Source organism: Barbus barbus, assembly GCF_936440315.1.
Source record: "Barbus barbus genome assembly, chromosome: 3".
In the NCBI taxonomy this organism is placed as follows: domain Eukaryota; kingdom Metazoa; phylum Chordata; class Actinopteri; order Cypriniformes; family Cyprinidae; genus Barbus; species Barbus barbus.
In genome coordinates, this window is record NC_136731.1 from 36321468 (window position 1) to 36465646 (window position 144179).

Consider the following 144179-nt stretch of genomic DNA (forward strand, 5'->3'; position numbering starts at 1 on the left):
ATGAAATTAACACTATTGGTAGTTAAACACCAACAACTTTTATTCCTTTTCACTAGAGTTGGGGTACTTGTACCCAGACTTGACTTTTTTTTTCATGAATTCACTTCACAAGTAACAAAAAAACTAGCAACATAAAATTAAAGTGACAAGACATTAACAGATGTCTTCCACTTAAACTCAGTTGGTTAAGAACTCATAGTGCATGATTTGTAAACCAATACATTTTAATGTTTGCATCACATAACCAACTCTATATGTATGTCTTTTCTAGCATGGTAAACTTGCCCAGTCGCTCACCTGGTACAGCGTTATACTTAAAAAGCAGAGCACTCAGTACATGATTAAGGAAACACAAGTCACAATCTATCTATATATCATATAATGCATTGTAATGCATAAAATACAAATGCCAAGTTCAGTCATGAAACTCTAGATGGCGCAGGCTGATGGGTCATTAAAGCAAACTGATGATATTCACAGCGTTAAACTAGTTGGCACAAGTTGATTGGGGTCATGTTGCATACGCAGCCAATGAGTGTGCTGCTTTACATTTAAATAGCTGGTTAGCATTCACTAGAGCAGTTCGCAATGTGCTTTCAGTTACTCTGAAACCCTCCACCTCCACCTGATAGATTTGCTATAGGTTATTATATATGCTATTTGTGCAGCAGCAGTATGTTTTAAATACTCTCAGCACTGTATTGGCATATGTATTGGCAGTAGCAAGCGTCTGTACTTGCTCTGCAGCAGCAGCAATTCAGCAGTGTAGCAGATCTATTCTGCCAGGACGGAATAAATTAACATTGTCATATCTATTACCCTGGTAACCGACTATTCACTTTGCTTCCATCTGGTAAGCGCTTTCGTAGCCTGATGGCAAAAACTGAGAGACTTAGGAGGAGCTTCTTCCCCCAGGCCATCAGGCTCCTAAACTCTAACTCTGTGTCATAACATCACATGACTCCATGTAAATATCACCATATCAATAAGCTATTCATAATTTTTCTCTACCTCATATTGCTGCTATTTAAATACCCTGTACAACTTTTTTGCACCTTACTCTTTATTACTATTTAAGTCAACAACATACTGACCTGCATATTTATATTTATAGTTTTTATCTTATCTTTTATTTTATTTTATTCTTTTATTTTTTTCTACTTTTCTTTTTCTCATATTTGTATTCGATATAATTGCACTGTCCTTGGAGCGGACCTGACCTACATTTCACTGCTGGTTATACTCTGTATAATTGTGTATGCGACAAATAAAAATCTTGAATCTTGAATCTATTACCATGCTAAAATGTTCCAAGAGTTATCATGATAGAAATAAATTTTTTATCTCCTATGTGCTTTTGCTCACACTCGGTTATGTTTATTGTATGGTTTAGTATAGGTGTTACATTGTTTTCAAACACAACTAACCTATTAGCTGCACTCACCAGATGTTTAATTTCTGAACGCAATTTTTAGAGTCACTTACCAGACATTTCACCTTCAAAGTGTCGCTAAACCTGCAAAAAGCTACACTATGAGTCTGTGGTTGTCTATAGAATATGGTCAATAAAAATACTGAATGAAATCCAAGAATATTTCTTTTGTTCACCTTTTTGGAATATTTTTTACTGAGCTGAAAGCTCATCGCAGTGCATTGATATGTTTTGTTGTCTAAGGGGCCTGAAGGTGTCATAATTAAGTTGCCTTTGATATAAAATATATAAAATAGTAATGAGAATGCCTTTCTATTCTGACTCTGTAGGCATCTCACTAGCTTTTGGAACAGAACTCATATATACAGGCTTAGAAGAGGAGTCCAAGAGAGCCTCACAGGGGGTCAAACACAGAGAGAAGGTGAAGATCATGCACATACCTGCCACACTATGGTTACACAAAGGTGAAGGAGGAATCTTATAGGCTGCAACACTTGCTTCCTCCGATCCAGCTCTCAAACTGCCTGGGGCTTCCTTCGCTGTTTCTCTTTTCAGCTGAAAGAGAGAGAGAGAGACATCCACTTTTACATTATTCAGACTTACCACATAATGGAACAGGCCATTCCGCAAACTCTCCTCTGATGTGTCAGATTTAAAGTAGAATAAAAGATTTAGCATTCTTTGTCTTCTCGTACTTTGAACTGCACGAGATCTGTGATTCAGCTCTGAGTCGTCTGCTTGGCACTGAATTATCTCAGTTGAATAATTCTTGGTTGTTAACCTACTTGGTAACTAATAAGAGTTTTCAGTACAAAAGGCAAATGTTACTGTATTTAATATTGGATTTCATAGCTTACATGAGACACACATTTTACCCATTTGATTCATTTATTGATGACTTCCCATAATTCTCACTGGTGATTCTTATCATGATAACAGTTATTTTTATTTTTAACACATTGTTCATGTTTTTTTTATTTAATCTGCATACAGTACATAATTGAATTTTTTTTTCACATTATACTTATAAGATGTTTTTGTAATACTTTAGTATAAGGACCAGTTCTCACTATTGACTAGCTGTTTATTAGAATGCCTATTATTAACATATTGGCTTTTAATTGGTACTTATTCCACATCCCTAATCCTACCCAGTGCCTAAATTTACCTACTATCTATTAATAAGCAGCAAATTAGGAGGTTATTGGGGCAAAAATTGTAGTTAATGGTTTGTTAATGGTGAGTATTGGACCGTAAAATAAAGTGTGACCAATGTATTTTTTTTTATGAAAATTGAGTGCAAATGTACTTAAATTTTATGAAAATAAAGTAATTACAAAACATCTTACCATTGTCTTATTATTTTTGTATAATCATTTCTCTCTTTTTATTTTAGAGCTGATCTACGAGCATGATGCCATCTTTCTGCCAGGTTGTGTGAGATTCACTCTTTCACAGAAGACACTGAGGGCGACCCACAACAACAACTATCCTTTTTTCCCTCCTGTGAACTGCAAATGCTCCCAGAGCGACAAAAGCAAGCCATTGGAGACATTGATCTCCTTCCACAATCACCTCTGTCGAGCATGTCCTGTAAATCTGGCCGCCTAAATCCTGCGCATGCCGCAATTGACTAGTCTCGAAATGGACCCAACACACAGTCTCAACTGGCATTTACCAAGACCATCGATCTGTGTAGCCCAAATACTCTCGCTTAGATAGGAAATGTAATGACCTCTGCCTGAGGAGAATTAGAAGGCAGAGTGCAGTGAAAAGTAACAGAGCTGTGATGACGACAGGGGGAAAAACAAAAGCAAACTCTTATCAGTATGTGAAGCATCGTCTTCCTGTCAGAGGTGTAATCCCTCAGATGAATGTGTGCGGGGACATCCAACCGTGATTAAACTTTGTGCAACAAACCATAACATCGCCACATAATACTCACTCTCCGACCCCGCTATCTATCCCTGGCTGCTTTGCTTAACTGGCTCAATAAATTATCTTATGTTTGAGCCTAAGAAGCCACTCCATATGAAACATGTTCCATATGAAATCATCTCTTTCTCTCTCTCTCTCTCGCACAGTGTGAGGTGTGAATGCTAATCAGCGAAAGCAGCTGACGCTTGTTTAATTGGTCTAACCTGCTTTGCTGAACTGTGGCAGTCCTAAGAGAGTATCTTGGCTGGCGCGCTAGGTTTTTATCCCTAATCTATTCGCCATCCATTCTGTTCCATGCTACTATTTTTATTGCTCTAACAAGGTTCCGGGCAAGGCGTGCAGGAGGGCTGCAGGTGCATCGTAAGAAATGGATGGCCTCATCACGACTGGAGCCCCCTGTGAAGCGTGAGAGGTGTTGCCCCAAGGAGCAGTGCCAGCTGTGGAAGGTCAAGGAAGCGTGAGGAGATACAGGTGGCTCACAATGGAAAGAGACTCAGTGACACATCTGACAGACCTGACCTTCACTGCCGCAAACTCAGTATGCAGCTTCCAGTTTTTATCAATCGCTTTGGATCAATTCTCGATTGAGAAGTTTATTTTTTCTCAAAACATTTAGTTTTTTTTTTTTTTACAGTCTTCAGGACCCATTTCTAGATACTTTGGTCACCTTTTTAAAACTCTTCACACAACACAACAGCCGTTTATATGGGCTAAACTGGCAAAAAAAAAATATATATATATATTCAGTAACTAATGTCAAATTACATTAATTGTTTTCTCACTCAGAAACAACCACAACCAAAATTCTATGGACCTACTGGCCAATTTGCATGTTTACATTTTCAAAACTGTTAAACTAAAGGTTTTTAAGGATAAACAACCATTTTTTAATACTCTTCACAGTGCAACAAAAACAGTCTATGTGGGCTAAACTGTGGAACATTTTCCATTGCTCTGGCACAAAATACATTAACTTACTAAGATTAACCAAAACTTTATGTGTCTACAAGTCAATTTGCACATTTGCATATGTTTTTTTTCTCTTTTTTTCAAAACTGTTAACCCTCAAAGTTCAAAACCTAGCAGAATGCAACAATGCAATAATATCAAAACAGTTAGATGCAGCTGAACACCTACACAGGTGTTAGCATTTTAATTAACGTTTACATTTGTTTATTCATTTAGTAGACTCTTTTATTCAAAGCGACATTCGAAGGAGGAATACAACAAGCAATTTATCATAAGGTGGTCAAACATTGTTCAGAATAGTAGGAGAAGGTATTTAAGAATAATGAAAGTGTAGAAAACAAGAAGTGTTTTTATAACACCACACCCAAGTAAGATTTTTAACTTGTAATTTTGTTCTGCAATGCAAACATGGAACATATACAGTACAGTAAATTCTAACAGTACAGAGGATGATTGATTATTTCTTCACAAAACATTCATAATGCTATGTGTTGTTAGTGTTTAGGAGGTCATTGTTTTAATAAGTGACAAAGTGTGTTTGTTGGGTGATAGTCTTTGCTAGTATTATGAAAGAATGATTTGATTTGAGACATGTACAGTATAAAGAGTTTTGGTAGTTTTATTGCATTTTGGATCTGAGAGTTACTACTGTGCCAAGCTGAAAAATGAGAACTGTGAAGAGTTTTGAAAAACTGACCCAAGTATTGAGAAATATGTCCTAACGATTGTTTTTACACATCTACATTCTAAAAAAATGCTGGGTTAAATACATATATGGACAAACCCAGCGATTGGGTTACTGCCCAGAAGTTTGGGTTAAACATTTAACCCAATTATTGGTTGAAAACAACCCAGCATGAGTTCTATCCAATATTTACCCAGCACTGGGATGTATTTAACCCATCATTTTTAAGAGTGTACAAAAGAGTAAGTACAATTGTCCACAATTTGCATAAAACTAAATGCACATGGCTTATTGATCAAAACTTATGAGTTGATACTTTCTTTCATCATGTGAGCCCTCACATGCAAAATGATCCATTCATTTATAAAAATCTGTCAGGCGTACATATATGACCCTGGACCACAAAACCTTAAGCCGCTGGGGTATATTTGTAGCAATAGCCAAAAATACATTGTATGGGTCAAAATCATTGATTTTTCTTTTATGCCAAAAATCATTAGGATAAGCAAAGATCATGTTCCATGAAGATATTTTGTATCAAAACTTAATTTTTGATTAGTAATATGTCAGAGCGAATGCAAACAAATCAGAATGAACTCAAGCCTCGCCGTCACACGAAACATGAGCAAGAGAGGAAACAATTTGTCAGGGAAAATTAACAATGATAAATTATTCAGCAAATCGATGAATCGGGATAAAAAAAGATCCCTGTCTATAAGCACAGGATCCATATCAGCAGCCTGGATACTGACAGATGCGAGCGCTGTGACAGACGAGAGCCTGGCGGTGTCTGAGGTCAAGGTCAGTGGTGGGGCCGTGATGGGAAGTGCACTGTGACTTCAATCTCCCACTGTCAATGAGCTATACCATAAATCAAAGCCTGCATGAGAGGAAGGTGCAAAAACAACAGGCAGACCGAGCTGCGATGGGCCTTTTCCATGAGAAATTCATTTACTCTTAATTTCTGCATAATATGGCAATTTAACTAGTAAATGTCATGCTTGGGAATGCTTGTGTTTCATGGTTGACTGTGATGAGTGTGTCACTGTTTCTTTCCCCTGGGACTGTGCTAGGGGTCAGAGGTTCAACCTGATGATGTGTCACTCGCCTCGGCTCGTCCTGATGTGTTCAGCGGTGGATCTGATGTATAGAATTAAAATCGTGAATGAGTCAGCCGAGGCTAAACCATAGTGGGAGGATTCTAAGATGTTATACATGAAATGGCACAGAGATAGAACAAGAAACAAACCCCAGTCGCGCTCGCTTGGAGATATCTGTTATCTAGCCGTACTTGAATCTTAGATCTTTTGCTCTTTATGTTTTTTATTCTGATGATAGTGGTGAAAATTAAATGTGATTGATTTAGTATGCAAAACTATTGATGTCCTTTTCAGGGAGGGATTCACTGATCCATGGATTTATTCACAGCGGCGCTCTTATCGGCGTGACCAATTCGAATGCTCTCCACGGTCTTAAGAGAGTGAATGAAGTGGAGGTCTGAGGATGTGTGCTAACTGTGTATACTGCAGACCCTCAGAGCTCAGAGAATTTAGGAGATGCTTCGCTAACCGCTGGTGAAACTGAAACAGATGTGCTTAACAAACCCAGCAGGCCCAGATGATCAGCCTGTCAATACAAGGAGGACGTGTTTGTTACGATCTACCGACAGAAAGACAAAAAAGAGACAGCATTTCTTTAAAAATTATTTTTAGATCAAAGCAAATAATGCACAAATAGTCCTAATTTTTATATTTATTTTGTGAGTTTACTTTCAAGAACAGAAAAACAGCATCTACTCAGAAGTCAAACAAAAATGCATAGCAGATGAGTTGAATAAATGCATTTTTTTAGTTAAAATATGCCTACACTGAATAATATCCGGTCCCTACTGAATGCAGTAGGATATGAATAATTAAAATGGTGTATTGTTTGGCTGTTTGCTAGTTTTGTTTACTATGTTTTTGATCTTGTTGTCACTATAGTAACTTGTTGTTCTGTACTCCAGTGGTTCTCAAACCTCTCCATGAAGTACCCCCAGCACTGCACATTTTGTATGTGTCCCTATATCTGACACACTCACTTCAGGTCTTGCGGTCTCCACTAATGAGCTGATGAGTTGAATCAGGTGTGATAGATGAGGGAGACATACAAAATGTGCAGGGCTCGGGGTACTCCCGGACAGGTTTGAGAACCACTGCTCTGCTCAAAATGATCAGAATGTCATGCTTCTTGTGTTTTATGTAACAAGTCTTGAAGTCTGTGTGGGTGTCATCATTTCAAAGTATTTCAGTTTTTTGTCTTGATGTGATGAATATTCTTGTGATGCTGTCAGCCGTTTAAGTCTGCAAACACTTTGCTCTGCATGATGTGTAATGAAACACTTTTTATAGCAGTTTGAAATCATGTAAATAAAGGGAATTTGAATAAATTTCCTTTTAAATTGATTCTTAAGAAATCTTCTCACAGGTATGTAATTTTAAATAGATTACTGTTACATTGATGGTAGATTTTAACATAAGTATCTTTTTATTTACTTAAAACAGTTGACATTGGCAAACTGTTGACATTGTCTTCTTGCAGATGTGAACCCTGGAGCAGAGGAAAATGGCATTTCATGTATACAAGTTGAAGCTATTTCAAGCATGTTTTTGTGACAATACATTGTTCCAAAATATTTCTACTTCAAATAAGTGATGATCATCTGAGCTTTCAGCTTTTAAGATTGTTCATAGTTTCCAGAAATGTATTAAAGAGCACAACTGTTTTTAACAGTGATAGTAATACGAAATGTTTCTTAAGCATCAAATCAGCATATCCGAATGATTTCTGAAAGATCACGTGATGCTGAAGACTAGAGTAATGATGCTGAAAATTCAGCTTTGCATCACATGGATAAACTACATTTTAAAATATATTTAAATAGAAAGCAGATATTTTGAATTGTAACTATATTTAAAAATATTACTGTTCAAATAAATGCAACCTAATAGTGAGCTTAAGAGACTTTTGCACTGTATTTAACCTAAATAGGTTAAGTGATGACAGACTTTAGTGATGTCAACTTGACAGATATTTAATTAGAAAGCCATGCAAACTGATTCCATCAATTCTAAGAGCATCTCATTTTGTACAGCTCGGTGTAGAGACCGTGAGAAGTTCTTGCAGAGGAGGCATATGGAGAGAATGTCTGCCCAAGGGCACGTGTTCCCTGACTTCTTACTCCAGCTCCCCTTCTGCTAGATCTAACGACCCATACATGCTTATATACTGACAGCGAATGTCGACAAGCGTAACCCCTTCGTAACTGCACACCTCAGCGTCTGCTGCCCGAGGAAGTTGAGGGGAATGAAGTGTGACTGTGCCCCGTGCTTTCTTTCAAATTCATCAAAGCCTTGTGATCTCCATCTCAATGAGAGAGTTGTGAATTATAGAGCAGCAGCATCGGAGTAGCTGATTCAACTTTAATGATGTCAAGAATGCTGTGAACAAACAGCAGTGCTCGCTTAGCTCTAAGCAGAATTGCATTCTCATGTATCTCTCTCTTTATTTCTCTGTCTCCTGAACTTCTAGAGGAACGGAAGAGGGACACAGAGGGTATCCCAATGGAAACCATGTCACCCCGTTGTGCGAGTCGCTATGCGGGATGAAAGATGGTCTCGGTCTTGATTAAAAACTGTAGGCAATGCTTCACCTGGGTCTATTGTATTGGGAAGTCATCTTGATGGCTCCCAAGGGTTATCGCTCTTTTTCTAAATCTGACAGGTTAACACTATCAATTAGCAGCCATTGATTGGTGAACAATAACAAAGGCTGGTTGAAAGATGATGTAGCTGTTCACCTTCACCCCCGAGGCTGTACTCCGCTCATACAGCTGCACACACTACAATTTGAAGCAACTCACCAAAAAGGGGAACCTCAGAGTTTTGAAACTTGCTGATGTTTCACACGGACATTTACAGTATTTTGTGGTTTCGGTATTTTTTTCGTTTTGTTGATTTGCAGGTCCTACAAAGATTTATTCTTGAGCAAGCAAGGTTTTTCTGGTCTCTTCTGAAAACTTTACATGGGTCATTTCACTAAATGGGTGCTTTTTGTGTCCCTTCCTAACATATGTAGCTATATGTAAAAATAGACTTTTATAATATCTGATGCCAGTAAAATATCTGATATAATGAATATCTGATGGTAGATTTATAAGCATTTTTTTAATAACACATCTACAAAAATCCAGAAAAAAACTTTATGTGATTTAATATGGCTTTTTCCCACTCATATGTCTTTCTTTCTCTTTATTAGCAATGGCACTTTTCATTACTTACTTTTCATTTATTCTCTATATTGCTATAAATAAGTTTTAGTGGATATGTTTTAATAAAAACACCAAATTTGCATGTATTTAATACGTCAGCGCTGTTATCATCATAACTTCTCTTTAAAATATTAAACATAAAAATGACCATTAAAAACACCATCTTGTTTTATCACTTTATTATATATTTTCTTAGGTTTGTCGATAGAGGAAGGTAAGTTATCATTGTTAAAAACAGAAAAGAAAAAACGAACAAAAAAAGTACTGCGCATAGGGGCTTATTATAGCCTGTTTTTATAATGTTTCCTGTGGTTGATTGATCTGGTTGAGAAGATTTAAAAAATGCAATAGTAATAAATAAATAAGTAAAAATAAATGTATACTGTCAAACCAAAAGTTATTCAGACACCAGATATAATTTTTTATATTTGTTACTAGTGGGTGCAGGACACTATAGTTCATTTACTGTGACATATTATACCCCAAAATTCTTCAAACAGTGGACTACCAGTAAGATTGATAAAACATTGTGACCAAAAATTATTCAGACACTTTGACCTGACCATGTTTTGCTTAAGTGTTTTTTTTTTCTTTAATTGCTAATACCACCTTTTTACACCACAGACTGAACAAAATTAAGCATTGCTTGGTATTTGGTTGACCTAAATTCTGATTGTGTACTTAAATTAACAGTTGACAACTATTCAGCTAAATTCATTACATACCTTTCTATCAAAGTTATCTGACATTATCAAGATGAAACTGTTCTGACACAGTTTAACTCTGAGTTCTTGTCATATTTTATTACCATTTTCTAAACTATAGCGAATAATAAAAAAAGTGATAATGTGAGAAATGTTGGTGGTTTGAATATTTTTTTTTTTTTTTGGTTTGACTGTATATAGCCTACAAAAATATGCAATTAAAATAAATAAATATATAAATTCTATTTCTAATAAATATCCTGTAGTATCATGCACGACTGGCAATGAACTGTAAATTTGCCAACCTTGTTCTCCTCAACCAGTTGCTTTTTTAAAGCCACGGCCATCCCTCAACATATATCAAAATGTTCAAGTGAACTAACACAGAAATTAAGTCATTGTTTGCCAGATCAAATGTTTACTAAAGATGCTTTTTAAAAAATCACCTTTCCAAATTGGATAGGCGCCCATTTCGTGGATGACCCCCGTTTAGTTTACCTGTGTCACCACGAGGGGGCGCAGACGATACCTCACCCCCCCTCTCTCTCTCTCTCCTCCAGCAGAGCTCTTGCCAACCGCCCCCTCTCTCTCTCCCTCTCTCTCTCTCTCTCTCTCTCTCTCTTCTCTCGCGACGCTGAGCCACAAAGCGGACCGTCGACGCACGGCAGAGGCACCTCGCCGCTTCAGGGTGAAGATGTACGGCGGTCTGTGCGCCCGTAAGCTGGCTCGCCGGTCGCGGTCAGCGTTGATCGCCGCGCTGACGGTGCTGCTGGTCCAAACGCTCATCGTGTGGAACTTCAGCAGTCTGGACACCGGAGAAGAGCGAAAAGGCAACGGCAGAGAGAAGAGGGAGAGCATCGGCATCAACAAAGCCTACAGCGAGTACCAGAAGAGCGGCTTCCAGAAGAGGCATCAGCAGCCGCCGCTGGAGAAAGCGTCCAGTCGACACAAACATCAACCGGTAAGGCGGAGTTTCCCCGTTCACCGCGCTCCATTCATTCCTCGCGGTCCGCCGTCATAACGGGCCCGCTCGTGATGCCTGATCCCCAGACCCAGCGTTTAGGGGTGTTTCTGCGTTCCCAGACGCGGGCTGGGTGTTTTGTTTGTGATGTGGTGAGATGTAGCTCTTGTTGTCATGACTGTCCTCCGCGGATGAGAATGTGACAATCGCGCGCGGCGCGTGAGACGCAGTTTTGTTGGATACTTATGTATCTCGTGTGACGGATCACTGTCTGTTTAAACTCCCATTAAGTTGCAATTGAGTAGCATTTCTTTCAGATCATGTTGTTGGTGAGAATGATCTCTTCATGACCTTTATGAAGAGTGAATGGATGTATGATCTATAATCCGGTTTCGTCGCTGTGGGTATCGTGTAAAAGCGTCTGTTTTCTTATTAAATACGCTGTGTTTGTTCTTATTGAGCAATTTCATTATTAAAAACTATACAAATCTTTCGTCAGGTAAATTAAAATGCGTTTTATTTGATAACATAAATTAACAAATTGAAGTCAAAATATAGCTAAATATCCTGACTGAAACGTCCACTTGCTATTCAACATGTCTTAAAATGTATTTAATTGTTTCAAACTTAGCTTGCAATATTGATTAACCCCTTAGGTTTGTGCATTTCCATCAATGACAGCTCAAATTAAATTTATGGAAAAATAAAATCAACTAAGTACAATTTCATTAATATGTTTTATAAAAAAATGACATGATGCTCCTGCTCTGAGTGTTTGCTGTCAGACCCTCCATGCCATGCCCGACTACATTAGGTAACATGAGTGAGAGTAGGGTCAGATCAGTTAAAAATAGCTCCTTATAGTTACGTGTTCTCTTTTTAGGGAGTGTCAGCTTTTAATCAACTATTTGGTCAAAAAGCAGACAGTTGTTCACACCATTTGAGAGCAAACCTGGATGGATGGATCACTATGGTTGTGTCTTTAAATCTAGTTGGCTCCATACCTAGACCGCATTTTTTGGGTATTGATGTTTGTTATTTAAAATGTATGAAGTGCATATCTAGGAATGCCTTCTAGATAGACATCTCTCTCACAGTCAGAGTGTATAAAACATTAAAGTGTTTCTAATGAATGCACACAGAATACCTTAAACGCCCCACCTCGCTGAAAGCGCTGCACTCTGCCTCATTTTTTACGATTAATTGATACTAATTATCATGTATAATCTCATTACCATAATTCTCTCAAACATAGGTTTGCCTAATCTAATTAGAAATCTCTCTGTCATCAATAGCTGTGTTTGAACAGCTTTCTCCTCACTGAAGACAAAATCATCCTAATTGTGTTCATGTATATCTGGATAATGTAAAAACATGCAGGCTGGAACAGATTTTCACTGCAGGCTAATACTAACATCGCCATTTGGCTTCCATGTGGTACGGTTCTTTTTAATTGCAGAGGTGTTAATTTAGCTTTCTAATCCAGGTGTAATGTAAACTACAGCGAGCCTGGAGCGACGTTCCATCTCATTTAGTCTCTCGCTAATATCCCCACAGACTTGTTGCTCTATCTGTGTCTAATGTGATAATTATATTCTTCTGTGGTCGTATTTAAGCCCAAAGTCTAAAGTGCACGTTATAATCCCTCCAGCACTAATCGACGGCCGATATTTGCAGCAGAACTTGCTTCTCAGACAGTTTTGCCTTCGAGTTGTCGCAGTTTGGCAGGAGTGTTAATGTCCAGTAAATGTGTGCATGTCAGCAGAGTGGCTCGATGCCATCCTGCCTCGGCAGTGTGAAGTGTGTCTGTCTTTCGCTTTCGTCTGAAATGCTCCCTGTAGAGCCATCAGCTTTCTTGAAGCCGTCTCTGCTGCATGAAGCGCCCTGTGCCGCTCGATTCGTTTGAATGTAGCTATAATAATAGAGTGTGGGTGACCCCAGCTCCGGTCACATTTTTTCTTTTTTTTTCTTGTACACCCTCTGCTCTTCCATGTCTGTTCTGCTCTCGGATTTGTTTGTGGCCTCGATGGGCTGTTTATTCTGGCAAACAGGATTGGTAGAGGATTGGGTACCCGATTGTTTCAGCAGTTTATCTCGAGCCTCGTTCTGAGACGGCGAGGTGGGAAGTCTGGAGCGAGAGTTAGAAACATGAGTGTTTCAGAAGATGCATCTGAACCCCCTGAAGGCTCTCAAATCTGCTGAATCCCACAGATAGGAAATAGATCGGTTTGATTTTGTCAAAAATGAATGTTCATCCTAAAGTCATATTGCTATTGGAATTGCTCATGGCTAATTTGTTGTTTCAAGTTATTGGAGCACGAAACTAGTCATAAGTAGCTCAGGTATATTTGTAGCAATAGCTAACAATACATTGTATGGGTCAAAATTATTGATTTCTTTTATGAAAAAAGGAATTAGGATATTAAGTAAAGATCATGTTTAAATGAAGATATTTTGTAAATTTCCTACTGTAAATATATCAAAACTTAAATTTTGGTTTGTAACACGAATTGCTAAATACTTAATTTGGACAACTTTAAAGCCATTTTTCTCAATATTTAGATTTTTTGCACCCTTAGATTCCAGGTTTTCAAATAGTTGACCCATACTCGGAATTCGTGCTCTGCATTTAACCCATCCAACGTGCACACACACAGCAGTGAACACACACAGCAGTGAACACACACCTGCAGCAGTGAACACACACCCGGAGCAGTGGGCAGCCATATATGCTGCGGCGCCCGGGGAGCAGTTGGGGGTCCAGTGCCTTGCTCAAGGGCACCTCAGTCGTGGTATTGAGGGTGGAGAGAGCGCTGGACATTCACTCCCCCCACCTACAATCCCTGCCGGCCTGAGACTCGAACCCGCAACCTTTGGATTACGAGTCCCACTCTCTAACCATTAGGCCACGACTTCCCCAATGGAAAGCTTATTTATTCAGCTTTCAGATAATTTATAAATCTCAATTTAAAAACATTTACCCTTATGACTGATTTTGTGGTCCGGGGTCACATTTTTCTGTTCTGGCTTTCACCGATGCAGATATTCAGAGTCTAGTGTGTTTGTGTCTGTCTAAAAAGCATTGTGAGCCTTTGTTTTCTGGGTGTTTGGCTGTACTGCTGCACTCTACCTGGCCTGTGTTGACTCGAAGAGAGCAAAATAGATGGAGGTGTGACTATTCCCTTTTTGTATTGCACTTTGAGTAACTGCCGACTGCTCTTTAATACCACAGTCACAACTCTGCCGGCTCAGATTGTCTGCTCTTCAGCCTTTTTGATTAAAGAGATGTGAGACACAGATGACCTCTCACCTCTCGTGGGCCATTGCGCTGCCTTCTTGAACATGGCATTAACCCAAGCCCACACGAAATCTGTGCCCAGCGGAAACACTGCAGGAAAATATAATCTTCTGTATTTTGCATGTTCGTGTTTTGACTCATTTGTCTTGATTAACATATTTGATGAAATCGGTGCAGAAGTTTTCTGTTGGTCCACACCATTTGCGTATTATTTGGTTATTCAGTTCTGGAGTTCTTGTTTGGTTTCTTGTGCTTGTTCTTTCCTGAATCTGAATCTGAAACTGGAAGTTCCATTGCTTGTGGAAATGGGGATGTTAGCTGTACAAAATGGGAAGTGGATTAAACCTCAGAAAAAATGTGAGATTTTCTGTAAATGGCAAAATTGTCTCATTTTCATCATCATTCTATTTTGGTTGCAACTTTTTGGGGATACTTTACTTTTGTGAATAAGTACTTTTGTACCACCTAAGCAAAGATTTTCCAAGCCCAAATGTCAAATCAGCCATTAAAGTCTGGACTGAATTTAAACTATAAATGGATGTGCAAAATTTTATATTTTCAAAATCAACTAGTTAGGCTTTGTTCAATGTCCATTTGACTAATTGGTCTTGAGGAGAACCTGTATAATTAGGTTGCATTAACATTTACTTGACCCTGAAAAAATAATTGTTTTATGAACAATCTTGTTTATAAAGTAACAAATGTGCATATAATATATACAGGGCTCCCAAAATTTCAAAATCCCTGGTAGGCCTTCGGGCAGGTACTCTTCAGATTTTGGTAGCCCGAAAATTAATTTAACTAGCCCAAATAAAATAAAGACCATAAATGTCAATCAAAAACATTTTCAATACACAAATATGAATGAATATTAAGGAAAGAGTTTTATTTGACTATTTACAAGGTATCTGCGAAATTATAAAAAATCTATTTAAGGCAATTTGAAAAATGATTTCTTATACCATTTAACATTTAAAGCTGTCTAAGGCCTTAAAAACTCTTCAGTTTAGTCGTATCAAATTTAAGGACCCGTGGGAGCAATGTTTTTTCTTGCTGAGCAAAACTTTTCTCTATTGGGCGGACATTTCGGGCACCTGAGCAAAAGCATTCTTTTATACCAGACCTGTACAACACGCACACAAAAAACTTTAATGTGCTATTTATATTTGATTTAACCCTTGATGTAACTAAATGATGTAAATTTTAGGTTACCTGAGAAAACATTTTTACTGTACAATACACTGCAGTTCAAAAGTTTGGATCAATAAAGTTTTTTAAAGAGGTTTCTTATACTCATCAAGGCTGTATCTATTTGATAAAAAATACTGAATATTATCTCACAAAATAATATTGTGAAATATTATTACAATTTAAAATAAATGTTTTCTATTTTAATATACTTAAAAATTGAATTAATTCCTGTGAAGCAAAGCAGTATTTTCAGAGTCACATGATCCTTTAGAAATCATTTTAATATGCTGATTTTTAATCAATGTTGGAAACAGTTGTACTGCTTTTTTATTATATATATATATATATATATATATATATATATATATATATATATATATATATATATATATATATATATATTGTATTGTATTTTTGGGACCTGTGATATTTAAAAAAAATAAAAAGTTAAAAAGAACAGTGTTTAGTCAAGAAAGAGATTTTGTGTTACAATATAAACTATTCAAAAGTTTGGGGTCAGAATTTTTTTTCTTTCTTTTAAATAAACTTTATTCAGCAAGGATGTGTTAAATGGATCAAATTGATGGTAAAGACTTCTATTGTTAGAAAATATTTCTATTTTGAATAAATGCTGTTCTTTTAAACTTTTTATTAATCAAAGAAAAAAGTAACAGGTTCCAAAAAAAATATGAAGCAGCACAACAGTTTCAACGCTGATAATAAATCATCATATTAGAAAGATTTCTGAAGGATCATGTGACTCTGAAGACTGGAGTAATGATGCTGAAAATCCAGCTTTGATCACAGGAATAAATGCTATTTTAAAGTATAGGTATTCAAATAGGAAACCAATATTAGAAATTGCAATAATATTTCATATTTTCTATATCAATGTTTTTTCTGTATTTTTGAAATGAATACAGCCTTGATGAGCAAGAGACTCAAAGTCAAAAACCTGATAAATAACAGACCTTGTTTTTGAGTCTATAATATAGGCCTAACATATATTATCAAAACAAACTATTTAAACTGATAGAATAGAATAGAATAGAATAGAATAGAATAGAATAGAATAGAATAGAATAGAAACTGAAGCAAAACTTAAGCTGAGATCTGTAAGTTAAATATAAAAAAACGTGAACATATGAATTCTATAGCTGTCTTAACATTATGAAGTACAGTTTGTACAATACTCTTGTGTGTGACTGTATGTCTCAGAGTTTTGTTACCCATCCTCCGTTATTTCCAGCACTTAATCAAGCCACTCTTCTTTAATACATGAGGATGTTTTATTTCACGTCATTGCGTTTGCGTCGTCTCTCGTGTTGAGCGCACCGCAACCATTGAAGTATTCAGTTTCTACGACAAATTTGGTGCACATCGTTCTCTTTCTATGAAACCTGTAAACCGCATTCACCGGCTCTAACTCTGTCGTGACATCAGCTCTATAGCGGTTTACCCGAGCATTGCTATTCTTTCCCTTTTACTGCGGCATTCAATCAAATGGTTTCCCAACTCATTTTGAGGCACATTATCAAGGCACATTATTTCTTCTGCGCGGCCGCGGTGGAAGAAGAGCGCGGTCGTGCACGCGCTCAGCTTAGAGGGAACACTGTGTGGGAGCCCTGTATTTAAGGTAGCCCGTCGGGCAGGACAGTGATACATTTTGGTAGCCCGACTGGAAAACACAACAGCCCTGGGACGTCGAGCTAGCGATTTTGTGAGCCCTGATATGCATTTGTATAAATTATATATAAATGTATTATATAATGCAGTTTTATACATAATAAGAAAATTATTATTATTATTATTACTACACACATACACATACATATCTCACTTTGTTGATGGGTTGGCTCAATGACTAGTTGACAAATTGGTCTTGAGGAAATCCAGTCCTGAGAGTTCTTGGAAAAAAAGAAATACATACACACACATTTACAAAATATAATAATATAGTATAAATGTATCATATAATGCAGAAAGAAAAGTATTATACAATTTTTTTTTTTTTTTTTTTTTTTTTTTTTTTACTATATGTATGTTATATATTTTATATATTCATTTTACATTTTAATTTGTATTCCAAGTTTTATATAACTTCTTTTTTTCTCTCTCTTCCTCTTTCTGAGCTAAAAGATTTCATGTAAAAGATGAATTTGGCACCCTCAGTAATTGAAAGATTTCTGTGGGCAGATGTAGGGTTGGGTAAAACATGCCAGTGAAGGGCTGTGATGTTGGCGATTAAGTTAATTCCACATGTGCTTGGCGTGTTTTGGGGCCTGTGTTAATGCAGCAGTAAATGGCACTTCCTTCATTTGCTTTAACATGCTCTCATTAGTCAGATGCCGCTGCGCACCAGGTGAGCGGAACGCCACATTTGTCTTGTTACTGCATGTTCTGATTCTCCTCAGGTCAGCCGGTCCCACATGCTCAAACACCGCTCGGGTCCTGTCGCTGCAGGACGTTCCTGATGCGAGGGGAGTCGGGTTTGATGGTGATCAATCTCATATGTCGTGCTCAGCGTGTGTGCTGAATGTGAATGTGCTCGTTATCTGCCGACCAGTCGCCACCTGAATTAGTGGGAGGGGCTCTGGGGACCAACAGTGACATAAGTGTCCACATAAACACACACACACACATGTGGGGCTCTTTCTCACTCACTGTAGCATGTGGAGTGATCTTTCCCAGAAGAGCTTCAGAGAGCGCACCCATTGGTGACTAGGCATACAAAGCTTAGGAATAATGAAGCATAGTTCATGTACATGATGTACAAAGTAATGATGTAGCGTAATTACTTTTAATTTTTTACTAATATACATTATTAATTTTGTGCATTAATAAATAGAACTGTCCCATTGCACCAGACTGATGCTTATCAATCATATTTTGATAACCTGTTTTTTTGGCATTACATTGCAATTTTTAATTATTGAAAAGATACATTCAATACTGGCCATAACAAGATGATATCAAATGTAAATGCACAAATCAGTATAACATGACAGATAAAAAATAGTCCATGACTGAAATTTTACAACTCAATCAGAATAGTAGATAATGATTGTTTGTTATACAACCTCTACACAGTCCATCATGTTACCACACAAAATAAACACCAACATTTTTCCTCTTTTGCCCGGCCAGCTGTGTCATTCCCAGTCACGCAACTAATTGTCTTAGCAGAAACTCTGTAGTGGATACATTGTCTTTCTCTCAGTCTTTTCCTGTTATTGAGTTGTTCCATCCTCTCCTCTCCTCTCCTCACCGTGCAGTGCTGACTCACACTCCGTCAGTATGCCTGAGTGCTTACAGGCCGTCTCTCTGTCTCTGTTGCCTCTCTCTCCTCATGTCCTTCTTTGTCTGTGTCTCTCTCTCTCTCTCGCTCAACATTTGATCAAGGTTGGTCTTTGTTTTGCTTGATCATCAGAAGTTGCCCCAGGGCGCTCGTTTGCCCCAGCTTCAGTTGGACAGCTGCCCTGTTAGCATTTCCTCCTCTCCATTAGCTCTTAAACAGGGAGGGAAGTATATCTCAGACCTTGTAAAGATTGATGACGGCAAATCGGCAAAGTTGAGCCAGGTTGTTTTTGCATGGCTTTCTAAGGCTAGAGGCGAAGGTTTTTTCATAAGGCTACCTTCGTTCCAGAAGAGCAGAAAAGACCAAACAGAGCACTTTCATCTCTCTCTGACTGTTACATAATGAACCGAGCCAACACCTATTGATTTGTTTCTCTGTGTTAAGCTGATGGTTATCAGAAACAATTCCATGATGTGCTCTCTTAATGAGCGGGCTCGGTCCCGTTGCCTCGCCAATGACTTCATCTACTAAAAAGAAAACAAGTGCTCGGGCCGATTTTATAGTTTACACCGAGCGTCGTGATAAAGACTTTCTTTTCCTGGCTCAGCCACCGTCGTGAAATTGCTTTCAAGAGGCTGAATGTCTATTGTGTTAGGGTAGAGTATTTTGCTAGCAGTGCTTTATGCCCTTTGTAAACATGTCCATAAAAAACGAACTAATTGTTATGTAAGCTTGACAGCACAATAGTGGCCTGTCACAGATATTGGAAAAACGGCAAATTGGTGCACAGTAATGCTACCATTAACATAACTGTGGTCGGTCGCTATTCATACTTAGCTAAGTATGCTGCTACAGGCCCTTAATTCCATCTCACCCCTGTCATTGTTGGCGTCTATTTGTTATCACTCTTTGTGTGGAAATTGAAGGGGGCGGGGCTTAAGAATGCTTGGTGAGTAGTGGGCGGGGTGATGGAGTGGCATTTGTGTATTGACTTTCTTTTTAAAAACGTGTGCGGTCATGTTTTGATGAATTCTGTGCATAATATTAGGGATGAAGTGATAATAAGAAATTATTTCAGAAGCCAATAATTAGTTTCATGCAATGGCCAAAATATAAATTCTATAATATTTTGTCTAAATTAATTAAAACATAAACTAGGGCCTATAATTACTCATTCTACAAATGAATTTAGGCATCACATTATAATGTAGAGTATAAAATATGGATATTAATTTGGAGATGTGCTAAATTATTACATAATTAGGTTGTGACAAAGGTAATCTGAATGTGAATATAAAGAACACGGCCAGGCACACTATGCAAATACAAAATCGACTGATACAAATAGATTTTTTTTAAAAAGCAATATGTAATATAGGCTGAGAACCAATATGGTACTGATATATTATGTATCCCTATAATAATAAATATACTGCTATACACACACATCAGTAAAAATGCTGTATGTGTTAAATTGATGATTTGAAGAAGACGGCGGTTGAGCAGGAGTCATGGAGGCGAGTGCTTGATGCTGCAGATGAAGAGAGGGGTTGTGTATTCCTGTGCAGTGGAAAGCGTTGGTCAGGGTGTGTGTGTGACTGTGAGTGTTGAGGTGTGTCAGTGTGACTGTGTAACCGTGTGTTAGTCACATGAATGAGGCTTGTGTTACAGCTACGGCCGAAGGAAAATAAACTCTGGCGTTCATCGACCGCTTTACAACATCCATCCAGACAGGTAGTGCTCACCCCACCACCCCATCTGTCTGTATTCCTGGCTGTCTCTTTGTCTATGTGCTTTATTAGCCTGACGAATAATTGCACATGCATTTGCAGCTGAGTAGCATTTAGGGAAAATATTGCAAAAACAAATATACCAATATTTTTAATTATGATTAATCAACATTTCATTATGGATATTCTTAATTCATCTTATTTTACTCATTTATTATAATCTAGTTTTGGTTATTTTCATTGCTCACATTTAGCTCTTTGAATTGCATTGAATTGTTTGAAAGGTTCTGTATGAATACAAATTAATTTAATTTAATGACACTCTGAACTGTAATATTAAAATCTCAAAATGAATCTCCATTTTTCATTATGTCCATTATAGTGCCGTGATGCCTAAATTAACTGTTTGATTGATTTTAGTCCTTAGTTTTTTATGGTTTAGGCTATTTATTTATGCAGAATGTTATTTAATTATAATATTGGCCATTTATCAGTCATGATTTTTAGTCATTTTATTTTTTACAGTTCAGCTTTATTTTCAGTAATATATAGGTTTGTTGTGGAGATCGAATTCAAGTTTATCATGTTTTAGATTTTGGTCTATTTCTTTAAAAATGATTTTAGATTTTTAAAGAGCAAATATCAATCTGAGTTTCATCAATCTGTTTTAAAAGGCAATATTCGGTGGAATTACTCACTCTCTCTCTCTGTCTCTTTTTCTGTTTTCCATCTCTATAAGTCTGTCTCTATTTCCCCCACTCCCCCTCAATAACACTCCCACATGTCCAATATATATTCACATACATGGCATTCAAAGCTATGCCATGCGCACACACACACACACACACACACACACACACACACACACTCAACTAGAGAAGATCAGCTTTAGTCAAACAGGTTGAAAGGTCTCTGTGCACAAGGTCTGCGAATTTGTTATGTCTGTCCGTCTCTGTCTCTCTTCCTGTCTCCTCTCTGAATAGGTCTCTCAGTCTGTTTCTGTCCACCGTGTATATTGTGTCCTCTGCATTCCTGTGCTGAGCGTGGGCCAAACTGGCTCGTTCGTGTTTCCATCGCCAGCGAGCAGCCACCATAATCCACCCAGCATCAGATAATCACGCTACTCTACAACAGCCTCATTACACACGGCCTAATATCAGCCACGGATTTTAGCAGATGCAATAACAAATACTTCAAATCCATAATCCCAAGAGTAGACAAAAATCCCATTGGTAAGCATCTTAAACTAGTTTTTGTGTTTGTTTGTTTTTGTCTTATGCAGATAGCGAGAGGCATCCTGGGAATAAGACCTGGTGTTGTTTTATGCTCAAGTGTGAAATTCAGAGAATTTAAATCACTCTGTGAATTTTCAAGGCCTCGTTTGCGGTCGTCTTCTGCTTTGAGACCTCTCATATCTCTGTTTTGTTTTGTAAACTCCTTCGATGCCAATGCTAATGATCCTCTTGTCGTGTCTGTATCCGATGGAGAATCATTTGTGGATATCTGTGAATGTCGGCGATGAATTTGGCAACGTGGAAAACGAGGAGAATATTATCTTGTTATATTATAATCACAAATAGCTTTGTCTGCAAGCCAATGGGCGCTCCCAAATCGCCACCTTTTTCGAACCACAAATGCTATTTCACCCATTCCATTATACAATATGCATCCCGCAACGAAGACCTAATTAAAGTGCGCTGGAAGGGCATAATTCTAGGCAACGCCTGCTGGGGCTTGTGAATCATGTCGGCTGCATGTGACCAAGATGCAGACTCTTTCACAGCCCCGATCACGTGACTCTTCCGCTCTCTTTTTTAGCGGCAAGCGAGCAAATGCGAGTATATCACATGTTGGTGTGAAATCCCACCGAGCCTCTGAATGTCCTTTAGTCTGCAGGCTAGGTTATGCTAATAAACTCCCTCTGCCACCCACGGTTAGATTCCCCAAACAGAACAGAGGGTCCCGTTCGCACTCTTTTAGAAGAACCCCCTGTGAATCCCTCTAAACAGCTGGTCTGTGTGTTTCTGATCGCTGTTTGCACTAGCAGTGGGTGCAAATGCAAAGGTTGCGATTGATTTCTAACAGGGATCTGGAGACCCCCCGAGCCCACTGTTGAAGATACAGTCACAGGAAAGCCAGAGAAGCGTCTCAAGCTTCCAGGCTCAGTCTCTAGCTGTGATTAAGTGCAGGCTCCATGTTCAAGGAGGAAACTGCAATTTATGTGTATTTTCTCCTTTTTTTTAAAAAAAATCTCTTAATCCAGCGTCTACTCAAATCCCTGGCGTAATCCTCAGCAATCCCAGAGGGTTTGAGAATACTTTGTGTGTTGCTAGTGTGTCTTTATTAACTCTTTGTCTGCCCAGACCACTGATACTAGAGCTTCTTATGCGAGTGGTATGATCTCTGCCTCAGAGAGCACGTCCACAGTCCACTCGCCGTTTGTTTGCAGATCGACTGATGCATATTTCATACAAACCTAGAAAGCAACTTGGCTAGCTATAATCTGACTGAAGCTAGTGATGCACAGTATATGTGTAATATAGCATGTTGGCTGTCATCTGAAGTGAATGGTTTTGGTCCATATTGGATATTTGATTGAGCTGATTTGCTCTGTTTTTGCATTTAGATTTCTTTTGCTGTCACCAAGTTAATCTCAACACTGTAAATGACACCGATAAACCCTAGTGAAAACTAAATATACATAAATATAGGCTGTATGAAATACATTTATTGCATGCTAAGTATACATTGACATTTATGTACTTAATAAAAAAAAAAACCCTGCAATTTTACTTTTATTATACTAAACTGGTATACTTAAAGTCTGCTAAATTGAAACAAGTAGTTTTGTGCTTAATGCACTTCAATTGTGTGGAAGTAGTGCAGAAGCCCAAATAAAGATACGCAGAAGTATATTTGATTGTGCTAGAGTGGAACTATTGCAATCTTTAAATATCTTGCATTTAAAGACCGATATTATTCAAAGATCATACATTCCTCATCAATAGTGACATTAAAACACATGTTAGGCTTAATATTAAGAAATAGTACAAGTAGTACTCTGAATAAGGTTTAATTATAATGTTTATATCAGTAAGTCTCAAGTGATATGCCAGTAAATATGTTATTAGGTTTGAACTACACTTAGTATGAAATAAATGCATTTTAAATGCATTACTTTTTTTACTAGGGAATATTTGGGGTCAAATCAGTGACAAAGCAGTGTATATTTATTGATATCGGTTACTTTGCGCAACTGATCCTTTCTAAGTGGGAGGTTCTTAGCAAGAACTTGGACCAGACCTTTTGTCATTTAGTCAAAGGTCCGGCTGTGAGCAGTATAACATGTGGTTGGTAGCTTGCTAAAGCGTCCATCTCTCGGGAGACAGTCTTTTGATTTGAGTGTGATTCGGTGGACAGGTGAATCATCTGAATATGAATCAGCCTCCCACACGGTCTGCGCTTCTTCACTTTAAGCTGTGGAGAAAGAATCGCTTAATGTCAAGTGTCTGGTGTACGGGGACAGACCAGCCACTGAAGCACGGCTCTCAGTTCGACTTTTTCACTTTGGGGTGCCCTTTTAGAAACTCCAGAGAAGAGAAATGGGGTATCCATTTAAGGCCAAATTCACAACCTGAAAAGGTTGAATAGCTGAATGAAAAGAATACTAATGAAGAGAGGGAATTGGCTTATCCTGACTTTGCTTGTGCCCTCTTCTTCTCCATAGTTGAGAGCGGATGGATGGTGTCACTGAACTGAGAGGTGTCATTTTATGGTCAATTGCAATTTTAAGCTAGATTTTTAGTTTTGTTCGCCCGGTAGTCTAGTAGACTGCTGTGCAAAGAGTCTATATTGAGATCTGGCTCCAGGCCCTCCATCAGTTTTATCATGCATTAAATAAAAATCTTTTGTTGAATTAGCGTTTATTTCTTCATATATTTTCTCATATTTTAATTTTAGCTTTAGTTTTTTTGTTATTAAATTTTTTTTAACAATATATCTACAATATATCTATCTACTTGTGTTTTTAAAATGTAAGTTGTTCATTTAATAAAGTTTGTTAGTTTATCTTTATTTCAATTGATAAATTATTTTAAATAGTTAACAAAGATTGCTTACATTACATTATCCTTGGGAATCGAACCCAAGACTTTGATGTTGTCAGCATTATGCTGTACTGTTTAAGCTACAGAATCATCGAGGTAATAAAATGTGGTAGTTTGGAGAAAACGGTCCATTGTGTAGTGGCGTTTTCATGCAGTATAAGCGTTTCATGCTGCCCAGACCTAGTAATAGCACAAGCACCACCAAGAACATCATGCACATGCTGATCCACATGTACAGTGATGCCTTTGAGTGAGTGCAAGAGCCTCCCAGATGATCTTGAGCTCGCCGAAAAGATCCAATTGAGACACACCACTGAGTAATGGTGACTGAAAGGCTGCCAAAGCACAGGCTCTAAGAGTCGAGCTTTGCTTCTGTAATCCACCCTTGAGCCAATAGGAGGGGGCAAATAAATTACCTTAATTATCCTGAGAGCTGTTATTTGCATATCTTTGTGTCCTTTTTCTCTGACATTAGTTTTCAGTCACTTTGCCATTTAAGTTTCTATTTAGGTTGATTTAGTGTAAGTGTTGGTTCCAGCCTCCGTGACATTAAGGCAGCGCTGCTCATAAAAGACATCACCGAGTGTGTAAGTCTTGCTGCTAATCTATCTCAACCCGCTGTTTTTGCTCTTCAACACCAAGGCAACCCGGAAGGATTGTGCCAACCTGCCTCTGTGCCCGCAGTCGGCTGCCTGACTGTGTCTGAATGGCCTGCGAAACATTTTAGGGCAGTTTATGGAGGTATTAAAACACTTCCCCTCCAAACCAGCATAGTTAGTGTAATTAAAGTCTATGGCTGCCTCAAAGTTCCCTAATCATTCTTTTCCCCCTGGTGTGCTTTCTCTCTCTCTCTCTTACATTCTAATTCTGTCTCTGCCTAAATCACTCATCCTTTTTCTCTCTCTTACTCTGTAATGGGAAGGATTTAGTCATCTGATGAATAGCACTGCACTGGCTAACTGATCCCATAGGGTCTGAAGGGATGCTGATTCTGGCCAAGAGAAAAGGCCACAGCCCTAGAGATCATCTGATGATAGGGGTCACGCACTCCTCCAGCTGCACCCCTTCAAGGCTCTACTGCTGAGAGAGGGAGGCTACTTCTCTTTTACAGGTCCTCTGTTCTGCCCTTTGGGCTTCAGTGTCGTCAAGTAGCTTGAAAACCCTCATTGCACAATTGATGCCACTTTGCTAAAACCAATTACTTCTGTGGAATTTAAAGTATTTTATCTCACAATGCTGGGGTTTTTAGGCATTTTAATGCATGTTCATATGATGATCCCATTCAAGTGAGGTTCTAACGTTATATTTTTCAAAATAGGAGGGTTTTTTTTCAGCTCAGTTTCAGTTTTCAGATTTTTTTATGGCATGTAAAATAGTGTTATACAGATAATGAACAAAATGCATTTTGCAATTGCATTTGTCTTTTCATTTTATCTCAGATTTGCAGAATTTGGTTTATAGTTTTTGTTTTTTTAAATAGCACATTTTCTACAATATTACAGAAATTTTATAGCATATAAAATAGTTCTATACAGCAAATTAATAGTCCTTTAATGTTCTCCTAAAGTGTGAGCAGATGTTTGAATAGTTGGTTCTCTCTTCTATCATAATTAAACAGGACTTTCATGTTGCGTGTGCTCCTCTGCGTGAGCGCGATCTGGCTTCTGAATTGCGCATAGCAAAAATGCATCATAGACAAATGTTTGAATATTATTGCACATAAAAACAGCTGGCGACATTATATATATATATATATATATATATAGAGAGAGAGAGAGAGAGAGAGCAACAATAAATGTATGTGTGTTTTCTTAATTTCTCCAATACCGACAGAAGTACCGATAACGTCAGAGCTTATCGATACTCCGGTCTTTCATAATTTAGCCCCGAGACCGATTTAATACCGAGTTTCGGTACCCATCCCTACTCTTAAATTAAAAATGCATTTCAGTAAGAAATAAACGTGCAGATCTACATGTAATTGTATGAATAATTTTATATATTTTAAGAAGTATGTTTATAGCATTTTTTGTACAAAACAGCATTATTTTCTAGAGTTTTATAGACATTTTCAATTCAGGTCAAATGTATTTAATGTATTCAAATATTCTAAGCATATAAAGTAGTCCCATAGAACTAGTGAGCAAAATAAATTTGCATTTACTTTTTATTTTCTCTCAAATTGGCAAAATGCATTTCAGCAGTGGGGGAAAAAATATATATATAAGAACATATATTTTTGTGACTACATTTTTATTTTTAATTGTTTGTCTCCTTGCATGGTAAATGCATGTTTTATTCTTTCAGGAACTTTTTCATCTTTACATTCGCCTTGCTTGCTGCCGACTTCAGTTTGAAAATTCCTGACGCAATAGATGAGGATGTGATTACAAAGTCCTATTTCAGCCATTGCTCTGTAATCTAATTTCCCCAGTAGAAATGACCTGATGGTACTAAACCGTTAACATATTGTTTTTATATGCTATCCAATCATACCATGGTAATGCCATGGCGCCTGTACATCTTTCGACTTTTTAGTACTTTGTTCGCGGTGACAAATCACTCACGCCAGCAGGAAAGTGCATTGTGGGATTGCATCTGTAGTCACACTGTCAGACTCATCCATAAACCCCAGTGTTCTTTTTTTTTTCCTTTCTCCCACAAGCACAGTGATGTACAATGCAACCACATTCAGCACATAGCCCTGACCACAGCCACATACTGTAAAGGAAATCAATACTTCATAACAGCTCCCAGGCAAGCAGGGAATCCTGCATCTGTGTCTACAACTTGTAGGGAGAGACAGAGAAGTTCAGGTGTAACAGGATCAATGGTAGGCGCCATCACACACACACACTCTCACATAGCGATAACTCTTCTGATATGATGATGACGTGACGCTGGCCTGTGTTAGGGTGGAAGTAGATTGGCAGCATGTGGAAGAGCTCAGGAAAAGCCTGATATGAGGGCCAAAGGGTTAGGTTCAGCCCCAATCTGAGAATCCATTTTCTGCTCGAATTCTTCAGTCATTCGTCACCTCTGCATTCAGAGCGCTCTCGCTCTCTCTCTCTCTCTCGCTCTCGCTCTCGCTCTTTTTCTTACTGTAAGAAGTCACTGTGTCTTTTTTTCCCTCCTCATACCCTGGCAGTCCCTCTGACTGTCATGTGAAGAGTTGTTCTAATCTCTTCTTCCAAATTTTGTGAGGCATTTCCCTCCTTTTATGTGATTCTTTTCAAGTTTTAATAGGCACATGGGCGCATTGAGTCTTTGAAGTGGGGTTCTCCACTCCATGTCCCATCATTGTTTCAAATTAAGGGCTTAAAGATAGCGCAGTTCCCTACATCTCAGCATTTTTGCACAGCCTCTCCTCTCGTTTTTTTTTTTACTGCACAGTTAAATTGAAAACCTCTGTGTAAACAGTTCTTAAGATAGGAGTGTCTGAAGAGGCCAATGACGGGACTACAGATGTGCGCATATTAATATTCTGGCGATAATTATTTTCATGTTGTAGCCAATAACTGATGAATGGAGATATTGAGATGCTACAATAATAAAATTCATGCATTAAAATAAAATCACTTTTTTTTTCTTTCTTTTTTTATCACTAAGTCTTATTAGTTAAGATGCCATGTGGAGATACTAGAATTTAAAACATCATTTGCATATGCATGTAACTCTTCATGGTCTCAGGCCAAAGGTGTTAGAGATCAGGATTAGTTGTGTTTGGCTGAATGTTGGAAAGATGGATGCGCGTGGGCAGGTGGTGGGCAGGTTCATATAGGAGCCTCCAGCTACCTTCTACATTTATACAGCTCTAGCTGGCCAGAACAAACATGTAAAGAGTGGGGAAGTCAGAACAAACAGTACTTGGGTACCAAATTGGGCTATTTTGTTAAAACGGAGTATGTAAATTACAGGGTATTGGTCTGATACTGGTCAATTACATTATAAAGTTTGTATTTGTAAAAGTTGCATTGTGTCCACTTCAAATGTGGCCTATGACACCAATTTGATATGACCTAAAAATACACTACCATTCGAAGGTGTTGTTTTTAAGGATGCGTTCAATTGATCAAGCATAGCAGTGACAACATATATAATGTTACAAAAGATTCCTTTAAAAAAAAAAAAGAATGCTATTCTTTCGAACTTTACATTTATCGAAGAATCCTGGGGAAAAAAAGCATCAAGGTTTCTGCAAAAATATTAAAGGCATGGCCTGCCAAGAGGTAGCTGGCTTCTTGAGGGGTTGATGAGAATTAAACCGCTGAGACCTGAAAGAGATAAATTAAGCAAATGCCAGACTGAGTTGGATTAAATGCAGAGCTGGGACGTCAGATGTGGATAATATTGCTATTTGGTTTCCAAACTGAGGGTACATTAATGCATGGACAACAGCCATGGGTTAATATCAGAATTGGATATCAGCTGATGGAATTGCGCCATGGTGGATGGATATAGATGAGATCTGTTAAGGGAGATGAAGCAGAGAGGTGATTGGTATTTATTCAGAGCAGGTTTTCAGATTTATTCAACTCCGAAGTAAGGAAGACTAATGAAAAATTAAAAAGAAAAAATGGCTTTGTTTCAGACAAACAACAGACCTCGGGAATCTCAATTGGATTGGACGGTGTGTGAATATTCTAACGGCTTCTTTTGTTTTGCGGTTGCTGCACAGCAGAGTGAACCGCAAAAGTACTGAGTCATGAACAGAAGGGGAGTGTTTTGAGCGTCTGCTGTCATTGAATGCAGTTGCAGTAGTCTGCTGCTCGTGAAAGGGCATCCCGATGCTGAACAGGACTGTTGCATCACTATTCTAGACATTGATTTTCTTGTATTGATATCCACTCTGCGTCACACTCAGATAAATGATGTAGCGTGCATGCTGCCAGTGTTTGCCTAAATTAGTTCCCTCCTCACACATCTAGTCTATAATTGTCATTAAATATTTTTAGATATGGGCCTACAGTGACTTGTTGCGGAGGAGCAGAGAAATTTGGATGTACCTTCTGTTCTCTTTTTCATGACTGCAGCAGCTTCTGATTATAATATGGCTTTCAGTTTGCTGCTTTTTTTTACTGTCTGTTTGCTTGTTTTGTATCAGCGCACCGTTTTATAAAGTAGCTCTTAATGGGGGATAATTAGGAAATGGTTTGTTTGTATGATTTGTATAGAAACATACTTTATGTAATCAACACCATGACTGCCATTGTTGTGTGATTACAAGGTATTGCCCACATGCTGGTTTCCTCCAGATTAGTAACTATTAAAGTAAAGGACCGGACTGGTGTTAGCAGCTGCCATGTATTTTATTCCTTTGCTAACTATGTAAATTAATGCAGTTTGATCATTGTATTCAGACAAAAGTGCTCTTGCATTGTGGGTCAGCGTGCTAATACGTTACCAAAAAATCTAATTGAGACCTGCTGAGTTGTGCCGTTGGCCAGAGCCTTTGAAATTGGGATGGCAAGGATGGAATGGCAATTAATGCTCCGGCTTCTCGGGTTTTCTGTTACAGATGGTGTATTGATACTCTGTATGCGACTGGACTGTACGGGCAAAGTCCCATGTGTATATAACCTGATCAAGCCAAACTGCACATCTGAAAAGTTTAGGGATGTTAGCATGGTACCGGGATGAGTTGTAAAAGCAAAGCAGGAGTACACTGACCCGAGATGGGCTCTGCCAGTCAGTTTCTAGGAGTCTGTTTGATGTTCTTATTCCTCCACATGGGCCACAGACTACTGCCTGGACGTTTGAGTTCCCTTTTACTTGATGCCTCCCAAATAACAGGCCTGGAAAACCGCCTTTTGCGCTGACCTTGCTGCTGTCATTGTCCAAATCTGGGTTGTTCCATGCATATACCTTATTATTAGCAATCAGCGAAGAGATTAGCCCAAAATACACCCCGTTCCAGTGTGCCGCTGGTGGTGCGTGTGGCTGAGAGAACCGAAGGAACCGAGCCAGGGTGGGGCTGTTTTCGGTCCTGGTTTGTGGAAGGGTATTTCTAAGCATGGTGGGTTTTAGCATATTTACACAAGAGGAATGAACGAGCAATCGTTCTTCCTACACAGACCTGCTTTTTACACGTACGCCCCGTGTTCCCGTCGCCCACACAAAGCTGTAGTTCTCCCACGCTGCCTGACTGAAAGGGGCGGTTATGTAAAGGCATTGGGGCCCAAGTCCCAGACCACTTCGTATGCGAGGAGGCCACATGTCGAGCAATCTGTCTCACAAGCAGCACCTTGAGCATTCATTAAGAAATCCTTAGCCGAGAGTGGCCGCATCCATTGTGGATTCTCTCTAATTGCTGCGCTGCCTCATTTGTATGCCTCTTTAAACACTCTGCCTACAAGGCTTTGCCCCCCTCATTAACAACGGTTTCCTGTCGACGGAAAGGTGGTTGTTTGTTTGTTTTGATGTAAAGGGTTTAACTAAAGAAGATGCATGGAACATGATGTCTCTGATGCAAATAAGGGGCCGGATTTATGAAAATATTCTTAAGAAAGAAGTAAAGACATTTCTTTAAAGAAACATTCAAAGAAATGTGTAATGCTGTCCCTAAATGCAATTCTTGAAATGTTTCATGTTCAATTTGAATTCGAAATTAAGTAACAACTCCACAAAAAGTCAAACATGGACCTCATTTTTTATTTTATAATCAAATTTGAATAGCATTCAATACTTAAAAATAAAACACAACGTTTAGTCCTAAACTCAAGTCGTATTCTTCATGTAACACCAAAGCCTGTTTTCTTCTTATTATCCTAACCTTTTTTAAAACATTCATTTCAGGAATTCAAATTCTTCTTAAAGGGTTAGTTCACCCAAAAATGAAAATTGGCCTGTGATTTACTCACCCACGAGGCATTCTTTTGTCCAATTCTATTCAAATCCAGCTCATGAACTGAAAGGGAGCCATTTCTTCAGTTGTGAATTTTGCCCAGCCCTGCTACAGAAGAACAGAATGTGCAAGGCTGAGGAGATGTGGGGCTGGCAACTGGAAACCTTCTTAAACGAGCCAGCTTTCACTAGTTGAGCTGCGCGACTCTGTATCCCTCAGACTTAGGAAAGCATTTACTGAGACAGTGCCAGAAATCCCTACCACAATGGATTACTGTTGACCACTTGATACAAAAGTCGAGGCCTTAAACCTTAAAGCAGTGGGCTAAGCCTTGCTTAATGTTTGCTCATTTGCACTGGTGAGAGCTGTGGGCCTTGTGCTTCAGAGGGAAGAGGATGTTGCCAATCAGGCCTCGTGCCAACAGGTGCTCAGAGAGCTTGGGGCTGTGTTCAATAGGAAAAACGCCACAAAGCGCCTCAAGCGGAGGCTTATGGGGAATCTCAGCGCTCTTCACAGAGAATCCAAAACTGATGATTCTGAGCTTAGTCTACCAGCTGTGAAAGGCAGCTTAATGCACAAATCACAGACCAGATAGAGGTTCAAATGTAAATCTTTTGTTAATGCCCAAACAATTAGAGCTCGTGCCCTCATATTAGTTATGTTAATCTGTTAATGGTGAAGTTTGTAAAATGTATCACAGCTAAAAGCATATACAAAGCTTTTAAATTTAATTAATGTTGTTTTTTTATAAACTAAACACATTTTTTGTCAGTAAAACAGACTTTTCCGTAGCTTTGTATCATAATAAATCCTAAAATAAGGTTAATATTTGTCAGTTAGTGGAGTTAATAAAGCAAGCGTAGCAAGGAAGTAGGTCAGGGTGCTTTTTAGTGACTATTCGGTATAGTGAAGTAGATTTGTGCTACAAATGATCAGTCATGATGTGGCAGGCCATGATCAAGGACTGATGATCGCCTCTATATCTTTACGTGCTGGAAAAGAAAGCTGTATGTGCTTTCAAGTTCAGAGGCTTCATAAACATTGAAGTTGTCATGCAGAGGAGTCTTCGTTTGAAGTCCCGTGATCATGTTTCATAGCTAGTTATTAAAGACTGTTTGAACTAGTTACGTTCCCCATCCATCACAAGTGTTTGCCAGGGGTCTAAATGGGTTTATCTGAGTGTTTTTGGGTGTGCATAGTGGAAAGTAACGAAGTGACTTTAAATTACAGAGCATATAGAGAGTGGAAATACGATGGAAGCTGAGCTACTTGGTTATTGTGAATGTTTGATTATGCACAATTTTCCAAATAGCAACGTCTCAATCTTTAATCCATCTGTAAAAACTTGCTCTCCCTTTGAAATTCAGGTAATTGGATAATGTTAACCGATGGGAAAATATAGAGATGGACACTATTTTAGCAAACTCTCATTTGGTCTGGCTTCATTCTGTTATGTAATGGACACTTATCATAATTCAGACAATTGCGATGAATTGTTCTACTTAAAATGTTTCCACACTGACTGAACATCCTGTTTCACTCTGAAATGTTAGATTATGGAAGCAAATGTGTTTCAGAAACACGTGCAAGTCTTAATTGACCATGTACCACAGAAGAAGAAACTCTCTTCCTCTTGTGCTCATTTTTGTTTCTGTTTCTCTTAATTTTTCTTCTCCTCTTGCCTTATTGTTATCTTTTCTCCTCTTATAAACCTTTTCTTTCGGTCTCGTCTGCTTTCTCTCAGAGATAAGCTATCTTCTCTAATGTAATATCCTTGTTCTGGCTTTGCTGTGGTCTCTCTGACTCATGTTGGCCGTGTAGAAGAAGGTGTTGTAGCTCTGACAGTCCGCTGAGTGTCTCATGCAGACCTGCTCTTCTCCGCTTGGGGGGCTGAGCTGGGCTTATTTGTCATCTCTAGTGGAAGTGCTTTTCCTATTTTTCCCAGTAGCCCACTCAGAGCTGTGAGCAAGGATGGCTATGGGACCCCAGCCCCTTCATTAGACTGAATATCACAGAACAAGAGCATTGCTCAGAGCAAAACCATGTAAGAGAGCGAGAAAAAGCACTGTGATGTCTCTAGGTATGCGAATACTGTATAGCTAGGTTATGTTTTCTTAGGTGTGGTTGAATGCATGCATGCTTGTTGGACTGCATGTCTGACTTGACAAACAATGAACGACTTCCTCTGTGGTTTCTGATGTTTGAAACAAAGGTCAGGTTATGCGTTAAGTTCTTTCTGTCTGTCCTTGGCATCTGCCTCATTGTTAGGAACAACTGTTCTGTTTGGAGAGGTGATGAAAGCCCAGAGGCAATTTTCACTCAATCTACCAAATATCCGAATCAATTTTAATTCAGTTCAATTTAGCTTGGACTCCACCTCCAGCAAGAAAGCACAAGGAGATGGCAGAGGATATAAACAACTTCAGAATATTTAGATGATACCATTAGCCAACATCTAGTCCTTGGCTTCGCTTGGCCAATAGCATACTGCTTTTTAGCATTTCGGTGGTAAATAGCTTGAATACTGTGCACAATTTGCAGATTTTATGAATGCATAATGTTGGGTAAAGGAATGAATGTGAATTATATTGGCCACATGCCACAAGAAGCTGAATTGCTGTTTGAAGTCAGATTTAAGGAATTTATCGAATTACATAAAAAAATCAATTTATAAATTCATCAGGAAATGGCAGTCTAGAAAAAGTATTGTTCCAATCTGATCCATACATTTCTTACATGTAAGTATATAAATGTATATACGTAAAGAGCATATTTTTTAAATTAAATTTAAAGTATATATGACTAAGGGTAAACATTTGACATTTTTTTTAAATGCCTGTACAACTTTTGCAATAATTGATACAATGTAAACTTAACACCTTTTTAAACTGTAGACAAGACGTTTTTCCCCAAAAATTTTCCCTTGTCAAACCTTTTTAATATAGTTATAAAATGAAGTTCAGTTCATTTGAAATGTTTAATTTTTTTTTTATTCTGCCTCAATAAATTCAAATTGTACTTAAATGGATAGTTCACCCAAAAATGGAAATTCTGTCATTAATTACTGACCCTCATGTTGTTCCAAACTCATAAGACCTTCGTTCATCTTCAGAACACAAATTAAGATATTTAATAAAAATATATTTATTTGTGTTCCGAAGATTAACAAAGGTCTTATGGGTTTGAAATGACATGAGGTGAGTAATTAATGACAGAATTTTCATTTTTGGGTGAGCTAACCCTTTAAGTATCTTATTTGCTACCTAATTCAAATTGATAAAAAAGTACTGAATAGCACACAAACATCATAATGAGCTTCTATATCTCACAATGCAATGTGCTCAATTTGACCCCTTTATTACTTAAATCAGCCCTACCTTACTTTCATGACTCATTATTTGAAAAGACTAGTAAGAATACTAATATTTGAAATGTTATTGTGGTATAATCTAGATTTAAGATTGGTTTTACAATTTGGTGGCAGTATTAAATATAAGCTGTGCAAAGCCCCGGTGTTCTTTTGTACTTGTCCAGAGTTTGACCTTTGCGAGCAGGTCAGCTGTGGCTGTTTTTATTAAGATTCAGACACACTCTGGGAATGAGGATTCAATGTGGATTGCTGGCATCGGTTCAGTTTGATTGAGTAGCTTGTAGACAGTCACAGCGATTGATGGAGCTGTTCTCTGTGGTGTAGGAATGGTCAGAGTTGGGTTTCAGCGCCCGTCCCGCATGCTATAACCAGCTCGCAAGCTCACCTTCTGTATCTAGTCTGCACATGTGACCTTCTCCCCACCCCCAGCTCTCTGTGACTCATTCAGCACTGACCCTGCACAGCCACCCAGGCTGAGAGGGCAGCCTCTAGGAAGGTGACCCCTGCAACCCTGGGGCACAGGGTGAAGTAAACTTTGCCGACCTTTGCTGGGGGAAGCAAACTGAGGTGTTACATTTGGTCAAAAATAGCATGAATAGCGATTAGTGACTTTTGGATTTGCAGCCTTCATTTCCTAATGCATCTTATTGCATTATCAAATTTGTTATCATTTTTTTTTTTTGGTAAAGCAAACTGTGAGGTGTACATTTGGTCAGAGACTCATGGAAAGAGACATTTTAGTTCCTGGCCCATTGTCTTGAGTCATAGTCACATCGTTTTGTATTGTTTTGTTTTTGCATGAATGCTCTTTTCATGTCTACATCCATATGTGCACCAGCTTCCACATCCGTTCCCCCTGCATATTTTTTGCACAGTCAAAGCTCATATCTTGTAGCCATAGGCTGAGTCATGTAATGTTTCCTGATGTCCTTTTTGCGTCAGCTTCACAGAGGACTGAAGTATTTATGACTCTCCTATAGGGCTGCACGATTCTTGCTAAAATGTGAATCACGATGGGAATTGAGATCATGATTCTCTTACACGATTCTCATTTTTTCAACCAAAATGTATTGTACTCAAGTACAAACCCCACCCCCCACCCCAAAAAAAAACCCACTGGACATTCAGTATAATAAAGTGCTGGAGTAACAAACTTTTCTTTTCTTTATTTTAGATCCCTTAAAGTGAATAATTTTAAAGCTTTAAGTTGTTGAACATAAGAGAACATTAACAATAATAAATAAAAATATGCACATTCACACGGGGCGTCAGCGTCAACGCCTCTCGTTTACTTTGAATGGAGTGACGTCAAGCGTTGCCGAACTGAATTGTGGGTCCCTCGCGTCGCTTCACTGGCATTGCACGCGGCAGAAGTTGAAAACTTTTCAACTTTTCAAGCGCTAACGCAGGCATCAGCCAATCAGATCGCCTTATGCAAATACCCTAGCGCAGACGCTAGCCAATCCCGTTCATGCAGCACCAGAAAAGTATGTGATTGGCTGTTATCACTATGACGGCACGTCAACACCATGGTCAGCACCAGAGCTGTTGAGAAACAGAGTTGCACACTCCCATAGGCTTCCATAGGAACTTAGGAATGCGGAAGTAAAGCGTGTCATGGAGCAGCCAATAGTTCCAAACAACCAATAGTTTCAGCATTGAAGCCCATTCATTTCAGTGCTTCTCAAACACAGTCGCCAGAAATTTGAGGAAATTACAGAATTTTTTGCCATTTTAACGCATTAGTTTATCTCTCGGAAATCTGACCAGTAGTTGTATTTTATGAAAGGCGTTATAGTTAATGTTTATTTTTAGATAATAGGCAGTATATGCTATATTTGCAGTTAGATAACGTGAGAAACACCTTAATAGCGATCATAACCAGATGCTAGTTGTTTCTTATACTCTTTAAATAAGCATAATTTATTTCCTCATTAGTCTGCACATCCACAAGAATAAGTGTAACACAAAAATACACAAAGTCATGCCTCAAGTCTCCAATCTTTATTAAGCAGTTTACACTATTTATACTTTGCATACAAAGAAATGTAACCGCCTTATCCTGTGTGTTGCATTGTACTATGTTTTTACTCCATAGTTAAACAAGAAAAACCCATTAATATTATTTCCATTAAACTCCACAGACAAACGTTGTTACTTTGTTGTTGTCTGACCCGATTAATCCCATTAAAACCTATGGACAGCGCGGAGTTGTTTGGAACTATTGAGAGCTCCATGAACCACGTGGCTGCGCGGCGGCGAGATTAGAGCGTGTCGCAAATCTCTTTCTCAACAGCTCTGATCAGCACCAAGCTTCAGACACGCCCTCCGTCAAGCGTTGATGCTGACGCACCGTTGAAGCAGCGCTGCGCAGAATGATCACCGTATGACATCAAAGTACCGCAAGAGTGATTTGAATGCATAGGATCCGACTGCTCTCTTATCGCTCTCGTGGTACTTTGATGTCATACGGTGATCATTCTGCGAACGCGCCTATTGACTCCGTTTAGGTCTGCCGCCTTGTTACACGTCACGTGACCAATGAGGGAGAGGAGAAAAGTGATCGAGATTTATGATTGATTTGTGAATTAATAGTGTTTTGTTACTGTGTGAGTGTGACCAATAACGCGTGAATGCAGCATGATCTGAATGCAGGGAAATACACGGAAGTGAATCGCCATCACTTAGAAATGAGATCGCATTTATGTATGAATCGAGATCGTGATTTTTTTCCGATTAATCGTGCAGCCCTACTCTCCTAATAGTTGACTAACGGCATTTCCATTCAGTCCCAGTGCTGTTAGTCCAACAAGCTTCTGCTGAAATGAGATTCAGCCGCTTGGATCCAGGCGACTGACAAACTGCATTTCGGTACTTGCTACATGATTTACAGGAGTTGTGGATAACCATTTTTTTATGTGCATGTTGAATTTGAGTGGGTCTTTTAATTATTATTTGTAGTGGTGCATTCTAAAAGAAAAACATCCATATGTTTGTTCATACTTGAGGTTAGGGTTGTGGTTCTCAGCCTTTTTGACTCCAGGGCCCCTCTTTGTTCACAACAGCAGTCAAAGGTCTGACTTTTTCCGTTTTTTTGTGGTTTACTGAATAAGAATGAATATTTTTCTCTCTCAGTTTCTACCCTATTCAAATATTTTTGAGCTTGGCATAACTAGAAAAATGTCATTATGATTAATTATAAGAAAAACGGCCATCATTTAAGGTTTTAATTTAAATGAGTTTTCCTGGTGTGCTTGGCAGTACTTTGAGTGTAAATGGGATTACTTGTCAAAGAAATATTGCTAAAATGCAAAGCCTCTTCATTTTCTTTTATTTCTTTATTTTTTTCTTAAAGTTTTGAGGTGAAATTATGTTCTTAGGTTTTATGACTTTCACTCCACAGGGCTCAGATCGAGAGGTGCAGTTGGCCTGGAAAAGAAGAGATCAGATACAGAAGTAGTATTTTATTATTCCCACAGTATCCGTGTATTAGCTGCTGGACTGTGAAGGCGGAGGAAAATCAGGACAGATTAAGGGAGTGTTGTTTGGTTTTAGGTTTCATGTGTGCACTCTCCCTCAAACCTTATTCATTCATTTAAACCATTAAGGTGTACAGTTACATATAACTATAGTTGTCAAACAGTCTCTGACGTGAGGCTTTGAGAGAACAGGCAAAGCAGCATTCCAGTGTCAGACCGTTCCTCGCCGCCGTGCCAATGACTGCAGGGAAAGCTTCTCTCAAATATTTTGTCATTTATATCAGCAGTCATAACTACCCAGAAACCAAATTGGTCCTATTGTAATCAATAAAGCTGTGAATGCTAGAAGTGCCTCTCTGCGCTGTCTGTACTTTTCTGTTTCCTTGCAGATTGTTTAAATTGCGCAGCAGTGTTGACGATATAGCAGAGTCTCTGCCGGCTGACACATTTTTACGGTATATACCATCATACCGCCCAGTTCTAGTGTTCGTGTGTGTGTGGCCTGTGATGTTCTACGCCATCAGAGAGGCGGAAAAAGAGCCAGATAAAAGTGTGCTTGATAAACGAGTGTGCGACTCCCACCATTCCTGTGATGGATGATGCGAAAGAGAGGGGAGCCGCCTCCCCTTGAGAGAGAATACAGAAGGCCTGCGACTGCCAGGGTGCTCAGCGGTGCAGAGCAGGGCTCCCAGAGCACCTTGGGAAATGACAGATTTTTGCAAGCGATCGATAGTCTTCTCTCCAGCAGCCTAACTTACCTCCTGTGGTTGCTCAGGCTATTAATCCCAGGCACTGTAATTTCCTCCTGAAAGCTCCTGGAGGAGAATGAGGAGGAGCAGACAGGAGTGGAGTCTGCTCTAAACGGTAGCCTTTAGAGGGCCAAAGTGCGGGTGACGCGACAGGGATTTGTCTTTTGAAAGTTTTCCCTCATAAATAATACACTCTGCGAGTTCACAAACAAGCTTTAATAAATGCTTTGTAGACAAATTGCACCATAACGGTAAGGAAATGAGTTGCAGCAGTGCCTCGTTTTACTTCCTGTCCTCATCTCCTCTTAGATTTTTTTTTTTCTGTTTGGTTGTCTCCATTTCCTCCTATTAATGTCTCTTTTGCTGTCTTCCTTTACATACAGCATCCTTTAAGCCTGGCGCAGTAATCGGTGGACAGAATGAGTTGGGGAAACCTAAGAGCAGTTGACAGGATTTAGGGGCGTTTTTGAGATGCGATGCATGGGAAAGTTAGTGAGAACATGTCAAAGAGGTTGTAATGTTAAACTGGCTGTTGTCGCATCATGTTTTATAAGGCAGAGACACCCAAACTCTCAATATGATGTATTGACCCTTATGTAGCCCTGCCTTATAGTTAAAACAACCAATCACGTGTTTGTTTATTCTAAAATATGCATGTTTATGTCTGAATATTTTTGGGGTGGTTTTAGCTTGTGTGTTTTTTTTGTTTTTTTAAACACTGTTGTTAGATTTTAGTTTTGATTTGCAATTTATGAAAACGTAGTGTTTGCGAGCAGAGTGTTTGCATGGCTGAGAATCACTGCTAGTGTAAATGGCAGCAGACTGAACTGACTTGCAGTAAAGGGAATTTAAGATGTAACTAGATGTTTTCTTTATAAATATTAACCATAGTTTTATTAATTTTACACATTCTGATGAGGGTTTTTTTTTTACCTTTTGCAACCTTTGAACACTATTGCCAATAAACTAGCCTACATAAATTGAATTATCATGGCATTATCATCAATTAATATGTATTAAAATGTGATTTATTCCTGTGATGGCAAAGCTGAATTTTCAGCAGCCATTACTCCAGTCTTCACGGTCACATGATCTTTCAGAAATCACTCTAATATGCTGATTTGATGCTTAAGAAACAATTATTAATGTCAATGTTGAAAGCAGTTGTCACTTTTGATATTTTGATATGCTGGAAGAATAGTTTGAAGAAGTTTTACTTTCTTTCGAATAAAAAAATTGTTTACACTTCTGTGTACTTAAAAAAATTAAATAAATAATAATAATAACATTTTAAAAAAGTTAAAAAATCATTTGCCAATTATCAACATCTTCCGTTTCAGTATGAGACTGAGTTGGCATTTAACTTGTATGTTTGAGCTGAAATGGGTGAATGGCTTGCTAATGGAATCAACAAAAGATATAAATTAAAAAAAATTGCAAAGCACCATGTAGATAGTCGTCCTGTCATGTCAGAGATCATATCCTCCCTTAAAGCTTTCAAAGCTACAGAGATGTCTCCTGCAATCATATCAGCGCTCAGGGCATGGCTGCAACCTCCTTCCTGTTGCACACACTGTTACCAGTGGAATATTCCATCAGCAGTGACACTAACAGGAAACTGCAAAATATCAGAAATGACCTGAGGTCATGCTCCCTGTGAATTACTGTGTGGTTAAAGTCTGATAAGGTTACATACTCTTCTGAATAGTTTTACATTTGCTCAATAATATTACTCATATACTGGCAGACACCTGTGTGAATATGACATTTTTTAACAGCACACAAGGAACTAGATGTTTTCTGAATTGTAAAACTGTGAAAAGTGCTGTAGGCGGTTGTCAGGTCATTGGTATTCGGTTGCTAAGGTGTTCTGAAAGGTTGCTAGGATGTTGATATACATTTTCTAGGGTCAGTGTAGGTCTACTTGGTTGATAGAAGGTTGCATAGTGACCCAAGTCAAGATTTTTAGATTTTTATTCGCCCATTATGTTGTTCAACTAAAAAAATAGTAAAAGAAATTGTATATCTGATTGCTTATAAAACTAATTGAAGTATAAAACCTGATGGTGTTGTTTTATCTGGTGTGACATTGATGTTCTGTTGGTAGCAGCTATTGATTTCATCTGTTTTCATGTTTCAGGACGGCTACTACTCACATCGGCCCAAGGAGAAAGTCCGCGTGGACAGCAACAACGAGAACTCCGTTCCCAAAGATTTTGAGAATATTGACAACAGTAATTTTGTAGCACGTTCACAGACTCAGAGACACGCGCCTGGCAAGCACAAACAAGGCCTTCTGGAGAAGTCGCATGCGCAGCAAAGCCTTAGCAAGAACTCCAACGAAGTCATTCAGTATGCACAGAACAAAGCTGGCTTTAATCAGACGCACACCGAGCTTCAGCAGAGGGCCAATCCAACCCTCCGTCCACAGCAGTCCCATCAGCACCGGCACCACCTTCAGCAGGCCAAGCGATCAGCCACGCCCACCGCCGACATCAAGTACGATCAGCCGCCCAAATGCGAGATCAGCGGCAAAGAGGCAATCTCCGCCCTTTCTCGCGCCAAGACCAAGGAGTGCCGGCAGCAGATAGCGGAGGTTTACTGCCGCCACAAAGAACGCCAGCTCATGCCCGAGAAGGTCACCCGTTACTGCCCCGTAGAGGGTGAGTTAGACTCTCTTTACACAGCATACTCGATGTTAAAGACCTCATAAAATCTAAATTTTGTGGCTTGTAATCCATGTTTATTAGCTTTGAAACCTTCACTAATGGGGAAATAAAAATTACAGCTGTTTTTGAAATGCATGTTATTGATCATATTGTCAACTATTGTTTCATTTGTTTAACGTCAAATGATTTTTGATCTGTAATATTAATCAAACTGTTAAAACTTATAGCGACAGACTTCTCCCTAGTGTTGGGGGATATACTCCATAGTCATATCATCCTTTCGTCAGCCTGTGAGATCGCTGATACACGATATTATCATTCGAAGTTATTTAATTATTTACTAGAGCAGCCTAATGTTAGTGTAATATTAACTAAATATATCAAATATTTTTAATATGACTGAATTTTTTTATTTAACAATTTAATAGAAACATTGTAAATTACGAATTCTAATGCTTATACTTCTTTTGTTATTCAAGTATTATTATTAATCATAATAATAATAATCGTCTTGCTATCATCAAAGGCATCAGCCACAGGCGATGGACTTCATTTATATAATCAGGATAAAGATCTATCGTTACTATAGTTTTATTGGAAATTTCAGATATATGCATTTAAAAGTGTTTCTTTTCCTGGAAAATGGACCAAAATTATTGATGACTCATCCTGCACTGCACAGATTTTTGTCCAGTCAGATGCCCTATAGAATGAGAATGGCTCAACCACTGCGACTGACTAGCAATAGCAAATGGTTCATGGCTTTGATGTAGGGCTGGGTGATATGGCCGAAAAAAAATATCACTATAAAATGATATTATAACTATATATTAATAGTTATAGTTACTTTTTCTTATTTGTAAGTCGCTTTGGACAAAAGCGTCTGCTAAATGACAAAAGTAAGTAAAGTAAAGTAAAGTAAATGTTTAATATCAGTCGATAACGATAATAATCACGATAAATTTTAAATCTTTATTACCTAATTTTTATATGGTGAAATATAATTATTATTCTGTTTGAGTTTTATTAACTTGAACCATTGGTCTTCCATAGTAGCGTACATTTAGATCATCATAACCACACATACAGCACCTCAATACCATGGTAAAAATATATCTATATTGTTTCTAGGTATTTGTATGAAAAACAGTAGTCTAAATACATTTCGTATAAATGCACAAACGCTATAGCTTAATCAGAAAATACTGTAATTATATTCCCTTATGACTTAAAAACATTTAATTTGTCTACATTAATAATATTATAAAATGTATTATTTTTATCCCATATCTCTGCCACAATACCATGGTGTGGTATTGATATGATGGTGATTTGTAGATTGAAAAGTCTTCTGACTGTATCATTGCACACACTGTTTCTCCTGATTGTCAGCGCTGTTTCATCTGGCTTTAAACTAGTTTAAATCACAGAGTCTCACAGCACTGTTTAGTGCTGGAGTGACCGAGACTCAGCAGTGAGTAAACACATCTGTTCTAGTAGCTCACGCTGCGCTGTCGTTTGAACTTTGAGCCGAGCAGATAAACGGTCTGTGCGGCGTGCTTTAAATGAGTGGCTGTTTTGTTCCACTTTTGGTGCATAAACATTATATCGAACATTTATCGAACTCTTGTCGTTTTATTAAGGAAAATTATATTCAGATAATTATCATTATTGTTTTATCACCAAGCCCTACTTTGACATAACTGAAGCCTTTTTTTTTTTTTAAATGGACAAGCCGTTTGATATTCACTGGCCAAACTTCCTGTTTAAATAGGATGTACATCACCACTTGTCAGGTACAGAAAACTGTACTTGTCAGGTCTTTAAATGAATGCCACTGTTATCTTTTGAGATGGGGACTGGTTATAATCATGGAATGAAGGGAAACATTAGCTGGAGTTTATGGGAATTTAAGATAAATAATTCTCAAAATAATGGTGGTTTTCCCAAATTAATTGCCATCCTGTCTTTGGAGGTTTATGGAAGTAGCACATTAAGAGTCACAGGGCTGGTAACAGACATTCACAGCACTTGTAATTACAATCAGAGACAGACTGGAAATGAGATTCTCGATTTCCGCACAAGGTTAGACGGATGTAATTGCTGAAAGGTGTCTTTTTTCCCCCCGTCTCCATCTCCTATAGCTGACTACAGAAAACATATTCATGCAATTATGCAGTGCTCCGTCGTCTGCACACAAATCAGGGCTGTGGATGCGTTCAAATAGAACAGTGACAGATCTTCTCAGGGCTCAGAGCTCTGCCCGGAGAAACTTCTGGAAACCAGAATGGATTTTGACAGATATGACAGGGACATCACCACAGAGACATGAGTCTGGTACATGTGGAGGTTGTAAGGGGGTGGGGCGGGCCATGAACGCATCTATTTTCAGCAAGTACAGTAGACCGATCAAGCCACAAGGATGCTGTTTGTATGTATTTATAAACTGTAATTGCATTGTGCAGGAACAGACAAAGTCTTTGATGGCAAACACGTGAGAGCTTTGCCTCAGTGGTGGCAATTGGCGCAGAAGCAACAAAAATTTGAAACAAATGGCAGGTTTTTAATGAACATTGTTGGATGAATGAGTTTCAAATATGGTCCAGGCTGTCGGTCATGAGGTCCCACAAGGAATCTGTGCTTTTGTAACACTGTTGACTGTTGAAGGAAATCTGCAGAATAGATTTACAGAACTGAGAGTGCTAAACTCTGTGGCCCATCTTGGCTGCTTGTTACTTGAATGAATGAATGATGCATTTATATAACGCTTTATTGTGTAGTGCTTTGCAATCATGTGGGGGGGTCTCTCCTCAACCACCACCAGTGTGCAGCATCCACTTGGATGATGCGACGGCAGCCACAGTAAAACGACGCCAGTGCACTCAGCACACACCAGCTACAGGTGGAGAGGAGAGAGAGTCATAGAGCCAATCGTGAATGGGGATTATTAGGAGGCCATGATAGACAAGGGCCAGTAGAGGGAATTTGGCCAGGGCACCGGGGTTACACCCCTACTCTTTACGAGAAGTGCCATGGGATTTTTAATGACCACAGAGAGTCAGGACCTCGGTTTAACGTCTCATCCGAAAGAAGGTGCTTTTTGACAGTATAGTGTCCCCGTCACTATTTCGGGGCGTTAGGACCCACACAGACCACAGGGTGAGCACCCCCTGCTAACATCTCTTCCAGCAGCAACCTAGTTTTCACCGGAGGTCTCCCATCCAGGTACTGACCAGGCTCAACCCGCTTGGCTTCAGTGGGTTGCAGGATGATATGGCTGTGCATATCATACTTGAATGGAGAAATTTCCAAAACTGTTTATGAACATTACTTTTTCTAAACATCTGACTTCAATCAAAAACTCTATTATTCAGGCTGGTCCAGTTATCACAATGCAGTTAAAACAAGTAATGTTTCTAACCAGAAGCAGAGCTTTTTTAACCGAAAGGTAAAACCAAAGTTTTTTGGTGAGTATTTTCTCAGCTCCAATCTCCTCTGTGAGATTTATATCATTATCTTGTTATGCAATAACACTTTTTTTCCCTCTAAATACACTACTGTTCAATAGTTTGGGATCAGTATGATTTTATTTTTTTCAAAGGATGCATTAAGTTGATTACAAGTAATAGTAAACATTTATAATCTTACAGAAGATTTCTGTTTGAAATAAATGCTTTTGAATTTTCTATTAATCTAAGAATTCTGAAAAAAAAAAAAAAAAAAAAATTCCGTCCAAATTTTGGACGTATTTTTGATCAAATAAGTCTTGGAAAGCATAAGAAACTTATTTCAAAAATATTTTTAGAAAGTCATAGCGAAACCAAACTTTTGAACAGTAGTAAATTTTATAACCAAGTCTGTTAAGATTGTGTTTAACCTGCAGCGAAATCTTGCATTGTGGGTTGTTGTCGTGTCACACTCGTGATAGAGTGGTATCGGAAAGATCTTGCAGCGAGAGGCAACACAGATGCTCCAACTTTGAAAATGCTCATCGCTTCAGGCGAAATATCACACAACTCCGCTTCTCCTCCTAAACGTTAACACACTGTTATAGCAGGACCAGTGTTTCACTGAGAACACATAGGAAACGCAGGGACAGATGATGGTCAGGCCTGTCCACCCCATAAAGACAGAGGACACTGAGGGGTTAAGATGGTGTAATTACCTTTAATAAAGGACCTTAATGCCTTTCCCGGCCTCCACCCATCCAGGGTCGGCCAGGTTCTCCCTGAGGGCCAGGGGTGGTGCCTGCTTCATCACCGGGTCTAGGAGGCCGGTGCACTTTGAGTCAGTAACGACAGGCGCGGCTCCCAGATTATAGTCATTACCCCCTCATGGCACATGTCTTCAGTCAGCATGTCCTTGCGCCAAAACATAGTGCATTCAGTGTAATTTCATATGAGCATTTAAAATTAACCTCGTGGCCTGTAATGAGTAATTCAGCTTGCCCTTCTTTAGAAGTGACAGGCTATATCATGACATGGAGAGAGAGAGGCAGTCCGCCATGTATTTATTCTGTGGGCATTTTTAGAAAGCCACAAACGACCAAGGCTCAGCCCTTGTGGTCTGCGCCAAGCTATTTGTAAGTGCTGAATGTATGTCTGAAGGAAGGCGGGGGCGGTGTCTTATAACAGCCATTGTGGAGATGGTATCAGTGAAACACTTATAGGCCAATAGGTGATCATGTGGTGGATCGCTGCGGTTCTGGATTCCGCCGTCACAGCAGTGTCTCGGATGGATTGAGGTATCCTCAACTCTGTTTAAGTGTTACAAAGGCTCATCTGTTTCATCTGGACCATTGAGGGAATACTCTCCATCTCAATGACTGTCACACAGTCAGTTTTTGAGATTGATGACTGCATTTATTGATAGAAATCTGTCCCAAATTGTCCTATTTTTACAATAAACAAATCTCTTTTTATATTACTGGAGTTAGAGATTGTGAATAATGACTGTAACCATACTGGCAAAAGATGGTGATCTTCAGAATGACTTGGAAGCTAAAATAATGTGTGTGGGTTTTTTCTATTAATAGACTAAAATGAACACTAAAATCGTTGAAAGCATTGTCTTTAGATATTTTAGCTTTATTTTAGCTCTCTTTAACCTCTAACATTGTAAACTGCAATTACATTGAAATCAACACCAAAACCTGTGAAAATGACTGTTTATAACAGCTATAATTGTTCAAATCAAAAATGAACACTACTTGGGGTATGTAAGATTTTATAAAAGAAGTCTCTAATGTTCACCCAGACTAAATATTATAATATTATTCTTGTGATGGCAAAGCTGATTTTTTTTTAATCATTACTCCAGTCTTCAGTGTCACATGATCTTTCAGAAATCATTGTAATATGCTGATTTGGTGCTTATACTATATAATAAGAAGAAATGTATTCTATTATATAGTATAATATTACCCTTAAGTTCATTTCTGGCAACTGACAAGTTTAGATGTGGCTAATTTAGTCTCGAGTTCATTGTGGCTAATGTGTGTGTCTGTGTGTTTGTGCAGGCAAAGTGAATATGAATGTGCAGTGGGAGGACGACTCTATGGAGACTGTGCCTGCGGTACCGGTGCGGATAGCCTTCATATTGGTGGTCCACGGACGGGCCTCACGCCAGGTGCAGCGTCTCTTCAAGGCCATATACCACACGTCTCATTTCTACTACATTCATGTGGACCAGGTATGTCTTCAGCACCCATTGAGTTTTATAAATATAATCTATAATGATGAGAATATTCTGAAATGATTGATTGAACAGCAGAAGTTGTGGTGTTGTTCATATGTTAACAACTGTATAAAATACAAAATGTAATAAATTGAAAAATATTTATATAAAGTGTATATATCAAACATAACTATCTGAACTCACTGATTAACTAATCGGTTGTTTGGTAAATAGTTGACCATCTCTAAGAGCAATAGTGGGGGATGGAAAGAGAGGGGGATGCTGGGTAAACAGTGGGCTTCAACCCCCTCTATTCATTGAGTAAGCTGTTTCAAAAGCCTGATGGAGGATTATTAAAGAGCCATACTTCAGTGTCTTTCACACCATTTACTCTCCCAGCTTGGCTTGTGATAGAGTGTGAACATGAAAGGCTGTTTGTTCTCTCACACACACACGTAATGCTGCAACCCCCCTCCCTTAATTACACACACATACAAAAATACACTTAATGAGACACTTGAATTTATGGCAGGAATGTGTAGGGTGAGTACTCTGTCTTGTCATTTCAAAAGAGTAGGATAAAGAGCTGCTTTTCAATCAGTCCATCATCATAGAGACAAGCTTTATGACTCCATAAAAACGAGCTGAGGAAAAGAGAGGAGTTAAAGGTGGGGTGGTATAACACAGAAAACACACAGAGAATCGAAGTCTGTGATGTGTGTATCTCAAGAAGAACACAGTGCTTCACAATCGCATGCCAAGTTCGTCACAGCACATTTTTTAGCCACAAAAAAAACTTTTTTGGGATTTTTGTTGTTTTTTAGTAAAATATCTAGACATCCCAACTTGAGAAATAAGATTGTGTTAGATAAATAGACTTATTTTTAGCATAAAATTTACTCAATTTTAGGAATGCATAATGTTTTTATTTATTTATAGGGGTCATATAATGCGATTTCATGTTTTCATTTGTCTTTGGAGTGTTACATAAGATCTGTAAAGAAGTCTCAAACCCAAAGAGATATTCTTTATAAAAGTTAAGACTCTGCCACGCCCCCTAAAACACCTCATTTAAAGGGGGCCTATTATGCAAAAATCACTTTTATAAGGTGTTTGAACACAGTTGTGTGGCCGCAGTGTGTGAAAACAATCAACCTATAATGGTAAAAATCCACCCACTCATTTATTTATAATCTAATAAAATCATAAACAGTCTCTCAGAACGAGCCATTTCAGATTCTCCCTCTGTTCACGTCACCGAGGGGAAAAAGTCCCGCCCATTTGTGACGCTCTCTGCCCTATTAGCATAAACACAGCCCTGAGTGAGAAGCTGCGGTCCGCCTCCGCTATTACTGATTACTTGCTGTAGCTGCTGGCGATATACAATGGCAGCGCCAAAAAGGCTTTACAAGTGTTGTGTTTTGAGATGCACTAACGAACATAGGAGTCTCCATAGACTCCCTCCATCTGAGCCGCTGAGGACACTGTGGTTAAGTTTCATTGTCTAAGGAAATGTCCTGGAAAAAATCAGTAAAGTCCCCAATACATGTAGGGCTCAATACCAACGCTTAGTGCGCGATTGTCAGCTCCAGACAAAGTAAGTTTCATGCGTTTGTTTTCCAAATTGCCCTTCTGAAAGAGCTTCTTGGCACTCTGTAAGGCTAACGATGATAAAGCTACCATAGTCTGTCTGTTTTCACTGGTGCTGTCTTCATGAATGATCGTCAATAGGAATATGGTAGTTAAAAGTTGCATATGAAAGCAATGTGAGGCGATCGCTTGAGTTTATTGAGCTCATAATCACGAGTGGGACTTATAAAGTTTGTGATAGCATGCCATGCATCATGAGACCAGCTATGTTGTTATTTTTATCCCGCCGTGCTCCCCGTCTGTGTAATTCATAAACGCAAATTTATTATGCAAAGTATAATCAGATGACAACAATATTAATATTGTCTATTTATGTATAAATGTTCTTAGATTTGTTTGAAATACAAACAAAATATGAAATATGACCAAGAAAATGTTGCCATGTGCGCACATTCTATGAAATTCTGTGCAACCTTACCTGACTGTTTAAAAAAAGCCTGATCCACTTCATTCAATAGGTTTTTCCCCACAAGGTGCCCTTAGTGGATGGTCAGACTTTGTTTATCTCATAATAACGCTGGTCACGTTTGACAGACTTATCCCAGATAAAGTTCTCAGGCTCCAAATTAACCAGAGCCTGTCTTTTTTCACCCCGCAGCGATCCAACTACCTGCACAGGCAGATGGTGGCTCTGGCTCGCCAGTATCCCAACGTCCGGGTCACATCGTGGCGCATGTCTACGATATGGGGCGGTGCCAGTCTGCTTACCATGTATCTGCAGAGCATGAAGGACCTGCTGGCCATGAGAGATTGGTCCTGGGATTTCTTCATCAACCTGAGTGCTGCTGATTACCCGATCAGGTGAGTCATAATCATCTCGCATTACTCCACTTTTGACTGATTATTCTGTTGATGCCATTTGCATTGCTTGGATTCTCATTGTTTTCTCTCAGGGAATGATTCAAGTTTATTGGTTGCCACAGAGAACAATTGAGTTAACACCTGACTAGCATTTAGCTGTGGGCTGCTAGGAGATTAGTTCCAAGCAATGTCACAATTTAGTTTAGCAGGGGATTATGGGTAATTGTGATCACCATTGGCTGTTTGATCTGGTGTCAACGAGCTTGATGGTTCATAGAAATCTTAAGGGATTACATTTAAACATCCTGTGGTGATTGTACTTGTTTATTCAGAATTAGCTCAATTTAATATCGACAGAGCCACAATAAAATAAAAACAAGGAACTTGAAGATATTGAACTTAGAGGGACTCTGAAATTAAATGAGAGCTTGGGGACTATTTATGCAAAATAAAGAGATTGAAGAGATTATGAATATTAGAAAGGAGCTGCACCAGAAAGTGATGCATAGTTTTTAAAATATGTTTTAATCTTGAAATTCTGCTATTATATAGCATAATCTTGAAATTCTAAATAAGTTTTTTTTTTTTTTTTAATTGCTACTGGTATTATAATTATAATTATTACTACTGCTACTACTACTACTACTATTATTATTATTATGTGTTTCAAAATTGTGTATTAGTACAAAATGTCTATTGAATATAATATGAAAACAATTGTTGATAATCAGTTTTAATCCATTTTTTTAAGTCCAGGATTTTTCTTTCCCAAATATTTGTCACATTGAAAAAAAAAAGCATTCCAGTATCGCATCACATTACCTGTAACTCAATGTGTCATTTCTGTCTGTAAGCCGAACGGCGTCTGAAGATTTGAATTATCACCATGATAAATTCCATTAGCGTGCATAACTCTTCAGTCCATAATGAGAGCAGGATGAGAGTTTGAGTAACCCAGCTACTCCCCCGGCTACAATCAATATTACAGCCATGTCATTTACTGCAGCCCTCAGAAATCAGGGTGTTAGAGATCGATACAGCCCTGTGATGAATTCTGGCCTGTCCCGCGCTGCCGTTCAAGGTTAATTCTGCCTCTCTATCACTCCGTCTCACGCCGCACCACCTGACCGGAGAGGAAAGTTACCTATGAGCCAAAGCCCCTTTAAAGCGGAACATCAAAGAAAAATAAAATTATTCTTTTAATCTCTAGTTCAGAGTTGGGTTCAGGTGCGAGCTATACGTTGCCTGTGTGTGTGTGTGTGTGTGTGTGTGTAGTGCAGTGATGTAGTTGCTATCATTTGTATTATACTGTGCAGAAACACCATTTCTCTAAAACATGAGGACAAATCGCTACATTAAGGAGTCCGATCCAGCTCCTCCGGTTGTGGTGATGGAGAGTTATTTCTCAGTCCACTATCGCAACAGAAACACAGGTCAGCAAAGAGGAAGCTGAAAGGAAAATACACAACAAAAGAAATGTTGAAGACAGCGTGAAATAGTGTGTTCATTTATGTTTATGTGTTATGCACCCTTAATCAAGAATTGCCACCACTGTGTAGCGCGGCCACATAAGGGAAGAATATTTATATTGCAGTGTATTGGTCAAATTAATCTAATAAGACAGCTGCTTTGTTATAATTATTCTACCTGTGTTTATTGCCCGGACATGTGATTGAGCTCCCGTTTACTCACGCGAGAGTCCTGTCGCGTAGCTCCAGGGAATCCCCTTGACGTCAGTCGAGTCAGCTGTATCCCTTGACTTCCGTTTAAAAGGCGTGGAAAAAAAACCCGGCGAGGTGGTATCTATTTTTGAGTGCTCAGAGATTTGCGATCGATCGCTGGATATTACACATATCAAGCTGTTCAAGACTGTGACTGGAAATCTTCATTGTGGAAATATCAGTACTTTGGATTTTTTGCCTTTGGGATTTCATCACAGGACAGCGTTGCTGCACATCGAGCTCCCGGACTTAAAGGAATCCGCCGGTGAGGCCGATTCTACACACACACACTCACAATCACGCACAATCACGCACGCGCACCCACACTTACTGTACATGGTACGGGACTAATACGGACTAATTTCCTCCGTTTATATTATAATTAGTTTTTTTGTTTTTCTTTATATGAGATGTATATTTGTTGGTACAGCTTGGTGTTTTTTTATTGTAAATACACTTTGGGTTTAAACCGAATTGATGTTCTCCAAGAGGTCTTTTTAAAAAACATTCAAACCTAACTTTAAAGAAGGGTCAAGGCCGTAAAGTTTTTTGTGTATTATCACCTATAATTTAGGCTGAGCGTTACATATTGGTGGCCCGTACGGGGACCCTTTATTATTAGGTTTGGTGGTGGAGTTTTTTTTTTCAATTTGCAATATGGATGTGAATAATTCTGATGCAGTTGCAGAAGTTGTTAATAATGCTGATGTAAATCCTGATGACCCAGTTACATCTGAAAATGTACAAAATAATATTGATGCGGCAGATTTTACTGCTGGCCCATTTGTGACCAGGCGTAATCCTACTGCAGAAATAACATCAATGATTAGCTCATTGTACATTTCTGATTCTGAACACTCCGATGATGATGATGATGAGAGTTGTCTGCAAAATGTTGAGATGGTACAATCATTACAATCAGAGATGACTAAATGTAAAGTGGATTTATTGGCCCTAAATAACAAAGTACATACTTTTGAACAAGATTTCAAACAGTCAATGGACAGTATATTAAATCGGGAAACAAGCTTCAGGCAGGCTGTTGATACTAGCTTGGCAGGGTTAGAGGATTATTTTGTAAGGGCGCTGGAAAATTTAGAAAGGGCCGTAACAGATTGTTTTCTTAGGAGAGATGCTAAATGGGAAAGTCAAATGAGGAAATTGAGGCTCACTAGCACTCCCACACTCGCCAGAGTGCGGGCATTCTCACCTGATGCCTTCCAATTTTCTTCTGTCCATTATCCACCTACCCAAGTTCCCGTATCTAGAGAGAAAATTCGCACTTATAAACCTCTCAACGATACTTATGACATTCAGCCTCCTAGGATTGCTCAAATCCCAAATGTGATTACTTCCTCAGTAGTGGCTGGTTCATCCTCATTCTGTGGCCGACCTCCTGTCCGCATAGATTTCCCCTCTTTCGGCGACTCCTGTGAGACGGCGGAGGTGCTCAACTTCATCGAGCAATGTGAGAACTTCCTAGAGATCCGGCCCCTTCCCAGTGCTGAACTCCTAGGAACCTTGAGCACAGTCCTGAAGGGACCCGCCCTGAGCTGGTGGAAGGCAGAAAAGGTCAAGGTAATGGACTGGAGATCCTTCAAAAAGGCATTCATGGATGCTTTTCTTTCAGACGATTACCTCTCAGAAGTGGAGGAAAAGCTGAGGACAATGGTTCAGCAGCCAAGACAACGCCTGAGGGACTTCGCATATGACTACCGGGCCTTATGTCTGAAATGGAAACCAGAGATCTCTGAGGAGGAACTAGTAAATCGTATACTTAACAACATCAACCCCAGGGTTGCCGGGTGTATGAGGGGAACAGTCAACTCAGTTGAGCAGCTGGTGAAAGTTGGATCTATGGTGGAAAAGGACCACATGGGAGCCAAAGACTACTGGCAAAAAGTCGGCACTCAGAGTAGCAAAGAAAAGACCAACAAGAAATCTGCTGAACGTACATTCAAAAAAAACCTGGCCGGAGTAACAATAGCACAACCCCATCCAGTGTCATCTCTCCTGGTGGTGCCTGTAAGGGTGAATGGCAAAGAAGTGAAGGCGGTATTAGACACAGGTAGCACTTACACTTTAATGCAAGAAAACCTGTGGAAACAGTTGAAAGGTGAGATTTCATCACTCGTTACCTCCTACCCACAGAGGTTCATTATGGCGGATGGAACGATTCACCAGTCCAGGGACCTGCAAAGGATTAGGTTTCAATGGCATGACCACGAATGCAGTATGGATACTTATATCCTAAAAGACACTCACCTCGCTTTTCCTCTGATTGCTGGGCTGGATTTCCTGAGGGCTACGGGAGCGGTCCTGGAAGTGGGACTAAGAAGATATGGGTTAAGATCTGACAAAGGATACACCTATTACCCTTTCTTACCATCGCAGATTTCAACAGGGCCAGCTACCTTGTCTAGTCAAGACCTTTCTCATATGACTGCAAAGCTGAACTTATACTATGCCTTACCCTCAAGTGGTAGACTTCCCGAACTCATGTCTGTTTCCCCCGAGATCACTCCGTGGGACTCTGACAATCAGGAGGAATTACAGAAGTTGATCTCTGCTTGGCCACGCACCACCTCTAACACCCTGGGTAAGACGTCAATAGTACAGCACAAAATCACATTATCTGATGACATGCCTCTCAAATCCCGGGCATACAGAGTTTCTCCTCTTAAGAAGCTGATCATTGAGGAGCAAGTAGATCAGATGCTGCGAGATAAAATCATTGAACCTTCCTTCTCGCCTTGGTCTTCACCTGTGGTCCTGGTCCCCAAACCTGATGGCTCATACAGGTTCTGTGTGGATTATAGGAAGCTTAACAGCAAGACCGTACCTGACGCTTACCCAATGCCATTGATTCACGACATCCTTGAATCCCTGGAAGGAGCCTCCTGGTTTAGTTCCTTGGACCTGCAGTCTGGGTACTGGCAGGTGGAGATGGACAACCTGAGTAAGGAGAAGACTGCTTTCATCTCCACCAAGGGGCTATTTCAATTCAAGTCGATGCCGTATGGGCTCAGAAATGCCGCTGCTACCTTCCAGCGTTTGATGGAGAGAGTTCTGTCTGATTTGAGGGGGAAAATTTGTTTCGTTTATATTGATGACATCATAATCTATTCAAAGTCAAAAGAACAACACATTCAACATTTTAACATGGTTCTCCATAGACTTACCCAAGCCAATCTGACGCTGAACATGAAGAAATGCCACTTCTTCAAGCGACAGCTCAAATTCCTCGGCCATATAGTCTCTGAGAGGGGAGTGGAGATTGACCGAGAGAAGACCAGAGCCATGGCTGAGTTCCCCCCACCACAAGATCTCAAAGCCTTGCAACGATTTCTGGGACTGGCAGGGTGGTATCATAAGTTTATTTCCCACTTCGCTGATATTGCTGCTCCATTGAACCACCTCAAAAAGAAAGGAGTTAAGTGGGAGTGGACTCCAGAGTGTCAATCTAGTATGGATGCACTTAAACAAGCTTTACAAAACTCACCGGTGTTAATACAACCAGACATTAACCAAGACTTCCAGGTTCACACGGACGCAAGTGAGGTAGGATTGGGGGCCATCCTCACTCAACAATCAGAGGAGGGAGAAAAGGTGGTGGCGTATGCATCAAGGACCTTAACTGGAGCAGAGAAAAATTACAGCACTTCTGAAAAGGAATGTCTTGCAGTGGTATGGGCTGTTGAAAAGTGGAGACATTACCTGGAGGGAAGGCCCTTCAACGTCTTCACTGACCACGCAGCCCTAGCGTGGGCCTTCAACTGCCCTAAAACCTCCTCACGACTAACCCGCTGGACACTCCGCCTGCAACAGTTCAACTTTCTGGTCCATCACAGGAAAGGTTGCCTCAACATGGGACCTGATGCGTTGTCCCGGGTCGAGGAGGTGACTGCTGTAAATGCGGCCCCTTGCTTATCCATATCTTCCCACCATGCATCTACATTACCTCACTCTCTGGAAGAAATTACTAAAGCTCAAAGTTTGGACAATACCATCACTCAACTGAAGTCCAGCATCAAACCTCGTTCAGTCAAAGATCAACCCATCACCTTTGAAGACCTCCAAGGGGTGTGGTACCGCAAAGTCCCTATAAAAAATAAGGGAGAGAAGTATCAGTTGGTAGTACCACAATCGTTAACCTCTGACTTCATGCATTATTACCACGATAATCCACTTGGAGGCCATACTGGACAGTTAAAGACTCTGCTGAAAATCCTAGACGTGGCATGGTGGCCGTCCATCAGGAAGGACGTGTGCCAATACGTCAAAAGCTGTGAAATATGTCAGAAATATAAACCCAGCAATACCAAACCTTCTGGATTTATGCAGAGTACTCAGATCACAGAACCTGGACACATGTTAGGGGTGGACCTAATGGGACCCTTCCCCAGCAGCAAAAAACAGAACACATACCTCCTTGTCATTGTTGATTATTTCACTAAGTGGGTGGAAATGTTCCCGCTGAGAGACAGTAAGACCCAGAAAATTGTGAAAATACTCCGGGAGGAGATATTTACAAGGTGGGGGGTACCCAAATATCTGGTGTCTGATAGGGGTCCCCAATTCACTTCCAGCATTCTGGGCGATCTGTGTAAAACATGGGGTTGTGTTCAGAAACTCACAACAAGTTATCATCCACAGTCAAATCTAACAGAAAGGATCAACCGGACAATAAAGACTATGATTGCTGCATATGTGGATCAACAACATCAGACCTGGGACCAGTGGATGCCAGAATTCCGATATGCGATTAACACCGCACAGCAAGAAACCACTGGAAAGACTCCTTCTGAACTCATGCTCGGTAGACAAATTCTGGGACCATTAGAACGTCTAATCCACCGACCCCCTTCACCAGATCAGGCTGCCTATTCCCTGGTTGAAAGACAAAAAATCATGACGGATGAGGTGAAAAATAGGATGAGGATGTGCCAAGCCAAACAAGCCAGGTATTATAATTACCGTAGAAAAAATGCGCAGTTTCTAATCGGTGACCTGGTGTGGATTAAAACACATCCCCTCTCTAGTTCATCAAACAAGTTCTCTGCCAAGCTAGCGCCCAAGTGGGAGGGTCCAGCTGAAATAAAGAGTAAAACGGGGCCAATAAATTACACTGTGTGCTGGGGCAACCCACCTAGAACAGATGTATTAAATGTGGTAAACCTGAAGCGCTATTATGGTCGCTCTCCTCCGATGCCGCTGGCTGGGGGGGGGGGATTTATGTAGCGCGGCCACATAAGGGAAGAATATTTATATTGCAGTGTATTGGTCAAATTAATCTAATAAGACAGCTGCTTTGTTATAATTATTCTACCTGTGTTTATTGCCCGGACATGTGATTGAGCTCCCGTTTACTCACGCGAGAGTCCTGTCGCGTAGCTCCAGGGAATCCCCTTGACGTCAGTCGAGTCAGCTGTATCCCTTGACTTCCGTTTAAAAGGCGTGGAAAAAAAACCCGGCGAGGTGGTATCTATTTTTGAGTGCTCAGAGATTTGCGATCGATCGCTGGATATTACACATATCAAGCTGTTCAAGACTGTGACTGGAAATCTTCATTGTGGAAATATCAGTACTTTGGATTTTTTGCCTTTGGGATTTCATCACAGGACAGCGTTGCTGCACATCGAGCTCCCGGACTTAAAGGAATCCGCCGGTGAGGCCGATTCTACACACACACACTCACAATCACGCACAATCACGCACGCGCACCCACACTTACTGTACATGGTACGGGACTAATACGGACTAATTTCCTCCGTTTATATTATAATTAGTTTTTTTGTTTTTCTTTATATGAGATGTATATTTGTTGGTACAGCTTGGTGTTTTTTTATTGTAAATACACTTTGGGTTTAAACCGAATTGATGTTCTCCAAGAGGTCTTTTTAAAAAACATTCAAACCTAACTTTAAAGAAGGGTCAAGGCCGTAAAGTTTTTTGTGTATTATCACCTATAATTTAGGCTGAGCGTTACAACTGTTTCTGTCGGTCTGTGGCATTAAAATGTATAGGTTTCAGGAGTGTCTGTCCACTTGTTTGGTAACCTTGGTTCCTGAAGTATTTTTTCCATTCGACTCTTTAAGAGTTGCAAGTCTTCATTTAAGAGTTATATGAACAAAACCAACCAGCTTTAAATCAAGCTACAAAACTTTGATTTGAAGCAAAAATATATGAAAATTGGTACAAAAAACAAGGGTACAAAAGTGGGCATGAATGCATTTAATGGATTTAATGAGGGAATATTGAAAAATATGAAGATCCATTTGCTTTTAATTTATATAGACAAAAGAAAAAATAGATTAGAATTTAGATCCTAGATTAGAATTTAGAATTTTAGATATTCAGGGAAATCCTCTCAAAATTCTATTTTAATTCAATTACATTTTTTAAATAAATGACATCTTGTACAATTTTGCTTCTCACACAAAGTGATTGTTTTTTTCCCCCAGATGTTTAGATATTTATATACAACTATATTTTATGTGTATTGCAAAATGTGCATATTATACATGCAAGTAGTTTGAGAGTGTAAGGAAACTGGCCTGGCATTAAAATGCTCTTTTGGCATAGTTTAGGCATTAGTTTCTAAAGTGTACTTTTGTGTAGTTATATAATCTGATTGGTGGAGATTTCTTTGGATAATCATGGGTAATGTAATGATTTTTACCAGGGTTTTCTGCTGTTGAATACAGTTACTTAAAAAAGAAGTTGAAATAATGCAAGCTGATACCTTCAACAAAAGCATGTACCATCGATGAATAACAACCTCGTAGCTCACCGTATATCTCTCTGTAAAGGTTTATAAGTTATCATCAGTTCCCCTATGGAGAATGGGATTGTTACTCTTGGAGCCCGACTGTTGCACTCCAGTGCTGTAGGTGAAAGATCTCCTCTGATTGGACAGAAGCCGCAGACAATGTTCAACTGCTCGCCTGACTTCAGCGTGTTTGCAGAAGGTTGACTTTAGTGACACTGCAGTCTGCGCTCAGCTTCATAGCGGCTGCTCCCATTACCGGCTAATTGCGTATGACAGCGTGTGTTAGAGGTCCTTGGGGGACGTCTTCAGTCTTGGCCTTCCTAAAGACCTGTGCACAGCCCTTTTGCAGAATGCTTTGTCTGCATGTCGTGACTGCGGTGCCGAGGGACGTGCAGTACCTGTGTCTAGTGACTTAGCTGCTTATTTTCCCCTCTAATTCCCTCCTGATGTCCATCCTTCTGCATGGATGCCTGTGAAAGGGGCTGACAAAAAGCTCTCTGCTCTATAGGCGAGCCTGGATGCCAGGGGCGGAGGGCTCTGTTACACAGTGGCTTTGTTGGGAGCGCCAGGCTCTTTTCTTCCATTTATCCGCACCATCTTGCTCTTTTTCTCCAGCCCTGTTTTTAAGTCAGCGCAGCTGTATTTATGGCCTTTTCATGAAGAGAGAAAAGGAGAAAACAATGAGTCTGGACTGTTGTTCTCTTCTTCCCGTGTGGTCAAATGGGCTCCATGATGCCCTCTTCTGGAACGGAGCAGCTCTACAGACCATTTCAGAATGAAATACTAGCTTACTAAGTACTATACAATACATACTGTATTTATTATATATACTATATTCAGGTTATAATATGAAAAATAGTAAAAACCATTTAAAATTCAGTTATTGAAAATAAATACAAATGTAAGTAAGATTAATGAGACTTTAAAAGTAAAATTTAATGGTGCATCACTTAAACATTTATGATTTAATTTCCTTTAATTTGCATTTTGTATTATGATTTGTCGGTCTTGCATTTATTTGCATACTTATGTGAATTATTCTTTGTATATAATTTTTTGCGTATGCAATAAATATTTCATATTGTATTATGCTACATTGTTGGAACATTACCTCACTATGTTGCATTCAGTTATTGAAAATAATATATACATATATATATTTTTTTGGTACTGCTTCCACACTTTTCACAGTCAAAAGTGGTACAAAACAGTTATAATTTACTTCCAGTTCATTCATCACTATTGAGATCCAGTTGGGCACATTGCGTTATGGTATACAGTATAGTGTCCTCATGGTTGCATTCTGTGCAATTGTAGCAGGTCATCCAAGTATTCCATGCCTAGAGAAAATTTGCACACCGTGAAGAGACTTCAAGAATAAAGCATAAACATCCCCTCTGTCTCTCTCTTTCCCCTGCTCCCTCCCCTTCGGACTGTTACTCATCATTATTGCACAGTTTTGACGGCACTGCAGTCAGATTTCAAATCTCACTGGTAGCTCGGTTACAGAATACAGCACTCTAATAGCCTGAGGTCTGAGTTTAGCCAGCGCAGGGAGTGACTGGCAGCTGTACATGCAATCAGCACTGGACCAGGGTTTCATTGCAAATGCCACACTGGGTTTCCCATGCTGATCTTTGGCAAACAGGAAGACACATTAGGTCAGAGTGCATTTGTGTGTGTTGATCTTTTTAGCACAGCAGTTAAACATTTAACGTGGCTGTATAACAAACAGGATGATATAGCGTTTTAAACTACTGAAACTTAAGAGATGTGTGAGATAAAGGAAGTGTGTGATTGACATGTGCGGCTGTAGGCATGTAGACGACATCATGCAAGTTATGATGGGATGACAGAGCATTTGCTATGGAGCTAAAATCACACGCAAACATCAACAAATTCACTTCAGCTATTTATACCTGCTTGGTTGCAAACAAACATTTGTTGCCTTCAAAATAGGGGACCAATTTCTTCTTCACTTATTTTTGCAATTAATTCAAAACCAACCAGTCTTTTTCCTCAATATCCTAGTTAATTTGAACTCATAGGATTAAAACTTACAGACTTTCCACATACAAGGTATTACAATTTCTATTTTTACACTTGTGTTCCTGGTCAAAAAAATGACCAGCCTACAAAAAATTGCTTGCAAATTTCTTGTTTTGCTATATTGTTACCAAAAATTGGAATCAATCTTTTTATCAACTTGATTTCTTTCAATTAGCAAAATGTTTGTATTTGTTTTTTGGAACGGATGGCCTTGTGATCTGAGCTTATGCACGACATTTGTGGGGTGAACATTGCCAAAATTATCCACCAAAAAAAGCAGTTCCAAAAATAAATATAAAACCAGTGCTAATTGAAAGACAACAAATTGACAAAAAGATTTAATCCAAGATTTTGTGATCACAAACCATAATGGCAGTGGCCATTTTTGACTGGGAACATCAACTTAGGTAAAGGATTTTCACCACAGCACATGGGTTAAAATTTGTAAGCTTTATAGTCCATTATAAGGTTATAATAAGAATTTAAAAGTGAAATATAATGGTACGGCACCTATATAACACTGCAGTCTCTCATTGACTTTCATTGTAAGAATGTTCTCAATTACTATCTAACAGTAATTTGCATACTTTCTTGCGGTTCTTGTTCACAGTCAAGGCTAGTAACCAGAAAGTTTCTGGTTTGATCCCCAGAAATGTGAGCCATGACTGCTGTTCCTTTGAGCAAGCCTTTTCTCAAATTCCACTTTCCCTGGCATTGCGATAAATAAAGATTTTATTATTCTTTTTATCTTCAGTGTAAAGTTCTTTCCTCTGTAGCAGAAGCCTGCAGTGGGAAAAAAAAAACCTAATGTGTGAGAGGAGTGTGTATGGGGAAAAATGACTACAGACGTTCAGGCAGTGCATTGAGACATGCGGTGAAACTGGACAGCTGGCATCAGGGGCAGAATCTGGCTCTGTATGTGAGCTTGGACTCACCCAGAATCCCTCGTGCTTCGCGCTCATTTACACTGTGGCTCATTAGCCTGATTAGCAAACTCTCTGTTACTCTTTCTCTCTTTCGCTTGTTTTCTGGTTTCCCTTCCAACATTTTTTCAATGTCTCCTCAGGACCAATGATCAGCTGGTGGCTTTCCTGTCCAAATACAGAGATATGAATTTCATCAAGTCCCACGGGAGAGATAACGCTCGGTGAGTGCTGACGTGTGATCACGCTGATGGCTTATGGTTCCCAAGACACTCAAACGCGTGCCAGTCGCACAGAAGGGTGCCTTTTATAACCGACAAAAATAAATTTGTAATTTGCATTGTTGATAATCGCCAACAGATTCATCAGAAAACAAGGTTTGGACCGGCTTTTCTTCGAGTGTGACACCCATATGTGGCGACTTGGAGACAGGAAAATTCCAGAAGGCATATCTGTGGATGGAGGCTCTGACTGGTTTTTGCTCAACCGAATGTTTGTGGAGTACGTCATCAACTCTCAAGATGACCTTGTGACCAACATGAAACGTTTCTACGCGTACACACTCTTACCTGCAGAGGTGAGATGCCAAAACTATGTAAAATGAATGTCAAAGAAGTAAAAATGTGTTGTTTTCCAGAAAAAAAAATATCTAAACATTCTTGAAGGGATAGTTCACCTAAAAATGAAAATTCTTTCAATAATTGCTCCCCTTCGTTCATCTTCTGAACACAAGATATTTCTGATGAAATCCGAGAGCTTTCTGGCCCTGCATAGACAGCAACACAACTGGCACATTCAAGGCCTAGAAAGGTAGTAAAAACATCGATATAATAGTCCATGTGACATCAGTGGACTGAGACAGCATATTGTTGAATTAAGTTTTTTTTTATTGTTTTCTTTGCACACAAAAATTATTCTCGTAGCTTCATAAAATTAAGTTTGAACCACAGAATCACAGACTATTTTAATTATGTCCTTACTACGTTTCTGGACCTTGAACATGCCAGTTGCATTGCTGTCTATGCAGGGTCAGAAAACAATCTTGGATTTCATCAAAAATATCTTAGTTTATGTTCTGAAGATGAACGAAGGTCTTACGGGTTTGGAATAACATGAGGGTGAGTAATTAATGACAGAATTTTCATTTTTGGGTGAACTATCCCTTTAAAACAATGGAAATTCTCTATATAGAGAATATGTTTTGCATTGCATTTTTATTATTATTTTTCTTATTTTGAACCGATCTAAATTAATTTGAGTGGTTTAAAGTTTAAAAACAAGTAAAAGGGGTAAGAAAAATTAAGTATATTATTCTTATATTCATAATATATATATACTCTGAAAACAATTATCTTGCACAATTTTCATTGTGAATTAAATGCATCTTGTTTTAAAGATATTTAGATGTTTCTTCCTTCAAAAACAAGACAATAATAATGATCGAGACAATGACTTTGCATTGCACAATATTCCAAGGATTCTGCTCCATTAATTCACTAGATTGACGTTTCATTAATATTTCTCACTTATTCTTGAGTTTGTAGTTTACGATTATAAATTGAGTAAATTCCCAAAAAGCGAGAAGAATTTGCATAGTTTTATTTGCTCATTTGCATTGCGTGTTTGCTCATTTGAAATGACTGTGTCAATGTGTTAGTTTTAATGAAGGGCTTTTTGCTGTGCCGCTGCGAAATTGGATTCTTCGCTCTGTCTAGGGCTAGTTATTCACTGCTGAGATATTGGATATTGTGGCTTGAGAAGGCAATTGGCCCTTTTTTACTGATGTAGACATTTAACACACTAGACCTCCTGACAGGGCCATTCTGTTAGACATCCATCTTCATTTTATCAGATGTCATTATTCTGTTTCAACCTCTTAGTCATCTATTTTCTTCTCTTTCTCTTCACCTCTCACCGTCCCTTCCTATTTATCATCCTCCTCCTCCCCGATTCTCTCTCTGTCTTCACAGTCGTTCTTCCACACGGTTCTGGAGAACAGTCCACACTGCGAGAGCATGGTGGACAACAACCTTCGCATCACTAACTGGAATCGAAAGCTGGGATGCAAGTGTCAATACAAGCACATCGTGGACTGGTGCGGCTGCTCGCCGAACGACTTCAAGCCCTCTGACCTGCCCCGTTTCCAGGTGAGCGTCTCGTACCCGTCCCATGATGCTCTCAGCCCTCTCGGTGTCCGACTGTATCAGTGCAGCCGGAGCCAACAGGAACAGTTCGATGAACTCGATCATTAGTTAAACACTTTTAAAGCCTGTTCCATGACAGCGCTGACCTTACGCCCAAAGGAGACCTACGCCGCATCCTGTTTAGTCTGAATAAGCACAATAGGCCTTTAATTTACCTTAAACAAACACCTAATAGTGTGAGACGAGCTCTCCAGTCAGTAGCGATTTCAATCGTGATTAGAAATCCAATGAGACTCAACTAAAGGAAAGCCGTGCTAACTCGTGCCTACACAGGGGATCTGTAATTAACTCTGGCCGGCAGAAAAGGACGATGAAGGATCAATTGCGAGGCGGTCTCTCATCAAAAGGATTCTGGTAGTGAGTCTAGAATAGTGGAATGAGGCTGTGGAGCTTGACTGCAGCAGCCGATTCCCTTCTCTGCCCCCCCCCCCCCCTACCTTTGGTCTGGAAGTCTCTCATTAGCCTCCAGTACAGAGTCAATCCTAACGTGGTCATGCCCGACCCCGGTGACTCACTCTCTCTACTGTAAACGGAGCTCGAAATGAGTTTTAAAGTTGTCATTCCCAGCCTGGTGATTTTCACATAGCTGGCTGTGCTGTATTTTTTCCATTCCGCTGCAACAGAACTCAACTTTGCATTTTCTCTCTCGGCCTATTTTTCCTTCATGTCGTGTTGCTTGCGGTATGGTCTCACATTAAACCATGTGGCAGGCCGTTTCCTCATAAACTCCCTACTGTGAGCTTGCGTGCCAAACCATGACATCATCACCGTGTGCCACATCAGGTGGATTTGCCACTTTTTTCAAAACCAACCAGCTGACTAAGCCACGTTTTTTTCCATTTATCCACAATGGTGGATTTTGATGTTCATAATTTTTTTTTTAGTTATTTTGGCCCTGCTTGATTTATAACTAGTGTTTCCTGTTTTAAATAAGGGCTGGAAACCCAGCACAATCATCGGCATATTTCGAGCATCGCTAAATGTTTACAGCCACAACTGCTCTGCATAATGGAGTCCTTTCACGGAGCCTGCCGTTAACTCGTTCAGGCCTGTGCTGGGGGAAGTGTCTGTGAGCATTTAGCGGGTCATTATCACCGAAGGCATGCCCATAGTGAGTATTGAGTAATTATTCTGTGACAATACCTCCTTTCTCACAGACAGCTCTGAAGAAAATGGACAATGGGAGAGGAAGGGAGGCTTGAAATGTGTCATGGCAGTTTGGCATTTCTCACCCCTCACCCTATAGAGGCCCAAACCGTATAAAAGAGCTTTCTCGACATGCCTCTCCAAATCACTTCATTATCTTTTTTTATGCTTTCTCTTTATCTCAAATGCTTTGACTTTTTTAAAAAAATGAAAATTCATGAAAGGAAATATTTTAAAGAATTGTACTGGTCACTTTTTTCTATGCAATGATAATAATAAAAGAAACACGAGTTGCGATATCCATTCCATGAGCAATATTCCAATAAATACATCAGTCCAGTTTAACCGTCTGAATGATTTGATTACGAATCAGATCTTTCCAATGAATTATTTGATTTAGTTCACACTCACAGTAGACTTTAGTGCTATATTGAATTTAACAACAGTTTTTACAGTGACACACACTTTATAAAGTTCTAGATCGCATAACTCACAACGTGTGAACTCACTTGTTTTATGGAATTATAATTTTTTTCTCTGAAAGACGTTTTGTCAGCTGAACAATCGGTTTCCTTCCTGTCAGAAATTATGGTACTACCCTGGCTAAGGTCTATTAACGGTTTAAATTATTTGCTTACAAATCATACTGCTCTAGTTTATCTGAACTTTTTCTTTGGTGTTGCATGGAATAAAGAAATTCATGTGGGGTTGGAAAGCCATGAGGATGAGTAAATGATGACAGAATCTTAATTTGGGGTAATTTTTGTTCCTTTCATGACTCGTGTTTTGATTTTTCCATTTTCTAGGACGTTCTCCTGAAAGATGTCTGTCAGGGGTCTGATGTTGCCGAGATGGTCCTCACTGCAGAACACAAGATCCAGGGGGCGTGGTTGAATCTAGATCCGACTCCTCCCACCTTACATATACCTAAACCTACCTGTCTCCACCCCCTGTTCCCTAAACCTACCCGTCCCTACCCCCTAGATGTGGATCCAACCCCGCCCCCTGGATCTTTGTTCTGCAGTGAGGGGCTACTGATGTTGCCTGAAAACTATTTCAAGCATGAAGATTTTTTATATTTTTGGTTCTTCACAGATGTCGTCCTTCTTATCTGTTTTATGTTACACGTTAGTCTGCGGGGAGGCGAGGTGGATGTGAATAAAAAGCAACACCACCGATTCATGCCAGACATATGCCACTTTGATTTTTATATTTTTGCCGTGAATTATCTCTGGAGAATTTCCGTTTCTGATTCTTTTAGCTTTTTCCCCTTTCTAGCACATCACACTGGATGGTGTGCCACGCTTTTCAGTTTTCCGTCTCTTCGCTCTGTCACTACCTCTCTTTCTCTTCCTGCTTCTCACAGTCTCAGCAGGTTGTCTTGTCTATCAGCGTCTCTTTGCCTTCACACTCACACTCTCTATTTCTTTCTCTCTCTGTCTTTGTCTCCCATCAGCAAACCACCAGGCCCACATTCTTCGCAAGGAAGTTTGAAGCCAGTGTAAATCAAGAGATAGTGAATCAGCTGGACACCTTCCTGTTCGGGAGTATTCCCCAGGGCACTCCGGGTCTCAAGGCCTACTGGGAGAATGTTTTTGATGAAGTGGATGGTATTCACAGCCTGTCCGACGCGCATCTCACTTACTATCATGTCTTCGCCCGATTGGGTCTGGCACGGACTGCCAACTCGTTACAGGGTGACACCAGTGACAACAGCTGCAGGTCAGTACGCAGTATATTGTATGTTTCATCGAAGTGCTGTTTGTGTTTAGATCAGTGTTCCTCAAGGAGGGCCAATGCCCTACAGAGTTTAGCTCAAATCCTGATCAAACTCACTTACCTGTGATTTTCTAGGGATCCTAAAGACTTTGAGCTTGCACAGGTGTGTTTGATTAGGGTTGGAGCTAACTCTCCAGGGTAAGATTCGAGGAGCCCTGGTTTAGATTATCCAAGTCTATCGTTTTGACTTGGCTTTTGTTGTATGGAAAAGAGCAGCTTGCACCTTTCTGAAAATCAGTGGGTTTGCTTCAGGACCCAGATTTTACACTGAAAATCATGAGACGAGTAATTGAATGAAGATGGTTTCATGCTCTGCAATCAGTAATTCATAATTCCACATTATATTTCAAGATGACTTCTTATTTGGCTAGCTTCTAACAGGTGACATGAATTTGCACCAAAATTATAAGGAATCTGATTGGATGCACAGCTTTTGACGTTGTCAAGAAAAAAAATTGAAATACTGTAGGAAAGTTCATTTTAGATAATTTTAAAAATTTTATTTTTCATTTTTTTCCAAATCAAAAGTGTTAGTACTACACCCAACTTTTGATTTATATTTAAATAAATATATTAAATAATTGGTATTTTGTTTAATACATTTTCAGCCCACTGCGTTTAAATATGTTTTGAATATTAATTTACTTTAATTTACTGTCCATTTTATTTTAGCAATATTTTAATTAGTTGATTTTATTACAGTTGTACGCCATTAAAACCCATTAATATTTCTCCATTAAAACCTCCATAAAAATGTTTGGACTGTGAAATATTCAGATGACTTTTGACTTGAATGAATTTCAGTTGTGTAATGATTCTGCGACTCTAGATCATCCTTTCTGATTGACATCCTACCAATCACTGCTCTAAATAACTTATATTGTTTAAAACATAGCTTCATCATTTTCAAGTGAATTGTTCCTCTAACATTTGTGTGTGTCCATGTTTTTGTTAGTGTGGGTTTTTCATAGTAATTATGTTTTGTTTATAACCGTATGTATATTGGCACTCTGGCTATTCTGATAGCTAAAGAAGTGCACACTTATTTGTGCTGTCTGCCGAGGGAAGCGCAGCTTTGTTTGATCTCACTTGCAGCAGATCTGAAGTTCCTCAGCTGTCCAAACATCTGTCATAAGAGAGATAGAGACGGACGGACAGAGCCGAGAGAGGATAAGGGACAGAGTTTATCAGTCTGGCTGCTGTGTTTGTGTTTACCAGTGCATTAATGCTTGGCGTCACCGCTGTTTCTTTGCAAGGAGAGCTCTGCTGCGTTCAAACAAGTGAGCCACAGTATTTGGACCCTGCAGAGGGACTCGTCAACACAAGGAGGTGGTTGTTGCTGGCCGGTGGGGGTTGGGTGGTGGGGCTTGGGGTCCGCGAGTGAGGCAGCGCTCTGTTTTTCGCAGCCCTCTGTGACATCAGTGGTGAGAGGCTGAGGTGGGCCGCTTCAATAGCTGCTCTGTTAGTCCCTGCGTGCTGCCCACCTCCTGCGGTGACAGAGGACGGGGAGGAGGCGGGGGCGGCCACACCGGTGTAAATATTTGCTGTTCTGCTTGTCAGGCGAGTGGTGCTGGGATGGAGCACCTCCAGTCTGTGCTAGAATACTGATGAGAGCGCGGCGGCGGAGCTCAGGGTGGAGTTCGCCGTCAGAGCAGCCGTCCGCTCCACATGGCTGCCTGCGTCTCTATCAGCTCCTGCTGCTCGTCCTTCTGTCTGTCTGTCTCAGTGTCTCACAGCCCAGCGCTTCACTCACCTCTCTACAACCCCACGTCTAGAGAAAATAAACTTCACTCAGAATACAAAATGATTGGTTTGGTCGCTCAGAAGTTTTTTCAGCTTTTTTCCCCAAGTGAAGAGCTTGTTAACAAAGCCAGAAGAAACTTTGAAATGTCGAAGACGGTTACTGGTCGAATAACTGGTCTTAAGGAAGTCCTATATTTGTTTTTACAGTGCAAACTGTAAAACAAATGTAAACTGAACAATCTAATGTAGAACATTCCTCAAGTTAAGCCACCAAAACAAATATATTAGAGACAAAAATATGTTTTCAGAAAAAATTCTAAATGCTCATATAAATCAATATCATGACCAGTAAGAAATATTATTTTTTTTAAATCCCCAATGAAATCCCCTTTGGCAAATGTGGCTGGAAATTAATTTTGGGCCCTGAATGCAACTGTTGTGAATTTGTTAAATGAGGGTTAAATGGCTTCTTTTGTGTCTTCAGGTATTTTGCCATGGGACATCCTGTGTCTGTCCACATCTACTTCCTGTCTGATGAATTCCAGGGATACCTGGTCAGGCATCATGCCACTAACCTAGCAACCAGCAAACTGGAAACCCTGGAGACCTGGGTCATGCCCAAACAGTTCTTCAAGTTCACCAATCCACCCAATACCTTCAACAGACTGCAGTTTGCAGAGGTTGGTAAACTCACAGTATAACAACACACACTCTGGAGAGGAAATGTTTTCGTGTATTCCAATAGTTAAAGGATGATGGGTAGCACATTTGTGTTTTCTGTTGGTCATTTTTATTCATGAACAGAAATCATCGTGCAATTTTTCATAAATAAAAGTTTTAAGACAATGCGTATTTTGTTCTGGCTCACTGCAGTAAAAATGTCTTAGCAGTCTATAGGTGCCGAATCGACCCCGCGGTACCCTTAGAATGTATGCATTGCTAAGAAAATTGACCTCCGAATATTATTGGCAATCTTACACTGCTGCACATTGTGCTTGACATACTCCGTTAAACAACCAATAATTCAGGCGTTCTTCATTGATTTAGCTGTCAGGCAGCACCATACCTGTCATCTTGCCCTTTGGCGTAATCAGTGATTTGTCTGCCACGAGTATGGGGATAAAATAATGACTTCACACTGAACTGCCCTCAGTTTATCTGTTGGAAGCCAAGGGTAGATGTTTGGTTTCAGACACAGGAGTTTAACTTTAAACTGCATATGAACATCTCTATCTACAATATTTTTTTTATATCCGTAATTATACACTTCCTTTGCTGATGAAAGTGACAAACAATTCAAATTAAAGGCGAACCATCACTCTACTCTATTTTAAATTAAAATATTTAATTTTTAATATGTGTTAAAAATAATAATAAGAGTAATAAAAATAAATATAAAAATCTTTGTTTTGTGATGCATGCAGTTTCTCTGATGTATATTTTTTTTATTTGAAGACTCGAGTAATGGCTCCTTAAATTGTATTTTTGCCATCACAGAAATAAATTACATTTCAAAGTATAATTAAATAGCAAATTTATTAAGTAAATTAAGGCTTTAAGAGAAGAAGAGACTTCTTTCAAAAACATGACAAAAATCTTACAGACCCCAAACCTTTGAATGGTAGTGTATATCATATATATATGAATTAGGAACATGTACTAGTCATACATTTATTTATATATATAAATGTATGACTAGTACATGTTCCTAATTCATCTGTGTGGCAAAAAGTTAATTTTGGAACCTGTCTGGATGTCATTTCCCAGCATCCGTCCCTGGGGGACACCCACAGACAAGACCGCAGAGCTGTAAAGTGCTTAAACCAAGTCCAGCTGGGTCTCAGGCATCTTCCCAACAGAATGAGTCAATTGATTTGCTGTGTTTTACTGAGGTGCGGGCACAGCCGAGGAGGGATATGGGACAGGTCAACCGTAAGAGACTCCCGCTGTCGGTCACATCCTCGGTAGAAATTTCTGTTGTTTCTAAGAGTGGCCAGAGGAAGCTAACATTAGACGGCTCCAAGCTACCAGCACCCCCCATCCCACAAGTCAAATTATTTCACAGTGGGAGAAACATTACACTGGGCACTGCTGATCGTTTGATGCAATTATGCTCATCTCAGCTGGTACTGGCCGTCCCGATTGGTGCCATCTGTTTACTTACGATGGGATCTTGTGCAATTCATTTGGCTGTATGTGCCTCTCTTAGGGAGCCACCGGTATGAACAGAGCTCAGGCATCCCGGTACTCTGGTTCTTAGGGGACTGAGTTTTAAGGATACAGAAAGTTTGTACAGCTTCCATAGCAATGAGGGCCTGGGCAGTGTCTGGAGGGAGTGAGCTGACACATCTCTGCATCAAGAGTGACACACTCTGTCTCAGAGCCCCCAGGACTGTGTTCTCTGTTTCTGCCTCTCCAACTTTTCTTTAGATCAGTGATGCCCAGCCGGGGGTATATGTAACCCAAGGGGAACTCTGGCAGGTTCAAGGGGGTACTTGAAAAGATTTTACTTAAACCTATGCAAACATGTTGAAAAGTGTGTTAAAACTGTATAATATTATGAGAAATTGAATGAACAATAGAATAAATATTAATATATTTATATAATAGCATAAAAAATATTTTCAGATTATGTTGAGTTTAATGATTTTTCAGTTCCTTTTTTAAAGAAACAGTTTGAAAGACATGAATACTTTTATTTTGCAAGGATGCATTAAACTTGACAAAAGTGACTTATAATGTACAGTGTTACAAAAAAAATCTATTCAAATAAATAGTGTTCTTTTAAATTTTACATTCATCAAAGAATCAGAGTATCACGTTTCTACAAAAATCTTAGGCAGCACAATAATAATAAATATTTCTTTGTAATCAGCATATTAGAATGATTTCTGATAAATCGCACATTAAAAATATTCAAATAAAACAGCATTGTAGTGACGCTACAATGTAGTAACATTACATTGTAGTAATATTACTGGTTTACTATATTTTTCATTAAATAAATGCCGCTTTGGTGAGCTTAAGAGATTTCTTTTAAAAATATTAAAGCATTTCACTGACCCCAAACTTTTGAACAGTAGTCTATGTGATTAAATGTGACTCAATCTGTTATTCACACACAGCATTGATTTGTTTTATCAATGATTTAAAGGTGACTTTAATATCAGTAATTTTCATGTTAAATGATATCCAGAGTGAATGGGAACATTAGTTTGTGTCAATAAAGGGGTTCTTGAGCCTTACTCACGGGGCTGTGAAGGTTCATTAGGCTAAAAGATTGGATGGAAACTGCTCTTGACTTTCACATTAAATATCTGTTTTTGGTTGTTTTCTCTCAAACATCAGATTGGAACAGACTGGGATGCAAAGGAAAGGATATTCCGGAACTATGGGAATCTGATGGGACCCATGGACGAGCCTGTGGGAATGCAGAAATGGGGGAAAGGGTCAAATGTGACCGTGACTGTGGTGTGGATTGACCCCACCAATGTCATCGCTGCCACCTACGACATCCTGATCGACGCCAGTGCTGAGTTCACTCACTACAGGCCTCCGCTGAACCTGCCCCTGCGGCCCGGCATGTGGACCGTACGCGTGCTGCACCACTGGAGCCCTGTGGCGGAGACGCGCTTTCTCATCACTCCCCTGACCCACCACAAACACCTGCCTATACGCCAAGGTGAGAGTTACACTGTATACTAACGATCACAAAGATTCACGAACAAATCGTTCTTTTGAACCGGTTCTTTTTGATGATTCAGTTTATCTGATTCCAAACTGGGAGAATCTTCAGTGTAAGAAATCACTCATTAAAAAGATGTATTTAAAAACATTTTTCATCAAAAAAAAAAAAGGAAGACAAAAATACACTCTATGATGATTCAAATTATTCAGTCAGTCATTTATTTATTTATTTTTTAAGTTATATTTATGGGTGTTTTCTGTCTTCATTGGGACGGGACAGTAGAGAGCTGACAGGAAAGCATTGGGTGGAGAGAGAGGGGGCTGGGATTGGCAAAGGACCTCGAGACATGAATTAACTCGGGTCGCCTTGAGCACAATTGCACTGTATGTCGGCGCACTAACCCAGCTTTAAAGTTCATTAGGAAAATATAAATCGCTTCTACAACAAACAACATTGTTTTTGTCCTGTCAACTCTCATTGTTGAAAAAAAAGGGGGTGAAAACACTGTCTAAACTGGCCATCGTAGCATAGAATATCACTGGAGAAAATGCTCTGCGTTTGAAGCTTTGATTTATGTGTTGTTCCAGGCTCATATATTTAAAGCAGAATGAGAAATACTCCTTCCTCCAGATGTAATGACTAATCCTCTTGCATTTCAGGTGCTTTTTTTGAAGACCATAGTCTGACGTTATGGTACGCTGTATATTAAACTGCCTCAACCTTTCAGGTCATCCACCCCCCCACTTTCAAAGGCACTTTCTGCCTTCACGTCTAGCTCTGTGCCTGGGCCGCTTGCTTGCCTATATATAGCCCCGGCTCACAGTCACGAATGAGTAATACACCACGCCGGGTCACCTTTCATTGGAATAAACTCCAAAAGATTACAGTGCAGGGGCCGCGATTGCTAGCTCTAGCCCATTAGGGACGTTTCGAAATAAGAGTGGTGTGCGGTCATCAGTGGATCTGTCCTCAAAACGCTTCTAATGAGGGAGAGCTTGTGATTGCGGTTCAGTGTGGCAATGGGCAGGTGATAAACACACGTGATTTACCAGAGTGTCGTATGATTAATGTCTACGGCAGGCACCGAGTTCTTTTGCTCGCCGTGCATTTGCACCCACAGCTAATAAAAGTTTATGGAGTGTGTTTATGCAGCCCAGGTCGGGCGGCACGCTGTAAGGAACGACGCCATCTTATCCATGCACTTCCTGTGAGCGTAATATGGCATGTTCTGGAAACGAGATGGGGGTCAGGAAGAGACACAGAGGGTGATCTGTGAAGGGGCGGCTGGAGAGAGAAGTGTGAGGAGCCTGAGGAATTGACCGCTTTACCTCCGTCCTCACAGCTAAATGAGCTGTTTTTAGCCGTCTGGTGTTAGATTATGTGATGCAGACTAGTGGGCTAGTTTATATTTTAAGATGTGTTTAAAAATGAAACAAAGTATAGATATTTTAAACCATTTTAAAAGAGATTTTCTAAAATCCCAGCTGTAGGGTTTTTTCATGTCCTCAAAAGGAGACTGAATGTATTAAAACTTAGTAAAAGTTCAGTTACAGCATGAAGCTTCTGGAGGCTGGAGACTCGTCATCTTTTTCATCATCTTTCTTAGAAATCTTCTGTAACATCATAAATGTCTTTGTCACTTTTGATCAATTAATTGCATCTTTGCAAAATATGTAAAAGAAGATCTAATAAAAATAACTGAAGCTAATATGAAAATGACTAAAATTTAAACTAAGTGTAAAAACTGAACATATGAAAATAAAAGCTGATTCAAAATATTTTAATAGTATATACGCTGTTCAAAGATTTGGGATCAGTAAGATTTTTAATGTTTTTAAAGAGGTTTCTTATGCTCATCGTGGCTGTATCTATTTTATCAAAAATACAGGGGGAAAAAAAAATTTGTGAAATATTTTTGCAATTTAAAATAACCGTTTTCTCTATTTTCGGAAACAGTTGTGCTGCTTGATATTTTTTGGGACCTGTGATACTTTTTTCAGGATTCTTAAAAAGAACAGTGTTTATTCAAAAGTTTGGAGTCAGTCATTTATTTTTTTATTTTTTTAAGAAATTAATATTCAGCAAGGATGTGTTAAATGGATAAAAGTGATAGTAAAGACTTATACTGTTTGAAAAGATTTCAATTTGGAATAACTGCTGTTCTTTTTAACTTTTTATTCCTCAAAGAATCAAAGAAAAATGTATCACAACTGTTTCCAACATTGATAAATCAGCATATTAGAATTATTTCTGACAGATCATGTGACACACGTGACTGGAGTCATGGCTGATGAAAATTCAGTGCTGCATCACGAATATAAATTATATTTTAAAGTATATTCAATTAGGAAACCAATATTAGAAATTGCAATAATATTTCAAAATATTGCTGGGGGGTTTTTTCTGCATTTTTTTTCTAATCAAATAAATACAGCCTTGCTGATCCCAAAGTTTAAACAGCAGTGTAAATAACTCTGATATAACATTGGTTTACATATATAGATTTGTAGCCACACAAAAATAATAATCTCATTGACATATGACCAATAACCTTCCATCCACCAGCTAAACACACAAATTCAGCACTAACAAAACTGAAAGCAAATGTGGATTTTAAATACATTATCCTGAGTTAACAAACATTAGCTTTAAAGTTCATTGCGCAAATATAAATCCATGAATGTCATTGGTTTATAACTCCCATAGCTGAAGAAAAAGCAAAAAATCATTTTTTTCCCCCAAAAATTAAATCAGGGGGACTGTTCTTTTTTTCTCATGTGTAAAAATGTAAAATGTTCCAGCGAATTCAGTCATAATCCTAGTTTTGCTTTGCTTGCATTAAGTCCTTGTGCATCCTCATGGAAAATAAAAATCCCTCTTTTTCCATCTCTCTCTCACAGAGGATGCTTTAAGAACGCACAACGGGCCGGCCAAGAACAGCTACATGGAGCAGAGCTTCCACGGCCTGAACCCCATCCTCAACATCCCGGTGCACCTGGGTCAGGTCGAAGAGGCCGAACACAACGCAGAGCTTACGGGGTCCGAGCTGGAGCGCTGGGTGGACAGTCTAGTGGGGGAGGTGTGGTCTGCTGTGGATGTGTGTTCAACGGGCCCCAGTGGCTGTCCGGTCATGCAGACTTGCAGGGAAACGGTGTGGAGCTCTCTCAGCCCGGACCCAAAGTCCCAGGTGGGCCCACCCAAAACCAACGGACGAATCAGGTAGCAGCTTTCACTGCCCTGAAGACTCGCCTTTTTTCATTTCTTAGGCCATTTTGTTTTTATTATTTATTTTCCAGCATCGCTCATGTGAATATGAGCAAAATGGCCCTCTCTCAAACGCAAGACATAGGGCCTCGAAAGTGTGCGCTGGGAAGTTTCTGATGATTTTTATTTTTTTTTTAAATGTGTGCCCCCTCAAACTCCGAGTGCTCTAGTGATGTGAGTGCTGTCAGGCTTCTCTATATTTAATTTATTTTGATTACTGTGATTGAATCTTTGTCAACTGGAAGCAGCAGGTGATGCCTAAATGTAGGTGTTACAGTTGAATGATGGGATTGGGATTTTAAGCACAGAATGGACCTTAACACTGGTTGTAAGACCAAAAGGTATGTTTGTATAGTAAGCCTCTATATTTAGAAACTAACACACTTGCACCTAACATAAATGATAGGAGTGTTTTTAGACCTATACCTTATTAAAACCAATGTTTCAGATCGTATATAACTGTCTGTAGCACAACATTGTGTTTCTTAAGTGTTTAGAAAAATAGTTCCCAAAATCAAATGCAGTCAAACAGGCATTTAAAGCCTTCAAACTCCTCTAATAAAGTCTCCTGTTTAGTTTTAATAAGTTATTGGTTGAAAAACATCTGGTTTTAATAAAAACTGAGCTTTTGACAAGTAAAAGAGATTCAGTGTCGTGCAAGATGCCGACCTCCACAGAATTCTACAACCTTTGGAGGCAAAGAGGTTGCAGTTCAAAAATGTATCATTCTTCTGTATAATCAAAATGACCTTTTTAGTTATACTTTTGTAGTAATGGTAGCTACAAATAATAAAAAGGACAAATAATTGATTAGCTGCTAAGCTGGCAGGATAAATATTTAGTGGTATGCCAAACTAACAGGCTTAGGCTAGAGATATGCGAAGGCTGGAGAGCTTGCAAGCTAACGGAAAACAGAACAGGTTTTATTTGAGCATTTTTAGCTTTAGCTATGTAATGTGATAGGTGACGCATTCTACCATTCAAAAGTTTGATGTCAGGAATATTTTTAAGAAGTCTCTTATTCCCACCAAGGATACATTAGTTGATCAACAATGCAGTAAAAACAGTAATAGTATGAAATACTGCAAATTAAAAACTTTTTCTATTGTAATATATTTTAAAATGTCATTTATTCCTTTGATGGTGAAGCTGAATTATCAGCAGCCATTACTCCAGTCGTCAGTGTCACATGAACCTTCAGAAATCATTGTGATTATACTGATTTAGTGCTCAAGATATGTTTCCTATTATCATCAGTGTTGAAAACAGCTGTTTTGATAACTTGATGCATTTTTCCAGGATTCTTTAATAGAAAGTTCAAAAGAACATTTATTTAAAATATAAATAATTTATAACATATAGTCTCTTATAAAGTATTATTGCATCAAATAGAGTACTCAAAAAAAAAAAGTTGTTGTAGTCAATTAGTTCGCTTTATGATCCAAGGGTAAAGGATTGTGTGGAGAGGTCAAAACTTGCACGATACCAAGCTACAATTCTGTAAGCGAGAGTCTCGAGATGGTCTGAAGTGTCGTTCTGCCTGTATGCTGTTCCTCTTCAGACTGTCGAATCTTGAAATGGAAGGTGCCAGCTGTGCTGGCGCAGCACAAAAAAATATGTAATTTCTTTGCCTTTTTATTGTTTTATAATTTTTCCTTTCCCCTGAACAGAGGTACTGGGTAGCTGAGTTGGGTTGTAAGTTGGCTATTTATTCATGTGTTTATATAAATGAAATAGATATTTTTTTAGTCAATGACTAATGTCTATATGCTGTTTTTGCAGCTCATTCAATACCTTTTGTAAACAAGCTGCCTTTATTTACAAAGGCTATCATCCCAACCATATTACAATTATAAACACAAGATGCGGTACTAGTACGGGCGTTAGTAAAAAAGACCTTCCTGCCCCTTCACTTGACAAACGTTGAGCTCATTGGGAAACCAACTGGATCAATGATCTTAAATGACCTCAAGAACTGAGATTCCAGTCATGCTGCTTGTTTTCTTTATTCTAGTGTTTTTATACGAGCCAGTGTTTGGTACTTTCACCATATATTGCTCAAACGAACAAAAACGGACGTCGGCTGGACTGGTTGGTAGCGTCCATGCAATTTCAACATGGTTACTAAAGTTTCCGGGCTCAGTTCTGCACGTACGCCGTTTGGACGTCACATTTTCCAGATTGGGCCATACGGATTACTCACATCCATAATAATGACAGGGTGGCCTCTCAGATCTGACTGAGATGTATTTTTAGTGAGGAAGATTGCAAGCTTGCTGGACTCTACAGTTTGCATTGGACCAACATTTTCTCCATTTTTACAAACCTTTTATGTTTCTACATTGCAAATGTACGACTCCGTATTTAAACTGGGCTAGTGTGGCTTGTTGCACTCTCTCATTTGAGGAGCAAGCCTCCTCTGGGACTCTGTGACCCTGGCCTAGACATCACTTTGTATGCAATCTGATTGTTATCTGGTCCTCAGAGATGTGGCGTCCCGCCCGGGGGGCGCAAACAGTGAAATGTCATTGCTGTCATGTGATCCAAAGGAGGATGCGACCTTAAAATTTCAATAAAGCACTCTTTTCATTCATATGTTCCCAGCGGGGTGCGAAATGAGAATGCATTGCTATTTAAATTTTTCAATAGAGCGTCTAATGCTTGTCTAAGTGGTGTTACATCCGTACTGTACGTGTGAAAGTGCAAATTATTTGATATTCTTAAAAGAGAAATTATCTATTCACATACATCTCATCGACTTCTGACTTACGATCTTGGCTGTAAGTGAGGATTCAGCCACTGGATAGTTAAATAATATTAAGAACCATTTTACGATTAAAGGTGAAGTGTGTCATGTTCATGTTCTCTTATTCCAGTTCTATGTGCAGATTCCTCCCAATGAGTGCAAACACTGTTTGTTTTGTCTAAAACTGCTCTGTTTGTTTGAGTTTGGGGCAGGGCGAGAGATGGAGCGTGGCCTAAAACGATATGTGTTCAACTTTAACCGTTTTGCCGCTTGTAGTCAGGGAAAGACATCAACTCAGACACTTTCTGCTTCCAGTAATGTTGCTTGCTCTGTTTGTGTACGTTATTACAGATGAAGTGGATTAGATGTCAAATACATAGATGTTAGTCATTTTCATGCAGAAACAGAAACATTTTTCATTCAATACTTTATGCACTGCTTAATACAGAGCCCCTGTACAAGTAAAAGTTCAACATATACTATTAAAAACAGTGAAGTCTTTTTTTTTTTTTATCCGTTTTATTTTGATAAACATGCCATAACATGAAAAGAGTTTTTACTGTTACAAAAAAAGATTTCTGAGCAACTAAAGGTGTCAGAATAAACACTCATTGGTGACTCTAAACCCATTAAGAAACCGTGTCATCAACCGAACTTGAGTCGCCACTCTGAACACTGCTCATTAATTGTTCTCACAGTACTCATAAGTCAAAGAACATATTTTCTAACTGGCATGCACTGCTTCAAGGAGCCGATTGGCTTGTTTAGCTCCTCATGAAGTCAAACACGTCTAATAATATTTGCAGTTCTGTTTGTTGGTATACAAATTACACACTTCACCTTTAAAGGGATAGTTAATCCAAAACTGAAAATTCTGTCAGGATTTACTCACCCTCATGTTGTTCCATCTTCTGTGGGACACAAAAGAAGATTTTGAAAAATGTTAATTCTGTCAATGCAATTAAAGTCAGTAGGCTTTGAAACAACACTGGCCCCCCATTGACTTTCATTGTATGGGCAAAAAAAAAAAATACTTTTTTTTTTTTTTTTTTTTAAGATCTCTGCAGTGGGCGAATCTAACCTCACAAAGACAGCAACATACCTCTTTCTTTCACATTACTTTCACAGAAATATCTAATCTGACGTTCACATTGAAATTATATTTATTAGCACATCTCTTCTGTACTATAGTTATTTTGGTAGGAATGACAATGTAAAGTTTTTTTTGTATTGGACTGTTCATAAAGTGTTGTAAATAACCTCGTTTTTAAAAAAGAAGTGTCTAAGTGGGTCAGGTTTTGGTGTTGATTAGCACTGTGTAGACGTGAAGGGTTTGTGAAGGGCTGTACAAGTCTGAGTGTGTGGCTCTTAATGAACATTTTTGCCTTTCAGAGAATCTTACGCCAGATTGCCGTTCTCTGTGCTGGAATGTTTTGTTGAGCAACTGTTGCACAATTTATTTAAACTCTTCAGTCGGAGGGGACCTCTGTGCCTTAGCTGTTGTTCCCAACTTTTGTGTCTGTAAGCATCGAACATGTCATCTCTGTGTCTTTCATTTCTCCACGAAACCAAAAAACTGCTGTTGTAAATGCCTTCTGTATCAATGTTCTTTTGGTTTTGCTGTTCTTTTCTTCATACTGAATTTTTGAATAAAAAAACAGCTTTGTCATCTCATTTCTCCTCATCAGACACAGTGTTTCACCAGTAACCAGGCAGGAGAAGCACTTCTGCAAGGTTTCTGCTTCTGAAGACAGTCACATTTGCAGTAGATAAAGCAGCTGACATGTGGAGCGCTGTTCTTTAACGCCGTTACAAGAGGGTGGAGATGAGAATCTGGTGCTGATGGGGTCCCTAAAGCTGTGTGTGGTCCCCTGAGGCTGATTTCAGGACTCCCCACATCCCTCTATCCAGGATCAAAGAGCCATCTTTTAGCCCATCGATCTTGTGCTACTTCCACCGACTTACTGAATAGAAAAAGGCAGTCTAATTAGCAGCTACACGGCACACACCTGTCTCACCTGCAGCGTGGAAACACAGCTGTCCCCTTTTTAGTGTGTCTGTCGCTGCTTTGACAGTGTGTACTGATGTAATCCTGCAGGGCTAAATTGATACTCATATGGGTAGTTAATGGTTGCCACCCTCACCCTCCTCACGCATACTTTCTTAACCAATCTGTATGAATTTTAATCTAGACAGTGATATAATCCAGTGATGTATGACTATCACTCGCAGATGTTATGCTTGCAATACTGAAAGACCATGCAGGCATGTAGGGGATGATGTACAACCAGCTGAAATCATCCCAAAATAACCAGCAACAGGGTTATTAGGACCTTGGCTTGGAGTGGAAATGTATCATCGTGACTGCTTGCAAAAAAAATCATTTTAAATTTAATTTATTAATTTTAATTTGATTAGAATTTATCCATTTAAAAATGCTTCATAGTATTACAAATTTACTTCGTAATAATATATAATGCAACATATGTATGATATACAATATATTTACAATTATGACCTTTATTACATGACATCTTTCCAAATAAAAAATATACCTTTTTATAAACTTAATACAAAAATACAGATTAATACTATTACCATTATTATTTAATTCAATTGTATAATAATATAAATGTAAATGCAAATAACATGAATTTATAAGTATAGTACAAATAAATGTAGTATTTAATAATAAATCACTAATGTTCAAGTGTTTGGGGTCAGTATGATTTGGATGATTGGATTGATTAAATTAAATCAATATATAATTAGCAATGACACAATAAATTGTCAAAAGTGACAGTAAAGACATGTATAATGCGACAAAAGATAGGCACGGTTCCCACAAAAAAATATTAGGCAGCACAGATATTTTCAGCATTGATAATAATGGTTTCTTGAGCAGCAAATCATCATATTAGAAAGATTTCTGAAGGATCATGAGACACTGAACACTGGAGTAATGATGCTGAAAATTTAGCTTTGTATCACAGGAATAAATTACTTTTTAAAATATATTACAACAGAAAACATTTATTTGAAATTGTTTAAAATAAAATTATCTTCCGCTTGGTTGCAGGTTCCTGGAGACATGAAAGTAACACTGGCATAATTTCCATAACAGTGGTGAAATATAAAGTTTAGCAGTCACTAGAAGAAAAAATGCTCAATTCCACAACTTACTTAAAAAATGCAATTTAACGCAGATGTGTATTCAGTAATGAATCCATCTGCTCTCTGCATTTCTTATATGTTCAAAAGTTCAAGGCTAAAGTGAACTCCCTGAATTGACTTTTCCCAGAAAGCATTTGAGCATCTGTACTACTTCCTAGAACCAGAGATGATGTTATTCTCTCTTGTACACAGTGGAAGCAGAGGACAGGGGCACTTAGCACAACAGATTGCCAGTGTGTCCCTCACAAGCCCTCTCTCGAAGCTCTTCTCTCTGGCTGCGCTGATGTGCGCTAAGCTGGACTAAATGTCTCTAGACACCCTGTCGTAGCGTGTGCCGCTGTGGTCCCAGACCTCCATTAGGTCTTGGTCATCTGAGTGCAGCACCAACACGGCACACTAATGCATGGCCTCTCAGGGGTCTGCTTCATCAGAGAGCCCATTGCTTTCAGCCTGCCGTGAAAAAACACGGAAGCAGACACCACTTTACACTGCACACGTCCCTGTGTGCAAGGAACGCTTGCTAAATTTACTTGACCTGATACACAAAGCGCATGGTGCATCTGGAGCAGCTCTGTTTGTGAAGCCAGGAAGGGTCTTAATGATCTCCTGAAGTAATAGTAGCGTCTCTGTTGTACTGCGTTTCAAATTTGGGAGAAGATGTTTTAATAAAGACGACGTTATTACATAGACGTCCTGGAGCTTTGAAGTCCTGATGTCTCTGATCACCTAGCAGTCTGCTGACTTTGAAGTGAAGTTCAGAGGCTCTACAACAGCAAAATCCACAATCAAGGTGCAGGGCTGCTTCTAAATGAGAGACTGTTAAGGGGAACAGGCATTAGTTTTAATCTCTTTCAGAACAAGTTTGAGCATGTTTGGTGTCTGCAACACTTGCTGTCTAGGGGAAGTAGTTTAGCAAGGGTTTCTGCCCAAAGACTAAAATATGTCCCTACTTAATGTAAAATCATGTGGGAGTCCTAACAAGGTGCACACATGCCCAGAGGGAGGTCACTCACCCGTGCCAGCTGATATCGCTCATTTCATCCTTGTGGCATTTCAAGCACTAAATGTAACTGGGTTCTGACTAACAGTGATGGCGTCAGCTTTAATTCAGTTTTGTAATTGACAAAGATTAAACCAAGGGTTTTCACACTGGGGCCCATGGAAAATTAGATTTTTTGTTTTTGCCAGTTTTAAAATCATAAAACTGCTTTGTAGGTATTTTTATTGTGAAAAGCACAATATAAATAATACAAATGCAATATTAAATATTGCAACAAAAATATTTAGCAGCCTTTATATCTTAAGGACTAAGGATGCCCATCTTTTGTATGAAAAAGTATGAAACACTCTGATATGTGACCAAATATAAGCCATATTGGAAAGTCACAAAACTGAAGCATTTCATTCTTGTTAGTCATGGATTAGTTAACTGTTCTATCCCTAATCATGTGACTGACCTAGAGTACTATTCCAACTAATTGTGCACACACTGAGAGAGCTGGAAGAGAAATCAGGGCTCACTTCAATCAGGGGCCACCAGGAAGTCAGGGCAACCCCATAATCCCCTTCACCAAGCCAACACTTAAGCAAAGCACAATGAACCTCTTTCCACCTCAACCAAAAATCCAAGTGCAAAGCGAGCGCATCCACCCTGATGGAGACGGGGCACTCCATGCTCAGTGTCTCCACGCTCCTTTTTCAGGGATTGGATGAAGGTTGCAGCTCTAGGATGCGATTCCACAACCCCTAACAATATCATCACAGAGCCAATGAACAGACAGTGGATCTCAGCTCTGGCGGCATGCTCTGTGGAAGTGTGCGAATAGAGAGATAAAAGACAGAGAGCAGATAGAGGCCGAACAAACTCCCTGCAGAGCCTTAGAACAACAGTGTCTTCGTGACAAACAATACAAATAAGGTTGGCCAGCCATGCACGAACTCAAATCCCCCAGCAGAACACCTGTCAGAGTGGAGCCTTCACTTGGCACACAAACAAAGCCCGAGATGAGGGGGGTGGGGGCGGCTGAGAGCCCTGCTTATTTAACAATTTATCAACAGAGCAATATCAGGGCACACACTGGCTCGCTGGCTTATTAAACAAGGTATTAAGCACAATGTCTCGCTCCGCCAGCACTGAGAAGCAACATTGAGAGCTTCTGCGTTTATCACATGCCACCTAAAGACAAGCGTTAAGGTGGCAAACTATGCCGATATATTCCTTAAAGAGGACCTATTATGCAAAAACAAAGTTTGACATCATGTTAAAAATCCACCAATTGGCTCTCTGTAAGGCTGATTGCTAAAGCTATATCATTGTCTCTACCTGTTTTCACTGATGCTGCCTTCAAGTGCTGCCAGAATGATCGTGAATAGGAATGTGGTAGTTAAAAGTTGCATATGAAAACAATGTGAGACCATCGCTTGAAGGTGTCGAGCCCATAATCAGAAGTGGGACTTATAAAGTTTGTGATAGCATGAGACCAGCTATGTTGTTATTTTTTATCCCGCCGTGCTCCCCGTCTGTGTAATTCATAAACATGAATTTATTATGCACAGTATAAACAGATGACTTAAAGCGAACTGGCTTGTATTAATAGTGGAATGTTTATTTGCAAAGACTAGCACTGCTAATGCCAGAGCTTGAGCTCTTGAAGCTCCGCCCTCTTCTCCGGGAGCAACAGCTCATTTGCATTTAAAGCAACATACTCAAAATCAGAGCGATTGGGCTCATACCCTAAAAGTGGCAATTTTAACAAGCTATAAAAATGTATCTGTGGGGTATTCTGAGGTAAAATTTCACATATACACTCTGGGGACATCAGAGACTTATTTTACATCTTGTAAAAAGGGGCATAATAGGTCCCCTTTAAAAAGCAGCTTGTTCTGCAAGCCTCAGCATTTTGTCACAGAGTGGCACTAGTTTTGAGAATGACCTAGTGGTATTTCTAGGTGCCTGATTGCTGAAGCCAAACTGCTACTTTTAAAATGAAAGAGCGGAATTACTCATTACTGTAGGAAAACAGGAAAAGCTCTGTTGTTTCTCACTCGAGGCCTGGCAGCACCTCCCTATGGAGTCGCAAAGCCTGCAGCCAAATGTCTCGATGTGGCATACTGGCTGTATAATGCATTTTCCACATATACATTTCTAATGTAAATCCTTGTGAAATGCAAAGTGCTCCAGGTTATGATTTGAGATGTAAATGTGTCTTGTGTCATCAGGGCCTGTGATGGAAGAGGGCCAATAATATTCTCCAACCCAGGAGGGGCCGCAAAACTAGGGCATCTGAAAGAAAAAAATACAATTTTTTAAAATGTACAGTAATTATGGGGCTGTCAAAGTTAATGTGCACTTAAAATATTTTAAGTTTAATGTAATATATATTTTTTTCATATTCACCAAATTCGCAAATGAAGAGTTCAGAAAATGAGCAGTTTTATCAGGCTGCTGTGTAGGTTCAGTAATTTCACATTAATGGCAATAAATAGGCCATTAAAATAAAATAACTGAACATAAACATATATTGAACTTTAATGCAATGTTAAATTAAACTGCTAAAATGTGAAAGTAAAGATTATTACATTGAAAAAACTGTTTTGAATAAAAGCTGTTATTTTAAACTTTCTGTTTTTAAAGTATCCTGAATAAAATATATCACAGTAACTATTACAAAAATTGATCAGCTGTTTTCAACTTTGACGTGGTGCTCAAGAAACAATTCTTATTATTTTTTGCGTTTTAGTCTGATTTCTGAAGGATCATGTGACACTGAAGACTGGAGTAAAATTCAGCTTTGCCATCACAGGAATAAATTACATTTTGAAATATAATAAAATAGAAAACATTTATTTTAAATTGTAATAATACTTCAGTATTTTTACTGTAATGTTTTATATTTGATCAAATAAATGCACCATAAGACACTTAAAAAACAAATTACAGATTCCAAACTTTTGAATGCTAATGTATATTTGTTGATTTTGATTTAATATATTTAATATGAATATATTATTTAAAATAGCTGCCTTTATATTTTAAACTGTGTGTCATACAATTTTTTTAATGTGTAACAACACACACAACGCATTTAACACTGTTTGTGACCCTCTTGTCAAAACCAGTCAGCAGTGCCCTTTTATAACAAACACCAGCCCAAATGTGAGCAGTACCTCAGCCTCCAGCGATCTGTACCGACCTGCTGCAGAGCTCATCTGCTATGCACAGATCCATCAGCTGGGTCAGTATGAAGCGTTCATAAGTCACTGCCCTTAATTCAGCCGCTGAAGGATTTACTGGACAACAGCTGATTTACTGATTCATGCTGATGCAGTTTTGGCCTGCAGCTTGAAAGACATCATAGTCCACATTTATTATGTTGCAAGCTGCAGCTGATTGACAGAAAATGCCCTTGAAGTTGTGCACGCTGTCATGATTATTTCAAAAAGCCGCCTTTGAACTCGTAAAACCGCTGTATGGTCTCTCACTCTCACAGCAGTGAGTCGAGTCTGTTTTAAATAGCAGGAGATGAACGAGGGGTGGGATTGGTCCCTTGCTCCTTCCATTATGTTGCTGGATTTATTAGCTTTTATCTATGTGCTTATAATTAACCCTCCTTGTAGCAGTGAGCATCCCCAGTACTATATAACTAGTACTGGCAAATGTTCCAATTCCTCTCAGTCAACCCTGTGTGCCCGCAGTCATTATTCAGAGGGATTCACAGAATTAGTCTGGTGTCCCTGGGGCTCGTACAGAACCTGGATCCACTCCATCATCAGCCTCTGAGACTGAGGGCACATCGTGACCACATACAGACATCTGCCTGCTCCTGAGCGAATCCAAACAGCATGGAGATGCAGCCAAGGACATCCACAGACAATTACTGAGGCGCTAAAATCAATATTGATAGAGGTCTTATTGATAGCCTGTGGAGCCTGATCACCTAGACAGGGAGCGCAGTGACCCAAGACTATTTAGTACCTTTTATTTATTTATTTTTTTAAATGGGCTTAACAGGAAAAGTACCCAAAACCAAAGAAAACATGGTGTAGGTCCATGCGGGTAGACATGGTGATCTGATTAAATTAACGTGGTTAACTCTGAAAACAAATGTGCAGGTTGATTCTTAGAACTGTAGATAGATTTCATAGCTCTAAAATACAAACTTATAATAATACATTTAACATGACATTGTTACTCTAGGATATTTGAATCATTATAAATCATAAATTAGTATTCAAAATTGTTTAATATAATAGTATATTATAATATGCAAAAAAATTATAAAATGTAACATTTCTTAAAGAAGTCTCTTATGCTCACCAAGGTTGCATTTATTTGATCAAAAATACAGTAAAAACAGTAATATTGTGGGATATTATTACTGTCACACAAGGCAGAGAAGGCAATGAAGAGGAGTTTAATATTTTGAAATTCTCCAGATAACAGGTAAGCTCTACACCACACTGACGAGATGGGACAAACATTGAGGAGAAACACTGAGTGTAAATAAGACTGAGGACTAATGAGATAATTAACTAGGTGAGAGAGATAACTAATCAGACACGAGGGAAAACTAGGTCAAACAGGGAGGACTTATGAATGACTCAGACTGTGACAATTACAATTTCAAAAACAGTTTTGTTATATTTTGTAATATTTTAAAATGCAGTTTTATTCCTGTTATGGCAAACTTGAATTTTCTGCAGTTTCCGGTGTCGTATGATCCTTCAGAAATCATTCTAATATGCCGATTTATTATTATGAACGTCGAAAACCGTTGTGCCGCTTATAATTCTGTTGAAATAGATTTTCAGGATTGTTTGATGAATAGAAAGTTGATGAAAAAATATTTTGTATATTATACTGTCACTGTAATCAAAATAATGCATCCATGCTGAAAAGAATTAACACAGTGGGCAACTGATGTTGAAAAGACGTCAAATTGACATCAAAATTGACGAGAAAAAAAAAAAACAGGTCAAATATGCAAATTAAACTGACATCAAAAACTTGATGTTTATTCGATTCAAATTAAATGTCAAACATATTGGCCTGTATGTATATTAAAGCAATTTCCGTGTGGGATAAACTTCCTATTCTATCCCAATTACCATTGCAATTTAAAATGATGTTAAAGCAACTTGATTAAGTCTTGATTAAGATTGGCTAATATTTGAAATCGATCTCACTGACCCCAAACCTTTTTAAACGGTAGTGTATACACCATAATTACCATTATATAATACTGTACTTATTCTTTTCTGAAACTAATACAGTATAGAAATTTTACATTACATATATGAAATTAGGAATATTAACAATATTTACAAGACAAAAAAACAACATAATGCTTACAGGATATGAGGTGTTAAAATTCAGCCAGTGCAATTTAAATCAATTGTGACCCTGGACTACACAACAGATTTATACATCATCTGAGAGCTGAATAAATAAGCTTTCCATTGATGTATGGTTTATTAGGATCAGACAATATTTGGCCGAGATACAGCTATTTGAAAATCTGGAATCTGAGGGTGCAAAAAAATCTAAATATTGAGAAAATGGTCTTTAAATTTGCCCAAATGAAACCTTAGCAATGCATATTACGTTTTGATATATTTACAGTAGGAAATTTACAAAATATCTTCATGGAACATAATCATATGAATATTCGAATGATTTTTGGCATAAAAGAAAAATCGATAATTTTGACCCATACAATGTATTTTTGGCCATTGCAACAAATATACCCCAGCGACTTAAGACTGGATTTGTGGTCCAGGGTCACAATTGTCACGGCAATTCAAACTTGTGTAGTACGCATAAAAGCAGATAAAACATGCATGGTTTAGCTCCACAGCCTGACAAGTCTTGCCTGTCGATAGCTCAGGAGGATGGGTATGCTGTGGCACCTCACTGAAGGGCAGGGGAGACAGTCTCTTAAATTAATCAAGTATTAATCATTAGAAGAAAGGACAAGGCATCAATTCACAGGGCCCCAGGGAGCGATTCCAGGCCTTTTCTTTTAAACCCATGAGTTCACCTTTATTCTATGAGTGGAAATATGCATATTGAACAGTCTGCAATCTTGGCGGCCCATCAGAAAATTTAATAGACTCCTCAGAGAAAAGACAGTCACCTTGACAGTTGCTATTATTCAAATGTAAACAATAATGAGAGAACGATAGCTTGGGACACCTTCCCCCATTCCTAAAGTCATCCTTGATGGTTAATAATGTTACAGTTCAGGCAGCGGCATATACAGTGCTTTTCAATTGCTGTGCAATAGATCCTCAGTATAGCCAGTTTTCCAACCGCACTGCCTGCGCTACATGGTTATGTGACACTCCACTTCTCCGAAGCAGACAGCAGGATCAAGCGGCGCAGGCTAACCACAGATCCCATTGACTCAGCAGTCTAACACACACACACAAAAACACATCCACTCCCTTAATAAGAACAAGGGCAGTCTATCTCGAGTGAGTTTGGAAGGGAGCATGTTGGGACACGGCTGGTGTGGTTAGAGAGGGACGTCAGCGGGCCCGGATCCAGCAGAAATAGCACCGTACTGCGGCTTCCTTCACCCTGGACCTCCATCATCACCTGGCAGATGGAGAAGCATTAAAGCCATGATCAATACATAACACAGACTGCAGTAGCTGAGCCCATGCCTGGAATCTATCACGGCCTTCGCTTGCCTATAGTCCCATAGTGCCAGACAGCAGGAGCCCTGAGACATTTAGGATCAGCTTCCATCGGTCTCTGCTTGTAGACATTACGTGTCAGAAGGCAAAACTGATCCAGGAATAGCACTTCTCCAAAATTAATCATTCTGAATATGCTTAAAAGGGATTTGACATTTATGTTCTGCTGGCTTCTAGGTCTGCTTTACGCCACATGCATAAGCAAAGCAGTAGCGCAATGCAACAGAAAGCTAAAACAGAACTCCAGTTTATACAGAAAATTATTTCTGTAGTATTTCTTTTAATATTTTTTCAATATTCATTTAATTTTTTATTTTGCAACTTATTTTTATGAATATTTATTCCTTTGATAATTATTTTATTTAACATTTCTATAATTTTTCATTAATAATGATCTTATTGTTAATTATTTGTTTTAATAATTGAGATTATGTTTTCATTTAATGCTTATTTTAATTTTATTTAATTATGTAATTGCTTGTGTTAAGAAATATTTTTAATTTACTTTTAGTAATTATGCATTTAGTGTTTAATGCTTAATTATTTCTAGCATATAATTTATTAATCTAATATATAATCTTTTTATATACAATTAGTTGTTTTAATATAAAACAAGTAATTGTATATAGTTTAATTGTTTTTAGTTTATAATTTCTTGTAAATTATTTTATTCAATGTTTATTTCATTAAATAATTATCTTACTATTTAATTTAATGGATTTGTTTTAATAATTAATTTTTAATTTAATGCTTATTTTAATAATAATAATAATAATAATAATAATAATAATTCGATGATATTACGTAATTATTCGTTTTAGCAATTATAATTTTATGCATTTTATTAGTTAGTTAGTTTAATGCTTATTTAATAGTTTTCATAGATTGTTTATCTAACAGTTCACCTCATGTAGGAAAAAAATAAAATAAAAATCACCCCTAGACCACTAAAAAAAAAAAATAACTGCATTCTTACCAAATGTTGGGTGGAAGAAATCAAAACATTCTCTAAATTCTCCGAAAGGATGTATTAATCTGACAGATTATCTAACCGTGACCACATTATATTGGTATTACGTTAAAATAATTACATAGAGGGAGCTGTGCTACAAAAGGCATGGTCCTTCTGTCCAGTTATTTCAGATTTATCTATAAGGAAAATGCTTGCTCAGCATAGCCAGGATCCACTGTAACTCCTGCCCCACAGTGTACAGATTTGCACATGCATGCATGCACGCACACAGCACATCACTGCCGCAATCTGCTACAAGTCACCTGTTATGGCAGCATAATTACTTGCTGCTGTGCCAGGGCCTCATATGAGACTCCTCTCAGTGTCGTTATGAGACAGGTGGCTGAGATAACCATGACTCCTCTGTCACTCTGACCGACTCACAATCTCAGGCCTGCATTAAATTTGGGAACAGCAGTCCAGGGAAGCCATCGCATCAGCATAACACAACAGGAAAAGAAGCCCCGCTGAATAGGATCTCACTGCTGGGGTCAAACAAACTCTGCTTAAAAAAAACAGCATGCTATTTCTTTCTATGATTAAGGCCAAACCACTCCAATATTGACCAGGAGGGCAGCAGCATAACTTATTGCTGACCCCAGTATGGCCTGCACGAAAAGTGATCAGTAGCATGTCTGTCATAGTTCTTTACTTCAAATAACGGAGTAACATATTTGGGTAATATTTATTTTGGGACAACAGTGATCAGAAATAGCTAATGATTCTGCTTGCAAACTGACAACTTGAAAACAGTTAAAGCCAGGGCCAGAGCTGTTAAAAGGATAGATACGTAAATATACACATAAATATACAAATAGACATCATTCCCAAGTTTCCGGTCAATAGTATGTTTTAAGTAAAAAAATTTAATTCAGCAAGGATGCATTAAATTCATTAAAAGTGATAGTAAAGACATTTATGTAACAAAAGATTACTATTTCAAATAAATTATGTTCCTTTGAACTTTCTATTTATCAAAGAATCCTAAAAAAATAAATGTATCGTTTTTTTGTTGTTGTTTTTACAAAAACATTTAAAAAAATCTTACCAACCCTAAACTTAGGAACTGTATTTTTACGCCGGTTTCACACTGCAAGCGTAAGCAGGGCGTACGCAGCGCGCAAGCAGGACGGAAGCAGAGCAGAAGCAGCGCGTATCCATTTTGCATTCACACCGGCAGCGTTTGCAGCGCGCACCTGAACCGCGGATTTTGTACAGATTTCTCAATAATGGGTAATAAGTTAGCTTTGTATTATTTCTATTTAAAATACATTACAGAGGGAAAACGTGTCAAGAAACTTATTTTTTTTAATAAATTACGAAATATAAGTTTGTTTTCAAGTTTCTTTTATGCTTTGTTTGCGTGTAGTGAGAGTTGTTGACAGAAGGAAGGCAATCGCGCTATATATGTTGTTAAGAAGACTACGAAAAAGGATGAGACGCAGACTTTGGGTACACTATGCAGTTTACACACAATGTAAGATGAAGGAAGAATAGCCTACCTTCCTCCTCAACTTGAAACATTTAATTGTATACGTACATCTCATATTTCTTATATGTGTGATTGTGTGAAAAGTTTTAAATAAATGTTTTTATTTCATCAGTGTTGTTTCATTACTGATTGTAATACTTCAAAAACTGTACTGATTGGATTTGCATGGCTGAGGCCAACACAATGCTTTATCCTGAACATTACATTGTAGTATTGACAGTGCTTTTGAGGTTGTCATTAACCTTGCACAGTAATTGCTTTTACATATTTTATATATGTGTAGAATAATTTAAATGCTAATATTTTGATATGAATTATGGTATAAATTACCTATTTCATTACAAAAAAAAAACATTACTAAGAAAATAATTTGTAGTTTTTATCTATCTTATAAACAGAAAATGTACATACATTACCTATCAAAAACATAGAAAATCCAAAAAATGTCTGTAATAAGTAACCTTAAACTTCTTAATAGACACGTTTTTTTAATGATCAATTTATCTAGAATAAAGTCTAAAATAGACAGTAGTCTACAGCGTAGATGTATGTAGCATGTGTGACCTTATTCTGTCTATTGTATTTAGTTAATTAGCTATTAATTTGTTCGTATGTGGGCATGCTAAAAAATGAAAACAAAAAAGTAAGAAAGGTTATTACTTTCTGCACCGAGTGTTGATGCAACATCCTCCCATGCTTTTTCCTTCGCCTGCAAGTCTTTATGTAGTAAATTATGAGGATCATAAATAACTGTATGCTTCTCAACCTCCACGATTAGACGAGTGCCGTCCATGATTGTCTTCTTTGCATTAGCACTAGTACCGTCATCATGATGTCAACATGACACCTGTTCGTACGGCAACTTACTATATAGTTACTTATAACACATATATAGGCTAATATAATTGATACAATTAACCAGTGACTTAAGCTGAAATAACAGTATAAATTATTTAAACTAATTTTAGTGATTAGAGCAAAAACTTTATTTTATTTAGTTTTTTGTAATATATAGTATTATTTTATTTTTTTTACTGAAGTTTATACTCTATTTACAACATAGTAGATGTCATTAATTTACATTCTGGGGAACAATTTCACTTTTTCGTGTGTATTTTGTCCATAATCAATGCTTTGTCACTTTAATTGAGCGTAAGCAGCACAGCAAAAATAGACTCGGCGCCGAAACGATCGCGGCACTGCCGCTCCTGCTCTGCTCCTGCTACGCGCTGCCGCGCCGCCCCTGCGTGCTGTGTGAACGCTCTCATCCGTTAACATGGGCGCCGAAAAAAATACGCGCTGCTTACGCCCTGCTTACGCTTGCAGTGTGAAACCGGCTTTAGTGTGTGTGTGTGTGTGTGTGTGTGTGTGTGTGTATGTATATACGTATACACGTATACACGTATATACACGCGCGCGCACGCACACACACACGTATACACGCACACACACACACACACGTTAGGCTTATACAGCAACAATTTTGCTACAGTGTACTTCTCTTTACTTCTAAAACCATTCATAACAGCAATAAAAATGAAATAAAATAACTTAATATACCTTATATTCAATTTGCTAAGCTTTTGAAATTTAGCATGAAAATTAAATTGAATTAAATTATCCAACAATCCTAAAAGTAATGGCTGCCCTTCTGCTACAATGTGATCATATAGGATCTCCTCCAAGGCCCTAGTGTACCCACCCAGCTGTTTGAATAGTGCATCCCATTGTTTGCTTATGGATTGTTTTTCTCCATCAGTTTAAATGAAATTCAATATGGATGTCAAATATGTGAGGATGCTCATCCAAGCATAAAAGCACTTCTACATGTTTGTTGAGGGAGGCATATATTTGCCTCAAACACACACACGCATGCTTTAAAATCATTGGCTACAGCTGCAAATTCAGGCTGAAGAATAGATACAAATGGGCTGGAAAGGAGTGTGCCTGGGCGCTGCACGTCTGGCTATGCCTTCAGCAGCTGCTCTTATACCTCCTCATGTGAAACAGTTCCACGACAATAGTCTCGCTTTCCCAACTCAAACTAATGATAAACACGCTGGCATCTGGGAGGTTTGATAGCAATTCCCAGCAGTTTCATCTGCAGAGATGTGGAGATGCCAGGGGCGGCACTGAGGGAGAGAGCAGCGCAGAGATAACAGAACCAGCTGCTGAAGCACAGATCCTACTTTGGGCTCATCTCTCTCCCAGAAAAGCCAGATCTGTGCAGTCAAGCAGGCTTATGGACTCAGTGTGCTGCAGAGAGATGCTAACAGAACAGTACCCGGACAATACAGCATGCGGTAAAAGCACTGGGACCTCGGAAAACTGGGACCTCCCTGACTGATCATTTAGGCTGATCTTTCTTTGTGACCTTGGCTGATCCTCCTGGAGAGATCCATCTCTCTCCTGTTTGCCTGCTGCCAAGGAGATGTGTGAATGAACAGGGAAAAATTACACTCTCCGAGACCCTGCTAATGAAGTCATCTCCCTCGGCCCAGCCAGCCAGTCAGCTTTTTAATTAGTAACTAATCAAGTCAATACGCTACTCACCAATGAGAAGCGAGCTAGCACAAACCTGCCTTAGTCCCGGTGTCCTTCTTTCCCAGCGATAATATTTACTGACTCCTCTCCTTTGGCATCTTGGACTAGATTACGTTAATTACTTGGGCCTTAGACGGCATTAGTGAAACGTGATCTCCAGTGTATCGGCTGTACAGAACTGTTAGCTTGTAAATAGAAAACCATAGGATGCTAAAAGGGCTTAGAGTCGCTCTGCTGTCTGAACGCTGGGGTAGCGACAGGGGAAGTGAAGTCAAAGCAGCTGCCTGAGAGAGTAAACACAAATAAACAAACAGCCCCCAGGAGATACATCTGACACTGTGCGAACACACTCTTCCCTTCAATCATTCAGCTTTCTCTCATGCAAGCAGGAATGGAAAATTATGTACAGTGAATACGACTATTTTTGGAGGGGACCTTCAAATGAGACAGATTTGAAATTAAAAAGGCCTTCTGATTGGTCAATCACATTCTGTTGTCAAATAGTTTTTGTATTATTACCCCTAAACTGTACAATTTAGGTTACCGATTTCCTTATCCACTTAATTTGTGATGTATCGAATACTTTTTACAGATCCAAGACTTTAATTGAGAATACAATATAGCTATAGATTACATTATACTACATATCAACTATTCATTCATAGCACACATTTAAGCAAAGTTTTTAAATAAACTCGGAGTAGTCTCCGGGCTAACGTTGTCCCGGTCATCAATATTTTAATGATTCACAAAAGATAAATCACTGTCTGGCCAACTGTGATAACAGTATGAAGATAAAGGTTAGGATCATGATTTGTCAGTAAGCTATAGCACACTGTGAATGTATAGTAGCACTTTTTGTTGTTTGCTTTTGGGCTCTGACAGAGCATTTGTACCCAGAAATGGAGATGTATGATGTTAGACTTAGTGCGTTAGTCAGTTTGTTCTCACATAATAAAATATTTTGAGTATGAGAATAGCAAGTTTCCTGTTCTTTCTGTGATTCTGATTCCTCTTAATGATTCTGGTTTCTAAACGGTTTCATTAATGGTTTTCTGTGAGAAATAAGCCTATTTTACAGTTTAGAAGTTCATAAGTATCATTAGTTTGGGAATCAGATAACACTTATGCTCAATTCAAAGAGACTGCTTCATATGATTCATTTTTTCACCAATCGGACTACACTGTTCATGCAGTTTTAGATTCATTAAAAACAGTTGTAGTCATTTGTTCCTGAATTGGACTATATTGTTTGCGCTGTATGCCTTGAGGTGTGGTTACATTAAAATTTTGCAGGCAAAAATGGTTTGTTGTCTGTCAATGGTGCACTGCTCACACAAAAGTCACAGCTGTGCTTCATAAATCGATACACTATCGATAACAGACTGGATCTTTACATTCAGATCATCTGAGTGATTTGTGCAGGAATTGGACTACAGTGTTTTGCACTGTAGATTTAACAACGGCATTGCAATTCCTCTGAATAGTTAACTTGGAAACAGTGCGAGCGCGAAAATTGCCCCAAAATCCATATAATTTAGTTCTATTTTTTATAGAGCTGTTTCTCCATCACTAAAACAATAATAAGGGGGATAATGTCAACCAGTAATTTTCCCAAAATAAACTCCTACAGGCTGATACAAGACCTCTTCTTGGTGTAATTCTGCGATAATGACTAGCTTATTGTAAATTATTCCTTACATATGCATTTCCTAACATTGTCACAGTTCTCCCTTTCAGCCACATAATCGTTCTGAAAGTTTATATTAGTTACACACTCGCACAGCTATTAGATCCATTACACCCTCAGTAGTGAATTATGTCAAAGCAGTGCAGGATGCAGACGTCCTAGAGTTTAATACAGACACCTGGGGTCACCTGATTAACATTTTATTAATCAATATTTATTTATTCATCCGAATCTAAGATCAGCAGATGGTTTGATAATAAAAGCATTTGATCAACACTTTCAAGACTCACTTTAGCCCATTTCGACATTACAAAGCTAATTCTGTTATCAGCTGGAGCAATCTTAATTGGGGTTTTAAGCCTTCAAACATGGCTGGAGAGCAGTGATACATGAGCCGGCCTTGTGTCACGCTGCTGTTAATATTGGGAAAGCCGCTACTGCCCCCAAGCCCTACACAGAAGAACTGCATCCTTAGGAAGGACATCACGAAAAGTTCCACACAATCAAGGGGTCTGCAGTTGGCTAGTTATCATGTTCCAGATATCCCCTGCTGGTAGATGTTGTAAAAACACTCAACATTCAAAAAAAAATTTTTTTTGCAAGAAATCTCTAATATGGAGATTAAATCTAAGCTTTTTACATTTTCATTGTTAAAAAAAAAGTGCATTAAAATCACTTTCTTCTTTTGGAAAACAAAAGATATTCTGAAAACTGCGTAGTACTAAAGTCAATGGGGTCCAATACAGCTGTAGTCTAATGTTTTTTAACGTACATTTGTAATGCTGGGACCTGCTCATAAAACAGCATCCTCTTGTTCTCTGTCCCTTGAAGCCTGTTGCATCAAGACGCTTTTCACAACTATGGACCACAAATGCCTTCACGACAAAAATCCATTTGAAACAAACTGTCAAAGCGTTTGAGTCTTTGATGGCGAGAGGCTGTTTACTCACACGTCTCTCACAGAAGAACAACTCCTTCCTAGCATTTTCTGAAGTCCATAGAGCCACTCTGTTCAGCCCTCGCAGTCTGCCCACGTCCTGAGCATCACCTTGGGTCCAGACGGGCCCTCTGCCTCTGTAAACAGCTCTCCTCACAGCTCAGTTCAGTTCGCGCTCATTCATTCTCACCTCCAGCATAATACAAAATGTCACCTCACATGGCTTCATTCATAAATGATGATGATTAGCTCATGGTTTGGTTTCAACCTCTCTTAGATGAACAGGAGGGCCGGCCGCCCTTCGACTGCCATTGCGCTAATTGACTCATCAGCTCCGTGCTTGGCCCGGCCATTTCAGCTAATGCCGACAATATGGTTCTCTTACAGGCAGGAGGGCCGGCCTTCTGTCCTCCGCTTGGTCTCTACAGGACGCCTGCTCTCTCATCACACTCTGAAAGAGGCTGGTACTGCTATTCTAAATGGGATAAAGAGAAAACAGTGATTGACTGATTTATGACTGACCTTTACAGGATTAGTTTACTCGACAATGAAAGTTCAATGATTTAAGCCGTGTGGCTTTCTTTTCTTCTGGGGAACACTGGATGGAGGAATTCTGAATGGTGTTCCATTTACAGCTTCAAAAATGATAAATCTCTGTAAAAGTATCTTAAAAGTATATTCCAAGTCTTCTGGAATCATGCAGTTGCTTTGTGTGATCAACAAGCGATTATTCAAAGATATTATGAATAATGACTAAATATTTCAGATTACACTATTGCAAACAGATCGAGTCAGAGAGCAGAACTTAAAAACCAGTCTGTCAGATTTGTGAATAAATCATTTGTGACCCTGGAGCAAAAAACAAAAAAAAAAACAAAAAACTACTTTTTATGCCAAAAATCATTAGGACATGAAGTAAAGATTATGTTCCATGAAGATATTTTGTAAATTTACTGTGAATATCTCAAAACGTAATTTGATTAGTAATATGCATTGCTAAGAATTTGACAATTTTAATAACGATTTTCTCAATATTTTAATTTTTTTTTTGCACCCTCAGATTCCAGATATTCAAATAGTTGTATCTCAGCCAAATATTGTCCTATCCTAACAAACCACACATCAATGGAAAGCTTATTTATTCAGCTTTCATATGATGTAGAAATCTCAGTTTCTAAAAATTGACCCTTATGTTTTGTGGTCCAGGGTCACATTCTGTAAACTGGATAAAATGATTAATGCAAGATTGAATTGGATGTTGCTACTCACCTTATGAACATGTCAAGACTTTTAGTGAATAACAAACAAAAATTCTCACACTAAGCTATTGCATGACTTCAGAAAACTTGGAAAATATTGCGTATGAATTTGTATGAACCATTTTTAAGATACTTTTATGGTTATATACCTTTGTTTAACTCTTATGGGAACGATATAAAGTTGAATAAATCATGGCGTCACTTTAATTTTGTGGAAAGTTGGCATGAAATTGAAATCTGCTCTATTTTCAAAATGCATGTTAATTTTTTTTACATTTTTAATCAAATGACAGACTACTCTCACTGGTGATGTACTGCCGGCCAGATGTCTTCATTTCATCCACATAAACCCTGTCTCTTTCTCACAAACGACTACACTTTTGCATTCAGATCTGACTTCCTCCAGTCAAGAGACCACCCTATTTTTTCTGGTAATCCACTACACTTGAGTGTCACAATACAGAAAAAGATCTGTTGCAACTCTAAATCCAAACAAATAAAGCATGTTTTTGAACAGTATTTATTTCTATAGAGTGATAGGAAAAAAGAAAAGCATTCACCATGATTCAGTCCGCGGCCTTCTTAAACCTCTTTTCCCATTTAAAGACTTGGCAGTGAATAGTGAAACCTGGTCAGGTTCTACAATGGAGGTGTCAGGCAAGGCAACAAGTTTCCAAATTAGTGTTTTGCCGACAGCCTACAATTTTTTTTCCAGCCAGTTTCTTGTTTCCTTGATACGGAGTTTTGATAACTTTTCTTGATAAGTTCTACCCTGCTGCTGAAAAGCACCTATTAGGAAGTCTGAGATGGAGTGAGTGCTACAGCGGAGCCATCTATTTACAGTGCCTGTTTGCGCTCAAGCCCCAGGCTGCCCACCACTTTCTGTTTCTCCCTCTCTGTTGCATCGTTCTAATTACAAGTTGTGTTGTCACTGTCAGCAGGCTCTGTTTGTCTCCTTTGTCTGGGGTTTCCTTGAAAATCCACCACACTGAGTGCAATGAACTCCTATAATTTCCCTTCTATCGGGATCAAAGCGACAAGACACACCACAATGCACCTAAATAGTATAGCATGCATAAGATTACATGGTACTAATACACAGTCATTTGAAAGATGGACGAGATTACAAAGATTTAAGGAACGGTTGCATCTCTAACTTTGCAAACGAGTTATTTTACCATCCATCCTACAGTTATTCGTATATGATGTTTGGCTAGTGATTATAGGCTGAAAAACATTAGAAGGCACATAATGATGCACTACTAATAGAATTATAATGATTATAATAATACAGTCTTAAAGTATCTGATACTATTGTACCATGTCATATAAATTGCATTTAAATGTCTAGTATATGTTGGCTTTGATTGTATGACAGTAGTTTAAAAAGTATAAATTTTTATGCTTATATACATTGTTTCATGTTCATATATATATGTGTGTGTGTGTGTGTGTGTTTCATGTTCATATATATATATATATATATGTGTGTGTGTGTGTGTGTATATACATATATATTTTTTTTTTTAAGTCAGAGTAGTTATGATTAAATAAATGTTCTATTGTTCTTTAAACTGTTGTATATATGTAATATGACTTTTCTGAATAATTATAAAAAGGTTCAAATAAATAACTTTACATACACTTTGGCACTCTTGATGTGAATAAACCATTCATAGATGAAGTGAAAGAGCCTTAATGTTTAAGCAAACTGACAGACATTTTGGGATTTATTTCCAGGCAGAATGAAGACCACTATGAATTACTTTAAGGGATCCTATATAGGAGGGGCAACTAACTTCCTGGAAACATATGAAGGCTTCATTCTCGGTTAACAGCATGAGAAAACCTAAATTGATGTAAACATCAGCTTATGAAACACACTCTCAAGCTACATGTCCTCTGGTTCAGAATCGAGCGACATAAGCTATGATTTTGTTAGCGTCACGTAGCTAATGTATGCACAGAGGATGTGAATCAGGGAAATGTCACTTTAATCATAGAGCATTAAGTTTGATTAATGATGTAATTATGAGCGTTAAATGGTGACTGACGTGTTTTGGGCGGACCGTTCACCTCTACATCAGCAGGGCATTGTGAAAAACCATTAAAGCCTCACAGAGGAGCCCAGTCAAAGGAACAACCATATAGGCTGCTGCTCATTACAGCAGTAGCATCTGTGAGATTCAAAGCAATACCCATCAGCCCACAGAAAAGGTCCCGTCACACATAGAAGAACGGCCAAATGGGCCTGAACACCCAACATCTACAGTCATCAAATAAGCCCTTAGCCAGCAGGGGCAATGGCCTGGACCTGATTACTGTCTTCAGCGAACACACGTCTGATATTACAGCTTCCATACTTGAAAGAAAAGTTATTATAGATGCCCAGGAGGAAGAAAGGGTGGCTGGATTTAATACAACTAGTTTTGTTGCACATTACAAAGTCAGCAGCTTTAAAACGGTATGATTCCAGCCATGCAGAGCTGAAACCTTTTTTTCGAAATATCTCTTTTCAAAACCTTTTCCTCAACATATCTTGTTTTCGAGAAGAAACGGAGATGTAGATGTAAGCTTGCTGCTCTCTCCCCTGGTGAAGCAGAAATACCAAAAGTTGTTAAGCCTACACCAAATCTCAGTCAGCATTAATTATATACTCTTAAAGTCAGAAAATAAGCCCCTACTTCCAGCATAACTTCCTCCGGGGGAAGACCAGACCTCACAGCAAAGGCAGGTGAGAGGTGCAGAAAACAGACAGAAACAACAGTGATGTCTCCTCTTTGACTGCTCTCCTCCGGTAAGCTGGTTGTCACGGCGGGAAGGACTGCAGCTGCTAGAGAGAACAGGCAATGCTCAGGGGATTACAGCTGGCGAGTGATGGATGGGAGGTCAGGTCTAGATGGTAACCCTCGTCTTGTTCAATTATTGAGCAATGCTACATCAAGATTGCTTGATGTTCATCTCGGGAAGCTTTCAATATATTCTGATATATAGATTCTGAACAGAGACTTGTGGCAAAAATCCAAAATTCAAGATATAATGGCAAAAAATTATACTGTATTAACTTTTTTTTTACATTTATAAAATAAGATAGTTAAGCAATTACACAAACAGAACTGCTGAATTTCCTGAATATAGGCCTAAGCATGATTGCAAATTGTGATCTTAATAGGCCCACAACTGTTTAATACAAAAGAAGTTAATATTAAGTTAACTTATGTTTTAGAGACAATATTGTCTGTTTATGCTCTATTTTTATAGCTCCAAATAGCAGAACATTTGCACGTCTCCAAGCTATACAGCTAGTGTTTCGTTCCTGAATGATTCAGCCGTTTTGAACGAATCGTTTGAATGAATAACGACTCACTCATAAAGACTTGTCGCTAACCACTGGCGGTTTGATTTCTTTCTTTTTTTAAGTAATCTAACATCATTTCTCGCCATCATTCATATTTCTGTTTTTATAGCTATTTAAAATATGAATCTTTATGCAAATCTAACAACCCCATGTCTTACATTATCTACAGTACATTCATGAAAATTAAACATGACACATTTAATAAGGTTACAGAAACTATCTTTTTAGGTAAAAAAAAAAAAAAAAGAATATGAAATACCTGAAAAACAGCTTAAAGCGGGGATCTCCAACCCTGCTCCTGGAGAGCTACCATCCTGCAGATTTCAGTTCCAACCCTGCTCCAACACACCTGTCTGAAATTAACAAGTAGCCTTGATTAACTGCTTCGGCTGTGTTTAATTGGGGTTGGAGCTGAAATCTGTAGGACGGTAGCTCTCCAGGAGCAGAGACCCCTGGCTTAAAGGGATAGTTCACCCAAAAATGAAAATTATGTCATCGTTTACTCACCCTCAAGTAGTTCCAAACCTGTATGAATTTCTTTGTTCTGCTGAACACAAAGGAAGATATTTTGAAGAATGTGGGAAACGGAGCAGTTCTGGGGCACCATTGACTTCCATAGTATTTTTTTTTTCCAACTATGGAAGTCAATGGTGCCCCCAAACCAGCCTGATTAAAGTAAAGTAAAAGTAAAGTCGTGACGTATTGTCAAGTATGGTGACCCATACTCGAAATTGGTGCTCTGCGTTTAACCCATCCAAGTGCACACACACAGCAGTGAGTAGTGAACAAATGCACACACACACCGTGAACACACACCCGGAGCAGTGGGCAGCCATGCTGCAGCGCCCGGGGAGCAATTGGGGGTTCGGTGCCTTGCTCAAGGGCACCTCAGTCATGGTATTGAGGGTGGAGAGAGCGCTGTACATTCACTCCCCCCACCTACAATCCCTGCCGGCCGGGGACTCGAACCCGCAACCTTTCGATTACGAGTCCGACTCTCTAACCATTAGGCCATTACAAACTTTCTTCAAAATATCTTCCTTTGTGTTCGGCAGAACAAAGAAATTCATACAGGATTGCAACTACTTGAGGGTGAGTAAATGACAGAATTTTTATTTTTGGGTGAACTATCCCTTTAAGGTGGCCAATATCACACCTTGAAAAAATTGTAGGCCTATTGTTGTCCATTTCCAAAATGTTAGTATGCTAAAATTGTTCTAAATTTTTTCTAGTTGATAGTTGAACAAAATGCTGTTGTTTAGAAGACTATCATTTGACTAATGGTATAATTGATTATATCAGTACTTGAACACCAGCTTATTTATAGTGTGATAGTGGTTAAACCAAGGCTATGTGGTTACATTCATTTTAAGTTCACTACATAAAGACATAAGAACAGCAACATGTTTGTACTTGGTTCAAAGGAAATGACAATGAGCAGCAAACGCCAAATCCATAGAAACGCATAAGAATATCAAAATGAGGGTTAGCTTCTAAGCATGGACAGTCTCATGTTAAGAAATAAAGCTGCACAGCGCCCCCTGCTGGTAGATATGAGCAAATGTACAGGTGCTGGTCATAAAATTAGAATATCATGAAAAAGATGACTTCAGTTATACCATTCAAAAAGTTCAACTTGTATATTAGATTAATTCATTACACACTGATAGATTTCAAATGTTTTTCCTTTAATTTTGATGATTATAACTGACAACAAATGAAAGTCCCAAATTCAGTATCTCAGAAAATTAGAATATCAATTAAGACCAATGCAAAAAAATTATTTTTAGAAATGTTGGCCAACTGAAAAGTATGAACATGAAAAGTATGAGCATGTACAGCACTCAATATTTAGTTGGGGCTCCTTTGGCCTGGATTACTGCAGCAATGCGGCGTGGCATGGAGTCGATCAGTCTGTGGCACTGCTCAGGTGTTATGAGAGCCCATGTTGCTCTGATAGTGGCCTTCAGCTCTTCTGAATTGTTGGGTCTGGCGTATTGCATCTTCCTCGTCACAATACACCATAGGTTTTCTATGGGGTTAAGGTCAGGCGAGTTTGCTGGCCAATCAAGAACAGGGATACCATGGTCCTTAAACCAGGTACTGGTAGCTTTGGCAGTGTGTGCAGGTGCAAAGTCCTGTTTGAAAATTAAATCTGCATCTCCATAAAGTTGGTCAGCAGCAGGAAGCATGAAGTGCTCTAAAAGTTCCTGGTAGACGGCTGCGTTGACCTTGGACCTCAGAAAACACAATGGACCAACACCAGCAGATGACATGGCACCCCAAACCATCAATGACTGTGGAAACTTTACACTGGACCTCAAGCAACGTGGATTATGTGCCTCTCCTCTCTTCCTCCAGACTCTGGGACCTTGATTTCCAAAGGAAATTCAAAATTTACTTTATCAGAGAACATAACTTTGGACCACTCAGCAGCAGTCCAGTCTTTTTTGTCTTTAGTCCAGTCAAGACGCTTCTGACGCGGTCTCTTGTTCAAGAGTGGCTTGACACGGAAAGCGGTTATCCCTATTGCTTGTACACTTTTTATCTACCACATCTTGTCCTTCCCTTCGCCTCTCTATTAATGTGCTTGGACACAGAGCTCTGTGAACAGCCAGCCTCTTTAGCAATGACCTTTTGTGTCTTGCCCTCCGTGTGCAAGGTGTCAATGGTCGTCTTTAGGACAACTGTCAAGTCAGCAGTCTTCCCCATGATTGTGTAGCCTACAGAACTAGACTGAGACCATTTAAAGGCTTTTGCAGGTGTTTTGCAGGAGAATATTTTCACAATATTCTCATTTTCTGAGATACTGAATTTGGGACTTTCATTAGTTGTCAGTTATAATCATCAAAATTAAAGGAAATAAACATTTGAAATATATCAGTCTGTGTGTAATGAATGAATCTAATATACAAGTTTCACTTTTTGAATGGGATTACTGAAATAAATCAACTTTTTCATGATATTCTAATTTTATGACCAGCACCTGTACACATTGCTGAGCACAAAATACTTTTTATCAGAATTAAGATAACGATGCTTAAGATCATTCAAGCAAAAAGCAGTGGTGAGCTTTTATGAAGTCTGCTCATTAAATTCATTAAGGTTTGTTTTTCATTAATCACTAGTATATTTCAAGTTTCTAATGTAGAGTCACAGAGTCAATGAAGACATACGCGTGATTAGCACTAATGTTCTAATTTGTTTTTTTCTCCAACACAACTGAAAGAGAAAGGACTTCCCGAAGCTTTGAAAATCTATTGTGGCTGGTTTAATATCTATAGTCTATCATAACATCAAAACTTAAAAACTACAAACAGCCCGAGACCAATTTCCCATGCCAAGCACAAAAGGTCTTTTTCCTCTTTCAGACGGACTCAGTTTTGACAAGCTCTCTCCAAACCACGGTCTAGTCACGATGAGCTATGAATACTCCATTAAGGAATGTGCATTTCAGTGTGAACCCCATTAACACACTCATTTCATTCCTCTTGCAGTTGCCAGACATGAAATATTGCCACAAGTTAAAACTGAGCCAGTGATTGAAGCCATTGCATCTCGTGTCACAATCTCAGTTTCACATAAACATGCTTTTTCCCACCAAACAGACATAAAACGCTCAAACGGAAAATTGAAGCAGGAACATTTTAAAGGCTCTGCAAACTGAAGTTTTTCTAGTAGATCTGCATCATTTCACTGTTTGCTGTGTAATTCGTGTTATGAACAGCATCAATATTTACGATTAAATATTACACCTCTCTGCCAAAAACAAGGCGTCAATCAGAACAATTGGCAGAACAACTGTTTTCACTGGAAGTGTGCATCATGGGTTTCCTACTGTTTACATTTTCTCCTTTAGCTAGTGTGTGAATGAGTACATAACATGTTATGCATTAAGAAAGCACATACACAACTTGTCTTCCATTGTTTATTTGTTGGCGATTTGACATGTTTTAGAAAAAGAACCCAAGGATTTTTCCTCCTGTGTGTTTTCGTCTGGCCTCCTCGTGGTCCATGATGCCAGCTGAGGTTGTCAAAACAATGAATCTGCAGAGAATAAAGAGAAAGAAACATGACCAGGCTGTTCAAGCTGCTCCTGTTCGTTGAATGCATCTCACCCTAGGTGATTCTGTACTACATGGCTGACATTTGCAAGATTTTTTATAATGAAAACAAAGCAATGAAAAGGATATGTGTCACAAATATATATATAATAATTTTTGCTTAGTCAAATTTGGATAACTGACTATCAGTAACAATTCTTCTGTTCAGAACCTTAGCAATAAAAACTGGTTACATTGCCAACTACTCAAGGTGACAAGCGGAGTTAGAAACCAGTTTTAGTTGCTCAGAAAGGCAATTCAGCTACAAAGAAATAATGAAAAACTTCTCAAAAGGTCAATCAAATGACAGTTGACCAACATGGATTTTGATGGCAAATGAGACGCACGGTTTCCTAAAATGAAAATGTTGCACACTGTTTAAAGGGCAAAAACTTTCAAACTATCGACAAGATGACTAGAACTTGATATGACAGAGGAATCACCACCTTTAAGAATCAGACAAAGGGCACCAGCATATAGCATGCAGGAGCTTTTAGATAAGATCATCCTCAAGGTCACAGAAAGAAAACACAAAACATGCACCAACTGACAAAGCTCAAGTCTGCTTTGATGTGATATTGCGGTTACTCAAAATGAAGGCCGAAGAACCACTGATACAAGGTTACTGTACTCCATATTCCATTTTCTTTGTAGAAAAACTACACCACACACAATAGCAGGGGGAAAACAAAACAATCATGGCAAAAGCATTCATAGCATTCTTTTTCCATAAAGCACTGAAAATGCCATTAATGTCATAATTTTGAGAATGCTGAACATGCTTAATGTGAGGGGAAAAAATTTATATTTTGATTCCTCGACCCATTTGATATTATGTAATAAATCTAAGCCTGTGAAGAGATTTGGTTTTGCACTTCTGCAGACAGCATAGTAAGCTGTAGCTGACATATCTATAGTCAAACATTGCTGAACGTGCAGCTGATGTTAAAGAACTAAAATCTCTGGAAATTCAGTACACACCTGACAAACAAATGTAAATATCAAAATCTACTGTGAACGCAAGGAAGTTAATATACAAATGGTAAAATGCTCATAAAAAGTGTTTAAAACATTTTTGGTAGACTCTGGCAATTACTCACCCGAACTGTCTGGATGGGAGAAGGTTGTTCTGCCACTTCTCCAGATCCTTCAACTGCACATCGAACCGTGGGCTGATGACGCCACACTGCATCACAGATAAATTGTTCAGAGAACAGTTTGAGTGCATATATAATATATCAGTAGTCAAAACAAGAGTGCATCTGTAGTTATATCCCACCATTTTCTAGCTTGTACTATTCTGGACAACATTTGAAACCAGGGCCTAAAACTAACTTTTTGCTACACCTGCCAATGGCCGGTGACGTGATAAACTTTACCCGCCAATTATTTTTTTTACCGCCCATGAAACTCTTTACAAAAACAGGCAGTTATTACTACTACAATGACTGAACATATTTAGAGTGTTTTTAATTTGTCCTGCTACTGGTGTCTCTATTAAATGCATGTTCCCTCAATTTTACCTATTAATTATAGCCATTCAACATTACAGTAAAACTGAAAGCCATTATTTTTTACATTTAATAGGCTCTGAAATAACAAGTGATTTTAAAACAATCTTCACAAACTATAAATTGCATAAACTATACAGATTAATCTGTATTCAAGCTACAAAAGTTAATCAGCGACTAGAATGATTCAGTCCAATGATTTCTCTTTTTCTTTTGTTCTTTGATTTTCTTAAAATGAGCACTGTCACTTTAAAACCTGATGCACATGAAACGGATCTGACACGCATCCGATTTTTCCCCCAGCTCTTTACAGTCACTTAAGACTTTATAACTCATTTAAGACTACGTTTACGAGGTAACTCGCCAACACCGTGCATTTTGACATGATTGTGTGTTTTCGTCCGTTGAAGCACTACTGGTGCGCTGCCTGAAGTGGCTCCGTGTATGCGTACAGCGGCGGCGTAAACCCAGGTATGTTGCCACATTCTCGGGTTATGAAGAATAGAGAAGGGAAAAGTTAATCTTCTGAATGAAGCAGCAAACTCCTCTCAGGTAAAAAGTTATTAGAACCATGTCTAGGGACAAGCTGCCTATCACACTGCTCTGACCTTATCAGCCCGTATGTATCCTATTATCTGATTCGCTCTTGTTGCTTATGACAGAACAGCTAATCACGTTGACCTTGCCTTTGGAAAAGATCATCTTATTCGCTTATGTCAGAAAAAGCAAATCTTTTTAAAACTGGCTGTCGTTTTCACTACATTGCATTGTTATATTTCGTAAATGTTGTACCTGCCAACTGGCGACTGACACGGTTACATGTATTTTGTAACATTTGCCGCTTGGCGAGTGTTAATTTCAGGCCCTGTTTGAAACTTTGCATTGCTAGCACTTATGTTAGTCTACGAAAGATAAATGGCTCATTGTATTCCTCGTTTTTTAAGTTGATTTGGATAAAAGCACCTGCTAAATGAATAAATGTATTCAATATGAACTCATTTATATGACAGAACCTGTAGGACCAATTCAACAAGGCTTGCCATTATGATGTTCTGAAAGTTATTCTTTTAAAATGAGCTGTGCCTTTTGCCTAACAATGTCTGTTAGCTGAGACTACAATCACAATATCTCCCTACCTTACTGATGAAATTTTAGGGGTGGGAGAAAAAAAAAAAAAAAAGATTCTTCAATGCACTGCAATTTTGTCGAACAATTCTGAGTTTTTTTTTTTTTTTTTTGCATATGTACAATTGCACATATGTGCACTAGATACAGCCGTATTGTACTTGCTCTCAATTACACACAACATTTAATAAGTGCATAATGTATCATGGTTGAATATGTTATGGATATGCACGGAGATAAATTTCTATCAGTTTGGCGTTTCAGTATTTACCCAAAATGATCTATGAAGGCCTCATTTATGCCGTTTGGAGTGCCGTATATATTGGACACACAAAGCTCAATGACAGACGGCTGCTTGCAAATGCTCAATACGCTTTCTGTGCATTCTTTCCTAAGAGCATGCAGTTGTGTGTAACTCCAAGTTAAATGCACTTGCATCTCAAAACGCTTTTATGATGTGAAACTTACATAAACAGTCAGTTATGTTAAGGACAAGACAAAACATCTGAAGTGTTAAAATAGATCCGTGCATTAATGTGAATGCAGCCTAGTTTAGCCTGTATAAGACTTACCGCTGTCAAAAATATCAATAGTAATATAGTTTATATTTCTATGTCTTGAAGCTATATTTAGCTAGTTTAAAAAAAACAAAAAACTTGTAATTATTTCAAAAAGTACATTTTAAATCACAAATGTTACCAAGTAGAAAGGCTTGTTTGCAGTTGCACATTTTATTTAATAAAAATGCACAAATAAATTGATCTCCATAAACGTATTAATAAAATGTAGATGAAATATCCTTTTGGAATCGGATCATGAGGTGCTTTAAGATTCCCACCCCTATTAAATATAATAGCATTACAACAATTTCATAACGTACTTAATATTTTCATTTACAGTAATAAAAGCAATAAGGCACGCTTATTTCTTCTAAATGTGACCCTGGACCACAAGTCGCTGGGGTAGCAATAGCCAACAACACATTGTATGGGTCAAAATTATTGATTTTTCTTTTAAGCCAAAAATCATTAGTATATTGAGTAAAGATCATGTTCTATGAAGATATTTTGTAAATATATCAAAACTTAATTTTTGATTAGTAATATGCATTGCTAAGAACTTCATTTGGACAACTTTAAAGGCGATTTTCTCAGTATTTTGAGTTTTTTGCACCCTCACATTCCAGATTTGAATGGACAGATTTGACGAATAAATCTCAATTTTGAAAAATTTACACTTTTGACTTTGTGATCCTGGGTCACGTATTACGAACATAGCAAACTATGTTCTAAAGGCTAAGAAAGCCCTTCAGCGATCACTAAACGCACAACAGCACAAACCTCTCATAATTTTAGACATTTATTGTAAAGATGTAAATTTATTAAACCACTTACCTTGTTCAGCCTCCCTGTGAGATTGACTACAATTTTCCCGGCTCTGTGATCATCAATGATCTCAAATTCTCCAATGTAACCTGCAAAGACCACACAACGAGATAGGATTGAATGCTTTAAAAGGGATAGTTTTCTCAAAAATGAAAGCTGTCATTCATTCTCATGAATGCTTGGGACTGACAAGACGCTTTCATTCTAGGTAACATCGTCCAGGTTCAACAGTAGTAGTCAATCATTTGGGAAAGACACTGGATGAAATGTGCTTTTCTCTGCACACAAGAGCAGAATGCAGATTCTTATGTCAAACTCAAACACAGCAAAGCTGCTGAACTAACTCACCGTGCTTCATCATCACAGTAAGAAAGCGCACTATGACTTTAGAGCAGGGCCTGATGAGAACCTGGCGTTTCCCCCGTTTCTCAGCATTATTGATGCTTTTCAGTGCATCAGCGAGAACGTTCATGCGCACCATGATGCCTGGAGAGAGAGAAAACCACATATAGTTCATATATCAGCTGCACAGCCTCATCTGATCAGTGTCACGAGCCAAACGCTACTTCATAGCCAGGTAAAAATCGACAAAGCGGCTGTATAAAAGACAAACGGTTGAATTACATACACTTTGATACATGATTATAATTTATGATTCTATGCGCTATGACTGAAGTTCTGGTGGTGCGTGGAACAGCTCGCGACTTAAACCGAGCTCGTCTTCATAAACCTTTCCATTTCATAATAACATGTTTGTGGTTAAAGTAAGGCAGCGGACTGCTGGAGTGCTTTAGTTTGACTCGGGTTATCCGTGCCCGTCCCTCAGTAACGCTGGAGAGGTTGGACAGCCCTGAATATCAGGGAAATATATCCGTTTATACAGACACGATTAACCAAATGACTCAAAAACCTGGCGTTTTGGCTGCTCACAAACACATATTTCTGTCTAAATGTGGCTGATGCTTAACGATGTCCGTGATTTTAAACAGATTATACAAGCATTGTAGCAATCCTGAACCTTACCAGTTCTGCAATATGGCGGAAAGAGGAAGGAAGAGGGGCGCGCGGTGCGATTAGGGAAATATGTAATCTCGCGAGAACACAGAAGGACGCTGCGCGCGCGGATTCATCTGATTGACTGCCACCTACTTGTTTGGAGCGTCTCACGAAACATCTGCATGTTCAGTCCTCGAACTAGAGGGAGTATTATAGCATTCATCAACCTTTCCTGGTTGGCTTTCTCTTTAATCAGTGTGGGATCCAGTAGTCAGTCTCTACCTGTACTATTCACTGCAATGCATTGTTTCCAGTCTCACAGTGCCTGACCTTATCCATAACTTTTTACTTCTGTTTATTAAATGCATTAATATTCACCATTTATTTTCAGCTACTTTTGTATTTCTACACTATTTGACAGACAGATAGATAGATTTGATTCCCTGTATTTGATCATTTTGTTTTAATGGCGATTGTAACTTTTGCAACTTTTTTTTATTCTATTCTAATTTCTTTATTCTATTCCATATATTTTACTGTTTTATTCTCTCTCTCTCTCTCTCTCTCTCTCTCTCTCTCTATATGTATATATATATATGTATATGCAGCACAAAATAAAAATTTACATTTAAATTTTACTTAAAATTTAGAAATTTTAACTTTTTTTGTTAGTCCTATATTTATCATTTATAGTCCTCATCATTTATAAGAGGTTAGAATGTCTATTGAAATTCCACACAGAGAGAAAAAAAAGTTACAACACATGCATACCATCTACTACAGAAGTAGGCCAAACACATTCTATGCACATTTTTATTGCTGATAATTTCAGATCACGCTTTTTATATCAACAGATTATTTTGTATAGCAGTACAAAAGGAGCAACTATGCGTAAGGTAACAAAAAACAGAAACATTTAAGGTCTTGATGTCAGAGGAAGCAGTATTAGGGTTAGCAAGTCTATCTTGTATAGCTAGAAGGCTTTAAGTGCTTTACAGTAGACCACATCTGGTCAGAGTCTATGGTGCATGTCCATTTTGCTGGTTCTTCAGAAGGAGATCCATGTAGGCGCCGTCTATCAGATCCGTCTCCTTCACTCCCAGCTCCAGCATGAGCTGATTTGCGATGGCCACTCCTTCTTCTCTGCTCTGCTGCTCTTTCATCACCACCTCCAGCTCCATGAAGTCCCCCAGGCCCTCCACACAATCAACATGCACCCTGGTTTGTCCCACCATATACAGCCTCCTCTCCTTCTTCACCTGCCCCACTTGCCCCAGTGCATCCGTCAGAACCTTGACTAGCCCCTGTGGGTCCTTGGTAGGGGTTATGGAGTAATTTGACAGCTTGGGCCCTTCTGTATCTGGCCTCTCATAGAAGATCAACTGTCCTGTCCCATCCTGGAAGTCTCTGAGTTTCAGGCGTCCTGCGGGCACTTTGAAAAATGTGTCCTGCTGACGGATCACTGTCCCGTCCGAACCGCTCAGCTCCTTTGCACGCTGCGTGAGGTTAGGCAAGTCGCGCAAGACTGCTTTTATCTCAACATTTGACGGCATGGTTAAAAGTTATGAAGTATGCTATAATGTAAGAGATGCAGTGCAGATCTAGGTGCTCTTGCTGTTTGGCGCGCTTACACGCAAACCTCTAAAGCGCGTGCGTAGCAGTGACGCTTTGATTCATTCAAGTGAATCGAATCTTTTGAAAGAACAAATCACGTGGTTAAATCATTGCGTCAGTAAGAGGCAACAAGAGTATTTTGTGAGTTATTTTAATTTAAAACACTGTTATCTATTGTTAATGTACTTAAACGTTTGAAACCTATTGTATTTATCTGTGTTGTCTATTTTGTTCACACATACCATTCAATAAAAAGCATCTTTTTGTGTCCATTTAACTTGCAAAAGATTCGTTACAAACGCTAAAGTCAACTAAAAATGCCTTGCTGTACTGTATTTTTGTGTCTACAAATGTATTAAAGACAATTCATATGTTAATTACTATTATTACTATTACTATTAGAGTGTTTAAATATCATGAACATTTTCCCCACAACTGGCTGGGAATATACATCAAATGTTCATCAGTTATTTTACACAATTCTTCCTTAATTACCTGAGCAAGACTGACTTGAAAACACTTGTCCAGTGAATGTGCTTATATGATAAATAGAGCCATTTTTTCTACGAAGGTAGGATGAAAATGTGAGTCAGTGAACACAAATAATTCGTTCACTTAAAAGATTCATTCAAAACACCGATTCGTTCACGAGCGAAACACAATAACAGCGCATGCGCAGCAGTGTCGCTGTCACTACTATGACTTTAGTTAAATGTCACGTAGCATTTAAATAAATTTTTATACAAAATAGTTACACGGCTTCAATGCATTAACATATTTGGGACTGAAATGTATTAGTTATCGGAATAGCACGCGATCCGTAGCAGATATCAGTGTCGCTCGTCTTCTTTTGGCTCTGCAGAGACATGTTTACATCCCAGACCTCTTCCTTCCAGGAGTCCATAGACGTGGATGAAAGAGATGCAGACTTCGACAACGAAGAGATCTCCGGATACAGCCAGAAAATACAACAGATTAACAGCTACTATGCCATATACTACTACCAGAACACAAGGTGCAGTGGTTTCCACTTGTAACTATGTCATTGCATTATGTAACGTTATACTAAGGAGGCTTTCTAAATGCAGGATGCTTTGCACAGTGTTAGTTGCTTTAGGAATATTTTGCGCTTTTATACCGCATATGAAGGAGTGTTTGAGATGCAAGCATGCATAGTTAGCTCTTGCTAGTCTTTTGCATTTTTCAACGTTTATGAATTAAAATGAACGATTCCTATGCTTATTAAGCTTGCACTTGGATGACACTGAATAACAAACCAGGAATATCTTTAATTTGAAGCATGGTTCACACTATTGGATTAGTCCTATGAAATCATATGCAAGATACAGTATATGGTCATTTATATGTAAGGCACTGTAAAACACAGTACATGGCCACATAGGCCAGTGAGAACCCCAGAAGACCTTAACATATTAATGCTTGTGAAGTATTAAACGTATTATCAAACTACTCAGATCTGAGGCTTCTGGAGACAGTGTGGCCTGGAGCCAGAGGAGATCAGACTCAACCACAAGTCAGGAAGACTTTAGGTAAAAAGGGTCCATCCATCATCTCAATCATTTCAGTCCCGTGGCTTTCAGTGTTGTGATGGAAGAAAAATCATGGCTTCAGTCAAAACACACTCAGGATTCTGCGTCTGGCTTTTCATCATGTTGGCTTGCTCACAGCATTCATAACCATTGAACTAATCTGTCTAACATCAAATTGTATATTTCTGTTGGTATGAATCTCTGCTAGGTGCCGCTGGTGAATATCATTGCTTCATTGACTGCTTGTCTGTCGGCCTTTATTTCCTTGTTTATATTCTAGTTTAACACATATTTTCCACTCTTAAAGTCTCACGCTGCTGGATGACAGCTTGACACATGAGGCCGAGCCAGAGCTACGAAGCTACATCTCCCGCAGGCTGAGCAAGGGTGCTTTGCTCGGGGGCATGGGTAACATTGCCACTGTGGAGCTAAGGTACGTCATATCAGTGCTGTTATTGTCAAAGGCCCTCTGTGGTGAAAAGTTAAAATTGTTTACATGTCTGTCTGGCGTTTTTAATATGCTTAAAGACAATCCATGTGCAAATTCATCATTGTTGAGGGTTTTTTTCTTTAAAACTGCAGTGTAACAAAGACCGTATTAAAAATGTGGTTTGAAACAGCTGTCTCTTACTGCAAAACACATCATCAGCTTATAGGATGGGGCTTTTCATACATTAGCTAATTGAAATAAAGCTGAAAAAATATATATATTTTAGACAATAAATGTAACATTGAAGCAAAATATAAAACGATAATTAGAAATGTTGCTTTGGCAGCTAACTGAAATAAGTAATTGTTAATGTACTAAAACTGGAATAAAAAATTTAAGATAAATATAAATATAAAAAAATCTATAAAAATGACAAAAGCATATGACTAAATTACTCAAATTAAAAAAAATAAATAAATAAAAGCTAATTCAAAATATAAATAATAGCAGTTAAAAAGTACTAAAATAACATAATATTTAGCCAAATTATTGCAAAAATTATATTGAAAGGATATTTATAGAATTGTTTGAATGATAAATTGTTTTTGCCATGAATATAGCCATTGCTGCTGACATGGCATTACATTATAAATAAACAAATATATAATATTTAGCAAGCTAAAAAATTACGATTTAAATAATTTAGTATTATTGCATTTGCATTACTTATTGTTTAGTATCCTTCAGTGCAGAACTAAATATCCAAACATTGACATTAAGAACAATATTACCATGTATTATCTTAAGTGATTCCATGTTTGTTTGTGTTCAAGCATCCCTGAGCAAGCAGTGGGCTGTTACTGCTGTCTGCTGGAGCAGGAGAAATCTCCAGAACAGCCTGAGGCCGATGGCAACGGCTGGGTGGTGTGTCTTCTCGGAGGATCAGAGAAGGGCCTGAATCTATATCCTTAAATCACAAATGACTGACCATTAAACTGTAGGAAATACTGCATGTGCACTAAAGAATGGAGTTTTATCAAATTGCCATTGTATTCAAGCATGTTGCTCTCTTAATAGGATATTTAACACATTTTCTTTAACCTTACAAACATTTAGAATTGAGCTGGACAAGTACGTCCAGGGTCTGCAGGGCTGTTTGACTCCAGAGGTGAGGACAGTTTGTGCCACCGTTCTGAAGATATATCTGCATGCACACTGCTTTTTATATCTGTTTGCTGTAAATATTGTTGGCAATCCCTGGCTTCAGATGCAGAATTTGGAGACAGAAGTCAGGCCCTACCTGATCCGCTGGTATGAAGAGTCAGTTATGCACATTCACAGAGTGGTTCTGCTGTTGCAGGCAAACGTCGGGTACCTTCTGCATGCTGTAAGAAACTACTGCTGTCTAGATCAGATACGTTTCATAAAGTCATATTTGAAAGCAGTAACATACCGTATTATATGAAATGGTAAATGAACCACTTCTCTGCTGCAGGCTTTGAGTCACAAGCTTGTCGAGGTCACAGGGGCGGATGAGAAGACAAAAGCAGATGTAGCAAGGTAACCAAAACAACATTTTCTTAATACCTGCTACATTTCTACACTTCTAAATACTGATAGCCATTGCAACTTGATTAATTGTCTTATTAGATTTATCAAAGCTGCAAGCCTGCAGGGTCTAGTTCAGGAAGACACCACTACAGCCTCCCTCTGTAAGGCCATTTCAGAGGACTCTCACACTAGTTTGATCATCGACTGCTCCACCAGCCCACCTACACTCACCAATGAAGGTCAGCAGCAGCATCAAATCCACTAAATGTACAGATGTTCTCATTTCACAAATGTTTTATTTTGATAATGTTGTGTTGATATCTCTGCAGTCAGTAACCGGTTCTGCGATGACTGGATCCAGGCCTTCCTCAATGCTGCTGAGCGCTTTAACCCTTTCCTTCTCCGCCAAATCCTGGAGAATTTTAAACTTAAGGTTACTTTCTGGTGCTTTCTGTGTATAATGGTATCCAGACAAAACATTTAAAAAATGTTGTCAAAAAATACTTTTTCGAGTGTTACTGGTAACTATCTGCTCTCTGGTTTCCAGATCTCACATATAACACTTGTATTTGTTGCTGGGAATCTGTTATCTTGATTTAATTATTATCTAAATCTACTATGTTGTAAACTTCTGCTCACAATATAAATGAATGAGGAATTCAAAAAAAGGAATTCTTAAACTTTTAAAGTATTATATTAAAAAGTATTAACTTGTGTTTAAAAAAAAGCATTAACTAGTATAATTAAATGAACGAACCCGAACTGACTTAATAGTGGTCACATTCAGAAATGCCAGTTACCTCATTGTGACTGTCTTCAAAATGCACATTGTTTCTCCATGCAGGCCATTCAGGACATGAACAACCTGAAGCGCTTCATCCGGCAGGCAGAAATGAGCCACTACGCTCTGTTCCGCTGCTGTCTGTTCCTGCAGAGCTGTGGAAACGGGGACGTGCTGCTGCAGAACGCACGGGCCGAGCACAGCAGCCTTCCCGAGGCCTGTGGCATCATAAACGTGCTGGAGGAGTTCCTCGGGGAGCATGCTCAGGGCGCGCTGTATTGTGTAAGGCTCCACGCATCCGGCCCAAAGAAGGTCTCCGGTGGTGGATGAAGGTTTCCTGCGTGCTCGGTCTTTCCAGTGTGCACAGTTCTTCAATTTTAATTAAACTTTAATCTGACTCCATTTTATCATTTAATCTGACTCCATTTCTTTATGACCTCGTATTTAACTTGAAATACAAATTGATTGCTTGTCCGTTTCTAATTTATTATTCTGATATTTGATTATTCTAGTTAACTCTTGACTTTATATTTACTCGTTCATTCGGTTGCTCATGTCTTTAACAAGGATGCAACGTAATCTACTAGAGTCAATAATTACAGAGTAAAACAGAATAAGGTCAAATGTAACAATTTATTATCAGTCAGGTAAATACTGTATGTATTATTTCAATTCCACAGCAATTCAAAGAGATCAAATCATATCAATACAAAACATCGAATTCTCAGAGATAAATCTATGAGTAAAGAATGCATACCTGACTTTATAGAAATACATAGTGTGAGCATTGAGACCCACACTACGGGCGTCTGGTTACAGAAATCGCCCCGATCCTTTTGCCACATTCTCTTTAAGTACCTCAGACCAGAATAAACATCCCCAAACTCGAGACAGGAACTAACAATTGTAATTTGCAATTTAATCAAGTCGAGTTGGCACCTTTTGGGACAGAAGGTAATTTGCATGAAAACCATTAGGTGCGGTCCGCCCTCTACAGTATGCAAAATGTCTCTGAACTCTTAGGATTTGTATTACCTTTTAGTTTACTTCTTATAAGAATGAGACCATTATACCAGTCGCCCTGAGACAATTCAAATGATACCAAACATGACTGTAAATAACACTTGCATTAATGTAGAATATTACATTCTTCTATTGACCAATCTGAGTGAGTGAAGGATGGGGGAAGGAAGGAAGGGATGAAAAGGAACTGATGCATATGTGAGAGAGGCATTTTCTTGTATTCTCTCCCAGTGGGATGTGGAGACAGATGTCTGTATGTTAATGCACTGTGTGTGTGTGTTGTCCATCTCAGGAGTTCACAGTGTCTGAGATTCTGTAATCCTTACAGATTCCTCCCTCTGACCACGTGGGTCAATTCCAAATGATTCCCGACGAGGTCACTTGTCAGACACTTGTTGTGGTCCTTGTGATGTAGTATTTGCAGCTGTGGATGCCTTTAGAAAGGCCTTTGTGTATACCAGTCTCAGCAGGTGCATGTAGCTTGAACTCAGCAGGTAGATGAACGGGTTCAGGGTTTCACCTGTCTGGTTGAGAACAACACGTGTGCATCCTTTCATTTCTTGAGTCGTTCCATCATGGAGAAATCTCTGTCTGTAGTAACACCTCCCTAGGACTTCCTTGCCTCTTTTGTTGAATCTCGTCACCTTCAATTGTGCAGATTTCTGGGCAGACTCCAATAGGTGAAGGGTTCTCGCTGGTTACATACTGCTTTGTGTGAGACACTTAAACAGCATCTTAATAGCTCAACGATTAAACAATGATGAACTCGATGTAGAAAGCTGTGAGATTTGGCACAAGAACATATAACAACGCAAAAAACATAATATCATGTCAACAAGTGCGAATGGTACATTGGGTCTCTGGTATCTTTTGAGGTCTCATATCATAAGATGATCCCATCTTAAAACAACTACTTCCTCACTATCACTCTGATGGATTTTTAATGGTAGTGGAATTACAGAATGCTTGGTCTGAGTGGCTTATAGGAAAAATAGCAAAAAGTCAGTGTAACTTACATGTTTATAAAAATGGTATGCATCATTAAAACATAAATATTCAATCCCAATTACAAAGGTGTAGACATATATCTAATTCTCCAATGCAAAGTCACCTAAGATTTCAAGGTAGTGATCTAAAGTGTGCTTAGGTGTTTATACAAGAATCCTTTGTAATAGTGTGTGTGTGTGTGTGTGTGTGTGTATGTGTATGTGTATGTGTGTTATGCAAGCTACGTCACATTCGATGGCATAGTCGAGTTGTAAATTTTGTAGTTGATGAACAGAAGTGCCCACACTTCATATTTAATAATTTTGATAATATTTCTGTTATTAGTGATGTGTTGGGAAACCAGCGGGCCCTCTGGTTTGTCAAAACATCCCAATAACAATCAGAAAGTTTAAATCTTTTGAATTTTCATGGCAGATTTGACTCTGCATTCAGAATTATACATCATCGATTTGTGACAGTAGCCATACAGATGTATTATGTTTTCCATGAGTTGGCAGATGGTTGTAAATCATAACTATTATGTGTGTCTTTCTGAGACTGCCATCATGGGATTAACTAAGTCCTATGTGTGAGAATCTATGTGTTTCTGTCAGTGTGAAGATGGACAATAGATCTTTAGTGGGGTACCACATTTGGAATCTAAGCCATCATTGTTTTCTGTGGTGTGCAGTGTTCATGTCTGGGAGATGGGTGGAGTCTAATCTATAACAATCTGTGTTGCAAAAATTTAGTTCCGGTGCTAATCCGGAAAGGCCATGTAGATATTTGTGTGGTAGTGTGCTTATTGTGAGATGTGACTGGCCTCTTGAAGTGTTATTGCACCCATCTCCTGCAATTTCAGGTTATTTCTAACAATTCCGCCGTCCTGGCTTGATGCATCTGGCATCAGGTGCCTTCCTGGTATCTCACTTTCAAGGAATTGCAGTGGTCAACCTGAAACAGAACCAAATACTGAGAGAACCACAGTTAATTTTGAGTATTTTTCACCTCCCTTTTAGCATTTTTCTAGAAAATTTAGAAGATTGGGTGGTGTTATGTGGCTACATTTAACTGTGGAATATTAATCTTAATCAGTCCTTCTGATCAGATTAAAATTTTGGTTGGTGCTACCCAGCGACGAGTGAATTGGTTTGCATTCGCTTGTGCCACACTTATTAAAATGAAAACCCAACTCCTCCCTTTTGGCACTGGGTAGCATAGCATATCAATCTGTAACAAGATCTAAGTTGTCACAAATAGAATTCACGTGTTAATTCATTTAAATATGGAAAGGCAGGTCAGAGCTGATGCAATGCACAATCACTGTTTTTATGTTTCAAAGGCAAACGGCTAATTGTTGTGACTATTTGTTTCATTTAGTCTTGCTGATCATTTTCATTAAGACAATTGTGAAATCACTCTGTGGCCACATGGCAATTCTATGCTCCTGTATCTGGTTTAACTGTAGCTATATGGAAAATAGCACAGTGTATCACTCAAGAGACAAACAAATTCAACATAGACACACACATGCAACTTAGATTGCAATGCAATTCCAGTATTACAGTTATTCTAATTTCACACAAGAGACACGGTCTAGCATGTATGTAGCATCTACAACCTTAAACCTAAGTGTTTCGTACACTTACAGTGAAGCAGTCATGTGTTTCATAAAGAATAAACTCAACTAGCCTATGTGCACATGTAGTAGCACAAACAACTATAATGTGTGTAACATGTGCACATTGTGTTTAGCACAATTACAAATTTGAAAATTCAAACAAGATCATTGAAACTGGGATGTTTACATATTAAAGTCATCACTATTAAGCTGCTAGCCCACTAGCAAGTGAAGTCAACATCTGGAGGCCTTGCATCAGCAATGCAGTTACCTCACAAAGAGTTTTACATGAGGATGACTTGTTACATGTAAACAATTGATCTTTACTTTTAGAAAGTGAACCTGCTGTCTTCACCATACGGCTGTCTGCTGTGTTCGAATATTTGATTATTCTGTCAAACTCTGATTATATTTTACCCGCTTAGATCAGGAAACTATATCGCTTCGAGTTCCTCACCAGGTCTCCGGCACAATTTAGTCAGTTCCGATGACCCAAAACAGAGGTATTTGGCTAAATATCTGAGATTTGCCGTATTCCCACGTGCATAATCAAAGATATGTAATACTTAGCCCCCTTGGCTGCCCCTCAGGAACTTAATTCAATCGTTTACTTTAGTAGAATCTTCCTTTGACCACCATTTAAGAACGTTAGTCGATCAACTTTACCTTCCTTCAAAATGGCTTTGTTTTGGCCAAGCTCGTGGCTTCTTCCACATAGACTTATCTAAAGTAACATTAAATTAGAACAGAGGTCATCGACGCATTCAGATCTAGGCTGATCAAACAGCATCTGCTGATTCTAGACAGAAACTTACTCGTCTCCTCATCCAAGCACACGTGAATCCAGGTATCGGTTATTAGTCGTCACTAATCCCTGACACAAACTTGTGGAAATATACGAATCCGATAATCTACTTGGGAAAACAATTCTCAGAGTCTGTCAGAATACAATCAAACGTTTACAATTTATTGACCAAGTAATGAATCAATAATTAGAAATTATTTGTCAACAAAACTACACACAGCGTATGTTTCAAACGGCTCATTGCTTCCCTGTTTAATTTCCTCTCAGGTCTATCAGCGCTTCAGGGCCTGCATCTTAGCGCGGCATTCGCCATTTCTTCGCGCTGTCTAGCCCACCCCTGTTGTTCGTAGGCAAACGCTTCGACCTGTGCTCTAAGCTTTTGCAATTCATCCGAACGCGCTTTCTCGATTTCTTTGATACTCGCTATTGTGCGCTCATTTTCGGCTAATGTTTCCTTTACCACTTAATGAAGAAAGATATTTTTATATGCGCAGAAAAGCCATGTTTTCCAGCTAATTCTTTTGCCCACCGGATTTTTCGGCTCCGGTTCTAAACAGAGGGTATTCCGACCCGTTCTAAAAATGTGTCTATATGTGAGATGCAAAAAGCTTTCCCTCAACACAAAAGTAAAATGAAGGAACTTACCGCAGCGGTTGCAGACAGGGAAGGAGAAGCTCAAACCTCAATATTCTCCGTCAGTGAGAATCAAAGCGAAATTCGCGCTGGAAAGACGTTGCTCGTCTGTTGCGAGATCACGGAGGCTGGTCACCACTTTAACAAGGATGCAACGTAATCTACTAGAGTCAATAATTACAGAGTAAAACAGAATAAGGTCAAATGTAACAATTTATTATCAGTCAGGTAAATACTGTATGTATTATTTCAATTCCACAGCAATTCAAAGAGATCAAATCATATCAATACAAAACATCGAATTCTCAGAGATAAATCTATGAGTAAAGAATGCATACCTGACTTTATAGAAATACATAGTGTGAGCATTGAGACCCACACTACGGGCGTCTGGTTACAGAAATCGCCCCGATCCTTTTGCCACATTCTCTTTAAGTACCTCAGACCAGAATAAACATCCCCAAACTCGAGACAGGAACTAACAATTGTAATTTGCAATTTAATCAAGTCGAGTTGGCACCTTTTGGGACAGAAGGTAATTTGCATGAAAACCATTAGGTGCGGTCCGCCCTCTACAGTATGCAAAATGTCTCTGAACTCTTAGGATTTGTATTACCTTTTAGTTTACTTCTTATAAGAATGAGACCATTATACCAGTCGCCCTGAGACAATTCAAATGATACCAAACATGACTGTAAATAACACTTGCATTAATGTAGAATATTACATTCTTCTATTGACCAATCTGAGTGAGTGAAGGATGGGGGAAGGAAGGAAGGGATGAAAAGGAACTGATGCATATGTGAGAGAGGCATTTTCTTGTATTCTCTCCCAGTGGGATGTGGAGACAGATGTCTGTATGTTAATGCACTGTGTGTGTGTGTTGTCCATCTCAGGAGTTCACAGTGTCTGAGATTCTGTAATCCTTACAATTGACACCACAGCACCTTGGAAGCGGCTGCCCAGAATTCCTATAATCATAGAAGTGTGGTTTGCATTTTAAGCAACTTCAACAAACTTGAATTGAAAAGACTAAGTATAGTCCGTCTTTGTGTGAGGTTCAACAGAGAAGATTATCCTATCATGCATGTTGATTTGGGTGCATAAAAATTATAAACTAAATGGACCAATGAAAAATGCATGTGATCAAACTTTATTTAAAAAAATGTTCTCAGTAATATGTATATATTAACACAGTACTGTTTATATGTGACAAATGATTCCAGGATATAGTCTCTATTGTGCAGCAGTCATTGGTTTGAAGATGTGTGATTTTTAAAACAGTCCTGTGGATTTACAGAAATAGCAAACTGAAGGAAGCTAGTCACATAATCATGAAGCTCTGCATAAGCAAATATCCTACTAACACTATTATGATCTACCATACTATGAACTGCGTTGTCTTATTATTTTTTAGTTGTTTTTTTGTGATAAAGTGCTTAATTTGATAATATTCTATTGTTTTTGACTTTATAATTCCTCTGATTTATGTTCTTGTTAGCCATTTCAGAATTTTTCTTACCAAAGACAAACAATTCCTCTGATAATCATAAAATTGGTTGCAAATGTAATTTTTAAAAATAGAAACATATTCCTTAAACATCATGTATATATTGATCCAGCTGTAAATGGCGATAATGTGTATAATTATCATAATGTATGGTTTATCTTCTTGCTCAGATGTGACATCACTGTACTATGAGTAATTTGTTCCGGGAACATTTCATTTGTGTGAACTTGTAGAATTAAATGTTCAACACAATGTTGCATTGACTCGATATTAATACATTTAACCTTGATTCTTGAATTAAATAACACATTATTTTACACTGGCAAAGCTGTAGTTTTTATTATATTTTAATTATTCCATTTCAAACATTATGCAGGGGCCTCATGTATAAAATGCTACGCAGAAACCATCCGAAATTTGAATTATGAACTATGAATCGCAAAAGATCTTGAACAATGGTTTCAGCTCTCTGCCTTGTAAACGACTCCTAACATATCCCTTTAACTTTCACCCTAAAAGGAGCAAATGAAAAAATCATTTAACTTAAAATTCTTATTAGTAGACATCTAATAAACGGCCTCAAGCATTTTTAATCTATACTAATTTTAAAACTCTCCCTTACGGTTGCTGTCAGTACATGGTAAATCTTGATTTAAAGTCACAGAACTTATTTTCTAATATAGTTATTTTCCAATAATACACTTTCCTTTAACTTTATTAGTAGGTCTTGGATACACTTAATAACCTTCAGGGTCCACAAAGATAAAACATTGTATTTCTACAGGTGCATCTCAAAAAATTTGAATATCGTGAAAAAAATGTGTTTTCATTTTTTGATGATTAGAGCTTACAGCTAATGAAAGTCAAAAATCCTTTATCTCAAAATATTATATTTGAGTTTTGATAAATGACCATCCCAACAGTATAAATTCTGGGAATCTCTTGTTCTTTGAAACCACAATAAAGAAACCATGCCTTGAAAAAATGATCGAACATATCAAGGTTAGATAAAATAACATTATATTCCATTTGCTGTATACACGACCATCACTGCAATGTTTGATTCTAAATAAAATGATCATGTTAAAAACAAACAAAAAGATCCAGATGCATATTATTCTATACACATAATTCATATCATGCAGCTCACTTATAACGATGCTGATTTGTTCAAGTACGGTTTGGTCGAGGTCTTTGAGAGCTTGAATGAAACCGACTAGTTCATCCTCAGCAATACTTGGTGTATTTGGTCCAACTCTTTGATAAGCTTTTTGCTCGTATTCAAATTTATTGGATTTCTCGTTGAACTTTGGTATACGGGCAACATACAGTTTATCCCTCACAATGTTCACCATGGGAACTACATCCACTTCCACAATGCAGTTTTGGGTCTGACTGTTTTTGTCAATTACTGGGATGAATTTTGCGGGTTTGATACACATTCTGGCATCAGAGTGCTGTGTTGGAAAACAATTTTCAATGTAGTCTAAAGCATCTTGAAAGACCTCTTTATCTTCAATGGGAATTCCAATTATCTCTCCATGTTTGTATGATGTTTTTGTCTTGTCCATGAACCCAAAGTGGATTGTGCCATTTGCACGCATATTCATGCACGCACATGCAAATCGAATGATGGTTTTTCTTTCTTGGTTATAATTAATCTATTTATACTCATGGAGTGATTAGATTGTTTATTCCTGTCTCTGGTTCGAGTATGGCATGTTTTATGTAACTGAAGTATTCATCACTATCATTAAATTTGTGGCAAAGACATAGATGTTTCAGTTATATCACTTGTTGAAAAGGGTTGTTCAGGACTTGTGACGTCACTGGAAGACACAACTTCATGTTTTGCTTCTTCTCCGTTTTCTCCTTTCTTTTTTAATAGTTTTTGACTTGTTCCGTAACAGTTCATCTCTTTTACTCAGCAAGATCCTTTCCCCCTCATTGGAAAAGCATGGTGTTGACCCAGAATGGCCTACAGAAAATCATTTCTGCCACTCGACAGAGCAAGATACGTCGAACAACCGAGCTGTGTTGGATCGGACTGTCCGTACGGTATCTGTGACTGGACAAAGGACCCAACGGAATGGCCAGAGGTGTCGTTTCCCAACACTTTTTGTTACCTGATTGAGTCTCCAGGCAAGAGACCGCTTATTACAAGCCTATACGGGACAGCTTGTGAAAATAAACATTTGTCGTTTGGTTTTGCTTAATTTTAATAAAGGCTAGAGTAAAAGCCTGTCATACTTTTTTTTATTGATATATTAAAAATATTTTAACATTGACAAAACATAGGTCAAATTAAAGGTCTACTAAAGTGCCCTGAAATGCACAGAATTATGTGGTGTGTGCTAAACGTATAGCCTAATAATTTTTACAAATACACGCCGTAAAATAAAAAGATATAAAATAACATGAAAATATCCCTTATGAAAATTAACCGTGGTTACAACCAAAAAACAAATTGTACTATAGGTAAACCATGGTTAAAAAAAAGTAATAAATTAAGCATGTTTTGCTACACTAAGCATAGTTTAACCATGGTATTTGTAGTAAAACTGTGGTTATAGGCTACAACTGGTAATAAAAACTCCCATAAATACTATAGCCTATACCATTACTATAGTAATACCATTGTTAATTTTTGTAAGGGATTGTGTAATAAAATGTTTTAATAGATTATGACATTTACATCACAGAATACCAGGGAGTGACATTTATTTGATGTGAAGGAGGGTTACTGTAAGCCCCATCAGAACTGGGCTGCGGTGCAGGGGGGCGGGACTAATGACGGGTCATTGAAGGGTAAGTAGTCTATCTTATCTGGAGTGCCTATCTATATTTTAGTATAGTTTTAATCTTATTAGAGGTACAGAACGCCACACAGCAACTTTTCAACTTTTTCAATCGAAATCATAACAAAAAGTAAAGATCAAGCGCCTAACACGGTCTCCACGCATTAATTCCAAATGGGTTGTTTTCCCCCACGGCATCAACGGATATGACATTTTTGTGGGCGTTCCCAGCAATGCCGACCAAGTCTATTAACTAAGGGGAAGCAATTAAACACGTGAACAATCACACTTTTTTATTTGAACCAAAATTTACATCTAAATCTGTGTTAATGATTTGATTGTATTTTCTTTTTCATTATTTTTCAAGTTTCCATAATATTTAGATTGATGTTTATTTATTCTCGATATTTTGTATGGTATTTAATGTTATGGAAGTCTTTTATTTTGATGTTCATTGGCATGAGCGGATGGAGTACGGGAAGGTGCTGTATGTAGAATTGATAGGTATTGTAGTCCAAATTCAAAATATTGGAGAGGATTTTTTCACATTATAAGTAAGCAATCCCTGAGGGTTAAGAAAACTATATTAAAGTTTCTTCTCCATCACGCTCCAGAATAAAATGATACTGTAGCCTAAATGCCTTATCGACATAATCAATGCATAATATGCTGTAATGTTTACCAAAGAAATGGCTGCGAATACCCGTATAGCAGGGACCTTGCTAGGGTTGGGAGAGATAAGGGGCTTAGCCCCCCCGATACCCTGAAGTATAATTTGATTGTACACTTTAGCACAATCAAATATACTTCAGTATATCTTTAGTTGGACTTCAGCACAGTTAAAGTTCCTTAAGAACAAAATTAGTTGTTCCAGTTTAGCAGACTTTAACTTTATCAGTTTAGTATTCCAGAAGTACAATTGCAGGGTATTTTTATTTTGCACATAAATATATAAATGTAGGGGAGACCGGGGAGTGTTGTAACACGGGGTTAGTTGTAACACGATCAGTTTGATAAGTCAGAAAAGAGCTGTGTTATCAATATCATACACTCCATTCACATTTTTAATGTTACAGGACAAGTGGCATGTGAATGTGAGCAACATTGTAGATTTTATGACCAAAAAAATTATTTTCAGGAAAGAAACCAATTTTTGCCTAGCAATCATCGTGTTGTAGATACAATCTTTTGACTTACATAACCTGAAGTAGCTGTTTCTCTAGTTTAATATGATATTTTGCATTCATGCTAACTTAAACCCCACATGCTAAAACAGTTAGCTATGTTATGGCTGCTTGGGGTGGGGATAGTTGTAACAGTTCATTAAAAATGTTACAACCAACTCTTAATGATTCCAATTAGTCCAGTTATCCAATCACATCCTCTATTGAGGCAAAGTCATGTGAGGTTTTTATTGCACACCAAGGGATTCATGTAAAATGTGTTTCCATCATAGTCTATGCGCAGAACTTTTTATTGTACAAAAACACTATCCGCCTCAAATGAGCACATATGTTCTTTTTGTGCACATTTTTAGAATTTCTTACAATCTTTATTTGCGTGAAGTCACTTTCAAAAAGGTTCTCTCTATTTTGATCGCTACTGTAGACAACAATGTCCGAACTATAAACTTGTATTCCAGTACTTCTGTGATAATTTGAATGTTTGTAATGGCTCTGGCTTTAACTGAAGCACTACATTTTACGATTTACGCCACATTAAGTGCGCCAAAATGGCATTTATTGTTTGAATTTAGTGTTAAAACTTACAAAACCTGAAAGCTGAGACTTTGTTTCATATCTCAAGCAGGGTTGCCAAATTGGCGTGAGATTTCCATGGGCAGAGTGAGAGCGCGAGACAGATCCTAAAAGCGTGAGAGTTGGCAACCCTGTTTGTTTGTTTGTTACCTCGTAACAAAAAAAGTTAATAAATAACCGAATGATGATACTGTAATTTTTTGGTTATTTCAGCCATGGAAAATTTTCTCAAAAAAAAAAAAAATTCTCACACAAAATGTATTTAATACTTTTTTTTTTTTTTTTTTTTACTTTTATCTGTTAACTTTAGAAAATTGATTCATTAAAAAAAAATTACATCTAACCAATTTCCCTTTTTTTTGAATTTGTGCTTTGGGCTGCATTGGCATTGGGCGGTAAGTAGGGGAAATTAATTTTTTTTGCCTTTAAAAAAAAAAAAAGAGGTTTACACATTGTATTGAAAAGGTTAAGTTGCTTTATTAAAGTGATGTTTATTTTGAATTATGAAAAATAATTGGAGGCATTAAAGTCCGCAATAAACATTTAATCACTGATCTTAATGAGCGATCACAATTTGGAAGAAAAATGGATTTATCATGAAGAAATTTAAGATGTACTGCAACAACAGACATTTATCAACATCTCAGTCTTGCTCACTGTGACCCATGAGGTTCACAAAGGAGCAGGTTTGACCCAGGCAGCAGATTCACTGTCCAAACAGGCAATCATGTCACTCAGAAGACCACCGCTCTCAGGCCTCTCACTACTGCTGTGAGATTCTGCATAAAAAGTCAACACACATACACTGGCTTGTTAGGTACATTTCATTTTCAGGTACATAATATAGAAAATATTTTACGTTGACCTATTTATTACTCCTGTCCTGATACCATATTCTCTCTTTACTAGAGTAAACACCAATACTGTAGGAATGATAACACTCTTCTTGTAATTTTCGAGATCTTACCAACTTTATGTTCAGTCAATTTCCTAATCACAGGGTTTGGGAAATCATAGATGCTTTCAGTCACTTCTGTAAATGGAGAACAATTACGAGACACTGTGCTGAATATATGATCTTTGACGGTGTAAATTTCTAATGTGAGTGGGCGGAGACTAAGGCCTACCATGCTCTCCCTCACTGATTGACCATTTAGAAGGGGGAGGGTCATAGATGGCTTCTTCAGCAACTGCAATTAGAAACCATGATCAATCAATTAATATTGTAATAGATGAAAGCAATATACAATCATTTTACCAATGAATCAGTATTACACAATAGGCAAGGCAAACCTAAATGCTTACATGTGAACATACGATGTTGACACCAGTTTATATTTAAAACCGCATTCCTGAAAAATAACATTATACACACCTTTTCGAGATGGTAAAACATCGTAGTCATAGTCTGTCAGTAAAAACTCCTCAGTACTTTGCTCAATTTCATTGTCTGTGTGCAAACCGTCTTGTGTCTCATCGGCAACTGAGGACAAAAATGATAAGAATGATTCCTGTAAGAATGTACATAGACATCCATAAACGTATTTGAGTTCTCTTGCCTGGGAAGTTTCACAGACAAGATTGACAAGGATATTTATCTGCTGAAGGCAATAACTTAAAGGGATGGTCCACCCAAAAATGAAAAATCTGTCCTACAGTGCCTCGCAAAAGTTTTTTTTTTTTTTTTTTTTTCGTTTTATGCTGCTGCCTTATGCTTTAAATTACTTTTTTTCCACATCAATCTACACTCCAAATACTATAATGGTAAAGCAAAAATGCAAAAAAAATTAAAGTTAACATCTTTTCAAATTTTTTAAAAATAAAAAACTTAAATGATTCCATTGCAAAAGTGCTCATACCCTTATCTGGGACAGATATTCTTTACAGCAGAATCTGAATATATGAACTCCATAGCTCAGTTTCCACAATTGCTCATAGTAATTACTATTTCCTGTTTATCTCTGTGAAGCTGTTTTGACACAATCTGTATAGTATATAAAGTGCTACAGAAATAAAGGTGACTTGAGACTGACAGTTCTGTTTTCTGTGCATTACAGAAAAGCGTTAAAAGTCAAAGGGATGTGGAACAGGAGAAAGTCACATCCCGAATGCAGACAGTACCAGAGAAGGACTGGAATGACTCTTGATCAATGGAGAGACATCTGCTGTCCACTGAAGTACTGCTGGTCTCAGTATTTGATTCTTCACACCAGCTAGACCAAATTTCAGGGTTGTTATCTGGCACCAGCTCCCTAATCTCAATAACACACAAAACACATTCAGAGCATTATAAATCTCATACAAAAACAGCCACTGGCGTGACGTGTCTTAAAGAGCAGTGGTACCCATTGGTGATAGATCCAGATCTGTCTGGGCCATTGAGCTGCATGGCTTTCCACAGCTGGTCTATCCACTCCTGCCTGACATCAGCTGTATCTGCTGCCTGTTAGCACACAGTTCACAAATGTTTATGGACAGAAAGAGCATAAAGAGAGCATTCATAATTCTTTCAGTCACAAGCGCAATCCATGTTCCTTTTTGAAACTATTATGACAGTCCTGCCTTACTCTCAACAAAACAACATTGTTCACAGGTGGTTTTTGTAGACCACATCCTCAAACACAGATTACAGACACTCTCTTGATCAACGTAAAAAAAAAAAAAAAAAAAAAAAATTCACCAGCATTTTCTTCTTCCCATTTTTCATTGTGATCTCAAATAGATAGCGATTGTTCTCAGATCTGCTGACCTTCCGCACAGACTGAACCTGTTCAGCCATGTGAAGAAAGCATGGAGTTAACATGAGAAGCACATTTTTGGCCTTCTAATAATCAGTTTACCAGCATCCACACAAAGAAACTCAGATAATATTACAAACCGACTTTACCTCATATATGTAATACTGGCCCCTGAGGTCTAACTGTTAAGGGTTCGACAGAAACAATGGATTAATAGCCATGCCAACAAGAGCCTTTGGCAATATGTCAGTAAATTGTATTGTATTTTTAATCTAAAGCAAGGGTCCTCAACAGGTGGGCTACCATATTAAAATCTTAAATACACTCCACAAAAATAAGTACTATTTTTTATCTGACATCAGCATTACATTTTTAAAAAGCATCCTAAGAATTATTAAATGAAACACTTGAATACTTACAGCACTCCCATGTTTTTTAGTGTAGAAAAAGAGAGTTGTATTATAAAGTCTGAACCAGTAAGTCACCCATCGAAGCCTCTGAGGAAAACACATTCAACCACTGAGCAAAGAGATTCCCTTAGGTGCATACATTATGTAATAATCTTATAAATTCTGCAATAAATATAGACAATATATATAATTCTGTAACAGGCCTTTTAAATTAAGTATTTGGCAACAACTCTTTTTAGTCACAGCAAATAACAGACAAATAACGCTAGCAATATGGATATTATAGTCATACCATTTTGTCTTTTCGTTTCTTCAGAAAGCCCTGGCAGAGCGGAGCTGGCACTACTCCTCCAGTGGACATGCTCATGGCTCTCTGTATGCTGAAAATCTTCACGCTTCACCATGAACATAAATCAACAGCATGACTTCCCCATGAAACCGTCACATCCTCACTTCTGATCTTTGTATAATAAAGAGACGCTGTCCTCAGTCAAATGCCAAAATACAGGGGAGGTTCTTGTTAATTTGCTTTGCAGTTCTGCAAAAGACGAACAAAAACCTCCCCACACAATCCTGATGAAGTAAAATTCAAGTAGGTGTCTCAGAAGCAAACACAACAAGACAGACTTATTCACACCATTATTTATTGTAAATGTTTTAAAACCCACATGTGCAACAATCCCTTGGTTTTGAACAGGGAAACTGCATTGAAAATTACATATGCATAAGAGCTGAAACATTAGAGCAAACATGACATTGTCTCTACGTGATTGTAAGTCAGGAAGAATTCATACAGCCTTTATATAATGTACCAAGCAGGTCCTTATTAGTCTCGTTTGGAATAAACCAATTTACGCCATCTCATTACTGAACATAAAAAGGGTTTTTTCCTGTGCATAATCTTTACAAAAGGCCATGGGTAGAAAAGAAAAACAAACATAAATTAACAAAATAAAAACCAAATATTGCATAAAAGAATCTGTAGCTCTATGACTGCTTCAAGCAATGCCAAAAAAAGAGAAATAAGGCCAATAAATTAACATAGCTGAGATGTGCCAAGAGTAAAATGACCTTTACATGAGAAATGGCTTTGTTTCAGTGCTTCTCCCACAAGCACGAGTGTTATCTGATACAGTTCAAATATGGTTTGTTCACTAACTAAAGACAATCTTAGAATGTCCAGGAAGATATATATACACATATAAACAGTGTTCAATCACCTATCAATAAACCCTCACGCTCTGCTGTCTCTTCAATATAGGTCACACCAATTAATACTGACCTGAGGAAAACATCAGTGTGCATAAATAAAAACCTCATGTCGGAACAGCAGAGGACACGATTACAGCTCCCACCGTTACTGTAGATGTCCTGTTCCACCGCATGGCTGATGAGGTGAGTTCCTATAACACTTGGTTCGGGAAAGGCAGTTTTAACTATACAAAATGTAGCTAACTATTACTAGGAATCTTCTCTCCTAAAATGAAGGATGGAATGAGGGACAATAGGTTTTGTAGTTTCTCAGGGGGCCGGGGCTGCTGTAACATGCCGGATGCACTGATCACCGCTGCTTGAGGAGAGCTTTGTACATGGCGAAGCCAAGAACAGCAAACACGGTGGCACCGACGCTCGCCCTCAGCCAAAACGTAGAGTTTTTCAGGTCAGCTTGGGTCATGTGTCTGTAAAAGAGCAAAAGTGAAGGAAAAAAGTGGATGTTTGTTAATAAAACATAAGTGCACTCATATGGTTTGTGAGATGACAAACGACAAAATCTCGTTTATACAGATATAACTAGTGCTAGAAAATAGGATTTAATTAACATCCATAAATCACCAATTATCATGTACAAATATATATACCATTATTTGAAAGAACAATCTCTCCCAAATTCCCATTTCCATAATGCAAAAACTAAACTGTTTGGAAAACTAAAGTATGTTTCACTCCTTTCAAAAACCGAAAATTTATGTAATATTGAATAAATTTATAAAAATAGGCTTAAATGGGTTTAAATAAGTTTAATATAAATAGGCTTCACGTAGATTATGCAATATTATTATTATCATTATATATATTTATTATTTATGATAGGTTTTATTAAATGTACCCTGGCAATTATTTGAGCATATAATAGTGTTAATACTTATTAAAAATGTATTTTGTTTTGCCTATTGGACATCCCATGATATACACAAACAGATTAGCTGTTGAAATGGGGAAAGAGGCAGCATGGGAAAGCAGAGGAGAGCCAGCTAATGTTTTCAGGGGCTGAACATGTTTAAAGGAACGCCGCTCAGAAGATAAAGACAAGTCAGAAACTGAACAGAAACAGAAGGTCTCTGGTGAGATTAAACCCACCCAACACAAATCCACAAGGTTTAACTCACTTCAAAAAGCACAATGCTGTACATCCAAACTCAAGACTGAGACACAAGACTTTAAAGATTTATCAGATCAATGTGTGTGTGTGTGTGTAACCTATGAAAATATACAACTGAAAAAAAGATCCCATTAAAGCAACAAAGGTGGCATTCACAATGCAACAAGTATTGAGTAATCTCCACAAATCAGATCAGTCAATGACATCTTAAGGACGTGGTGAGAAAAATAAAACTAAAGAATTTCATTTAACCACCTCACTGAAAACCAGTCAAGGAGAATCCTTCTTTGTACTTGAAACGTGGCACCTTGTACTCCAGTAAGCAGGACCTTTACCTGTTACAAACGGGCACAAACGGGCCAACAGACGACTCCATGTAGACCGAATCCTCTACAAAGCTGACTGCATGAACCTGATGGGTGAGGCTGGACTCCTCGTCAGCCAACAGAAACGTGCCCACATCTTGTATAAAAGGTCTCAACCTTATGCACACAGCATGGCATTTCAACAACCGCACACCCGACAGGACCACCCCAATGTACCCCACTGCTCACCACATGCTGTAAACACACACATTCTTACACACCCACTTATTAAATATGAAATAGTCACTGAAAAAAAAAAATTCTTGATATTTAATGACTGGTTATGTTGTGGCTTTAAAGTATTTTTCATATAAAAAAAAAAAAATAATAATAAATAAAAAAAGCACATTCTTTTTTTATTTTTTGGGCTATAATGTTTTTTAACCACCTGTAAATTAAGATGATACACTTCTTAAACAGCAGACTGACTATATAATGACTGGCTAAATGACATAGTCGAGAACAATGCATGAAATACTATCCGTCACAGCACCAAACAATAACAGCAAGGGAAGCTTGTGTTTTAGATGAAACACTATATTAGCAGCAACAGGTTAGTCACCCAAATGCAGACACAATCCAACACAAAATAGGACATTTAGATGTCACATCACTGCATATGACCAGTTAGTCCTGAAGAAGCTTTCTTAACTAATGCTGAAAAACAGATGATGGTTAGAGAGGATAGGGACAGATGGGCAGACTGCTAACATGATGTAAAGAGATGCAAAGCAAAGACAAAAAGGGCAAGCCAAACAAATGAAAAAGAACACCTATGGAAGGACAGAACAAAAATTCACAAGATTAAATTCAACAGACAGGTTTAAATTCAATAAATACATAAAGCTTTAACAAAATTTTGTGCACCATGAGAATGAGATGAAAACCCAAAGGGGACATGCTTTAAAGAAAATACGATGTATAAAATAAAGTTCTGAAATAATATAAATGTTCACTTACTCTTTTCTTTGAAAATATGTATAAGGAAATCGTTAAACTCACACCCGTGCATTCTTCTGGTGTTACAATTTATAAGCAGTAAGAAAGATTAGAAGGTCTATGAAATCTAAAAGATCAACTGCTCAGTATCTAAAAACAACTCAGGAAGAAATGCAACCAAAAAGGAAGGGCTCATATTTGTCCCTGGAGCAAGGATGAGTGAATTAGTGCAGATTTACTGCTTGCATATCCACCTCAACTCACTAGAAAGGGTTAACCATAATGAGGACAAATGCAAATCGGTCTTATTCTGTCCAAAATCCAAAAGATTCCTTTTTTAAACATGTTTTTAATGTTTATGGCATGTTTGAGAACAAACACATCCATTTGAATGTATAAAATAAAAAAATTCTAAGCAATGCTGCATGAATATGAATGAGAGTATGCCTAAACATAAAAAAGACAAAACATTTGAACTAGAGATGGAAATCAAAAGAATTTAAGATTTTTCTCTCAGGCTCAATCGGGCTGAAACTATTTGCACAAAAAAAAAGGAAAGAGTAATATTGTGGAATATTATTAAATAACTAATATGTAATAAATAATGTTTTACTTTTTTTTTTTTTATTCCTGAGATGGCAAATCTGAGTTTTCAGCATGCATTACTCAAGTCTTAAAGGGATAGTTCACCAAAAATTAAAATTCTGTAATTAGTCTGAATTTTCGTTTTTGGGTGAACTATCCTTTAAGTATCCCATGATTCATATCTTTAAATATAGGTCATCATATGAATTTACTAATGAACTTATAGTTTAGGGAAGAACCACTCAACTGACTCGGTGAATAAGTTACAGTCTTGACTCAATTATTCAAAAGAATCATTCATAAGAGTCCTGGTTTTGCAAATGCTTGTTTAGTGTCTATCAGCATTGGCAGAGGTATTCAGGTGTTCAACAACAGTCATGTGAAAAATGTGACTAAAATCATTGTTTCTTGTATTTAAAAAAAAATATTCACATCTCTAGTTTTAACATTCATATTAAAAAATAAAAATAAAAAAGTGTTAAGCTCAAGCATGCATGCAGGATTTAGTCGGCTTCGCACACAATTGCTAAGAAACCTGAAGCGGAATCAAAAGTGTGCTACCATGCTTCATATGCATTACTGAGACTTGAATAGCAAACGCTGGATTCAAATACAATGTTAATCAACAAGAGCTGCTAGAATGCCATACGTTTGGGCTTTGTGTGGATGAAATGAGTCAATGAGAGCATCTGGCCAGTCTACTTACAGACGTCTCTGACTTTTTGAGAGTTATGATAAATTTGAACTTTAAAATAACACAGAAGTGATCATTTTAACATAGCCAGAACATCTCCCAACATCTCTCTGTGGATATGCAATGTAAACCTGTGAGGCCAACAGCAAGTAAAGAGGACAGGTGGAGGGTTAAGAAGCCGAGGTTAGAGATCGCCCTGCGGAGAGGGTGAATGGGGGATATATAGGGCTATACTCAGAGACCTGTTCAGAAATGCACTGTAGAATTTGGCCTTTACCGAGCGCACCAGCTCAGAGTTCAGGAGGTTGTGACAGATGCAATAGGTACACCTGTTGCAGTTGCACATGCAGCGTAACTTGGCGTGGCTGCAGAAACACACACAGACAGGAAGAGTCAGTATCATGTGACAGTTCCAGGACAGCTGGATCCCAAAGCTGCTTCTCTGCTTGGGGCTTGGAGATGGAGGAGTGCAGGGAGGTCAGCACAGTAAACGAAATACATGGGGGGGGCTATTGTATTGCTGTGAGAAGAGATTCTTGGGAAAACCGGCTATCTACAGACACCTTATGCAAATGGAAAGAACAGAAAAAGAAAGTACGCTGGGAAGCCTTGAAACATCACAAGACAGACACATAAAAGGAAAGATTCCTAGAAGTTAGCAAAACAAACTCAAGCAAAAAGCTTGAACAGGGCTGCACGATTAATCCAAATAAAACCTAATTCTAAAAATCCTAAATCCTAAAACCTAAACCTAATAGTGATATGGTTTTAGTGTGATTATCAAATCACAAAGAATGCAATTTCATTAAATATTTGTGCTGCGTATTTCAGAGTGAAGCACACCACTTTGCAGCTCATGATCCGGTCAGTATTTTCAATGTCTCATGGTGGCTCGGTTTGCAGTAAATGCTGTTCATCCCATGAACATTCCCCATTCATGCATTTGTGAACCAACCACCTTCCCAAACTGGTAATGAGAAGCGCTTATAAACCAGCTGCTGTCAACAATAAGTAGTTTAATGAAACAGTTCACCCAAAAATGAAAACAGTTGCTGGTACCCATGGATTAAGTAACTGTTCATTTGTGATCAGCAGAATAAGGAAATTCATACAAGTTTGGAACAACCTGAGTAAATGAAGACCTATGAAGATCCCTAGAAGAGCTCCCTGCAGTTTGCCACCAAAATAAAAGCTCAATGGTTTAATATTTGAAAACAAGTGATTAAAATAGCCATTAATATAAGTATGGAAATTTTACAGATGTACTGTTTTTTTTGTTGTTGTTATTGGTCTGTAAATTAAAGTTTTGGGCCAAATTGTGCAGCCCTACAAAAAAATAAATAAAACTTGGAACTTCTTAAGAAAAGAAAAGAGCAACACATTTCAAATGAAAGTTCTTTCCTAAGAATAGATTACCAAAAATTCTGCATATTAGCACTCTGTAATGTATAAATTGGTCCAGCAGATGCTTTTACACACACACCCTTTTCTGGAAAAATAATGTCATTTTTTATTGTCAAAATCACTACTAAATCTAAAGTTCTCATACACAGCCTTAGGAAAGAACTGGTGCACAGCTTGCATCACCACCTGCCACTACATAAATGAAACCTGAAATTGTTATGCGCTACATTAAAAGACCACAGAACAAATAATACTCGAACGACCAAATGAAAGATCAGCTTTCCAAGATACTGCAGCTAGCTGCTACTATGATACCTAACAGCTTTAGAAGCACAAAAGAAGACAAACTGATAGACAAGCAAAAGAAGGCGAGTCAGAGGAGCCAATCACAATCTAACAGGAGTAGTAGACAGTGGAGCAGATGGGTCTGGTTGAAGAAGGGGCTTTATACTCACGGATACATGGCCATAGTGGTGAGTTTGGTATAGATGTCTTTGCTGGGTGCTTCGGTTGTGTTGCAGGTGAACATCTGCGGTGGGTGAAGCTTGTGTTTCCGACAGAAATCCAGCGGGGACAGGCTGTAGTACTGACGGGCTTCATGCAGGTCTGACTTGGCAGCAATAATCACACAGGGTGTCTTGCTGTCCAAGAAGTGTTTCTGTGAAAGTGCATCACAATGTTAGCATGTGGAGTTATTTTTGCGTTTTTACTGAGCTTATTTTTGTTGTTTGGTGACTTGACCACGCCCACTGAGCTTTAACTGATCCACAATAAACTGACAAACAAGCAAAAGAAAAGTTTTGCGATAACATCTTGGAGAAAATTATTTTTTATGGACAATAAAACACTAAATTGCACAGTAAGAAACTAGAATGCTATAAGCCATTTTGCAATAATGTTTTTTGTAAGAATGTTTTGAGGGGAGGGAAGATATTTTATTTAGCAACGACTCATTAAAATTGATCAAAAATAACAGTAAAGACATTTACAATGTTAAAAAAAAAATGCTGTTCTTTTGAACGTTCGATTCATCAAAAAATCCTGAAAAAAAATAAATGCATCACAGTTTCCACAAAAATATTAAGCAACGCAAATGTTTTCAACATTCATAAATATAAATATTTCTTGAGCACCAAATCAGCAAGTTAGAAAGATTTCTGGAGGATCATGTGACACTGCTTTGCAGCTTTGCAGTCACAGGAATCAATTACATTTAAAAATATATTACAATTGAAAACATGTATTTTCAATTGTGATAATATTTCTCAATATTGCTGTTTTTCTGTATTTTTGATCAAAGAAATGCAGCTTTGGCTAGCATAAAAGACTTCAAACACAAAATACATCAAAAATATTTACCACCCCAAACTTTTGAATATAGGCAAGACAATTTTAATAAATCAGAATAATTTTTCTTACCAACACCACATTTAATAAAGAGCATATAACTGCATAACCAGGACGTAACCAGTGCTCCAAGCTAGTATCAAACTGACTTAAGTCTTGCCAATAAATATATATAAAAAATATGCTAACCTTGTAGACTTTAGCGCAATATTCAAAAGAACGTGGGTTGCTGATGTCATACACCAAGCAAACAACATCACAAGCCAGATCAGCCTCAGAAAGGAACTCAAAGTCCGGCAGCACCTCGTGCAGCTGAAGAAAGAGAGAGAAACACTCAGCACTGGCTATACATGAACATGGCTATACATTAGTGGACAAAGCAAAAGAACTTTAACTTACAAGCAGATATTTCTCTTGTCCATAAACATAAGTGGTGCTGATGGCATAGTAAGACTTGTGGTCTTCTCTTATCCTCTTCTGATGCTGAAAAATGAAGGAGACAGTCAAAATCAAGTCCAAGGCAAAACACTACATGCTCCTGTGAGGCATGTGTACTCACCGCAAGGGTTCGGCCCAGGAAAGCCAGCAGAAAGCCACTTTTACCACTGTCTCGAGCTCCTAGGACATTGCAGCGGAAAACACTGCGCTGAGTCTGTTTCTTCTGCAGGTCGATGCGCTTATTCCTCGTGACTGCACAACAACGACACATTAATGAATTAGAAATCAGCCCTTATATATGAATGAACGAATCAAGATACACAATAAAGCACTCTTACTTGTGATAGCAGCTGCCTGTGACTCCTGTTCTTGGATAATAGAGTAACCGAGATAACCCAAGTACTCTAAACATCGCTGCACATCTAGGTATGTTGTTAGCCTGAGATGAAGATAAATCATGTTTCAGTCTTTCATTCAGATGAACACAAATATCAAAAAGTTCATCGTTTCCATTTATTCCCATTTTCAAGTACTGTAGGATGAAGGCAGCACTCACGTCCACTGGGAAAGGTAGCCTTGGTAAGTAATCCAGCCTTGCTCATTGGTGCAGACTGTGTTGTTGACATCGGGACCCCAGGGCATGTAGGGAAAGACCTTGAACAAATCCTTCAGCTCATCTGGAGACAGAGCACAGTCTCGATCCTAATACAAAAAAAAGTACAGATTCATTCAATAGGCCATTCTTAAGGGCCCATTCTTGCGTTCATTACTATTTTTTAGTTTTTCCTACATGGGTATCTTTAATTTGTGCATAACATCTTGCTATTTTTTCGTAAGATACCTTTTAAAAAAAAACCTCAAGAATGCCTGTGAATGGCCCCTGAAATGTCCTTCTACAATTACGCAATTAAACAGAGCCAGGAGGCGTACAGTCAGTCTATCATCTTCACTCATGCTCTGACTGAGGCTAGATAACTGTCCTTATCAAATTCAGCTGTTTGGAAAACATTTGTATTCGGCTGAGCTCACCTTGTCATGCTTGTCAAAGACGCTCTGGAGGAAGAGGTAGGCGTTGTGGTTCAGCTCTGTGGTGCAGTCCGGAGGTATTTTTAACCTAAGAAAACAAATAGATGTTAGAAATTCTTCTGAACTAATTAGAAAACCACAATTTGAGCTTGTGCGTTTCTTTGCAAAATGGGGCAGTGCAACAAAGCTGTAAAAAATGTGATCCAACCAGAGATGAGCTATGAGCTAGTTGATGAGACATGATTCATGTAAAGTTGAAGTACTGGATCTGGGCTGGGACTCACAGTGGAAACAGGTATTCCTGGGTCAGCTCCAGGTCATCATCATAACCGAACCTCCTGAGCACAGTCCATGTGGTCTCATGCCTTCCTCTCTGAATAAAAAGTGTATGAAGGAACAGGAAACCTAGTAAACAGAAGAACGAACACATCTCAGACACAACAGAACCTGGTAAATGAAGGAACATGCGGAATTTACAAACATGCACTATATATATATATATATATATATATATATATATTTTTTTTTTTTTTTTTAACAAAATGATAACAATGGGAATCCAAGTATTACTGTACAACGGTGATATAAAAAGCCAGCATTGATTGTTTTTCTACTCCGCTCACCCTTCAGTGTGAGGCCATTGTCTTTAACCCCATCTGACATATTTTTCCGCACAACATTCTTCACGTCCTCCAGGGCTTGAGGTGCCAGGGGTATGTTAAAACAAGTTCTCTGCAACGCAATATCAACAATCATCCACAAAGTTGCTTGAGAAAATATGACGCTCTCATTAATATGCAGTTTGTGCAGCTGTGTGTGTAAACAACCTCTCCTGTCATTTATTTGAGGAAGTATGCCACAGCAATTTGAGCACAGAGTGCTTTAGACAGCTGCTCTTACCTGGAAGAAATTAAGCTCATTATCGTTTAGAATGCCATCATTGTCCAGGTCTGATATTTTGAAAATGCGAGTAAGTGCTTTGATGCAAGAAGGCTTCATCTGGAGAATAAACAGAGAACACGTTACTTATTTGAATATTTTGATGTTCTTCTTTGTAATATAAAGTGGTCATATTAACAGGCCCAGCAGTCCAACTGAAGTAATATTTTACCTCCTTCTCTTCTGGAGAGTACAGCGGTCCTGTCGGGTGCAGAACAGCCTTCTGGGCGTAGTAGAACAACTCCGAGATATTTTTCAGGTTTTTGGCTGAACACTAAGAATGAATAAAGTCATTACATCAGTAAAATACATCACGGTTTATGTCTTCCATATATATATAAAAAAAATACAGCATTCTTGTTTCTATTTTTTTTCCTCTACATCTAATATAATGAACACTTCATTTAAAAAGGTTTCATAATTTTTTAATGAATATTAAGCAGAAATTAACTGTAAACAATAAATAATTGTTTTGCTATCAGACAGGGATCTCTATCAGGGAAGGAACCACATTGTATTTTGTATAAAACTCAAATGCATGGTCTATAAGAACATGCCTAATATGTCACAATAAAATATTTACATACTTTATGATGTTTACACTGCAAAGCCATTCAAATAATTGCTTTATAACTGACTTACAAAGTCAAATACTTGCATTTGAATTTTACTTTATTAAATTAACTTTATTCATCCATATTATCCTCCCATATTGATTTTAACTGTTTTCTTTTACATATAATTTCTCCTCCACAAAAAAAATTATAATAATGATCTGAGATCAAACAAATACTGGTAGACACCTTGCATTATCACTGCAGAAGAAACCTGACAACAAAGGTGTGGTTTTCTTGGTGGTGGAGAAAAAAAGAAAAAAAAAAAAAAAGAAAAAAAAAAAAAAAAAAAAGTGTACGATACAGAGGCATGCAAATCAAGTAAAACTTCATGTGCACAGGAATCGATTGACTGATTTGATTTGCATTCACTGGACTCTCAGTGTGAGTGCTCTGTCTTTCCTTTTAGACTGAAAGCAATGCCTCTAGTAAAGCAGGAATGAGCGAGTAACACATGACCCAAAGGGTGACGTCACTCTCCTCCATGACGCTCCTGCCCCTCTGCACACACTCAGTCTCACAGCTCTGAGAGGCACATACAGCACGTCGTCACCTACGTTTAGATCAGACTGTGCAGACTCAGTGCATTTCTCACCTCCACACAGGTCTCAATCTCAGAGTACTGGTTCATGATGGGCAGGATGGTCTCCATGCTGCTGTGCTCCACCAGGTCAGATTTATTCCCCACCAGGATCAATGGTACTCTGTGACAAGACAATAGGATTAAAACATTTATTAGCTTCAGACAATGCTTGAATCATGCGTGCAATGTGGCATTGTGCCATCAAAAAAATAAAAATAAATAAATAATAATAATTTCCTCTGGAACATATACATACATACATTACATACATACACATATATATTATACACATGTGTGTGTGACCCTGGACCACAAAACCAGTCATAAGTAGCACAGGTATATTTGTAGCCAACAATACATTGAATGGTTCAAAATTATTGATTTTTCTTTATGCCAAAATTAATTCAGTAAAGATCGTGTTCCATGAAGATAATTTGTAAATGTCCTACCGTAAATATATCAAAACATAATTTTTGATTCGTAATATGCATTGCTTTCATTTGGACAACTTTAAAGGCGATTTTTCTCAATATTTTCATTTTTTTGCACCCTCAGATTCCAGATTTTCGAATAGTTGTATCGTTGCCAAATATTGTCCTACATCATACATCAATGGAAAGCTTATTTTTTTTAGCTTTCAGATGATGTATAAATCTCAATTTCCAAAAATTGACTGGTTTTGTGGTCCAGGGTCACATATTGTTTTGGATATGGTTAATGATATTGCCATTTACCTGGTTCAATGTTATTTAATTTTGCTTGCTTTTGAGTTGATACCATATATCCTTGAATATGAAAGTACCTAAAATGCTTTCAATGATATTGATGTAGCGCTTAGATAAATGTACATGACTTCCTGCGTTTATACTGTAGAACAGGTGTGAAAACTTAATATTTGTTTCTAACCACAAAGGTTACAAAGAGGGTACAGGGGGGTGAAGAGAGAGTTTAAAACCACAAGCGGATGTAAAATAAACAAGACTACAAAGAAGGAGAAGAGTGCTAAAAGATGATGACAGCGTAGGAGAAGACAGAAGGACATCCAGCAATCCGACACGAATCACAGCGACTGATGGAGTTTCCCAAAAAGTAATATAAAAAGTCTGAGGAGTAAGCCACTCTTCAGATACTGCCTGCATTAAGCGTGAAGGACACCTGATACCCTATCGAGGGGCACTTAACAGTATCTCCAATATTACGGTTTAGAGTCTGATTATAGAGCTCTTAGCTTAGCTGATTTTGTTTTATTTTTGCATTGACTGCTTTGTATTGTAACTAATAAAATAAGAGATTTTACTGTTACTACTGCCTCCCGTAAGACTTTACTTACAACTACAAACTGAGCCTCAAACAAGAGAGTCTTCTACGTCATTCCTGAAGAACTTCAACCTGCGGGCAGGTGAGTGCTTCTTGGTTTAGGCTAGATTTGACTATCCTTACCCTACCTGAATAATCATAGGGTTAAAGGTGTAAGATAAAACAACAATAACAAACAAACAAATGTATGTGTATGTGTATATATATATATATATATATATACACACTAGGGACTGTAACACCTAGTCCTTTTATTGAGTGTGGGGATACTAATTCCATGGGGAGTTCTTGAAGAAACATGGCTGCTATAAGGCTTTACCATATATTATAATCTATATATTTTAAGAGCAGAAAGGCTATCTTCATAATGGCAAGAACATAGTACATAAAATCAAAAATTTAGATGAAAAAGTTTATAGTTACTATGCAGTGAGTACATGGAAACAACGTTACTGTTTAATGATATTTGCTGTACTGATACTAACAACTTGTCAAACAGTTATTTACATTTATTTTTTACAGATGTTTAACCAATATTTGCATAGTTATATTATCAGAGCTCGACAACAGGAATGGCCCAATGGCCCTGGGCCAGTGTGAAAGAAACTTAGGACAAAACTGATGACTCTATTGTATGACTCTATCGTATTTATTTGTGCTATTGCTGGTCATTTTTTTGTTTTTGTTTTTCATTACTTAAGAGTTTATTAATAATGTTTGTATAATATATTTACTTATGTTTTAATGCCATATCAGCAACAAAGACATCTTAATGGCGAAAACAGAAATAAATAAAACTTACACAATAAAAAAAAAAAAGACATTAATTAACATTAATTATTAACTTTATTAGATACACCTGTTCAATTGCCTTGTAACATAAATTGCTAATCAGCCAATCACATGGCAGCAACTCAATGCATTTAGGCACCTGTAGCTGGTGTGTGGTGAGCGCACTGGCGCCGTTGTCCTGTGGCTGCCGTCGCACCATCCAAGTGGATGCTGCACACTGGTGGTGGTTGAGGAGAGACCCGCCCACATGATTGTAAAGCGCTTTGGGTGTACAGCAATACACAATAAAGCGCTATATAAATGCATCATTCATTCATTCATTCATCTAGATGTGGTGAAGACGACTTGCTGAAGCATCAGAATGGGG

The 144179-nt window shown here is 38.3% G+C and overlaps 5 protein-coding genes across 8 annotated transcripts in view; 2 read left to right on the plus strand and 3 right to left on the minus strand.

Annotated features, from left to right (window-relative positions):
* Window positions 1–10731: 10731 nt before the first annotated feature.
* Window positions 10732–79561, plus strand: xylt1 (xylosyltransferase I; the record flags this gene model as incomplete). Its single annotated transcript, XM_079376871.1, has 11 exons — window positions 10732–10998; window positions 41204–41726; window positions 47251–47423; window positions 49657–49859; window positions 61468–61548; window positions 61685–61901; window positions 63295–63471; window positions 66131–66396; window positions 68681–68876; window positions 71545–71878; window positions 74785–79561. The coding sequence occupies 11 exons, from the start codon at window positions 10732–10734 to the stop codon at window positions 75105–75107; spliced, it is 2760 nt and encodes a 919-aa protein (XP_079232997.1). The 3' UTR covers window positions 75108–79561.
* Window positions 79562–104975: 25414 nt separating this feature from the next.
* rps15a (ribosomal protein S15a) lies at window positions 104976–110231 on the minus strand. The gene is made up of 5 exons (XM_079396263.1): window positions 110209–110231; window positions 109534–109671; window positions 109195–109274; window positions 106265–106350; window positions 104976–105108 (listed from the first exon to the last, which is right to left on the minus strand). Exons 2-5 carry the CDS (start codon window positions 109664–109666, stop codon window positions 105015–105017), a joined length of 393 nt encoding a protein of 130 aa, XP_079252389.1. The 5' UTR covers window positions 109667–109671; window positions 110209–110231; the 3' UTR covers window positions 104976–105014.
* A 2202-nt stretch (window positions 110232–112433) lies between these two features.
* Window positions 112434–116521, plus strand: LOC306844709 (protein Njmu-R1-like). Of its 2 annotated transcripts, XM_079377051.1 has the most exons (10): window positions 112434–112810; window positions 113271–113345; window positions 113653–113778; window positions 114609–114737; window positions 114886–114943; window positions 115043–115162; window positions 115271–115335; window positions 115426–115565; window positions 115656–115759; window positions 116171–116521. In XM_079377051.1, the coding sequence occupies exons 1-10, from the start codon at window positions 112662–112664 to the stop codon at window positions 116435–116437; spliced, it is 1233 nt and encodes a 410-aa protein (XP_079233177.1). In that variant the 5' UTR covers window positions 112434–112661; the 3' UTR covers window positions 116438–116521. The 2 variants fall into 2 exon arrangements, with proteins under 2 accessions (XP_079233177.1, XP_079233178.1); XM_079377052.1 differs by lacking the exon at window positions 113271–113345 and having other exon boundaries at window positions 112439–112810; window positions 116171–116520.
* Window positions 116522–127654: 11133 nt separating this feature from the next.
* Window positions 127655–131748, minus strand: LOC306859827 (uncharacterized protein). The gene is made up of 10 exons (XM_079401138.1): window positions 130682–131748; window positions 130399–130476; window positions 130129–130161; window positions 129922–130008; window positions 129587–129684; window positions 129363–129493; window positions 128617–128724; window positions 128369–128431; window positions 128209–128274; window positions 127655–128020 (listed from the first exon to the last, which is right to left on the minus strand). The coding sequence occupies exons 1-10, from the start codon at window positions 130754–130756 to the stop codon at window positions 127914–127916; spliced, it is 846 nt and encodes a 281-aa protein (XP_079257264.1). The 5' UTR covers window positions 130757–131748; the 3' UTR covers window positions 127655–127913.
* rhot1a (ras homolog family member T1a) overlaps window positions 131022–144179 on the minus strand; it is a 16820-nt gene continuing 3662 nt past the window's right edge. The window contains exons 7-21 of one of the 3 annotated variants that reach the window (XM_079401108.1): window positions 141716–141824; window positions 140679–140780; window positions 140468–140566; window positions 140191–140299; window positions 139852–139972; window positions 139571–139655; window positions 139098–139243; window positions 138880–138980; window positions 138663–138793; window positions 138503–138586; window positions 138293–138415; window positions 137212–137414; window positions 135595–135717; window positions 133105–133251; window positions 131714–132068 (exon numbers count right to left, since the gene is read on the minus strand). In XM_079401108.1, the coding sequence (XP_079257234.1) occupies window positions 131951–132068; window positions 133105–133251; window positions 135595–135717; window positions 137212–137414; window positions 138293–138415; window positions 138503–138586; window positions 138663–138793; window positions 138880–138980; window positions 139098–139243; window positions 139571–139655; window positions 139852–139972; window positions 140191–140299; window positions 140468–140566; window positions 140679–140780; window positions 141716–141824 (1801 nt within the window). In that variant the 3' untranslated portion in view covers window positions 131714–131950. Of the gene's footprint in view, window positions 132069–133104; window positions 133252–135594; window positions 135718–137211; window positions 137415–138292; window positions 138416–138502; window positions 138587–138662; window positions 138794–138879; window positions 138981–139097; window positions 139244–139570; window positions 139656–139851; window positions 139973–140190; window positions 140300–140467; window positions 140567–140678; window positions 140781–141715; window positions 141825–144179 lie in introns of all 3 variants that reach the window. The other 2 variants (XM_079401106.1, XM_079401107.1) reach the window with 2 other exon arrangements.

Excerpts from the sequence above, each read along its gene's own strand:
- LOC306859827 (XM_079401138.1), bottom strand. The coding sequence starts at position 130,756 with ATGAGCATGTCCACTGGAGGAGTAGTGCCAGCTCCGCTCTGCCAGGGC. Across the intron at positions 128,432-128,616 it reads TGTTTTACCATCTCGAAAAG|TTGCTGAAGAAGCCATCTAT; the intron begins GTGTGTATAATG and ends TTCTAATTGCAG. Across the intron at positions 128,275-128,368 it reads AATCAGTGAGGGAGAGCATG|AAGTGACTGAAAGCATCTAT; the intron begins GTAGGCCTTAGT and ends CTCCATTTACAG.
- LOC306844709 (XM_079377051.1), top strand. The coding sequence starts at position 112,662 with ATGTTTACATCCCAGACCTCTTCCTTCCAGGAGTCCATAGACGTGGAT. Across the intron at positions 112,811-113,270 it reads TACTACTACCAGAACACAAG|ATCTGAGGCTTCTGGAGACA; the intron begins GTGCAGTGGTTT and ends CAAACTACTCAG. Across the intron at positions 113,346-113,652 it reads ACAAGTCAGGAAGACTTTAG|TCTCACGCTGCTGGATGACA; the intron begins GTAAAAAGGGTC and ends CCACTCTTAAAG.
- rps15a (XM_079396263.1), bottom strand. The coding sequence starts at position 109,666 with ATGGTGCGCATGAACGTTCTCGCTGATGCACTGAAAAGCATCAATAAT. Across the intron at positions 106,351-109,194 it reads TCACAGGGAGGCTGAACAAG|TGTGGCGTCATCAGCCCACG; the intron begins GTAAGTGGTTTA and ends TCTGTGATGCAG. Across the intron at positions 105,109-106,264 it reads CTCCCATCCAGACAGTTCGG|ATTCATTGTTTTGACAACCT; the intron begins GTGAGTAATTGC and ends TATTCTCTGCAG.